This window comes from Coturnix japonica, chromosome 3 (genome assembly GCF_001577835.2).
Source record: "Coturnix japonica isolate 7356 chromosome 3, Coturnix japonica 2.1, whole genome shotgun sequence".
NCBI classification, from domain to species: Eukaryota; Metazoa; Chordata; class Aves; order Galliformes; family Phasianidae; genus Coturnix; species Coturnix japonica.
In genome coordinates this window covers 11,721,813-11,823,001 of record NC_029518.1, presented here as the reverse complement: position 1 = coordinate 11,823,001, position 101,189 = coordinate 11,721,813, and the positions used below count along the sequence as shown (strand labels likewise).

General features: G+C 37.6%; 2 protein-coding genes across 3 annotated transcripts; one reads left to right on the top strand and one right to left on the bottom strand.

Moving 5' to 3' along the window:
• Positions 1 to 20,039: 20,039 nt before the first annotated feature.
• On the bottom strand, positions 20,040 to 26,784 carry MKKS (McKusick-Kaufman syndrome). 2 transcript variants are annotated; one of them, XM_015857071.2, is made up of 7 exons: positions 26,604 to 26,784; positions 25,613 to 25,846; positions 25,315 to 25,385; positions 23,261 to 24,673; positions 22,564 to 22,739; positions 21,770 to 21,880; positions 20,040 to 21,318 (listed from the first exon to the last, which is right to left on the bottom strand). In XM_015857071.2, the coding sequence occupies exons 4-7, from the start codon at positions 24,243 to 24,245 to the stop codon at positions 20,878 to 20,880; spliced, it is 1,713 nt and encodes a 570-aa protein (XP_015712557.1). In that variant the 5' UTR covers positions 24,246 to 24,673; positions 25,315 to 25,385; positions 25,613 to 25,846; positions 26,604 to 26,784; the 3' UTR covers positions 20,040 to 20,877. The 2 variants fall into 2 exon arrangements, with proteins under 2 accessions (XP_015712557.1, XP_015712556.1); XM_015857070.2 differs by lacking the exon at positions 25,315 to 25,385.
• Positions 26,785 to 26,842: 58 nt separating this feature from the next.
• SLX4IP (SLX4 interacting protein) lies at positions 26,843 to 97,502 on the top strand. Its single transcript, XM_015857073.2, is given in 10 exon segments — positions 26,843 to 27,008; positions 27,572 to 27,740; positions 30,824 to 30,880; positions 59,330 to 59,419; positions 62,840 to 62,963; positions 78,759 to 78,836; positions 80,971 to 81,059; positions 94,226 to 94,332; positions 95,801 to 96,039; positions 96,042 to 97,502. Coding segments are annotated over 8 exon segments (1,311 nt in total). The 5' UTR covers positions 26,843 to 27,008; positions 27,572 to 27,740; positions 30,824 to 30,853; the 3' UTR covers positions 96,599 to 97,502.
• Positions 97,503 to 101,189: the final 3,687 nt, after the last annotated feature.

Here is a 101,189-nt window from a genome sequence, read left to right as displayed (position 1 = left end):
TTGCTTGCATGCCACATCCACTGAGAATGCTCCTCCAAATAAGAGAAAGTTAGGAAAGACTAATTAACTAACAGTAATTTAATTACTGAAGACTCAGAAAGTGAATATCACCTTCTTCACGAGGTATCACTCTAAGTTATAAGGCAGTAATAACTCTTGGTTCAATTTCTGAGCTAACACTTAACCAAGGTTCCATGTGGAGAGGCCATCCCTGAAAAATCAGGACAGCATTCCGAAGATATGAAAAAGATAAATATTTAGCCTTTCTTGTTACAGAAATGTTATAACAAATATAAAACTGAGAAGTGTCTTAAATACTAAAATCACATTTCTTTAACATCTTAAGTGCAATGCGTTGTACAAAGACGGCAGTTCCCAATATAACTGAAGACAGCATAAGGCAGCACTGCCACTGACAGACTGCTGCCCTTCTCCCTTCATCTCTCCTTGAGCCAAGCCAGGATTTTGCACATTTATCAGCAGGAATGCTGAAAGCTGGCCAGGCTTTTCTGGAATTAGACCAGTTCCTTAATGTAGCTCAGCACTGGATCACCACTGATCGCCTGGTAACCAAACATTTGGGCAGGAGAGTTTGAGTGGAGGAGAAAGAGAATGCAGAATTGAAACAAGCAGACAGATATGGGTCTGCCTTGCTGGCCACCTTCCTTGCTTAAAATACTGGATCTAGATTTGCAAACTACATTTCATGCATGTAATTATAGAACATCTTGAGTTGGAAGAATCTCACATGGATCATTTGTACGCTACTGCATTACGAAATTACAATAGTTCTTGTTAATGTTTAGTTGCAGAAGTTAAATCAAGAAAAGCAATCTAGGGAAGGAAGAAAAATTACCTAAGTTCCATGACAGCTTAATTAAAATATCTGCTTACAATTCCCTCTAAAATACTTCTATTTAAAAGCAATCTGAAGAACTGGAATAAACAACCTTAATTCAACTGAAGAAAATAGCAGTGCACTTCAGGAAAGGGCCTGGCTTGTTACGCATTAGGTGCCAGCCAGATGTTCTCCTTGCCCATCAAACTCCATGTGCCAACAGCATTTGTGTCACAGCAGCACCTCCAGGCTCTCACTTAGGTCACCATCCCTCGGATACGTGCAGGGACAGCCCACTGCTGCCCAACAAGTTTACAGCCTAAGCATACGAGAAAGTCCATGGTGTAGTTACAGAAAGGAGATTGTAAGCAGGTGGCTTGCTACAAGCTAGCATCCATACATCACAGGGAGAAACCAAACTGGCTTGGGGCTATCTTCTTTCCATCATCCTTACTGACACAGATTAATCTTAATCTTCATCGAGTCTGGCTGGTAAATGCATTGACAGTGCTGAAGTCTGAGTGAATGCAGCTCATTTTTCCTCGGCTATCTGCAAACTCTGCAACAGCGTAAGTCATTCTGCACTATTCAAAATCCACCTACTACTCATTGCAGAAACATCCAGCTTGTTTCTTTAAGTTTTAAAAGCAAGAATGGTTGATGAGAATTGAAGTTAACTAGTTTTTTTTGGATGTATTACTTCTTCAACCATTGCTTCAGACCAGCTTTGATTTTCACCAACATATTTTAACGATACAAAATAACCAAGCATTGATTAGGTGTTTTAAATGTCCTGCAAAACATTAAGGAAAATCTGTGCAGCGGTGGCTGCAACCACCACTGAATCTTTAAGCTGTACTTTACATCTTGCCAGGCCCTGCTCAGTACTGCCTGGAAATGCTCAGCTCAACAGTTCTTGCTTCATGCAAACTCCTGAAGCTTTGGAAACCGTGAGAGGTAGAAATTACTTTAAAATATTCAAAATCATTTTTGAAAACTCTCTGAAATACAGAAAAATCTTTTGAAAGGGGACAAAGCATAAGATGTAGGTGACAGCACCCAAGATACTATGGTTTCAATGAAATCCCGACAGATAGCTAAGCAGAACACTTGTTCTGCTTTATTTCCAGTCTTCTGACAGAGACTTCTAGCTAAGTATTCAATCCTGAGCCTATAAAGCAAAGTTCCAGTGTTGAGGCTGAAGCTGGATTCCTCAATCTTATTTTATTTTGATGGGAACTAACTAGGACACATGGGACAGACTTCAACCAACGAAGTGACACAGGCAATGAAAATGAACATGAAAAAATAAAAAGTTGCAGGCCCAAAGCAGCTTTATAACTCATGCAGCATCATCTCAAACAAAAATACTCAGAAGTTCTGACACTATTCCATGAATACTCTCTAGGATTAAAAATCAGTTTTATACAGGGTACAGTGCTGTGATACAATCAGTTTGTGAAGTCAGTGATTCACAAGTAAATGACTGCATTATACACAGAGACACTGACGTTCTGCCAGCGAGCCACACAAACAAAAAATGTTAATAACTGAGATGAGAAATAAAGCAGAAAGTAAGGGAAGGGAAAGCTCTCCCAGCAACACAGCTCATCATTTCACAAAGGAGAGGGCAACAGACTTCAGTTTGAATGGAATGTTTAGAAGAATTAACACTTCAAACCTTAAGCGCCTGGGGTCGACTTGGGTTTTACTCACCACCTACAAAGTGAAATCTATTTTTGCACTACAGAACTCATGTCTTTGAGCCTTTTTTCCCCCCCGTAAGCACTGTTTCCCACTGAAGAACGTCCCTTTGTTATTATTATTATTGTTATTAAAAACCACCATGTTGTTTAGTTATTTTAAAACTTGAAAGCACCATCTCAGGTTCTGGTCTTTTCTAAAGTGGACTTCAGTACTGATGTGTGATGTGTAGTGTTAATGCAATCATGCGTTAGTATACAGTGGGACAAGAAAGCTTATCCTGGGAGGCAAAATACCTGCAAAGGCACATTCTGCAGCATCTGAATTTAAAGCTGAGAATAACTTTGGTAAAAAGGTTATTTTGCAGCTCCGATGATAGAGAAAACATGCTGCCAAGACGACTACAGCTGTTTAAATCATTCCTCTGTAAAGCAATTGTTTCCCACAGGGAGAACTCCTAAAAGTGTATTTTTTCATCTGCAAATGGCTTACCTGCTCTTCTGCCCAGCACAGCATGGCAAAAACGGAGATAAAATCATACTTCCACTGCTTGTGGGTTGTGTTGTTTGTTGCTATTTTTTTTTTTTTTTTTTCAAAACAAGTGCTTCAGAAAAGAACGGAACATTTCTCCCTCCCAGCCACAAGCAGCCCTGCTAAAATCAGCATGGCTCAAGAAACGACAGTTCTCAACACAGCACACACTCTGTGGCTGTTGGGGGAGGTTCTGATGTTGACTCCAACGCATCACAGCCACATGAATGCAAGAAGAAAACACTGAGAAAATACTGACATTCAATCTAGTTTTGCTCTTGGGTTGGGGGACGCCTTCAAGAAATCTCTGTGGCTGTAGGTCAGATATCAGTCAAAAGTGCATCAAATGTAGCCTGGAGTTGCTCCAGACAGTAGGTAGCGTAAGGGTGGCGATTGTCTTTGCATTCAGAAATAGATTGATTTGGGCAAGTCAGACAATTGTCACATGCCTTCTTTCCAGCAGGCACACTCTGGAAACAGTCTGTGCATCCCTTCCAACATGCACATCCAGAGCCACTACGCTGCCCTATGCTAGGCTGCACTCATTTTCCTTTTCAGGTAGGGTGAAGATATAGAGACTTTACCAGTAAAGCAGGGCCATGTTAATATGTAGGTAGGAAATAAAAGTTTAGTGAGAAATAAGGAGGAACGATTAAATTAAATGAGAAAGCAGCACCGATTGCCATTATTTTCAATGAAGATGTGATCTTCAGCTCACCCCCAGGGAAATGAAAGGGATCTATGGGTTTGGTCATGCAGAGATGCAAGGACATGCTGCACAGCCCCAGAGATGTGCTCATTAATACTTGTTTTAAGTCACTGATGCAGATTCTGCCAGCACTGGCACATCAGCTCCTTGTTTTCAGTGCTGGTTCTGCATCTGCTTGTATCGCTGTATTCTCCAAGGACAGGAGGCTGAGGAGTAAGTACAGAAACACATCATGAGGCTTTCTGCTGCAGCCTTTTCCTGAAGGGCTTTGGACATAAGAGATGGTTTGAAACTGGGGCACCCTCATTCAGCCTTCTCCAAGCACTGAGCACTGCATGCCATCCGGTGGCTGCTGGCCATTAAGGGCTGAGCTGAAAATGCTGAAGCAAGATTTGTTAATGTAGTTCTTTGGGGAAGTGCTGGATTAGCCCGGATTAGCAGCTGACATTGTATTTGCACATAATGAATTATGTAAAGCAGTCCTGCTCATGTAAAGCAGATGTACTACCACATGACTTCAGCTGCAGGCAGTTAGGAATAAAACAGCGGATTCAGTTAGGAGGAGGGGGAAAATGGGATCTCGTACACTTCCCGGCATGCACTGCATCACACTGCATATTGCAGTGATGTCTGAAAACAACACAATGTGGTGATTTCAGCACGGGAAGAAAGACATTCCACATTTAGGGGAAACTATTTTCCTTTGACTACCTGATCAGAGTTAAATGACTCAGGAAGCACTGTATGAGCCTCCAGGAACAGCAGGCAGCTGTAGCCACTCTTGAAAAGATAATAAGGATGCAGTCTAATCATTTTTATTTAAACAAAAGTGCTTTCACCTAATAAGATTAGTCTATTTAGTCTATGCGTTTTGATAATGTGCTTCCCTTCAGAGTGAGGTCTTCTATCAATTTAAATGAACTCAAATGCTAATTAAACAAGCAGTACAGGGACATTCGTCAGCCAGCAAGAACAAACATGGGAGAATTAAGCATTGGGAAATAGGAAAGACAGGATGGTGAATGTTTTCAAAACAAACATAGAGGAGATTAATTTAGACTGAAATGTGGTCAACAAACCCTTTAGAAATTACATATGGAAAATGTAGTATTTGGAGAATAGGGCTCCTTAAGTTCAGTTATAACAGATGCTTCTTACCATAGGCAAACTTCACACAAGCAAGTGAAAATTGACATTAAAAAAAATATATATGAGGAATAATTTCTACGTTTAGTAGATAGCAGCAAAGGCAGCTAGATGCTTTGCGCAGTCAGGGAAGGTAAAATCATCTTATTAGAGCATTCATTCAGAGAACTGCTCTTCCTGTCTACTGAGAGTTTCCCAGTTAGGAGCCACACCAAGGTTTCCATTACTGAGCAGCTGCACAAAGACCTTGCCAAACCACAGTTACCAGTTTCTCTAAAGCCTGTGGTTAGGTCTGCCATGGGCTGTGCCTAGATTGAGATGCTGGAATGAAAATATCTTCACAATGCTTGTACTGTCAGTAGAGAGGAGTCAGATGCCCATTTCACCTTTTGTAATACTGCTGGACCATCCAGCAGCAGGAAATGAGAGATCCTGCTGTGTGTATCCCAGGTAACAGGTCTCAGGGTTTTAGGGGATTATAATAAAATGGTCCTGGCCCTTCTGGACAAAGATGCGCCAAGGAAAAGGAATAAGGACCCTCCTCTAGGAAATACATCTGTGGCTCACACTAGAATTATTGCTCTTCCTGCTCTTTCAGCATTTAGACTCAGCCACCAAATGAGATATTCAGACTTAGACTCCACTGCCAGCCACGCACACACCATTCTTCTATTCCTTCATATACAATTTGCTACTACTGCTAGTCATCTGGATCAGTTTGCCAAAATAGTTCAGGCTAGTGGGAGGAAAAGAGGAATAAAAGACTTGGTGCTTTGTTCATTCTGCTCTTTATGCCAGGGAGACATCAGTGGAGAATCCAAGAGAGGCTCTAGAAGATCACCCATCCCAGCTGATTTAGACTTGATCACATGTACTTTGCAAAATGTTTATACACATTATCAGACACAGTACTACAACTCTAGTGTAATGCGGAAGAAACGAGCTACAGGCTAACTAGCACCATGGAACAGTATTTTATGTCATAAGTAGGCTGGTTAAACAGCAATAACCCTATACTGCTGTCTCACATCTGTGATTGGTTTAGCACATGTGAAGTACTAAAAAGAAAAACAACAAAACAAAAACCCCAGGCAAGTGAAACAGAAAAAAGAATGCTCAATAGTTTGAGCAAGATAAAATCCTTATATCCATCTGTTAACATAAATAAGTAAACTTCTTTAAGGAATTCTTTCCCCTCCTTCAAACCCACAGGTTTGGGATTTTTATTTTTATTTTTGCCTTTTAAATTGGCTGCTTTCACAAAAATGTATTTCATATTTTTAAAGTAACTGGATACTCACTGCAGACATGGAAGAGGAAACAGAGAGTATTATTAATGCTGCTCAAACTCAGAACCTAGATATCAGTCTGAAAAAAAATAACAGCACGTTGATTGAGAAAAAATTTATGAACAAGCAAATGTGATGGCACTGAAGTTGCCCAGAAACGTACACTGCAGCATTTTATATTGCAGCATTCTGAGCTGCCTGTGAGATCTGTACATTTGGGGGATTTTCATTGAAATTCAGCACAGTGCACTGCAGGCGGGGAAGCCTGCCAACGATTTTATTTTTAAGACGCAGCAGCTACATGACCCATTTATGCTTTCAACAACGAGCAACTTCTACCTCAAAAGAAATTAAAAAAAAAAAAAGGAAACAAAAACCAGTGCAGGATTTAGTACCTGTCCTGTGTTTTGATTTCTTCCCTTTCTACACAGATGATGAGTAAATGCAGTAAGGACTGACAGAGGACAGTTGAGATCTTGCTATTTTCCTACTTCATTTTTTAGTTTTTAATCTCTTTGTGTCCAGAAGAAAAAGTGAAAGACTGAGACAATCACTTCTTAAATTGTCAGATAAATTACTATGCTTATTACTTGATGAGACATGAGACCCTGACAAAAATGAAGATCTTATCTGACAGCATCAACATACAAGAGAATTTGTCAACCTCTCCAAAACAACAGGGTCCTCTGCTACCCTTGTACCTCTCAACTAATGCTTTGGCTGCATATCAGTCAGCTGGTCCTCTCACTGCCGAGATGGCAGAGGTCTCAGTAGTATATTACTTACATAACACTACAGCAGAGAACAGACTGTGCTGAGGCTTCCTATGGCTCACACTTCCAGGAAAAAAAAAAACAGTGCTCACTGTCGACAGGAAAGAAGAAATGTTGCTTGGCCAGTTCCTCAAGCTGGGATGAGCACAGTAGTCAGAAAGTGAGAACTGGGGAAAGCAAGGGGTATGGGAAGAAGAAAAACCCCACACAGTAGCTATAGAGGTAATAGAAATGAACAGCTGTGCTACAGGAAAGCATGCCCCCCTATGCACATCAGTGGGAAAGGGAAATGCTATCCTTATGCAGTCTGGGACAAAATGCCCGTATGAGGCCACCTGACTCCTCATGACTCTCTCCTGCAGTCCATACGCTAAACCATTTTTATAACCCATATTAGCCACGTCAAACCTTTAAGCTCTCCCCACCCCTACACATCCTTTATAATGTAGGCCAAAAGCCTCCATTTTGTAGCTACAGTCTGCATAACTGGAAACTCTCAGATTAATATTTTCAAGCTTCTCTCTGGAGATGGTATATTTTTTATTTTATATAATGAAAACAGAGACTTTGTTTCTAACCGTAGAAAGAAGCCAAGCTCACAGAATTTTCTGCATAAAGAGCAAACATGCCTACATCTACTGCTTCAAGACAAATCACAAGCGTTAAATTTTGTGTCTGCCAAAATAAACCACTCTTGTTATTTAATACTGCAGTAGAGAAGCACTCTGGTATTCCTAGACAAAGAGAATGGTCACGAGCATCATGATTTACAAAGAATTAACCAGACAGTAAAACTCCTACAGCCTAAGGGTGGAACTGTTTTAGAGGTTGTTTACGCAAGCTCTAAAGCCCCAGAGAACACTCACCATCAGTAAATGGGCACAAATGTAAGAATACTTTGGCTGAAATTTAGTTTACAGATTATCCCCAAACCAGCTATTTGGGACAGATTTCTGGCTGCATGATGAGGGCATTTGTTATGTTATATACACAATAACCCCACTAGATTTCTACTAGCTGTGCAAGCACATGCATGAAGGAACAGATAGGCCTTATTCACAAGTCCAAATGTGCCAAAAATTATCATTTTTGAGTAAACTTAGAAAAAAGTACTAATCTGATTTTTCACTGTATTTTTGTAGAGATAATTCATACTTGAGATTATTAATATTTCATGGTGCCCCCTCTCTCAACAAGAGCTCTAACAAAAAAAAAAACCAACAACTAAACACCAAAAAGCTCAGCAACAACAAAATACCAAACATTCAGTACATACACATGAACAGAAACACAAAAGCAAGAATTGGGAATGCTGCTGCAAGTGGATGATTTCCCAGGAAAGCATTTGACTGACATTGTGAGCTGACACAACTACTTTAAGATGAAACAGATCTGGAGAAGCAGTGCAGCTAAAACAGAGACAACCCTCTTTACTCAAAGAATCTCAATCAGTTCTTTGAGACTCCTTTGGCTGTTCACCACTAGCTCCTATCATCTAAGAAACCAGGCTGTTTTGACCAGTTTGGCAACTGCAGATTTTTTTGGTTGAATGCCAAAGGGAGCTTTCTTATAGAAAGTCACTTGGTTTCCCAGCATGAATTCAATTTCTCATCCAAACACAAAAAATTCTCATATTTTCTGATACAAATCACAGAGACGCAGCGTTCACCCTCCACCCCAACTCTCAGGATAGTCTCATGCCCAGAGATCCTCCACTAGTCCACTTTCTACAGGCACAGCTATGAAAAGTTTACTGCCTTAAACATTGCTATATATACAATGAAAGTCACCTGCATGTTATTTGCCATTCCATCAGACTCTTCCAGCAACCTTCTGTTACATTTGCCACTATGACAGTTCAGCAGAGGCCTTCCTAGGAACAACAGTATACAGGTACAATAGACATCTGAGAATCCAGAAAGACTATACGTCATTTGGAGCAGTTCCCTTAAAAGATCAAGGGACATCGAGATCAGAACAAGGCTTGGACTAATAATAATCAATCCACTACTGGGATGAAGTGAATCAGATCTTCAGAGTGCTCTACTAGGATTTTTTTAGGCTTTCTGTCCTGCTGAATGTCTTTCACAAAGTGAGAATAATGCAAGAAGTTAAAGGAGGACACTGACTTTGGACTCAATATAGGAACTACTGAAATAAGAAAATAGAGGAAAAAACAGCATTGTTGTTTTAGAGGGGAAACTAAGACTTTAAAATATGTGCCTAAATTCACGAAGTCACTGACAAAGAGGAGTATTTTGGAAAAAATTGTTCATGCTTTTCTTTGTTGTACTACTAGAAAAGGCACAACGTCACCAAAGGATTGTAACCTGGACATCAGGTGTCAATGAAGATGTCCTCTCAGGGGCATAACAACTGCATCTGGCTGAGAATATCCAGGAACAATCTTATTCTCCAGTATTGTGGTTATACTAATAAATTACATATAACATTTGTGTAAAGGCTCTTTGCTTTCCAGTAAAGCTGTCTTCAATTCTGTGCATTATCTTATAATAAACCCTGAGGTTACAGATAATCTACAGTTCAAAGTTTTTACAGTTTCTCAAGTTTTAACTGTTCACATTCCCTATGCTAAAAATACTTTCTTAGATAATTGAAAAATGTTCCTATTATTTGAAAAGCTTAGATTTATTTGGATACAAAGCAGAAGTGACATAGGTAAGCTGGTTTAGCATAAAGATTTTTGACTACTCAGCAGCTTTTCTCCAACAAATAACCTGTCAGAAATCCTGTGATTATCTGTGAGCTCGTAATCAGGCACAAGAATCAAGAAACGTTGGGGTCTCTATGTATAGCAGACAGAAGAAAATATCTCCGGACCAAGCACACCAAGTAGTCCTGTGAACTGCCAAACTAAGGCAGTCCCATGTCCTGAAATCACTATTCCTTCTATTTCTATACAATTTAGTTCCTCACAAATGTCTCCCTTGACTTTTAAACAGAATATAGCCAAGATTTTCCATTAATTTTGAATATACCTATACAATACCTTTCTGTAAAACCTTTCTAATTTCAGTATATTAACTTAAGGCAGCCATGTAACTCTCACCCTTATTAAGTAACATTTAATTTAATGAGCCCCTTTCAAAAGTGTCTCAAATTATACCCAAACTACAGAGTACCAGTTCTTTTCCTCCAAAAACCCTGCAGTCATCCTATTTCCATCACATCCTTGGGTGATCAAGACATGTTTCATTCTATTTTAACTTAAAACACCAACTGAAAAAGGAAGATATCACAAAGCACTACTCTCAAATGGATTCAATCATGTTCCTGCAGCGAAACAAGTTCTGTTAATGATTACTTTTATCTACATTTGCCTTCAAATTAAACATCAATTTGCTCTGCAATACTAAAACAAAAAGGGTTATATTTTAAGTATTTAAAACAAAAAGATTATATTTTATAGCATCAAATTCTGAAAGATGAGCGAATGGTTGGCCGCTATAAATTCCGCCTTCAAGATTCCTATATTCAATTACCAAGCAGGTGGAAAGAGATACGCATGTAAAATACAAAATCATTTTTGCTTTTTGCCAATAAAGTCTGCTAATGGAACACCTGTACAGAAAACATTTAAGTGCTGAATAAGCTACAGAGATAGGACATGTTGGGACCACTGGAAAATTAGATGTAAATACAGAGAAAGCATGCAAGAGAGTGTAGAAATGCTCTTTTTTTCCAAAGAAAATTCTCTCTTGTCTTGGCCAGCTAGCTATAAGAATCAAGAAAAAGCAGGCAGGGCAGAGCTTGTCAGCAATCAAGGAGGCTGGAAATGCATCAGAAAGCCTGAGTAAACATAGACCAAGACTAGAAGAAAGCAGTGCCAAATCTAAGCACAGCTTAGTTCTCCCCTTTAAGGCTGTGGTAACCTAACCACTTATCAGGCAACACCTCCCAGCAGGCAGCTCAAGACAAGCAGTAGCCTGTGCAGAGCTTCCTCAGCTCACCTCCACTCAGAGCTTGCATTGAGTACCGTGTATGAAAGTCAAGAGGACTGCCAAGATGGGAACTGACAAAAACACAAGTAGTAGCCATAGACGAGCTGTTGAGTCACAGCAGCACAGAATGGATGCGAAGGAGTCACAAACCCACAAACTTAGCACAAGATGACAATTTTCAGTGATGACTGGTGGTTTCCACTGTAAACAGCTTGTAAGCGATTAGGACAAAAAAATCAGAACATTGGCTTTCCTTTAGGAAGAAAATGCTTGGCACCCCTTGGGGCATTGCTGGTGACTACAGAATCACAGGGTCAGCCTACCTATGAAATACAGATCAGGATGACTTGTGAGATATCTAACAGGGCTTACAGCTCAGGACCACCTACTTGCTTGGACATAAATACACAAACTTACATGTTGTACCACAGTAAAAAGTATCTACTGAAGTAACCTCAGACTTTTTCCAAGAATTGAAGGATCAATTTAAAAAGCATATGAGAAGGATTTTCTTGAGCCAAAGTGATGCCATGTGATGTTTCCTGAGTCAGTATAAGCAACACTGCAGTGTTTCACTGATGTACTCCTTCCAAATTTCACAATCATTTTGTGCAAATCAGACCAAAAGACTGGGAAGCAGGGTTTGTCTGCCTCAATAAAGCAGCCTGAGTTCAGTCCCACGACAGCACTGCAGCAAGCCAGACTAATTGATGACAGTCTTATCATAGCAACCAAATCTTTAATATATTTTTTCTTCATTTTTCTAAAATGGGATTGGTCTTGGAAGGATTGGACTCCTGCCATTTCCTCTATCCTTCGCTTACTGCCCATCTGCAGCTGACAGAAGTGTTAAAGTCTACAAACAGAAGAGGGAAGAAAAGATGCAAAAGCAGAGGAGAGTCTTTTATCTTTCTAGTTATTCCAGACTAATTCAGCAAAACACACAGATATTCTCTTCTGCAGTTGTTTCCCTCATCTAACAATTTGAGAAAACTTGACCCCTAGAAGAATACAGGGTATCTCAGAGGTATCAACCTGTAATGCCTCAAACTTCAGTATTGACTTCATACATTGTTCTCCAATTGTGGCACTGAGCAGAAAAATCCCATGTGCCCAGACCAAACTCCTGCTCTTTAATTCATAAAGATGTAGATGTAAAAAAGAAAACCCTGGACCCCTGTAGACAAAATGAGACAAAGGATCACTTCTTCCCACATAAGATGTGATTTACATTATATTGGGCTTCGTCATCTTTTTTTTTATCCAGAAGCTGCATTTTTCTACCCTTGCTCTGGCCTAATGATCTGTCCTAAGAAGACAGGCCTCACTCTGCCCTTTACTTTAAGTGAAAACAGGATTTACTTGTTTTTAAATAAAACCAATGCCATTTAAGTATATTCATCATGACTTTTTGGGTACCAGTCCTAGAACCAGCACAAGCAAGTCTCAGCCCTAGATGTGCTCCTTGGCAAAACTGATCTCATCTGAGCTCCTGCTTGTTGTGTCCATTTATTTATTTATGAACAAAAATGAGGACATACCTAAAGAAACACACTTTTAGGCATAATTGGGAAATAGCTCTAATATCATCTATTAAAAACAACAACCTAGACGTAGCCTAGCACCAAAAGTCCTTAAACTGCTCATTGCTGGAAGCTAACAGAATGGCAGCAAAGTTCTTGCTCTTCATCCCTAAGCACTTATAGGTCCCTATAAAGAACAAAGATAATTGTCAACATGGATTTTTATCTCATCTGAGACTATGCTTACTTTGTCTTATCCTCAGTCACAGCTTTTAAGGACAGAGATCATCTTTTTTGTCTGTATTTTGCTTTCTGCCTTCTGTACTCAAAACGAGACAAGCCACAGATCAAATTCTCTATGACAGACTTTTCCACACTCTCAGGACAAAGAACAGATAAAAGCCCTCCTTTACTGATCTTTGTGTTTCTTTAAAGAAATAAAATCAGTTTTCCTTACCGCAGAAGTCACTGTAACTTCTCCCTTTTAAAAAGACTTTCTGACAAATGATAACATGCCAGTGTTTTTGAATTGCAAAAGGCCAGAATCTCAGCAACTCCAGTTTTTGCAAGCTAAACTGACCCCAAAGCACTATGATGATATCCTCCCAGCCCATTCTTCAAGGCCAAGAGAAACCAGTGAGAGTATATGAGAGCTCTGATAACACAGCAGCTCCTGCGCCTATCTTCTAGCTGAAGTGAAGTATCTTTTGTAGACAACCACACCTCACACAAAATCTCTAAGTTCCCCATATAGAAAACAGATTCGGACTATTTAGTCAGAACCACACATAATCATGACTGTCTTCATATTCATCACACCAAAAGCATTCTGTTGAGACAATTTCCTAAACTCAGTTTATTATCAAACTGCTTTTAAGGATCCTACCTGGAAGAGCCTGAAGGACAGTTTCAGCTTCTGAATACCCAATGAAAGTTCCTACCTCACTGACTTTTCTATAACAAAGGTCAATACCATATTCAGCCAGACTTCTACTGGTAGCCAGGTTCCTGGGTAGGACAAGTTCTTTTTTCTTCTAACAGCTCTAAGAAGCATGTATTTGAAAGGCATTCATACATCCTCGATTAAACACTGCTGAATGCAAGTGACAAGTATACTGTATGTAGTTTGAGCTTTACTAAATAAAGTTGAAACTCACTATATTAAATATGCAATGTAGTGATTATCCATTAAGGTTTTCTTTCCACTAAATGCACAGTAAAGACCGTAGTGCACTTGCTATATAAGCTATTTTATGTTCTTATTACCTGGAAATATCAATCCAATTTTCTGTTTGGGGAGCCATTATGATAAAATTGAGTGCTTTTTTCACCTCCGTGTACAGACATAATCTTTTGGCCTGTGGCTCCAAATCCACTTGCTCCTCTACATTTCTTGGCTGTTTCTAAGATCGTATTTATTACAGCTGAGGAATTGATTTTGTGCCTTACAATTACTGCTGGGTTTGCCACTCACCATGTCTAGCCATCATTTAGGTAGGCAAATATTCTCCATCTGGAGACAGAACTATATTTATAGATAAGTAAAAAGACTTGCAATTTGAGCAACTTCAAGCCAGTGATGAACTGAAGGCAGCCTCACCATAAGATCTCAAAGCAGATAAAGAAATGTATGACTTCCAGAACAGATTTGCACTTTCACTTTGAAACCTCTAATATCACCTTCCAGGCACCTTGCAACAACTTCTACGTACAACCAAATCATCACAGCAAATAAAGAGGCAAATAAACTCCTATTTCCTAATAATACATGCTGTTATTCTGAGTAGTAGATTTGCTTAAGAAAAGTTAATATTAACTTGTTAAAACATTAACAAACTGCAACATCCTTCACTACATAAAGCTTCAGGCAGAATGCCTGTCAGCAAAACGCAGACTCATCTCCGCTTTATCTTACAGGTAGATCTACTCCTAGCAAAGCCTGATCAAATATTACACCTTGTTTTTCATTCACTTCATGTAAAAACTTCTCCCTAGACTACACAATTCTACAACAATACATCAGAAATCATCAGGCACTGCTTTACAGAACCAGAAAGAATCACCTGGTAATTTTCTCCCCAGAAAGTGTCTTACACCCAGAAGTCATTATTATTATTTTAATGAAATCACTTAATGTTACACTTAATACTTCATTTTAAAAGGAAAACAGAAAAGTAAAAAGATGTCTGAGTCCTTTTCTTCCCACCCTTTTCAAAATAAGATTCAGAAAATGAGAGTTGAAAGATGGGTGGGTAAAAGCAATTATGTGAAGCATCAAAAATTAGTAACAAAAATAAAATTTCACATTTACTGGAGAAGAGACATTATATATGAAGTTTGCAAACCTTTTAAAACAGAAGAACTTTTGATATTACTAAGATCCAAATTTCAGGAGAAAAACTAATAATTGAGAATTGAACTCACTGGTACACACACAAAAAATTTAAACTTCTGCGTAACAACCATAGAGATCTGCAGTTGCTAAGCCTCTGTAATAACACAGGATCATTAAGTGCAGTTTTCTTAAACAAAATGATGTGTAGCTATATTATTTTAAATTTTAAAAGCAATACCACAGCTATTTCCCTGGAAAGTGCATTTTAATATAGGGAAATATTCCCCCACCCTCAAATCTAACAGCAATTCAGGAACTAGAACTATTACAGTCCTGCGTGACTTTATTCCACATTTTTTAAAGAATGAAAGGTGACCTCTAAAACAAGCATAATGCTTTCCACTTTCTACTCTGGTGTCTATGTATCCCATAGCAAAGTAGACTACAAATTCAAAGTATGAACAAATTCAGCTACACAAATGCAGGTTTTTCCTCAGTTAACAGATAACACTGTTACCTTCAAACACAAGCCATACATTAGAGAAAGTTATGTATTCGATGCCCAGTCAAGTTTATAAATTTATTCCATACCATGCCAATCCACACAGATCCAAATGGAGACAGTCCAGACACCAAGTGCTTCTCTAGTACATATGTACAGCAGCCATACGTGGCTAACCTCAGAAATTCTGTAATATATAATAGCTATTTCTTAGCTTACACTACGCTAAATGTAAATAGTAATATTGCACATAATTATTCTTGCGCAGGAGCAAATCCTTCTCCAACAGTCCACATACAGAAGGACTGGAGTGACATCTGCTGTTTCGCATGCAGTTTTAGAAACAAGATTCTTCATTTAGCAGCCATTTTGATTGAACAGATGCCATGGATCTTAACTCCTAAAAGCAGGACACAAATGCATTCACTTACCTTCCTCTCCAAATGTTGCTGCTCTGTTGAATGCAGATACATGAAGTCCTTGAAGAGATTTTACATTTAAAGTTACATCAAACACATACAGTTTTCCTTACTTGATTACATAATAGTTAAGTGCTCAAAGGAAGAGTTCACATAACAATTTTCATTTTGAAAACTCTAATTTCTCCACTTGTTTGCCTTAGATGTTGGTATGTTATCTGGGGATTCTCACCACAGCAATAAAGAAGCGTGTCAGACTGCTCAACACAGGCCCCAACTATTCTGCTTCCTTAACATTTTGTATTCTGTACTTCTCATTGCTGATACACATAAAAAGCGCTTTATTTTTGAAGTAAGGAGGCAGCAGGGACAACTTTCTCTGTCTTAGCTACTGCCTGATTAATCACATTTTGGCCAAGATCAACTTCCAATTAGAAATGCTCCCAGCTGGAGAACATTAGCACATCTAAGTGGCCAGACCAGGCATTTCTTCAGTCCCTCTACACAATACTGAAAAAAAACAAACAAGCTTTCTGCTCACAGTCATGCTTGCAAGCAAAGCATCACAACAAAACAGTTCAATAACTAGCTTATCGAACACATCCAGGCCAACTATAAAGCAGAGAAATAACCACAGGACTGCTCACAGAAATTCATCATGTTGTATCAATTCAAGGAGACAGTTCCATGAGATGCATTCTAGGACCAGGACTGTAAACTTTTACTTTTCTTTCATATGACTCCCAACAGAACTGAAGAACAGGAGGCCAGAGGTATAGCATGTAAAACCAAGCAAAGAACTTCTCCCATCTTTATCTGCTACAAGGGCAATAATTGCTTATCTAAATAAAATAGAAGTAACATGACAGAAAGCAGTAATATGCAGAGAAAACAAACTTGTTTCTTTGAGTTGCATCACAGGTTGCAGTACCCAGGTGCTATCTAAGAGCCAGGAGTTGATCCTTTTGCTGCCTTATGCATGCTCTTGGATCTTCCAACTGTGCTGTACGGTGACAACAATGGAAAGATGGTGGTTGTAAATACCCAAAAGGTTATTTACAGAAAAACTCACCCGTATGGAAGCCTTCGGTCTGCTGGAAACCGCTGAGGCAATCTCTACCGAGGAGCAATCTCCAAGAGATGCTGCCTTAGTGGTGGTCAGCCGTTAAATGAGGTCTAGGGGAGATGGAGTCGAGCTCCACCCCTTCCAGGAGCACAGCTGAATTACTCTCACCTGTGCTCCCACAGCTGACCTGACATTTGCCTCAGCTGCTTAATCAAAGGTTCAGGCTGTGATTATCAATTTCCCATACATGTGCTTAAAATGGAACTTCACAGGTGTGGGGAGTCTCCCCAACAGAATGCAAATAGAGAGCCCCCACATGTAGTAGCTTCCAAAGGATTCCCCCTTCTCAGAAAAGTTCCCCCTTCCAGCAGGTTCCCTGCTAAGGAAGCTCCTCAGTCACTAACCACATTTCCAGTCCTCATTTCTCCACAGGTACCACCATGTCTGCCTTCAGTAACGTCCACTTACAGGCATACTTTTATGTCCTCTAAAGCCAGTGGACTTGCTTTGCCCTTTGTTGACTTCCCTGAGCCAGCCCAGCTGCCTGGGCACTATCTCAGAGCAAAACACTTCTCCCAAAGCGCCCTCTACACACTTTACAAACGTTGGCTCTTCCCCCTTGCCAGTTTCTTTAAAATCAGCACGTCAGAGTAATAAATCAGGACACAACGCTAGTTTTGCTTCAGCCTCTCAAAGTCACAAAGTCTTTCAAGAGCTATGCCTACGATAGTCACTACTATTCCCTGAAAATCACTCCGTCATAACCCTCGAGTACACTGTTTATCAGCAGAGGTTCCTACTTAGCCTCACGCAGAAGCAATGAGTCAGAGTGGAGCTGAGTCATAGCTAAGGACTGTGAAACTAATTCCGCCCCAACCTCCCACCTACTCTACCCAGTCCTCCCCAGGTGGAACAGAGGAGACTAACAGTATCATAGAGGGGATGCTAAGGATGGCTTTAAGGTTGAAGAAGAGGTACATTTGTAAAAGACATATCTGTTTATAAAAACAAATAAACTTACCCATAAAGATATCTGTTGATGTGGGATGCCACTGCCTAACAAATGCTTAGCGAACATTCCATAGTAACAGTAGGATGCTAGTATTTAATGCGTACCTGCAGAGAACTGATCTGTCAGAACAGAAAACAAAGTAGAACACCAGCAATCTGCTAAAAGCAGACTGTGCTCAGCTGTGGCCTTCACAGTGCATGGTGAAAGCTTCAACAAACAATTCTCACATGCAAGCAGATTTGGAAGTTCAACTTCTTTATAAAGATGTTTGTAGTAAGGTGAAAATCAAAAGCCAGCAGGAGACATAAGATATTTCTATGTATTAGTGGCCCAAAATGGCCGGTGGACAACTGCTGGAACCTAGTCTGCCATTGGCTTTATTGGCATTTTTACTAAGGATGCATGGCTCTATCTATGCTCTGACCACGCTTCTGCTTCCAGCATAAAGAAGAAATTGGGGGATATGTATGACTAATTTTTCCAGGACAAGGTATACCAGCAAAAAGTAAAGTTATTTCTTAACTGAGAAGACCATAATACTACTGGCCAAGAAGTTATTTGTACTATGAAGCTCACCCTTGCCAATAAACAAGTAGAAATAAGAAAGTAGTAGAAATATGTAAATAAACATTGTCATGTATTAGCAGCCACTGCCTTCTTGCACAGTCAGTCTCTACATACTATAAGTATGATAGAGGGCATCTTTTTTGCAATGAAAGGACTGTGCCTGCATCTTCAGAACAGTAATAATTACAAATTCATTTTAAACAATTTCTTGCTATGACACTGACTCATGGATGTTGACTTTTCTGAGGCTGAACAGTTTAGCAGTCAGATGACTCACTTCACATGGCACTGCTGAAAATGTGACATACTGCATTTTGCTACTCAGCACTGCAAATTAAGGGCAGAAGTTTAAAGTTCAGTTTTTAAGTAAACTAATCTATTTGTACATACTCTACTGTGCTTCTTACATAATAGTAAATATTTTTCTTACAAATTTTGGCAACAATTAATACTTCCTTCTCTTACAGGGAAAGATCTAAAACTATAACATCTGGTTAGCCTAGAAATGCCCGAACGCATCTGAAATATCCACGATGAGCTACTGATAGAGCAAGGATCAGCTCCCTGAACTCATAAATCTATTTTTATGTAGGTTACTACAAAATAAATGTGTCCAACTTCCACGAAAACTACAGCAGGTACAACACAGTAACACTATCTGATACAGCACATCCTCAGCTACCAAACACTATTTTTAAGTCACCAACATCATGCATTTTCACCAGCAGTGAACAAAAGCCTGCATGCTGTACAGAAACCTGCACCAGAAGAGGCGCCCCAGCACTGCTGTCACCACTGCTGGAACACACCACCTCAGCATGCACTGGGTATCACAGCAGATGCATTTTCTTCCACAGTGAGGAATTCAATATCACCCTTTAACTCCATAAGCACTTTCATGTCAGACACCATTCTGTCAGAACGCCGCTCTGCTGCCATCTGTCACACAGCAACAAAATGAAATGGAATATTGGGGGGGAAGGTTCAACCTCCACTGCCATCCCACCAGCATACACTTCTGATGTCATGGACAAACACAATAAAACAGGAAACATTACTTTTGGAGCGGCCCTCATTACAGCAGAATTGTTGAAGAGTAGCTTTCTTTGGTGTTTTCATGTTGGTTAAGAATGTGAACATTTAATGGAGTCCTACTTGAAAACAGGATGCAGTAATAGAAAAACAGAGATGACTAAATTACGCTGCATTTTCAGGCCTTACATGAAAGTTGCAAACGCTTTACCGAAACTGAAATATCAAAGCAAGAAGCAACTATATTAAATTGGTTGCTTAAACATGCTAATCCAAGTGGCAACACTACACCTCTACAGGTACAGGAAGATAGTAGCACAAATGAGAATTGAGTCTGAACTGGCCATAGGAAGCTATGCTAGCTGCTTATTTATGCTTTTGAATAGCACTGGGAGACAAACTCACTCACTAAGACTGTGCCTTCAGGTATACACAATCATTCAGCTTCATTATTCCTTATGCTTTCATAGTATATTGGAAGATCAAGATATGAGTAATTCCTGTAACAGATTTCCAGAGGATGCCTTTATTGTGCTGAAGTAATCATTTCAGATCATGAAAAGAAATAAATTTAACTACCCTCTCCCCCCAGGAATAAAATGATGTTCATAAAAATGAAACGTGTACAAGAGGCCTGGAAATAGCTGCTTTTAATTACACCTTTCAAAACTGAGTTACACAAGAAAATGTCAGTGTCTATATTCAGTACATATATTAAAAACTTAAGAGATCAGGAAAAATAAACAGGCTGTAAGTAATTCTGCTCTCTGGAAAAGCATGTCATGAATATTTGTCCCCTGTGACTGAAAACAGGAGGAAAAAAGGAGTATAGAAAAGAAACTGAAACACACTTCTGGATTTCATATGCATGCTAAAAATGAGAGTTTCAATCACCTACAGCCTCGTTTTGATCTTTAAATAAGCCTGAGAAGCTCAAAGCCTTTCTTTTTAAAAGAAGCAATGCACAAAGAGTTAAGTGAATTGTAACTGGCACATTCTTGCAGCTTTGCCTAAGTAGTAGAAACATTATTTATAAGCCATCTTGTATTCCAAAGACAACAGAAAGGGTGAAAGCTTCCACTCCACCCCCCTGGCCTGCCATTTTTTTTTCCAATGTGTAATTACCTGCTATATAAAAGATTCAGGTCAAGTTTAATACCTTGATAAATAAATTGCACGTGAATTGAAAATCCTTCAGCAATTTAGAAACTAAGTGCAAACAGTAGAAGGCTATAACATTTTCAGAACAGAGCTTGAAAATAAGAAACACTGCTTAAGGGATTTGCTAAGGAAGGTCTTCTTTTCTTACTTAGAACATTAAAAACAATGGTAATGTCTTGCCACAATACAAAACCTGTCTGAACGTGTAAAGCTTTTGCTAAGGCTACCATTCCCAAGAACCTTAATGTTACAGATTCTTAATTGAAAGCAGAGTAATATGACTGTACAATGCAATTCACATCACAGAGCTAATTTTGATCTTCAATTACGCATGAGAGATCCATAATCAAATTGGCCGTCTCCACAGCTACTTGCAGGCCATTATACTTTGCAGCAAAACAGTCCAGTGTCATAATGTCAGAAACCTTTACTGAAGGCTCTTTCAGGCAGCTTTCCATAGGAGAAGAGACAAAGAAGGGTTGCAAATGCCTCCAGTTGAGATCCTTTGTGCTACTGTTTACTCCACAGCCACATTTTGAAAGTAAATCTGATCCATTAAAGACAGAAGGAAATCCTGATGGAACAAGCCAACAGTGTCCATAAGCCATATCAGTGAGAATTTCTCCATCATCATGACTCAGAGAACAAGCTACAGATTCCAATGAGTGACAAAACGCATCAGCAATCAACTTGTACTGTGCATGAGAACAATCCACATCTTTAGAACTGCTAGTGGACAGACAGGAAATCTTTAAAGAAAAAAAAAAAAAAAAAAAAAGCAATTAAAACAGTGGATTTTGAGAAATAGCTTTAGTCAAGAATACTTAGGGTTTTTTTTAAGACAGTTCACAGTTTTGACAGAAAAATTGTTAGTTCACTGATTACTTCAATAGGAAACACTTCTAGACTTGTCAAAGCTGAGTTCTGCATGATTATCATTCAATTAAAGTCTACACATTTCTATCATAACACTTAAACACTACAGATACCTGAAGAAACAGTTATAACAGTTACGAGTACAAATGCAATATTAATAAAATTCTGAAAGACGCTGTTAATGAAGTGCTTCAAAAGGACACGTTTGTTTTATGAGCTACGACAAACACACAACACATAATATACAAATAACAGTACCAGAATTTGTGAAATTCTTGGCTAAGTTTATTTAAGCAGCTTTAAAACACCCTTTCTCTTACCTACCTTTTGTCTTAGGTACGAAGCCAAATGAGTTTCAGTACAACCACCTCCTAACAATGCCAAAGGTTCCTTGAGTGTTAACTGCAACACATGCTCCGCAGTCTCACAGGCACGCTGAAAATCATGTGAATTTTTCATTTCAAACAACATGACAGGATTTTACAAATTAAAATATATATATATATGTAAAAAAAAAAAATCACAAACACGACTGGAATAAAGCTCTTAGTAATTCCTGATGCTGACTTCATAAACTGAAATGTGAATATAAACATGTGGAGTGGCTTCCAAAGCCACATTTACTTAGTAAGAAATGTCATTATTTGCCCACACTCTACAGTGAATGAAAGCTGTATTGCACTCTTCTTTTGTAAAACCGACTTATAAAAAGGTGACCTGTATCAACACCAGTTTTAGAGTAACTATTCAATACAAAATTACACTTCACTGCCACAGCAGGCATTGCTGCTGACCTTTTGCTGGGTGATTTATTTATGCTTCCATAAACCAATGGGAATGGAAACACCTACTTAGCACTGGCTTCAAGAACAGGTGAAAAACATTTGTTTCTGAACAACTAGTATTAAAACAGAAGCATTACACAAATACAAGCACTCCGAGGATTTTTAAAGTCTGGAAATGAAGAAGTTTCTTGCTTTTTTGACGTTTCCTCAACTCCAAGTAAGCTCTATTTAGGTACCAAAGACCATTGTTAAAAATCCACCATATTTGTATTTCTCATTTCTCTAATTTCTTCCACTGAAAGCATCACAACAGACACTTCAAAATTTGCTTACCTTCAGTTCATCCCAAGTAGTTTCATTTCTGTTACAGAGTACCAAGCTGCAGACAACCGTGTCATTAGGAATTAGATGCACAAAATGTTTAGAGGCAAAACTCTTGGCGCATACATCCTTCAAACTACCATAACAACTGGGAGACAACGAATAAATGGAAGCTATAGGCTTTGAACCTGTCCAATTAAAAAAAGAACAGCATGCATTACTGTCATCAGAACTGCCTTCTACTGCATCTCACGAAGCATCAACTATTTTCCCTTAGGCTTTTTACATTTTGTATGTTCTTCAATAATTAACATTTGAGTCCACGCAGACAATCACAAGCAGAGAACAGAATGTTTTTAAAGTGTAAGATTTAGTTCAAGATAAAGAGTAACTTTATAATTCTCATTAGACAAGAGTTTGAAAACAACTGACACATACAAATAGTTGCTAGAATTTCATACTTCTCACAGAACAATCAGTGATCATTTGCGCATTATAGCATTGCAGTCAGCCAGTACAAGACCAGTCCTCTTATGGAATTGTCTTCAGTATGGAAAGCAGCAGTTTCTAGTCTGAAACGCTTGCTCTGCTGCTACAGTAGAATAAAGAAGAAATAGGAGACCCCTGTCCCACAATCATATCTAGAAAGGTTTTCATTGTGAGACTAGCAGTAAGTGTAACTATGAAGTATACAAAAATCACTCATTACCTGTCACTTGACTCAGGGGTTCCATCACTGACAGCCCAGCTCTGTCCACAGCAATGACGTGGTTATCTTTCAGATACTGTTTCAGCGACGGATGGATGACTTTCTGGCACACTACAAGGCCAACTTCATCATTAACCAACTGCTTTCCTACATTAAGCAACTGCTCAAGCTCTGACATTTCTAAGGAAATTCTGTGGTGGACTGTTACTGTTCCTTCTTCTGGGTCAAAAAGGTCTCCTGACATGGACACACAGAAAACTGCTACCTTGACAGCGTCAGAAGAAGTTCTTTTGACAGAAAACGGTTTTGCAAATTGAATTTCTGGTGTTTCTATCAGCAGACCAGGAACAACTGTAGAATCCAGAACTCTTCTACCCTTCACAGACACTGTTACACATTTTCCTAAAATAGGCTTAGTTTCAGGATGGCATGGAACAGTAAACATAAAAGCCTTTACAATCAGTACAGTGAGATGATCAACCTCTGTTTTATTAAGCATGCAAGCAGGTTTGCTTGTTAATATGCTACGCACCAAGCAAAGAAGAGTCTCAAGATTACCAAAATCCACAGATACTCGGCAACCACAGGCCTCAGACTTGAGGTAGTCAGTACATAAACTCAAAAGATGTTTGCTTATTTTTATGACAGTGCAAGGTGCAATATTTAGGTTTCTAAAGTTTTCAATCAAGCTACAGCAAAGAATGGCAGTAAATAAGCCACAGTCACTGAAGCGGGACACATGGTTCTGGACAGAGGCTGTCAAAACCTTTAATACAGGGTGACTGACAGAAAGACGACCAAGTATGGCAGAAGATTGTGATGTTAGACAAACATAACCTCCCAGACCATTGTGGAGCTGTTTAAGTCTGCCAGCAGGCCCATAGCAAGATTTTAATATTGCAGTTAATAGAGACAGTGGCTGACTAACTGTAGTTAGAGGTTCACTAATAAATAATGATGGCTTTTTAGCTTCAAGGCGAGACATTTTCAAAATTAGATTTTAATTCTGATAAAGAGAGATTTCATTCTTACTTGGACCTAGAATTCACAGCACTTTAAAGTAGTACATTTTTATTCTTTTCTGACAAAGATTACTATTTTAAACGTAGCACAGTATGCTAAGCACATCTGATTCTGCACACAGACACCTAAAAATGAGGCTTAAATCCCACTGTGAAATTGATAATGACAGCTGTAAGCTCATTCATTCATGCTTTCATACTTTCATTATTTCTTAATTTCTGAGTGTGATCGAGCAGATTTTTTTGCAACAAAGTTCACAAGCATCGTTCCAAAATGGACACCTATCAGCGACAGTCCTGCCACAAGCAGAAAGTTCTTTTTACTCCAGCTAGGTTTCCTCATCTTCCCTTCTGGCAACACTCACAGGAGATGTTTCAGAGCTAATTACACCTACAATAAAAACCAGAAAGGTATTAGTATGATCTCTCACACCAGTATCACACAGCTTTAACTGCTTGGTTTTTTCCCCAGAAAAAACTAACTTAAGGACAAAAACTACAGTATGATATTTTAATTGAAAAAAAAACAAACAAAAAAACAACATGTTACATAGAGGTATGCAGTACATAAACTACACATTTGCATTACTACTTTTACTTCTGACCTCTAGGCTTTACACTACTTTACGAATAGGTCATGCATGGTACTACAAAACACACCAAATGGTATGAAAGCATCAGATTACAATGATGTTAAGCTGTTTTTAAACAAAGAACAAAAGAAGTGAGACACTTCAGAAACAACAATCTTAACACACTTAAACAACTTCTGATCTCTGCCTCAGAAAGAAGGACTTCTTACTTCAACTTACCCAGCATACACTTATTCTTAGCTCTTAAACATTTCAAAATGTAGATGCATTACTTACATCTATCTACATGTAATGTCTACAGTAGACTTCACTCATTAGAGACTGTTAGACTCGATCATTATTTTGTCCTCTAACCACTATTAGTGACACACAATGTGTTACACTATGTGAAGCCATAATTCTGACCAATTTTAAACCTAGAAAGGACATTATTACATACCAAATCAGACACAGGAGTTTGACTGTCGCCTTGAAAACTATTGGGGTTTGTTTCAGAGTAACTTTTAAAACCTGCAATGCACCACTTAATTAATCCTGCTAAAGAGCACTGATAAGCAGTTTGAGAATTGACATGCATCTAAAAAAAAGTTATGTAACTACCAGGTTAACTCACCCACAAATGAATTAAACTCAGTAAGACAAACAGCAAAACACCAATACTGCCTTTGCTAGAGAACTGATTTAATGACCCATCTCCTGCCTCAAAATATGCAGAGGCAACTGATTATGAATCTTACCTAAAACAAACAGCCCTGATGTTATTTTTCCTTATTTTTGCGATCCCTTTGCATTACGTATGTCACAATCCCAGGTTCTGGAACAACCTCCTCTGTCTTCACTTGGAAAAGAGGACTGGACTTGATGTGGAACCACGACCAGTGCACCAGGCCAAGGCTAATTCCCATCACAATCAGAACTTTGTAGTCCTTCCATAAGGTTTTGAGGCTCATCATAAACTGGCATTTATGTACCTAGAGAAAAATAATTTAAATATATTTCAGAAATAATTTCTCCTCTCTTATAACTCAACTCAGAACTCAAGCTTGAATGTAAATATCGTTAATTACAATGCAGCAAATCATTACAACCGCAAGACACAGGATAAGCCTTACTTCACAAACTCCAGGAATAGAAAGGTTTTAAAAGGAACCTCAATTCAGACATCTTGATATGTTAATCACTACGTTGCTTCAAGTTTTGGCACACTACACGTTAAAGCTTCGCGACGTTTCCCTAATTACACATTACCACCTCAGACAGCGCATAATTTAAAGCTAAATCAACAACATAAAGCAGCTTCAAATATAGTTTCTCTTGCACAGTTAACAAAAATAACTAGTGGGGCTCCTCAGAGCGCACCAGCTTTTAGCTCACGGGCTGAGCAAGCTGCATTCGGGCAGCAGAACACCTCAGGCTGCCTGCATTACCTCTGTGCCCTTCAACCTCAGAAACAAGGGTATGACGAAATAAACTCAGCCACTCTTATAGGGAACACGAAGAACTGCTCACACGTAGTTTCATGGAGCAGTACGTATCAATATGTGCATAGGAAGCGAAAATTACAAGCAGCTTGATTTTATATCAAGATATCTTCGCTTCCAGAGCTACAAAGGCGCAGCTCAGACAACAAGCGCCCCCGGCCGCTTCAGTTTCTCACTGCCGAGGAAAAACCCGGGGTTGTAGGCCGGCCCCATAACAGCAGACACTGAGGGAAGGCCCCCACCGTACCTCACGCGGTAACACGTCCCTCCTCGTAACCTCGAGACACAAATGGCCGACGGGACAACGGCCGACACTGAAGCGGATGGAACGAGCCGCAGAACCGTGTGCCCGCACCACGACACGAGCCGGGGGCGGTGTGAGGACACCGCACGTTCCAACCCCCCACAGCCGGAAGAGACACTGCGGGGACCGAATGTGCCCCTCCCATCCCGGCCATTTTAGTTTAGGGTAAAAAGCTGGGCGGGACGCGGCTACAAACGGCGGCCATTTTGGATAGGGGAGAGGAAGCTCTCGCTTGGCAGCCATGGGCTCCGCCCATTGGAGCTTCCCGGCAACTTTAAAACAGCCGCTTCGTCTTCTGTGCCTGCTGTGTGCGTTACTCCTGTGCTCCTCTGCCCAGCCTTCCTGCAGGTAGATGCTGTTAGCTGAACGAAACGAGCTCGAGACATTCTCAGTGCCTCAGCTCCCTATCAGCATTTCCTTCTGCTTATCTTACTCTGTACTTCTGTATTCACTCTTTCGATCGCCGTCGGTAACATTATCTGTCATATTTGCCCGTGGTTTCAAGTCAGTGGAGGATTGCAGAGTTGGTAACTGTAGCCAAAAGGCAGGTTTCTTAGAAGTTAACATAGGCTTTAGTGTCAGCTCTGAAAGGAGCACAGTAGTTCTGAAAGAAATGCATGGAACAGATGGGATTCACTCAGCAAGGCCAAAAGATCACAGCCAGCACATCTGACTGGGCACTCTGGTGTTCCTCTCATTTCTTTCAAATAGCAACAGAGAGGAAACATGCCGTTGTTGTGCTCTAAAGGTGAACTGGCACAGTGTTTGCAGTCCAACATCTAAGCTCTGGAGACTTCAGAAAAAAAGCCTTTTATGTTATTATAATTAATTGTGACTCTTTTATAAGCGAAACTAACAGTGGCATATCCTAGGAAGGTATCCAATTATTGTTTTGGTTTTGCCTTTTTCAGGTGCCCGCCTCTTCTCACACACGATAACAGCCCCCAAAGATAAGCAAAGCATGAACAACTTGTAGCGTTAGAAGTTGCTGTACATGGGCACGTGTGGCAGGAGTTCTCAGTTCCTTACCTCTACTGAATTCCAAATTTCAACAGTGCCAAAAGCCACTTCTTCACTAAGGTAAGATGCTGTAGATCATCTGACTGACTTGTATAATACTATCATAGGAATAGCAAGTACTTTAATAACAGCAGGGTAGCAAAGCCATCAGCTACAGGAAATGAGAACAAGCCCAAACGCAGTAGCAGTAAAAATAAAGAAAAAGAGCTGCTTACCTTTGGGAGGCCTCTGGTAGGGAGGGATCTCCAGCAAGAGATGCCTTTACCTCCATTGCCAGCCCTTAAATGAGGTCTGGGAAGGGGTGGATCCACCTGTTTCAGTCAGGAGCATGGCATACTTCTGAACTCGCCTGGGTTGGCCCTGCTGCCAGGTGCTCAATCACTGTTTCAGGTCATGGCCTAACATTTCTGCTAAAACTTGCTTTCCGGGAAGCCTCATTTCCTCAATTTACTGAGCATCTGCCATTTCAATTGACCATAAGTTTTAGAGAATAAACTATTCTATCATGTCATTTTTAGAACATACCTCTTGCTTCTTCCGAGGAGGTTGTGTTTAGTTCTTGGAGCTTGTTTTGATGTTTGTTCATTGTGTTGTGTTTTTTTTTTTGTTTGTTTTTTGTTGGTGTAGGATGTCCATCAACAATTTAGGTGTTTGAAATGCTACTGGCAACATATCAAGGCCTTCTTTGTTTTAGAGAGTAAAACTTCTAGCTAAGTTTTTCTATTTGGTGTAGTTGTCTTTGCATTTTCTTATGGGTGATTTTATTTAATGGCTTGTGTTATTCTGTGATGGATGCACTGTTCCATGAGTCAGATTTCATTACCAAACAGTGGCAATTGTAACAGATCTCCATACTTTGGTCACAAACACACTAAATATCAAAGTATTTTGGGGATGGCTGGTGTCTTTTATTGAAGCATTATTTTGGGGATTTTTTTGCCCTCATTTCTTGGTGTATCAGTATTACAGTGTTTCATTTTGTGATGATTATTTTTTTTTTAAATCATTTCTTTCTTTCTCTTGTTGTTGTGTAGATTAGATTTAGGGAAGAATTCTTGTTACTAAGGATTATAGTTACATTAGTAACAGAACAGCAGAACCTTACTATGTGGCTCAATTTGAATACTCTTTTACAAGCAGTCAAGAGCACTCTTCCCTACATTGTTTCTGAAACTATCAATAAAGTCAACACAATAAGTTAGTAAATATTCTAGGGTTATTTTATGCAAGAGACAATGATACTTTTGCAGTGCAATTCGTGTTATTCCAGTTCATGCATGTGTGGTTGTTACCTGAATAACTGACATTCTTTGTATTACTTTCTGCTTAGTGTAATTGTATAGCTGATGAGATGCAGTGTGTGCAATTCCTTTGATATATTTTTAGAATGTAACAAAACCCTATTTTTAGCTGTATTAAAGTTGATTTTCAGTAACTACTTACCTGTGTGCTGGTTCTCAGTTCAAATTGGCTCTTAACCTGCCCACAGAAATGACTGGTTCATTTCTCACTTATAGTGCTTTCACCTTTCCTGTTTTTTACTGCTTGGGAATTGACATGATATGTAGGCAAATTGTTGAAGCAATTGGGAGTTTTTATTTTGCCAGTAGATAGAACTGTGTTCTTGTTGCTTTTGCTTTTTCATGCAGTTGTTCTGAGATGTCACTTCTCAGCATTTGAATACGTGGAATGAAAGCACTGCAAGGAAGCGATAATCTAGTTAAAATTATTACTGTTGGATCTTAAGATCATAATTATCTGTGCTATGTAGTTCTTAAGTGGTTCTTTATCTTGTTTCTCACTTTTTTGAAGCTAAATAAGGTAAATGACTGTGTTTTTAAATCTGTAAGTGTAGTGGCTGGCAGGGACAAATATCACCAACCAGACTTGTGTCCTGAGATTTTGACAGCTCTCTCACAATGCTTTACAATAGCTGGTGCATGGTGAAAAATAGGTACATATTTCTGGATTTAAACTCATTTTCTATACTGTCTATCAGCATATTGACCATATTTCTCTAGTTTAAGAGGCTACTTCTGTAGGAATCTTGTAGAATATGAAAAACAGCTCTGTTCTCTGTTGTAACTTAAGTCGCAGTCTGTTTAGCAGCAGTAGCTACAGACACTTATCTTCAATTTGAAGCTTGACCTACACTGTTGACTTTTATTTTCTGCCAGTATAGAGACCCTCATTCACATGATTTTCCACATCTTGATCCACATCTCTCCCGTGTATTCTGTCTTTTGTCCTTTCCTCTGTAGAAACAGAATGTATCTTAATTGTTTTAAGTCCCTGCTTTTTTGTTATCATTAATTTGGTAACATGACCTATTCTGTGTCTCTTTAGAATTCTAACATTGTGGAGTTAGCTGGAAAGGCTTTTGTTGGTTTTACTTAATTTGCTACCTTTTGGCATGTGAATTTTTAGCTGTGATACATGCTGAGTGATGGACTTGCCCAGCACTTTCATTACGGTATTCAACAATACCGTAACCATAATTGTTGTCTGCTTGGAAAATGGTAGTTGAACTGAAATGAGTTTGGAAGGTGTTTAAACCTGTGACTTGTGCTGAAAGTATTTGAAGGCTGGAGTTACAGAGCTCGTCTCTGGACAAAAAAAAGTCTTAGTGATTAACTAGGGCTTTCTTCTCACATCAGGAGGGGTTTGGGTTTAGCTTCCAGCATGAATTAACACTTATTAAGTTATTTGGAATTGTCAGGGCTCATGCAGCCCAATGCTTCTTATCCAGCATGCCAAAATAAGCAATCTAAGTCTTTTTTGGGATAAGCAAGAGTATGTCTGAAATTCAGTTCAATTTGTGCAATCAAAATAGTATTTTGGTCACAGTGCTTCATGCTTGTAATAGTCCAGAGCTTTAAATGAGCAAGCAAACATGCATAGTCCATGAAAAGCTATACTATCTTTAGTCTTTCCTCACTATCATCTACTAAATAATTGTCCTTTAAAGAGTAGTTTTCCATAGTTTCTGTGAAGCAGAGCATAAATATCAAGTCTGACAAGTGGTAGTAATGGGGGGGGTGGGGAGGGGAAAGACTAATAGATTAAAAAAAAAATCCTTGTAGTTGGGCATAGAGATACAAGTTGTTCCTAGTGCTGATCATTTTAAACTGATGTTTTTATAGGACCGGTTTATACTGAGCTGTGAGGCTGTCATGGCATCCGACAAATTTGTCATTAAGGTAAGTAGAATGTCAAAGCTTTCATTTAAAAAAATAAAAAGAAGAGAGAAGGGTGTTTGTAGTATTTCTTAGAATGTGTGTAGATTGGCTTTAAAATTTAACAATGAAGAGGAACATCCTTCAGGCTTCTGATCATATTAGCAGCAGCATTTGATATAAGGCAAAATTTAACAGATTCTTCTCTTACTGTAATCTTGTAATCTTTTGTGAACTTCCCCGATAATCTGGGAGTTCCAGGTTTCAGAGGCAGTAATGTTCTTAAACACCAATAACTGGAAAGTATTGGTGATGGTTGGACTTGGATGATCTTCTAGGTCTTTTCCAACCTTGATAATTCTGTGATTCTTTATCACATTTGGCTCTTTGCTTGCGTCTCTTCCTGCCTCTTTTCTGTTCTCAGCCATTAGTTGTGTTAAATGCCTGATAAAATGCTGTTACAATTTATTTTTCAAACAGTTTCTAATGTTATACATTCATCTGAAGAGTAATGCATTTCAGAACATTCTGTAATATACATAGCAGTTATGTTTTTTCTGCCTTAACTGTATCATTTTATGACTAACTTAATTACTGAGTAAAATTGGTGAATGTTTCTCCTTTGGAAAATTTTTTCTACTTATAGTTTGTCTACGTATGTCTGAGGTAGTTTAGATTATGAATGTATTTCTGCATGATTACAGCTATTCTCTTGGAGTTGTTGTTTGTTTGGTTATTTACCTGGGAATTTTTCTTCTTAGAAGACAGACCCTTTACTCAGTGGATAAGCTTGGTGGTGGTTTTTTGGTGGTTTTTATGTTATTTTATGTTATTTATTTTATTTTTGAATGAAGTTACAAAAATATTGCTGACTGATGCTGATCAGGCCGTGGAAGCTGTTGAAATCTTTTAGTCTGTGTAAGGAAGTTGTTAAACAAACAGACCAAACCCTTTATTCTTAAATGCTAAGGAGTAATATCTGTGTTCTTTTCCAAGTAGAAGTTATCTCACTTACTAGGACACTTAAATAGTTTTACTGCTTGAAGTGATTATACAGCTTTACTTGACAGTATTGTCTGTTATTTCAGAGAGCTCCTCAACTGACATACAACTCACTAGTTCTCATTTAATATAGCTATAATACTAGAAGTATCTCTGATTTTGATATTCTGGGTCCACGTGCTATTGGTGTATAGATGGAGTAAAAACAGAAGCTGAGGATGAAGCCATTGTCTTCCTCAGCTGAGATCTCTTGATATCATTAGTATTAATGCACATGCCAAGTTAAACAAGTGGTACAAGTCACAATATCTCTGCTAGATAAAGTGGTGTAAGATTGCTTGTTACTGCCCTCTGTAATTACAGTTTGCTGATCCAGCAGGCTGTATTTTATTCAGTATGGACTCTGGCCTATGTTTGCTAGTTCAGCATCAGAAAATGTATCATTTCCCATTGAACTTGAATTCATAGGTAAGAAAATAATAGATGCAGCTTTTGAGGTACAATTGTATTTGATTCCTGGTAATGTTTAAGAAATAAGCGTTAATTCTTGCATTCACAGAATGTGAATGATTCACTTTGGAAGACTGTTCAACTTTTATGTAGTTTTCTCAGGGAAGATCCTTATGAAGAAGATTCTCCATTAAAGGACAGAGCACAGGGAGAGCATAGAACATACCGTAGTCCTGATTTAAGGTTTCTCATGTTTGATGGGGATTATTTTATGGAATTTGAAAATCTTTTATGCTTTCCTTCTACATTTTCTGCTTTTTTATGTTAGGTAAGTATGCATAATTTAATATCTATTGGTAAAAGACTGGAAATTACAGCTAATTCATCTTTCAAGTCCTGGCTGATCTGAACAAAATTTAAGAAGAAAACACCCATAATGTATTTAATGGCTTTGCTTCTTAATTATCGTGTTAAACGAGATCTGGACCTGCAGTGTTATGGTCAGTTATTTCCAGTAGAGGGAGCAATTGACCTATTTTTGAAAGATGCCTCTGAGCCTTGTTTTATGGGCAATTAAAGGCAAATGAAATAAAATAATTGATGCAGTAAAATCGCTTTAAACCTTAATGCAAACTCTACGGTTAAGCCCTAAACACACATTCTTTAATTGCCAGTTGGATGGATTCCACAGTGTTGTGATGTGCAATAGATAATATTTTGCACAAGTTACTTTGATCAGGCACTTTCAATTTTAAATAACATCGATACTGCATAAAGCACTGGATGGTAAAAATACCCTTAAATCTGGAAAATAAAACATATGAATTTAATTTTATGTGTTGCTAAAATATTTTATTGCTCTTTTGAGAAATAAATCTTAACTTTAGTTGGTGAGGTTTAAAGCAAAATCATGAACTTTATACAGACTTGAAAAGTGATATCACTGGGGCCTTGTCTTAAAACTTTGGCCAAACTAGAAAGAATATTCCTCCAAAATTGTGTAAATAGAATTTCTTCACGTGAAACTGAAAATCTAAATGCAGTAATTTTTATAACTCTAATAGAAAAATCTCATTTGCTGTTTTCTGCAGTTTGTTCATTTGCCAAATGCTGAAGACTTTTTAAGTCATTACCACACTTCAATAGCTCAACTCAAAGGGAAGCTTATTTTACTTTGGTATTTCCTACATTCAGAAATTAAGAGCTCTGTTCTATCTCAGACTTGCAGGTCCTTAGAAGCACATATCTTAGAGCTGGTGTTCTCTGGTCACTCAGCACGTTCTGCAATTGATTTTTCAGCATTGTTCCTTGTTATCAGTTGAAATTATTGTATGCTGGGAGTGGTCCTTCCTACTCTAACTTTTTTTTGCTTACTTTAATTTGAAAGCTCCTTTGCAAAAATTACTTTTTGAACTGGAAGTAAATATGAAAATATTGGATGCAATCAGATAGGAAAATGGCAGTGCAACTGTAATGCATTTTTCCCCTTTATTTTCCTTGTTTATGCACCCATAACTTAATTATCTATAATATTATTAAATCATTAAATTGTTGCATTATAAGCAAACGCATCTTAGTGTCTGTCTTTTAGTTTCCTAAAGGGCTCCACAAAATAAGTATGCATTCCAATTACGCTGATTCTAGGTCTTAAAAATAGGTGGAAAGAAATGGAAAGATGTCTTCTAATCAGAGTACCTGCCAGCATGAACCTAAATTGTTGCACAGGTCATTTTAGGCTTTGCTCACAGACCTGCACAGGATACTCTTGTGTTTGCTCTGGAAGAAGCAAATGGACAATTTACTTGTATGACTTCATTTTTTGTGGCATTTTTGCATTGTTGGTGTTAGTTACTAGCTCGAATATTGTACAGTGATAATGTTTTCTGTATCAGATACATCTACCTGATTCTTAGATTACATCTCAGTAGTTAAACAGATTTAGTTTATGATTTCTGGAAGTATTCACATTTTTGTTAGCTAATATTTCTTTAAATATTTTCTGTATGAGAAAGAAGCATGTTTGCTTCTTGGAAATTGTTTGGAAAGGAAAAAAAGCAGGGAGACGAGCGAGATTTTCAATCTAATTTAATTTTGTGTGTTTCCTTATAAGGAGCAATGGAGAATAAAGTGCTTTTTACTGCTGTATTAAGTCCATATGTAAATGAATACAGTGCTCTCAAGTGGAAAATTAGAAATACTACTTGTGTTTAAAATACTTTTTTCTGTATCTTGTGACTGCTCAGTTACTGGACTGATATTACAGATGCTTTTTTCACATACATAATTTTGAACACTACAGCATAATGTTTTCTGGTTTGAGTTAGGGTTTTTGAGAACACTTTGTTGAAAGTCAACACAGAATTTCTGTTGTTCTTTTCCACACTGCAAAACTAAGACATTTGTGTGTGAAACTGCTGTTAGTGGAGTTATTGCAAATGTTTCAGTACAAATGTGCTAAGACTCAATCGTCAAAGTTGAGACTGAATTTGCAAATGTGTTTTGAATCTCAGAAATACAGTACCAGAGTTGTTCAAACTGATTAAAGGTTATTGAATTGTACAAGTATGTGCCCTTATGCTTGTTTTTTGGGTCTTTAAAATTTGAAGAATAGCTACATTAACTACTTAGTGGTGGTTTTCTAGGGTTGTATGGTCAGATCAACTATAAATACAAGTGACTGCAATCATTACTATCAATTACCATCATACACTTCCCACAGCTGTGATGTTTGTATGTGTTAGTTGCTGTAGGAGCGCATCAAATACAATACCTGTCTAAAAGTGCTTAGTAGTCTTAAAGATAACAAGTAACCTGGGATACAACGTGATTTAAAGCAACAATTAAGAAACAGCAACAAAGGATGGAGACATCTATTTCTCTTTTTTACTGTGCATTTCATTCTCAATTTTGTGGCACCAGATATGCAGTGACTACAGTGATTAGTAAATAAGTTCCAAAAGAAATAAAAGAAAGCTGGGAGGTACAAGGGGAAGAAGAATTAAGTGCACATTCTAATTCTAAACCTCCTGGAATCCATGGAAGTTTCCTTACTGACCTCAGAGGATTAGTTTTCAAGCCTAGGGAACTGATGAGTTGATGAAGAACTGAGACACTGAAGTGTTAACAGAAGGGAAAAGGAATAGGAAGACAGAGGGATAAACTTTGGTGGTGGAAACACTGCTTTCACAGGGATTGCTTTGAAATGGAATAAAAGAATGCTTCAGTTTGGATTACTCTTTGGTGTTGCAAATAAATTAACCTAAATAGTTTTAAAAATACTAATTATTGCAGAGAATGAGGAATTTTGGTAATTATGAGCACTATGCTGCTCTAAAAGTGACAGGATTCTAAATATGCACCATACCCCATGATCTTTATTTTTTCCTGGCATAATTAATACAAAGGTGTCATCTTCATGACACTTTATGCCTTATTTCTGACCAGCAACAACATATTTTTCACCTCCACTGTTCTGCCTTTTGGAGGTACTTGGTGGTACTACCTACATGAGCCCTGAATGCAGCAGGGGAGAAGTAGAAGGAATGGGGAACCAGATTTCAATTTCTTGCAATCCAACACAACAGCAGAGATACTGCATGGGGTCAGTGCACGTTTGTGGGTCTTAGGAGATGCTTCAGCTTGTGCTGTAGGTCAAACTGTAAAATTCTTTAGCTCTTTCTAATGAGTTCATTCTAATGAGTTCAGATTAGGGGGTTAATACTATGGGAGGTAAGAGGATCCCCATTTCTCATAATTCCTCTCTATGGTAGCCAGTAATATCATGTCCAATTTAATATAGCTATGTGGTTTTTACTATTGGTGTTAGTATCATAAAATAGAAAACGTATATATTGTTTCACGTGGCCTCTTTCCTTGGCAATGTAGATGGATTCTAGTATGTGGTTATTTGGTTTTTGAATGTGTTCTGACTAGAGTGTGAAATAAAATGGAGAAGAGAGGCTGACAATGTCTGAATTCTTTCCTTTTGTTTCACCCACTTCCTTAAAAGAAATCTATTTTTGAAAAGCAAAATTGTTGCTTGGTTTCAATTCTCAGATAAAAGCTTAGTTTGTGAATATTTTCTGTACTGCAATACTTCTAATCCAACCATGACTTTGCAGTATATTCCTTGACTCATTAGCCAAGCATTTCCTTAAGTAGTGGCCATAGGACATGGCTCCCTATTTCAGTATTCTGCTGCAGTCATTGTTAAGCATGAGCACTGATGATGCTTGAATATTGTGAAAACCCTTTAAACTGCTGATAAAATGATGACTCATGGTCACCTGATGAAAACAGACACATTACCATGACTCCAAGTGTTTCACTTCCCACACTGGTTCTTCTGAAAGGGATGCAATTATTTTCTAACTGTTGACAGCTGCTCAATTAAAATGTGACATTGTGGTTGGCAAGAACTGTAAGTTCTAGACATCTATTTTAGTAATTTAAGTAACTAAAATTTGTATGAGATGTGAAGAAGTCACTAATGCTATATCAGCAGCGTTACTTGTATATTTTATAATAAGAGTCAGAGAGAAGTAAGGTTGCTGTTTCACGGACTTGAATAGCATTCAACAAGTAAATGAATGAAGGGCAGTGAGGCGTGGTTAATTCTCTTGTAAATGATCAGGATTTCCACTAGTGATTTATTCTTTTCTTAAATTAGTTTCTCTATTTTGACTGGAAGCATTTCTAATTTGAAGTGTTTCAAGGTGCCATGTTTAAAGGAAATATTGAAGTGATTTCAAGATTTAAACTTGTGCTAAAATGGATAATGTTTTGTTTATGTGACCTATGCAGAATTACTCTCATCAATGGATGTAGACTAAGTAAAATTCATGCTTCATGCATAGATTTCTACATAATCTTAAATTATATCTCTATACCTGTTCTTTTTTCTCCATTTATTTTCTAGTTGATTCATTTCAAACTTTGATGATTGTCATGGGGTTATCCCTAGATATAAGTCCATGACAGGGGGGCACAGGCCCCAGGAAAAAGAAAGAAAAGGAGAGACAAAGGAGTGAAGGAAAAAAAAGGAAGGCATTTATGTACAACTTGGCTGGCTCCAAGAGAGTGGGAAAGGCAGAGAGTGAGCAGATTACTTTAACAAAGAGAAAACACAATGAATCATAGAATCCCGAGGTTGGAAAGGACCTACATGATCATCTACTCCAATTGTCCTCCCATTACTGTAGCTACAACAGACCACTAAACCAGATCTCATAGCTCCTCAACTAAACGCCTCTTAAACACTGCCAGGGATGGCAACTCCACCACCTCCCTAGGCAGGCTATTCCTTGCAGAGCCTGCCCGCTCTCTGAGAGAAAAAATTCATTCTTATGTCTAGTCTAAGCCTCTCCTGGTACAACTTGAGGCCATTTCCTCAGGTCCTGTTTGTTGCCTGGGAGAGGAGACCAAGCCCCTCCTCATCACAACCTCCCTTCAGGAAGTTGTAGTTTGTAATGAGGTCTCCCCCTGAGCCTCCTCTTCTCCAGGCAAAACTCCCTGAGCCTCTCCTGATAAGACTTGGCAACTGTATAGTGACAATAACATAAAGATGGTAATAAACATCCAAAAGGTTATTTACAGGAAAAACTCACCCATATGGAAGCCTTCAGTCTGCTGGAAACACTGAGACAATCTCCACCAAGGAGCAATCTCCAAGAGATGCTGCCTTAGTGGTGGTCAGCCCTTAAATGGGGTCTAGAGGAGATGGAGTCAAGCTCCACCCCTTCCAGGAGCACAGCTAAATTACTCTCACCTGTGCTCCCACTGCTGACCCAATACTCGCTTCAGCTGATTAATCAGAGGTTCAGGCTGTGATTACCAATTTCCCATACAGCAACGATCTGAGGAGGAATGGGAATTTAACTTGAATGTAACCAATCAAACAAAATGAGAGAGAGAGTACCCAAAGTACAAGTCAAAACACGACAGTGTGAGGGAAGCACGTGCTTTTCTCCGTGGCGAGCTGAGCCGGCAGAGGCTGAGAGCAGCTGGGATCTGGTCCTAAACACAGTACATTTAGTGAGACCTACATGAAAGATAACTTTTTTTGCTTACTACAGAACATTTATCATTAGTTGTGAAATTTTTACTTGGGGAAGTGGGAAGAAAACAGTGTACTTAGATCACGTGCTGACAATTTGGAACCAAATCTTAAACTGCAGTGATTTGAGTGCTGTAAGACGATCATGTTGCTGTGTACACTTCACTAGGGAAGTTCATTTATGAAACCTGAAGACAGAGTGGTGTTCATTTTAGTTTTTGTATTTTTCTTGTTTTTGTTACACGTTTAATTGAGGCTTCTATTATTTTAGCTATCTGTACTTTTTTATAGACAGATCCTCTTACATGAAAATCCTGAATCTCCAAGCTTTAGCATAACCAAGATTTTATTACTTTCTCCTTGTGACTTCCATGCATATCTGAAAGAGTATTCAAGTGAAGAGTCACTATACATATATTGCATTCCACATTTGATGGAGAATAGTTAGTTGTTGTTCTTGGGAGAGAGTGAGAAAAAGAATGGGCGGAAGAGAAATGGACATGGCATTGCTGTTTTCCATATAATAAAATATGACACAGCCCCACAGGACATTTTCTTGTCATTTTCATATTGATTATGACTAAGATCTGTGAATGCACTTCAAGAACCCTATCCTCTTTTTGGTATAAAACCCTGTGAAGTAACAAAACTGAGCTAATCTCTAACCCTCTTTGGAAGGCTCTGTTTAGTTTCCAGACAGTAGTAAGGTGTCTAGCATATCTGGACACTACTTGGTTGATGTAACAATAGTTTATATAAGATACAGTTAAATGCAACCTTTCAAATTCAAGCCAATATTATCAGATTTTAAACAGACGTTTTTTGTTGGTTTCTTTTTTTTCAATGAATGTACCAGTGATTTAATAGCAGTCATAATTAACCAAGTATACATGATTAGTGATCTATTCTGCTTTTTTTATCATTCAGATAAAGACTGATAGAAGTGTATAGCCTAGAACATAAACTATTTGCTGAACTTAAGAGCTGGGAAAGAGCTATGTCCTCAGCCATTAAAGAGCATCTGTTCAATGCCAAGACTTTGACATTTAATAGGGTCATGGAGTGTATAAACTTTTCCTTCTTTATTTTTACTTTTCCTGCACTACAATAACATATTGCCTTGCTGTAATATGCCAATCTTTATTAGTGGATAGGAAGCTTACAAAGAGATATTCCATGTGTAGTAATGGGTGGTTGAGGCTCAGTTCTTATTTTTCTGGGTATTGTATTGTCATGTAGTTGCAGTCTGTGTCTCAAAATTTACAGTTTAGATGGTAGGAGTAAGTCCAACAAGTGTAATGTTGAATGTAAAGCCCACCATTTAAACAAGCAAAAACAAACAAAACCACAAAACCATATTCTTGTCTCCAGTACGTATCTGGTAATAAGTGCAGTATAATATAAAATAGACTGATTAGCTGTGATTGGTGATTAAGTCATCACTGACTCACATGGGCATTCAGAAGAACTTGGAATGACAGAACAAAAAACTGTTTAATATCTCTCTTAAGAAAGCTGTTAGTATTTCTCAGTAGTTATTTGAGATAATGAAGATTTACACGGATATTTGCATGCAAATACTGAGTAGTATATTGTCAAACAGTCTGTTGTAGAGGAAAAATTGTGGATGTAGTGGTTGCACAAAGGCATACAGGAAGCTATTGCAGGTTGAGATCCAACCTGTTTAAGCAGTAGCAAGTTAGTGGGAGCAAATAAATTCTTCATACTTTTCAAACAATGAACATATTAATAGGTATTTGGAGAGGTTGGTGAGATTGATGAGAGAGATTTTTTTAATAAATAAATGGTGGTTGTTGGTTGCAGGTGCCTTCTTAATAATATTATATTACTGGGAATAATGGGAGGAAATTTTTTTATTTAGGAATTTATTTATCTCCCAAATAATAAATCCTCACAATTGTTTGAGGGAAGTGGCAAACTCATAAGAGTGCACCATTTGGCAATAGACTGAACCCTTCCTCTTCCCAGCCCCACCCTTTTACTCAGGCTGTAGATTTTTATGGTGAAGAAGACATGTATGGAAGGAGTCTAGGATGTAACAATAGAGACACTCTCACTATAACCAAAAAGTATTTCAATTCTGTGCATTTGTTGTGTTGTATAGCAACAGAAAACTGAACAACTACTAAAACGTTCCCAGGTGTGTGTCCCAGTGAGTGAGGAGAGCAACTCAGGGACAAAGTTTCAGTTGTATAAATGTTGTTGAATAGCAGAGGTGTGTGCTTAACTTTGAAAATTGCAGATTAACTACAGGATATAAGAATGTAAACGCGATAATGTAGAATTGATATTGAACAGATAATGGGATTGGAACAGTTAAAGATCGGTAACAGAATGACAGTGCAGGGGAGAGAGGATTTGTAGGCTTTTGATGCTGCCTTCAAGGGAGAAAGAAAAGAAAGGAAAGCTCAGGTAATGCTGGGACTGAGTGGCACTCTGTGGGCGCTGAAGACAAGCTTTGATAACGTTCGTGACGTGAAATGCTGCCGCAGCGCTACGTGCGCTGCATTGGGGCAGCGCTTCAGCACCAGGCCGGCCCCGGACAGCGCCTCCCCGCAGCGCCCACAGTGCTACTCTGTTCGTCCGTGATATAGAAGATTATTTTCTCATCTAACTTTAATACAGAGATTTTTAAAGGTGATGCTATTTCAAAGAAAATTGTTTTCCCAGCACACAGTAAAAAATTATTCAAATGGTGAATAAACATGTGGAAGTCTTAACAGGAATTTTTTTCTTCACTGTCTTCCTATGTGTACAAATAAACACTAGAAGAAGGAAGAAAAGGGAAAAAAAAATGCATATAGAAGGATAAGGATTCCAACCGAAGCAACAGCTTTACAAAAAATATTTCAGTACATTTCCATGTACTATAAATGTGTTGTAATACTTACAGCTGTAATTTAATGCATCTTATGTAGTAAGAGGATACAAGCAAAGCTATCGGTGTTGTTTTCTAATGATTGGACACAATAATTTTGTTATTTTTAAAATTTTCCTAATTTTTGTTCCCCTTTTCTTTCTTTCTTTCTTTCTTTCTTTCTTTCTTTCTTTCTTTCTTTCTTTCTTTCTTTCTTTCTTTCTTTCTTTCTTTCTCTTCTTCTCTCCTTCTCTCCTTCTCTCCTTCTCTCTCTCTTTCTCTCTTTTTTTCTAAACAATGTGAAGGGAACAAAGAATAGCTTCCTTCTGTGAAATATAATCCCTCTGTTTACTTTTGGGAAAGCGTCATGTGATTTTTTTAATCAGTAAACATGTGGATATTTGCATGTTTTAATGCTCATTTTGAGAAGTTTAAATCTCAGCACTTGTAGTATTGGTTAACTGGCATTCATTTTAATATAATAGGTTATTTCATGCTGCTTCTCTTTATATTCATGGTTGTGATACTGAAATTATAAGACCACACACAGGCAGTAAAGTCTCTCACCACTTAAGCGTGTAAACAGTCTGGCTTTTTACAAAGTGGAAAAATATTTCTTGTGTGCTATTTTAACATGATCAGCATGTTAAGGCTCAATGTGCAACTGTGTCAACATTTCTTTGGCTGTAGCCATTAATTCTGTAGCCTCTTGATAATATGTAAAATGTGAAACTGGTTTGTTTACTGTTGGGATTTGTCAGCAATTACTGTCTGCATTGAGCTTAACTCTTTCAAATAGGTAATAGATCAAAGAAGATTTTTTTAGAATTATCATTCTAGTTTTATTAAAACTAGGGATTTCTTGCTTTTGTTTTTCAGCTGCCTTTACTCTCTTTAAAAATATGCTAGTCATTCATTTCATGAATGTTTTTCTCATATAAGTTGGTAAGCACAGTTAAAATGCATTACATAGGAACCTGTAACTTCAATTTGTATAAAATTTAGCTGCAGAGACAGGGACACAGATTTCTTTCAGGCCTCACTTATGTGTAGACCTGATGTGGCTTCGCCTCAGGTAGGGTTTTGTTTTGTTTTGCTTTTTGTATTTAACATGTTTTCGTTATTATTATTTCCACTGTGAACTGCAAGTGCTGTGTTCATATGTTTAATATCATCAAACCACCTTATCATCTTTATCACAAAAGGTTGTGAAGACTGCAAGTTAAAGCATGAGAGCAAATAAAGAAATAGAGTAGTTTAAGCAGTTTGAGTGAAGAAACAGAGATGGACTGTTAGGAGAGCCTGTGCAAGGAGCAGAATATAAAGAGTGCATGTGAACACTGCAGCAGGGATGTGAAGGCAGTGTCAAGCTGGAAGCTGAACTTTGAAAGATGTAATGGAGAGAAGATGGGGAGCAGAGTCTACTGTTCTCTCCTTTGTTTTCCACAGTATGGAGAAGGAAGGGTAAAACAGGGATTAGTAGTGGCTCAATAGTGAGATGAGAATTAAGGATTACAAAAGAGATCCAATTTCTTTGCTAGGCAGAAGTCTGCTTTTACCAGCTTGCAACAGCGAAGAGATTGGGAATGTGTAGACATTAGAAAGTGGGAGATGCTGGGAGGCAATCACCTGCTTTATCATCTGTGCTGGGCTTTGCAGCCTGGAAAGAAAAGCTGGTGTCCTTGAAGTCAAAGTCGTAAAATGTTTTTTCTTTCTCTAGTACTAACCTTAGGAAAGAACGTTGGTCTATTGTAGGTTAATTGTATAGGTTCAGCATATTGTCAGTATGGTCAATTTTACTTAATCAGCTTTTTGCCTTTCCCTGTTGTGGTCATGTGTGATTTTTTTATTTTTTTATTTATTTTTTTCCTCTGAAAGATGCTCGGATAATAAAAGTGTAGGTTATAAATTTTCCTCTGAGTTGTTTTTTCTGAAGCATCACATAAAATGATGATCTGTGAAAGCTTATTCATCAACCGACAAACAAGTTGTTTTTTTTTTGCTAGTTGTACATATTCACCTATTCATGACTTATTGTACAGATTCAAAGAGATGACTTTCGCGTGGCTGTTATTTGTTAATTTTTAGGTGAATAATCTGAGATAATCTTCGCTCTAATGAAGGATTGTTAAGGGTGAACTGAAAACCTTTAAACCCTGCAAGATTTGGAGCATCTAGCACTTCTATTGTGTGGTAATCATTAATATTAATGATTGTAAATATTTCCACGCCCTGGCTTCTAATGTTCTCTTTGATGTTAATTACTTAGCAGTAGATGTCAGACACAAAGGATGGATTTATGCCAACGGAATACGTCCTTTTCATTTAACTGTATTCCTTAGCTACGTAGTTCTATCAGTTAGTCAATAACACCCATTTTTGCTGTGTTAACTATATACAAATGTTTGTCTTGCTGTGCTTTTTCTTAAAGCACTGTGTAGATCTTTGTTACTGAATTCAAGCAAAAAGGAATACAGTGCTGTACTTCAGTGGCTCTATTTCAGATACATTAAGGCAGTATTCCTTGCTTTCTCCTGCTAATGTGACAGAGGTGAAATGGGCTGTATGTTTGCATGTTCCTCTCTTTGTTGTACTCAGCATTCCTGACACCCAGGAACTGTAATCTGCCACAAGCAGTCACCTCCTTCTTGAATTAACAAAGCTAGTTGTGAGTCTACTGCACTGTCTCATTTTTAATCTGAAAAAGTGAGCTCATGCTTTCTAAGGAGTAATACCCTCTAAAAGTGTGAGGTTGTTTTTTCCCCCTCTATCATGTTGAAAAAACACTTTTTTGTTTTTCAAACTTTGCAAAAGCATACGCTTTCCTTTGTTAGCCCTTTAAATAGCTGCAGACACATACAGCTAAAAACTTTGCCGTAACAGTGTGGCTTAGCAGATGCTGTTGGAGATCCTGAGCTGGTGTTTGTCCTCTTGTTTTCGCTCTCATGATTTTCACGCTTAGTACATACTGTGTAATAGCTGTAGCATTTTTAACTTTCAAACTGTATTCTATTAGTTGCATCAGTCTTCTGTTGACTGGCGGGCATTGCCTAGAAGCAGAAATGTTTTGCAGTGCACAAAGAGGACTTTCCATCTTGTCAGCCTGTCTTTTTCAACTTTGTGGGTTTCCAATAACATGGGTACAGGTGAATATTGTAAGGAAGAAAAGAAACTTTCTGGCCTGTAACGTGATCTGTCTGCTGGAAGAATGCTTCATAGATCTGTTTATCTATCCCACAGAGAGCAAAACCTTTATACAGGAAGCTACTGTTGCACTGCTTTTCTTCCAGAGGAGAAACTTACCCCCCTCAAATGATCTTGAAATTTCATGGCTGAATGTCCTGAGCAAAATACGAGTGAATTTATATTGTTGAAGCAGATTGCAAAGCCTAAAGATGTTGGTATTGCATGTTTTCTCAAATTTTTATTTATCTTCTTTGAATATTTAACAAAAACTTAAGAACACAAAACTTTTAGAGGATCTGGGGTTGTTGTTTTTAACATAATGGCAAGGTTAATGATCTCAATGGATGATTTTTTTTTTTCTGAAGAACAACAAATAATTGTGAAGTGCATCTGTAAGCCTTTCCTATGTCTGTGCATTAATGTTCCAATAGCAGTGTTTGATGTTGTCTTTTTAAGTCCATTCATTTCCACTGCTGGTACTATTGATAGTGTGGTTGCTGAGGTGGATTTTTCACAACTGTCACTAATAACTAATAGAAATGTTTCTTTAAGTAGTTGTGGCCATGATTACATATGGAAATCTGGTAAAAGTGATTGTGAAAAAAGGTAACTAAACACAACACACCAATGTAAAGACTGTTGTTCCTGGTCTGTAGAACTACTCCTAGTCTGAATAAAAGTGCTACGGGTAGACACAGTTGATGAAAATCGATTCTTGGCATATTTTATTCTGAAACCTTCAGTACTTTCATGAAATACTGAGCTGTAGAGGATAGCTGCTTTCAATAGCCTTTATATCCTGTAAACATTGAGTGTGTTTGTTAAAAGTTCCTGGAAAGCAGACATAAATTTAAGAAAATAAATCTTGCAATGCTAAAGCTTCCATGGGGAAAAAAAAAAGTTGTACAGGTTACATTTCTTTTATACTTTTTTAAACATTTCTTGTTTCTATGCTTCCTTTGAAATAAAAACTTTCCCAGGTGGTCATTGAAGGGTGTTAAATGTGACCACTAATATTAAGTAAGCATTTAAGTTCATAGCCTGTGTCAGGATTCCTTATTTGGGTACTGGGTTCGTTGCAGAGGGACTTAAATTTTTTTACCACTATCTTTACACTACTAAATGAATGTAAGTTGATGGTAAGATTATCTGTAAGGTCAGAGTGAAACTTAAAACTTGATGGACAAAGTATACTTACTGAGGCTGGAGCTAGAAATAAACAGACAAAGAAAAGTATATGGCCATACTGATAGTTATAAATTAAGTGTCAGGGTTTCAAATCTGGGAAAGTATCATCAGAATTTATAAAGTTCAACTTAAATAGTCCATTCTCCTCACTTCAGACATCTGTTACTGGTTATTGTTTGAATGACCACCATGTACATTATACAAAAAGGAATGTGTTTTTTGTAAGATCTCTGCTAATGTGGTAGATAAAATCCCAGTGCTTGATAGCAGTGCCAAAGGGCAAAGAGGTGCTGAACAATATTCCTCATCTTTACCATAACTTTCCTTCCTGGAAAAAACAGGCTTTGACAGTGGGAAAATGAAGACAGAGATAAGGAGAGGTGGAAAGAAGCTTGGGAACTGAGAGTGACATAGACCAGAACTGTAGTTCAGCAAGCAGAGGAAAAAGTCTTCTCTTACAGCGATGCACTAACATTATTTTGTTGTTGTCGTGTTGGTGATTAAAAATTTGAGTTATACGTCCTTGATATAGTAATAAATTAAAAAGACTAGAAAGTTAAGGAACAGTTTTTGTTGGGATGTAATGTAACCAGGGTCTGTTTTTTACAGTTCTGGCAAGTAATCATTGACTTGTTAAGAAAAATGCACTCTTCTTATTAATGCAAAATGCTGTATTGCTCTCAATTTGTAAGATTTTTTTAAACTCTGAAAGCATTTTATAGAGGGGCAACCTGGGTGAGTGAAGCAGAATTAATCTGAGGGAAAAGAATGAGGAGGAAGCATTGGCAGAGCATGATTCTATGTGCATAATTGGGCAGAGTACAAAGAAACACGTACAGCACTTTGTTGATTGCTTAAATGTTGTTTAAAAAAAACTGCAACTTTTGAAGCAAGCAAACACTGAAAACTATTTTTCCGATTTTGTTATGTTCTCAGATGTAAAAAAAAAAAAAAGAAAACACCACAACAGTGGGTCTTGATATAGTTGGATATGTTCGTTATTTTGTACTTTGCACTGGAGTAAGTACACAAAAAGCCCACTTTTAGTATTAAACTTAAGCAGAGCTTATTCTTTGCGAACTGCCACAGCTTCTTGCATTAGATAGTGCCTCCTGTTATAGGACTGGTAACTCTGTCAGGTCAGTGCCTAACTTGTGTTGGCAGATTAGTGCAAACTCCATTAAGGTAGAATTAATGGATGTATGCATTCGTGTCGTGCTTTGGGTAAAAAGTCAGGACACCCACTGTAAAGAGAGACTTCCCATCACAGCCTGCTGGCTTCTTTACAGGGACCAGTGAGTGCAAAGACCAGAGAAATCTGGTTGTTGTAACCCCTTTAGATTCCATAAAAGTGATTGGCAAAGTGCTTCAAGTGAGCTTCAAAAAAAAAAGAAACAAGTCTTTCCTGGATTACCTGGCTAAAGGATAAAGGGAGAGATGGAGTGAAACAGGGAACTCTGGGGCATCCCTGTTTGTAAACAAGAAGGGAGCTGAATAGCAAAGGATTACAATGAAGTGCTGCAAAAAATAATCTCACAGTATTTAGTGGCTGTACTATAAAACAACAGATGAATGTGATGTGTGTTTGAGTGAGGGAGAGGAACTCCAAGCATATGTGTGTGGCTGCTGAACAACCTGTCACCACACGGGAAAATATTAAAGTATACAGTGTTCTCTGAAAGCATCAGCTTAATTCAGTGTGGCATTTTGTAAAGCAAAAATATTTTTGGGAAATATTAGGAACAGAGTGAAGAAAACAGAAGTAATACCATCATCAAGCTGTGATACAAATTGCAGGCCTATTTTTTATCACTGTGTTTATAGTTCTTCTTAGTGGAGCTGAGGGAATTACTGGAAGGTGGGGAACTTCTTCCGTGTAAGAAATGATGTAATCCTATTCAGCATGGAAAACAAACAGTTGGAGGTGAGTGGGTGGGGAGTAATGTCAGCTTATTAAATCGTGGATGGCGGGAAGAGATGACTAAGAAGGGACCATTACTTTGAGGGCACTAAGTTAAACCAACAGGATCATTTTGAAATGAAGTAGAATATGCAGTTCTTTGTGCATGTGAGATTGGGTTGTTGTCCTGCCTGCAGTTTTACATGTCGGTCTGACAAATTCTGTAAGTTATCACCGGTGACTACTAAGTACAGATACAGCCTATGGGTTGGAAAACCCTGGAGCCTCACATCCAAGGTGCTGAACATTCAACAAGGCTAATGAGGAAAGGTTTCATTATTTGTTCTCTCTTTTCAATGTGTAGGCATAAACTATCCAGTACACAGTTCACTGTGACCTTTTGGATTGACACAGTAACACTTTTTATGTAACAAAAATGTACATTTTGTTACAAAAAGAAATCAACACTGTTTATCAATTTAAGTGATTTTAATGTTTTCCACATGTGTTAGGATTACTGGTAATTAACACTGGAACTCAGCATTTATAAACATAATTGTGGGAATATTTCCCGAATATTTCCAATTAGTAACATAATCCATGGGTTTGAAGAGGAGAGGAGAGGAGAGGAGAGGAGAGAACGAGAGAGCAGGAAGGAGGAAGGAGAGAGAAGAGGAGAGAGAGAGAGAGAAGAGAGGGACGGAGAGGAAGGAGGAAGAGAGGAGAGGAGAGGAGAGGGAGGAGGAAGGAGAGGAGGAGAGAGGAGAGGAGACGTAGAGAGGAGAGGGAGAGAGAGGAGGAGAGAGAGAGGAAGGGAGGAGAGGAGAGGAGAGGCGGCGAGACGAGCCGAGAGAGTGAAGGAGGGGAGACGGGTGCGGAGGAGGAGCGGGAGGGACAGAGAGACAGGAGAGAGAAAAGGGAAGGGAAAGGCGGAAAGGCAGGGGGGCGATGACCCCATGCAGGCGGAGAAGAGAGGGATGGAGCGGGAAGAGTGAGAGGAGGGCAGAGGAGAGGAGAGCGAGAGGAGAGGAGAGGAGGAGAGGAGAAGGGCAGGAAGAAGGAGAGGCCAGAGTGAAGAGAGCAGTCGACACGCGGAGTCGCGCGAGCGAGAACAAATGAGGAGAGGAGAGGGACAAGAAATGGCAGCGAGAGGGGGAAGAGAAGGGAGGAGGAGAGGAGGGGCGAGAGGACAAAGAGAAAAGATGAGAAAAGGAAGAGCGAAAGGAGAGGAGGGAAAAGGAGGGAGCAGATAAAGGCAGAGGAAAAAAGGGAGGAAGGATCGAGGGAAGGAAAGGAAAGGAAAAGAGAAAGGAAAGCGAAAGGAAAGGCAAAGGAAGGACCAAGGTATAGAAAGGAAGGAAAAGGGAAAGGTAAAGGAGGAAAGAAGGCAAATGGAAAGGAAAGGTCGCAACACAGAAAAGAAGAGAAAGGAAAGAAAAGAAAAGAAAAGAAAAGAAAAGAAAAGAAAAGAAAAGAAAAGAAAAGAAAAGAAAAGAAAAGAAAAGAAAAGAAAAGAAAGGAGGAAAAGCTTTGAAACTTATTTTCTAAAGTGCATTCCTAAATACCAGCTGATATTGTAGGTACTGGTCATACTTTTAACACTGTTGGAGTTATGTCCTTTTCCTTCCTTGAGACAACATCTTTTTTGAGCTCAGTGTAACAGAAATTCTGAAAATAAATGAATCCTTCTACCTTTCTTTTTTCTTCTCTCTGCTTTAAAAATAGACTTCTCTGAAATCCTGGGAGCATGTTGGTTCTGTTGCACTTCACAGTAGGTGAAAATGAGCAATGTGTTACCCAGATTGTCTGCACATTGTATTGAAATCAGCATATTCTCTTGGCTTTCCATTATGTAATTGCCTGCATGTGAATAAAGTACCTATCAATGTGCTTAGTGTGACAAAGAATTGGAGAAACAAACAAAACTAGTTACAGGTTAATCTATAATTGCACCGAGTTCTGAGTTTGTTTATTTCTGTGGTAGTTCAGTATTTTTTTTCTGTAAAAATCTTTCCCAGTGAGCTCAAATAATCATTTCACCTGGTGAAGAGTCACAAGTAGATTAATTAATATTTTACAAACCTTTTAGTTATAACTGTTAGGTGCACCCCCAATGTTGGTCTGAGCAACTGAGTTTTAGATAGAAGAATATTTGCAGTAATGACTGTCATTGTTTTTTGTGTTTGTCTTTTTATTGTTACAAGTTGATGCACTTGCTGGATGTACATAAATACTGATTATTTTTATCTTCTATTTAATGTTCTGTGCTCATGCCTTCATTATTGGTCAGTGATGTTCAGTGCCTCCTGAAGGCCTAGTGGAACAGCACAGATGTACTTCTTCAGCTGCAATCTGATTTAAGTTACGATATGGTCATCTGCCACCCACTTTTCATTGCCCTGCTCTGTTCTCAGAGGTTGCCATTTCTTCTGTATGCTAGGAATGAGATGTTATTTCTATCAAAAGGTTCTGATTTAGTTTAGTAGTTTTAATATGCCTTTTAAAATGAATATATCAGAACTAGAGTGGCTAGGGATCAGTTATGCCTGCAGAGTAGAGGAGCAGAATCACCTCCCTAAACCTACTCCTCAAGCTTTTCCATCACCTCCCTGGGCAGTTTATGCCAATGCCTCACTGCTCTTTTCCCTGATATCCAACCTGAACCGACCCTGAGACCTTGGGAAGAGATGAGGTTCAGGCAGTGTGGGCAAGGACATACAGATGGGGTAGTGGCTGCCCCAGCTGGAGCCTGAGCAGCCTTTTCCTGGCAGCACATCTGCCTTGGTACCAGTGGGACACCTCACTGCTTGTTCCTGCTTGTTATGAGCACTTCAGTGTTCTACTGTGCTCTCCTCCTTTTTTTTACTTCATTTATGTTTTACTTATGCTCAAAATCTATGTATTATACGATCTGTACAATGGCAAACAAAAGCTCTTCTTTTTCCAGTGTGCTCAAAACTAATAATAACAATAATAAATAAAAAAATGCCACCCCATATTGCTTCGTAGCTGGTAATGCCTTGTGATTTTTTTTTTTTCTGATCTGTTTATATTTTGAGATTCCTTGTATTCTCTATCCATTTGATTCTGCTTTTTCAGGAGTAAGGTGTGGAGCATTTCTTGTTTAATGTTTTGGACATCTATTGAACTTCCTTCTCTTTTATGTTGACAAAATATGCTACCACTTAATTTTATCCAAAGGAACTATCTTTTATCATATGCCATTCTCACTTCTTATTACTTGCGTTATTTCTGAAAAAGCCTTTATGCAGTTCTGATGCTTTCCTGGCTTAGCTTTATTTGAAGAGAAATTAGTTAAAAATGTGAAGTTAAAAGATACTTCATTTACGCACTTGGAACATTTAAACCACTTAAGCAGATTTAACAATACTAAGAAATCCTTTTCGTTTGGTTTGCTGGTCTGTTTTGCAAATAAAATATACTTCTGCTTTATGTATTTGTCTTAAAGCCTGAGCATGTGTAATCAATGGATCTTTAATCTGTTATTTTGGCATCAAGAGTTAACATCTGCAAATATTTTATATTGAAACATGGGCTGCAGATGTTTGGTTTTCTGTTGCCTCCTGCTTCCCCTTTAAGTAGCTGCATGCTGCGGTAGGTAACATCTTCACGAGAGGGAGGAAAGGAAGTAAATTTTAGTGCAGGTGAGACCTTGTCTCTTAGTATAAAGAAGAATCAGAAGCTTAGTAAAATAATTGCAAAGTTAGGGAACGTGGAATGATTTCCTGCTCGGGACCTGCCCTCGCTTCCCTATTCTGTTTTTGTGCGAGGGAAGTCAGCCCAACCCTGCAGCTGTGGTACAAAGAACTCAAGAAATATCTTAGTGGATGCATCATGTGCTTAGGAATTGCTTCTCTCTTTATCTTAATTCTGTGCATGTTACCTTACCAAACAAATACTGGATTTTTTTTTAATCTCTTCTTCATTTTACAATAATTTTGTAAATAGTGTTTTGCATGGTATCCAATGGCTGGATTTATTTCCCCTCACATCGTTTACATCAAAAGTTTTCAGGGTGGTGCCTTTTTCTTTAATTTTTATTGCACTTGATTTTCTTGTCATGACTGGAATATGCAGAAACAAGAAATAGCGTGGCGCGTTACTAAGCTCCTTAGCTGTTCTGCATGGCGGGTTTTTTCATTTACTTAACAAATGCATCACCAACTTGCCACTTTGTAATTGAAAATATTTTCTTATACATCACAATTTGGCTTGTTAATTAAAATGCAGTATGGAGCGTGTATATGTGGAAGAGCTGTGAAAATTATTTACAAGCTCAAAATCTGAAATGGCTGCATAGGGTTTTTTGTTTTTTAAAATTGCTGGCTTATAATACTTAGAAAATAATATGCTCTCTGCTGCTCATGATGTCTTGTTTGTTGGAGTCTTTATCTTTAGACAACTCTGTTGTTTCTTAGTAGGATTTTAATGAGAAAGCCTTTTAATATATTATGAAACTCTTATCATTCCTTTTTTTTTAAAAAAAAACCAACCCAATACTAGACCTGTGATGGTTAGAAAAAGTAAATTTGAAATTGAATGTAGTTGCTATGGTAGAAGTTGATAGTGAACTGGGTACTTCTCTCATCTACAGTGCTGTGAAATCAGAGGGAATGGGTTGCTGTTATCAGATCTCAGTGCTTAATATGATGATACCTACTACTCTGGTATCTGATCACCATTAGAAAGTGAATGAATGAATATGCAAAGCTGTTTCTATAGGATGCTTGTTAGTTTCTTTATCTTTTCACAAGTAAGAAACTAAATTGCAGCATTGGCTTCCTGGAACTGCAACGGTTGTCCCGAATTCCAGTACTGTACTTCAGGGACAAGGTTATTCTTGTTGCGCCAATCTTATGTTGTCAGTACTTTAGGAGGAGAGGTAAAGTAGCTTTAATCTTTATCTACACCCATTTACCAGAGATTAAGTGATACACAGACATGTCATCCCGTGTCACCCTATTGGTGTGTCCAATACCTAAGCAATGTCCTTACTGTTGACAACTGGAAAATAATGTAATGGAGATAAATTCTCTCATATTCCCTCCCAGTAAAGCTAACTGCCATAAATGCAGGTTGCTGTGGAGATTAGTATTTCGTTGTGACCTGCTCTTTAAAATTTTAAGCACACCATAGTATTTATAATATTTTACAACATAGGTATGAAAGCAGCATGTTGGAATCTCAAATTACCTTTCTATTACCTTGAACAAATACCATGCTTCTAGTTCTGCTTTTCGGATCAGTTCTGACACAGGCAGGGAATGGTCTACGTCCTATCAAAACAACGTTGAGTTTGCACTGTTACTTGGATAGTTTACCTGCAGCAAAAAATTGCACTTTGCAATTGTTTGAGCTCCAGCTACATGACTCCATTCAATATGCAGTCTACAAAACCTCCTACAGAACTGGGGCCAGACCAGCATAGATTGACAGTGTAAATTAAGCTTAATTCCCTCATGCAATTTAGGCTTCTTTTTCAACGTTGTACCTGATAGAGCAGTTCTCCAAGACCAGTTCAGTTGTTTAGATTAAGTAATGACTACTTAGCCTGGCTGTGGGTGATGAACTGAAGGGCTCTGTTTGCACTGAAGTATTCTTGAGTTACTAAAAGACATGTACATGTTTTAGAGTGGCAGATATTTAGGGTGTTCTTAAAGGAGTTGTCTTGGTTGATTTAATCTACTCATTTGGGTGGATCTCTCATAATTACGCATGTTAACAAGAGTGTGTTAATGCTTAATTTGAGAATCTCTGTTATAATACACAGCTTCATCAGATTTGAAACTATTTAGATTTCTTTACATTTTCCTGGGGGTTGAATCATCAACGTGTCTTTCTTGTTGTCATGGTTTTATGATTTTTGATATCAGTATTTCACATCATAACATCATGTAGAGCTCTGGGAGTTAAAGACTTAATGCTCCAGTTCTGTGAACTGCTGATTTTCCAGGTTTCTGCTTCTCAGTAGAGAAGAACTGTATACCCCACAGGACCTTTTGTTTCCATTCAGAGGGAAAGATACAACTGTTGACAAGTCATGAGATGTCCCTGTTCCTTTCTGCAACATGTGCTCCCTGGCAGTCTCACCTTCACAGAGTATGGCTTTTGGTTTTTGGACACATACTCTGTCATTTTATTTGATTTACTAGCTTCAATTCCAATTATATTGTATTAAATGCTGTTACCTTGCATTCCAATATCTTATTTAGTAAATTAACTTTCCTCCTCAGATCACTGCCACTGTTTTGTTTTTAGCCCCATCCCTCTACCATTTCCCCCTTTCCTGGGCTGTGGGTCTGTGCCTCAGCCATTAGTCACAGAACCAGGTCAAAGCAGCCTGTAAACCACTGACACTTGTTTTCACTTTTTTCTCATCATTTCTTACAGTTGGTGGTCTGTCTATCCACATCTTCTGAGAGTTTCACATCCTGCTTTGACATGGAATTCTTGTGTGCTCAGTCTGCTCTTCCCAAAAGTTTGTCCTAAAGGCCTGTTCACTGTTTGCACCTCTCTGGTGGGATGGAATCATAGAATGAAGGTTGGAAAAGATGTCTAAGATCATCTAGTTTAGTTGTCAGCCCATCAGTGGGTATACAAACCCCTGAATGTTCAGTACTCCTGTAGCTCTCTGGAGTTTTTAAGTTGTTTCTTCTTTCCACTAAAACACTAATGCATTGGTCCTTAGTCTTGATCTCACGCTCCCTTTCTACTGTTGCAGAGTGATCCTGTAGATTTTGGAAGCAGTGTATAGATAAGATCTAGGTGTCAGCTCTTCCCTCTAATCCACTGCTAACACCAGCAGCCATTAGTCAAAACTTCTGAATACTCTAGTAAATAGAGTTCTGTTTAAGGTTTTCAGAGGGCAGTCTGGTTTCTTGCTTGATGCTCATTAGTCTGCAGTATATGGCCTAAATACTGTAACATTTTCCACAACCTAGCAGAGCTCAATTCCCCGGGCACAAATTTCTATTTGCTCTTCCAGTTGTGCAGATCTTCAACCTTTTTAATGGTTCAAGATCTGTAGTCCCATTTTGCAAGCTGTTCAAGCAGCTGTGGATCCACCAATAAAACAGTGAACGGCTCAGCTTTGAGGATGTTTTGTGTTACGACTCATCTGTTCAGAGACATACATTATGTCAGAGCAAACAAAAACCTACAAGCTTTGCAAATTTTTAGGAATAACCGGTCCTAATTTAGAGATGAGAAAAGGTCAAAAGAAGATGATTTTTTTTTTCCTTTTCCTCCATTTTAATTCTTAAATCTTGACCATTCTGGAGAACAAGTTTGGATTGTGAACTCCTCGAATTAATTACAGGTGACCCTGTAATTAATCTCATGATGGTAAAGCCAGGCCATGGTAACCTGTTGTTGTCATGTTGTCATGTTACACTAAGATATATTTATAAATGAATATGTATTTTTTGTGTGTAATAGCACATAAACACTGTGCTGTATCCTTACTTATTTTTTTTTTCCCTATTGCTCTAGAAGAGAAAAAGAATGAAAATTTTGAAACTAATTTATGGTAATATGTAAACAAAAGGAAAAGCCATTTTCTTTGGAGTCAGAAAGATGAAGTAGGAAAATAAACTTGCTTCTAAAAAGCCTGGAAAAACTGAAGGGTAGCATTCATGTGTTGTTATAATGTATTCGGCATGATGTATGTAGACCAATACAAAATATTTTTATACTTACTGTTGTAGATTTTTGAACTGATATAATTGAACTTGGAACGTCTGTTGATTTTGGAAAAACTGGAGAAAGAATGAAATGTATTAGAAGTATTTTTCTGATTCTTAGGAGATATTTCCCTCATACCTATGATTTATTTTCACCATTTCTCTTAGCTGTGCTTTTGTATCCTGGAGGCTGATGGCGCCTTGCAGCAATTCTGCCTTTAGTCGCCCTTTCCAGCATTGTGATAGTTTTGGGCGCCCATCAGGAGTTAGTCTTAAAAATAAACAGGCAAAGAAACAAGCCCCGAAAAACAAATGATAGACATGATCTGAATATGAGATTCAGTTATCACTGTAACTCAATACCACAACTTTCTGGAAAGGCAAAAGGGAATTTAAAAGGATTAGAAACATTAGAGTTCTTATTTGCTTAGCCTGGAAAACTGGAAGTTTTGCAGTATAGGGCATTCTTCTCTCCCAGTGGAACTCAGATATATGCTTTAAAGTCCTGTAATTAAAATTTAATTATAAACAAAGCAAAGCTTATCAGGAAAGCTATTACTGATTGGTGTGCAGTAAGAACACCATAGCAAACTCCTTAAGCTTTTGGGACCACAAAATAACCAAAGTACACTTTGTTTTTAACTGGGCATCCATTAATCCTGACTCTACTGCTCCCATCTGCATAATAATCACAGAACAGGGAAATGCTAATCTGCCTCTTGGGAAGCCAGCTCTCTGTTTCTGCCTTGGTCAGTGATGCAGCAAATTTGGAATGATGTAACTGAATATAAAATGACTGGATTTATCCCCAGCCTCCCAAATATTTTTGTTTGTAAGGCCTGTTTTAAGGCTGCTTGAAGCAATGCAGTTTCAACAAATGAGAGCACAATACAGGGGCTGCCTTATTCAGAAGATGTTTTATCTGCTAGTGATCCATCTAATATTGGATTATCCTTGGCCAAGGTTTCAGCAGGTTATGAGGTTATTTTCCTTGATGGAGTTACCACTTTGCTCTGGTATTCTTTCAGTTTACATCATAGGTTATCTTTTCAGTTTGCAACATCTATGAAGTGCTTGATTTTTTTTATAAACACTTTGATTCCAGAAGATATGTTCAGAATTGGGTGGCATTACTGTATAATAATATACTGACAACATTCAGAGATAATTTAAAACACTCTGCTTAGCAATGCTTGAATGTTATTAGACTGTTATGTTATTAGACCGTTATGGTGACTACAGTATAACACTGAGGTTTTCAAGTTTTAGAATCATGGAAGATACCAAATTGGCACATCTGGTTTTGTATTTAATTGTTCAGTAAAATGTCGTTGTAGTGATTATTGACATAAACGTTTCCCGTCAAATCGGGGTGTCAGGTCTCAGTTTTGACAATTGCATCTCACATTTATTTTCAGTACAAATCTTGAGATAGGCTGAAAGTAACAAACAAAGAGTTGTTTAAGTTTGCCTCTCAGTGACAAGTTGCTTCTTGCAGCCCTAATGATTGAAAGCACTGCATTTTCTCCAAAATATAAACTAGTATTTTAATGGTATTACGTGTCTTCAGAGCATAAAGACAAATAACTTAGGATGCTCTTAAAAAGGTTTCTGTCTAATCTATTAACATAAACATACCTTTCTTCCTCTAACCTCCATTCCCTCCAATTATTTGTATTGGAGTTCAGTCTGTTCAGGGAACTCTTCCTTTGCTGCTGGGGCAGTCAAAGTTGTTTTTAGCTGCTTAGTGTAGATACTGTGTGTAAATCTGTACCATGTGAAGGAATATGAAGTATAAATATAGGTGTAGGGATTAAATATGTTGTATACTGTCGGAGTGCAAAGGAATCATGCTCAGGAGTTGCTGTTTATGTCACATTCAGGGCTTGGGAAAAATAGGAGTTTACAATACCCTGAAAGATCTGTGCTTATATTCTTTTAATCCCATTTTCCTGGGCAGTTCTGCTTCCTTGTGTCACGTTCTGAAGTGTGTGTAGTAGAGCAGTGAGACTATTGGGATTTTGGAGTTGAAATAGTTCTTGTTAAGATGTCTGCAAGAAGAGTGCTCCAAAATGCTGAGGGCTAGGAATCTTCCATTGGGAAAGCTCATCTATTAAAGAATTTACACGCTATTCATATGAATTTGTTTTTCTTTGAAGTACTACACATGTTTAGTCTATTAGCGGTGTTTTAAAATAACTTGGAGCTGTTTCAGAATGTTGTTTCAAATATGGTTGTTTTCTGTTTTCAAGTTGTTTTAAGATTGATAAATGAGACAAATATTGTTATTAGAAAGAAAATAATTATAAATGCTATCTCTCATTAAAAACAAGTCTATGCTATGCATGTGTGCATATGTCTCTATATCTATGTGTATCTATTTACATAAATAAAGTCTCTGCTGCAAGTACCAAATAGTGCAAGTGAGCACCCAGCATTAGATAATTGGAATATTCCTAATATATCAAGCTCTTGTTTGTTGTTGTAAGTGACATGCTGTGAATAACTTACTGCCTCTCTGTTCCTATAGTATGCAGCGTCTGCTACAGCTTTGATGGTCAGTAGTCAACTCAGAAGTTTGCTAGAGCTGAATAATGATTCACCAGAGATTTCTGAGAGAGATTTTGCTGTCATTGTAAAGCTTGAAGAGGTTTGCTATTGCAGCCATCTGGTAATTCTTGGTTCTCTGGAGAAAAGAGAATCCTTTTGATAAATAGATCAAAGTGTTCTGTTCTTTCAGTGAATGATACCTGTAAGTAACGGAGAACTAATTTCATGCTGCCTGCCTCATTTGCTGAAGTCTTGCATTCTGCTTTCAATACGATATTGGTCATGCATTATTTTTTAAATATAGTTAATTCATTATTTAAATAGTTCTGTTCTTGGGTAATAAGGCAATCCCAGAAATATCTGATTTACCAAATGTGCTGTCATGATTAGTAAACTCTGTGCATAAATCCTGTTGTTCATTGTACCAGCCATGCAGGTAAGGAGACTCTCAAAGACTCTTCTTTTGCTATACCACAAGCCTAATATTTAGACTTTTGGGGTGTATGTGATGAACAACTGCAGACTAAAAATATAGTATTTTTAGAAATATTTGCATTAGCACTGAAAATTCCATTGTGGGGTATGCAGATGTTTGGCAGTGAAGGGCAAATACAGTGAGAAAGTTAGAACAGGAAGCGTATGTTGCAGCATCCCCTTGGAAAGAAACAGATCTCAGTCTGGGTTGTGTGTACATATGTACACCTTTGAGATTTGTCTGGTAGCAGGATGTTCTTTCTATTCCGTCAGGCATTCCAGATGTGCAGTTGCCATGACTGCACATGTCTAGTCTCATAGAATGAGTTTATTGCGCCATAGATATGATGCAAGAAGCCAAAAAAGAGAGGGGAAGGCTTTACTTTGCAAGTTATTCCATTTAAGGAAGCATGAATGCTTCCTTTGGTACTGTGTCTCAGTGGAAGAAAGGGAAAATTTAGGGTTATGACACACCATACTTCTCCATATGAAATGAGGCATTATTGTCTCTGTAGAGGTGATACAGCTCACAGCAGAACTAAGGAGATGTGTATGTGCCTCTTTGGGATGGAGCCTGCATCATCCTTGAAGTGTCTTGTAAGAGTAATGGTCTTATAATCACTGAACTATTAGAAGTATTGGCTAAATAACAGATGTGAACGAGCATGAGGCAATTACCACAAATTCTTTGAACTTTACCGTTCCTTTTTTTTTTTCTTCTGAGAGTTTGGTGAAGGAATAGCCTGTTTTTCACAGGGTAATTTTCCTGAATTCCCATTTTCAAGAGGTGTATAGATGGAAGAAAGTTCAGCGTGCTTGGTGCTTGCTGTTATATATATATTTATGTTTAAGGCTTTCAATTAGCGGCCTGAGGTAGGTCTGGCACTCTGATTTCTCATTAAGTTCTCTGATAAATATTGATTTGCAATTTCATATTTTGTAGTCTCCCACAAACTTCTGCACTTTGCTTGTTTCATCTCTGACTCAGATGCGTATTTATACTTGATTCTTTCCTTCGTTGTCTGCTTGACAGCTACAGTTGAATCTTTTTTATTTTTTTATTTAATATGTCCTTCATTTTTTTCAGTGTGGGAACTTTGCTGTTCTGGTGGATGTTCATATTTTGCCCGAAGGCTCCAATAAAGACACCAGCTGGTTTTCAGATCAGGAGAAGGAGGTACAACAAATAACAATTCTACTTCAAAAGCATGTGGTCACAGGGAAATGTTGGATAGCCTTGAACTATTCTGTGCATTTCACTGTTACGATGAGAGCATTGCTGGTTGTGCCTAACTGAATGGTTGCTGTGGGGCCCCTAAGTAAACTCTACACATGCTTTTTGGGTCACTAATGGCTGCTTTCTATTTCCTTTTTAATTCCTAAGCTCTGCATGTGTATATGCATGTGGTTTTGATTCTTCTGACTTTGGTTTTAAAAGCATCTCTCTGACGGCATTTTTGTCTTTTGTAAACCGTCCTGAGTTATGAATAATGGATTGTGACAGGTGTCACTTTTCTAGAGCTTGTTGATAAAAAGCTCGTTAATTGTTTGATCACATTTAGAGAAGTATGAATGGTATTTTATTTAGAGAATGAGTGCAAGAAAATATAATGTGTATGCATGATATGCAAGGTAATGGATAACAGAACTACTGTATCTCATTACAGGAGATTATTAAACTTGATTTTTAAATGTATCAATTGAATATCCTGACAGCAGATGAAATCTTGGAAATTCAGAACGTCAGCAACCAGTAAAATTAATGAATGCAACTTTCATCAGCTTCTGTGATTTCTGTAAGAATCTCGTGATGAGTTACTGGCTGCAGTTTTCCCCTATTTCAGACTGTGTGGGAACTTGAGAAGTTCCCTGCTGAAAATGAATGCAAGGCATGTTTGAGATGCCTGTGGACTTTCCCGCAAGTCTCTGTTACGGTAATTTGCAGCAGATAGCTTTCCTAATAATGGCATAATTAACTTGTCATTGCAGAGCATCCCCGTATGGTCACAGCAATGTGTTTAAAGAATAAGAAAAGAACCCAAAACACCAAAAACCCCAACAAATCAGTGCTCTGAGGGAGCAAAGGCAGAATATTTATCAGATTCACCTGATTTGTGCTTTAAGAATCAGACAAAGGAGAAAATATGGGAAGTCTTTTTAGATTTCTTTTTTCCTCAAGTAAATGAGTACTCCTTGCCACTTCTATTTATAATTGGCGCTATCTTGGTTCTAACTTTTAAACGCTTTCAAAATGTATTTTGTATCATTGCCAAAACAAAAGATGTGAATTTCAGGAAATTAGATCATGAGTGATTTCATAAAGAGGCATGACAGGGCAGCATTCATTGCGTTGCTGTGGCTGTGTATTTTGAGAGAAGTACAAAGGTTGCATATTTTCAACAACCAAGAAGTGTGATTTCAATAGCTTTACAATTTGCTTCCTGAAAGCCTTACACAGAGCCTTTGTTGTACTGGGGAGAAAAGGTCAAATTATGCCTATGTGGTTTTTTTTATGTTTTTGTTTTGTTATTTTTTAATTTGCACCACAACAAGTTTTTCACATCTCCAGAATTCATCACCTTAACAATAGTGCAACCTTGTTTGTTTGTTTCTCTGACTGAGGGACTTTGGCGGAAAAGAAGATGCCTTTCAGGTGCCCTCTAACACAAGCGTGGTTTCTGCTGATGCTCCCATCCCCTGGAAGAAGTCTGTGGCTGCTGTTTGTGGGATGCAGAGCCCTTCAGAGGGATAACTGGGGGCAGGGCAGGGTACTGCTGCAGAGAAGGAATGGGTGTGCTCTGCTGGCGGTGCGATTCAGGGTGGAGAGAAGAGTGCAGGTTGTGTGAGGCAGGCTGAGAGCTGCATACAAGCCCATTGGTTTGGAGATGGAATTAGAAAAGGCCATGCATGTTGTTTGGCTTAACTGAGCGCAGTCTCTGCATGCTGCTGTGTGGTGTATAAGGGTCATTTTGGACTGACATATGCAAATCACTAATTTGATGCTTTTCATGAACTTTACTCTTTCTGTCCTGTCCTTTCTAGTTTTTCTGCCCTTTGTGTCTTTTTTCTTTTCCCCTAGAAGAAACTCAAAGTTTTAGCCTTGTACTTGAAAAAAGAACTATTTCTTTTTTAGCCTGATTTCTCCTCGTGCCGTAATCTCTCCATTTTGCACACAGAAAGGTCTGAGTTCTGAGTACAGTTCAGTGGAGAACTAGAAGTAAAAGAGGATTATATTGAAAATTGCTCATTTACACTTTTTTAAATATAGATCTGTACAGTTCTTTGTGGAGAAGCACTACAATAAAACTTCCCTAAGCGTAACAACAGAATTAAATATTTTACATGTAAATTAAGGAAATGTGTGCTGATTTTTTTTGCTGGGGAAGATACCAAATACAAACTCCTTTCTCTGCTTTCTAGACTTTTCACTTGAACCTGAATGCATAGTCCTGATGAAGGAATGTGTAATGAGATCACTTTAATGAGTTAAACAGAGGAATAGGCAGATACTGTATTTTACAACTATTTTATTCAAGCAGAAAGGAAAGTGTATTTATTTCTAGCTGTAAGGCAAAAATACTATCTGTGGTTGACCCATATATGTGTGTTGCTCTCACTTAGAGCAATATGTTAAAAATGTTCCTCTGTATACTTGATATATAAATCCAAAGTAAATTTCAAGCCAAGATATTTCATGTTTGGTGGTACTAATATAATTTTGTCTGATGTCCAAACACTATAAAAAAAAAGGTAAAATGATATCTTTATATGCTGCAAAGTATCATTTCTATGAGCGTGAAGTTAGGCAGAATGGAAAATAAGAATTCTGAAGGAAAAGGCACAAATATTTGTTCTCCTTGATCTGAAAACTTATTCTAGTATTTGAGAGAAATATTTTGCTTTTATATCAAGGTTATTCTGGATGAAAGGTTTGCTCTTCTTTCAGAGTTGTCTGTATCTTGTTGTTGTGTTGTGCTTTGAAGGAAGTAAGAAAAATGTGAATGGATAAACTTAGGGGTGAAATCAAAATGAACTGGAGGAATGAGGTTACAGTGACCAAGTTAGTTCTGAGTTCTTCCTTCCCAAATCACACTGAATTGAACCAAAATATCTGTTGTGGTTTATGCTGATTCTTGCAGTGCATCCTGATGATTCCTGGTATTTTTACTAATACTTTGTTTAAATTTCTTGTGTTGTGATTCTTACAACCTGCATGCAAAATAATTTAATTTTCTTTTATAAGCAAAGATATTTGATGTTATAATCTATTCCTACTACTAAGAACTTCATTAGTTTTCTAAAAATAAATTGCGCCATGCATTGTGTCTTATCTGACTCATAATGTTTTTTCTCTCTTCTTCAAAATTGTAGAAAAAGGTATTAAAATGTGTAAAAAAAAAAAAAAAAGTTTAGAAAAGCTATTAGAATTTCTTTTCCTTACTCTAATGCATTTCTTAAGTATTGTGCTTCTCACCTCTGTGTAACAACACAGAACCTGATTGCAAATAGTACTTTTTCTTGTTACACTAGAGAGATTTTGTACCTTCTGCTGTGTGTGCAATGCTTAGCTCTGAAGCGGGAAATATTTGCATTTCAGAAGGTCTGCATGTGCCTAGAAGAGGTGGTGGTTTCACGGATCAAACGCTACTTGGAAGCGCGTAAACAGCGTGGTCAGTGGAAGTCAATGGAAAATGCATCATCAGGTCCTCTGTTCATTACAGGTAAAATCAGTTATTTAATCTCTAATAGAATAAACAAGGTAATGTACGGTGGAAACTTCTGTTCTCTGCTTTGTCATGAGAAACTTCCCATCACGAAATCTAGTATAGCCAAAATATCTGGGGTTTGAGGGTTTACTTTTCTGTACATCATTGAAAAATTAACATCTTGCTTGCACTATTGAATACGAATATAAATATATAAATATTCATATAAATAATGAATATGAGACTATAATTAAGCAGAATAAAAGAATCCATGGTCCTCTTGGCTGTCTTTTTTCTGAAGTCAGATTTCTACTTGTACATTTTTTATTCTAGAAATATTTTTTTCCTTCCTCTTGCCAGCAATTCATTCTTAAAAAGCTGCTATGACATGATAAGTGGCATTTGTTGTTTCACCTGTGTTACTTCAGATTTGGTAATTAAGTCAGTGGCCAGAAAAGAATAGTTGTTAGAGCATTTACCCAACTGGAGCAATTGTGTTGGATTTTTGTGCGTGTGAGGGTAGTGAAATGAGTAGATGCAATTCCAGAATGCTTTTCTTCAAATGACCTAATGGCTTGCCAGTTTTCCTTTAGTGTCATTTCATTTGCTGTTCTAGTTAGGTGGGCTTTGTGAAGTTAATAGGCAAATTTGTCTTACATTTGAAAATCAAGCTATTTTAAAATTGTTCCTAGGAAATGAATTATTTTATTATTACTACCAGCCTGGAGCATGTTATAAACTTGTTACAATGCTTTTCTAGTTCTGAGTGAACAAACAGAATTTTCTTATGCTGAAAGCAGAGGACCACTGCAAAGAGTGAGATGGGAAATTCTGACACTTGCTGAGATTTTTCTGTATTTTCTTTTACCGGGTGATATTTTTCACTGACTATTTTCTTAAATTTCTTGCCTCAGTCAAAACATGTTTTCAAAACCAATGATTTTGTAAGGTAAAACTAGCAGACAAGCTGATTATTTCTGCTTATGCAGACAGATGAAATAGTTTGAGGGAGTTCTTGAGATTTTAAGGTCCTGTATGTTCTTTCATATCACAGACGTTTCAGTCAGAATACTGGTATGCTGTTCATCAGCTGTGAACTGATCTGCTTGACTCTTCCCCTTATTTTGTGAAAACGAAGGACCTAAGGTCATCAGTCATATATTTAATAGTTTTAGATTAAAGAGTATTTAGTTTGGATGAGACAGAATTTCTGTTTCATAAGTTTTCTGCATTTAATCTTGACATCAATAATTAACACTAAAAAAAATAAAGGAAGAAAAAAGTGTGTGATAAGGAGCATTCATGTTGAACTTCGTTTCCAAGTCTCTCTTCTTCCCTCAGCCCACTTTGCTCAGGGCTGTAATTTGAAAGAAAGGAGTGCTTTGTTCAAGAATCAAGTTTATTCAAGTTACATTCAAGTCTATTCTTACCTGAAAAGGAAATAGCAGATATAGTAGGTGGGTGTTCACCAGAACAGCTGGGACCTACCTCTGAGAGACTGACCCTTCTAGGTGAGCCACAAGGCTAATACTCTTTATCATGTGTTTTACCTTCCTTGCTTTGGTCACAGTTCTGGTGGAGTGTCGGTGAAGTACAAAGATATGTAATATTCTCAAACAGATGAAGCGCAAGATAGCTGACCAGTATTTGCATGACAGTATTTTGAAGTACACAGGGAAATGTGCAAGCTTGATCTGTGGCTAACTACATTGGCATGCTGTAGCTACTGCTGGTAAAGTATTTAAGTTTGCAGTTACTGTTGCATTTGGAGGTTATTAGAAGTTTTTGAGTTCTTCAAACTGGATGTGGTTTCTTTTTCTCAAAGTTATGCAAGTCTGTGCCTGGACTTTTGCTGCTGTAAAATCATCGCTATTGCAAGTGAGAGTGTGTCTATGAAGAATAATAAGATGTTTATTAATTTGTTCCTTACTATTGCAGCTCAGCACTCCACTCTTGTTTGGACTTGCATCTTTTGGGGTTAATTTTTGTTAGTTTGTATTGAAAAGTTATCAGAATCAGAATTGTTAGTTCTGGTTAGTAAGCTTTTAGATTGCCTTTAATATCAAAGTGTCTGTATTGGAATTTTCATCAGAAATAGAAGCCAAGCTACTTTACTTTGGTTAGCAGATCTGGTTCTGCTTTCTAGATCTACAGAGCAGACTGGCCTCCATTGCTATTTTGAAGGGAATTTCTTCATCTGTCGCAGTTTCTTTTAAATATTGACATACTATTATGTTTAGTGTTATTATTAGTTACTGCCACCTTTCAGTTTTGTGGCACAGTACGTAAATATCCATTTGTGTAACTTGTAAATTCATGTTTCTTTTTCAAGTTACACCCACACAGCAGTGTGTGGTGGGTCGCATACCATCTCATTAGGAAATCTGTGGGTGTTACACATAGGAGAAGAAAGAAAGAAAGAATGGAAAAATGAGAGAAAGTAGCCAACACAAGCAAGTTCTTCCTATTCTTCCTTCTGTCTGAACAATTTCCCCACCCCTCCCAAATGACCAGTAAGAACAATATGCCAAAGTAAGCTTTAATTTAGTCTTTGGACATAGGCTTTAGTATAAACTCTCCATTTCCTGTGTTTAATTAATGTCCAAAAGTGTTTGATTTTGCTTTGTTTTATATATTTTTTAAAGAAGTGTAAAATGAGGTAGATTTTAAAAGATTTGATTCTGCCTGTATCCAATCTGCATGGCCAAAATCATGTAGAAAGGGCTTTAACAATATATGGTTTTCTTGCGCTACTTCAGTGAATTTAAGCCAACCAATAATAGTAATTATAATAATAATAATAAACATGTATTAGCAAATTTAACTCATTCAAAAAAACCTGTACTTACCTGTTTCACTTTACATTATATAAGCTTTAAAGTTAGAGCCATTTTCTCTCTCTCTATATATATACATACATATATATATATTTATATATGTTTATGCCATATGTTTTCAGTTTATACCACTTGTGCTGCTCAGTGGCACATAGTTGTTTTTAGCAATGGTATTGAGCATCCTTAGTTTTAGTATCATAATACTCATCCAAATACAGAAAAGTTGTAGGCCCAAATAGGCTAAAAGCAAAGCCTAGCTTTTCACCTGCTCAGAAAGTGACTGTTTCTGATGAAGAGTAATAAAAATTAAGTAACTAGAGGCTATAAAGAGGATCATATAGAGATGCTAAGTACAGGAGCTTGACAAAGGGGAGGACTGAAAAATTAGGGAAGAAGCCAAAGTTCTCATGGGCGTAGAAGAAAGAAAAAGGAGGATGTGTAAAGAAAATGTGGCCACCTTAGAAATGGAAGGAAAGAAGAAAGGAAGAAGGTATCTTGTAAACAGACCTCCTCCTTCTTCCCTCTCTTGAAGGTGGAGGAAGTTCAATATGTTTATGCTACAAATCATTTTCAGATTTTTTTCATTCTTTCCCTAGCATCCTTGTTGTTTGTCTTGGCTTGATGGTGGAACATTTTTGCTCTCATTTCAGATCTTTGTATTGTACTGTGTTTCCTACTGTGAAAATAATTAATCACGTGGTACAGATAGTTCACAGCTTGATTTTATCCATGTTCTCTATAATACAGTATTTTTTAAAAACATTTTGAACCTTGTTTTCTTAGAAAAGTTGAGTTGATTGTGATCGTATTTTCTGCCTGCTTCTGTTTGCCTGTCCATCTTTTCCCCTCAATTGCTTTTCCTAAATTGGTTGAACTTTATGACAGGCGGAGATCTCAGGGCATATGTTTGTCAGCAGTTAACTTCAGATAAGCTTACTGAAATGAGGAGGAGGAAATGCAAGTCCTTTGATGAATAGTTCAGCCTTACAAAGTCCACATCTTATTAAATATATCTATTTAAAAACTGAGATTCTATTTCATAAGAAAATACATTTTATTGGTTCCGTTTGTCATTAAACTTATTTATTTATTTATTTATTTATTTATTTATTTTCTCCTATAAACACACAAAAAATATTCTCTATTCACTATTTCTGTAGTAGTTGAAATGTGTGAAGTCTGCATAGGGTAAGTTCCCTGTTAGAATTCTATGGCAGCAAAAGTGATTTAAAATATTCACTTAAGGGAATACTCAGTGAAGGGAGTAATTTGTGATTTGTTATCCAGTCCTGCTGTTCTTTGTGAACCTCTGAGTTTCATAGCTCCCTGAAGTTTGCAGCAATCTATGCAATATCTTATGTAAAATATTTTGTTTTTCACAGCCAGCTTATGGGTTATTTTCTTTCTTTGGTCTGCTTTTTCTTTTAGAAGATAAAATTGTATCTCTGAAATTATTCTTGTCTCAGAGAAAAGGATATTTGGCAATACATATGCTCTCCTAAAGTGTTTTCTTGAGTGATTTTTCCTCTTACTTTAGGTAATAATGTAAAATAATGAAGAAAAAGTCCAAGAAGGGCAATAAAGATTATTCAAGGTCCTCACCTTGAAGGAAATGCAGTACGGGGACATGTGAAAGACTGGGAACAGCGCAGTGTGGTAGGACTCTTCAGCCCAGAAGGATAAGAACTAGGGGTAAACCAGCAAATCCACACCATCATTTCTGATCTCCTTTTTCCCCAACCTGAGAATAAGTGGGCATCAAATGAAGTGGGTTTTTTTTTGCCAAATGTTAATGAGGGTGAGAGACGTGTCCACAGACTTGGGCAAGAGCATGAGAGAGGAATCCAGGAAGGATATGGGATTCACGGAAATCTCTTCGGGCTTGAGAAGGCTAGGAGAGGACTGGGAGGAAATAATTGCAAACAGTTTTCTCTTGTGTTTGATCTTCCCTTCTATCCTTTTCTAATGACTTTAAATGCAAGGCATTGAGCTATATGAACCTTTGATCTTATCCATTATGGCCTTTCTTATCATCATAAGGAAAAAGCCTGCACCATAAACATTATTATGTCCAGGAGAGGTTGGTATATTTCAAAGATTGTCCGAGGAATTCTAGGCTTTTTAGATTGAAGGATCTGCATTTGTCTTTTTCCTGATATTAAACCATTGCTCACAGAATTTAACAGTTGCTATCTCTGTCTTGGGGCATTAGCAGATGTAGCACCAGATCTTGAATGCTTTCTCCTTATTTTAGTTCTTCCTGGGTGCATCCCCCATGTGAAGTTATTTATAGTCTTGAGTAGGAAATGAAATGCTGTTGTATTTATTTTAGAGATACTCTGTAACTAAATGCTTATATAGATACTATTGAAAAGAAATACAACATTTGTTTAAAACAATAAGAGAGTTTGGTGTATGCTTTCAATTTAGAAAACAGCCTTTAGCTCTGGTCTTTAATTAATACCTGTTTAATTCATTGATTTTATTTTCTTTCTTGCTTCCATCCTGTTTCTATGTTTTGGTTCCGTATGTTTTGTTATTTGTTTTATGAAGAGAAAAAATATGAAAATTAATGCAGTATATGCATGTGAGCAAAGTCTGTGGCTGCATGGACAAACATGACAGCTACTATACTTATGTAAGCTAAAAAGGTCTTTCTAGCATCCAAGTAAAACTGCATAACAATCTTGGTGTTAGTACCTCAGTTTATGCAAAGGCACATATTTTTATGCAAATTAAAAATGTATTTTTTATTGTTATCATTGTATAGTTATGCAGAGAGTAAGTAGTCACTAATCCTGAATTTACAGAGTGGAATTATGTCCCCTCTTTCAGTATATTGACACTGCCTAGAAGCTAATAGTCAGTTTACCCATCCAAAACATGCAGCATATAATTAATTATATCTAATTATATCTAACTTTGCAAATCTAGTGGTTTAAACTCTGCTGATAAGTAACAGAAGTAGGTGGCTGCTTGTTACTTCACCTGGTACATTTTAAAATACATCTTCAGATGATGTGAATCCAGAAGAGCTTGTTTGTCTATATCAGTTAAAACCGGAATTCAAAATACAAGCTCATAGATGTTGCAAATTAAGCAAGCAGAAATTAAAAGTAAAGTTAATCTTTACATGACTGGTATTTACTTGAGAATATCAAAATGAATCTCATTTTGACAGGGACGCTATATTGCCACTTTCTGTAGGATAACTTAGCACCTACTGGTTTTGGAATCTGTGTGGAGTGATTGTGCAAATAGTTCCCTAAGCACTGGCTATTTCTTACATCACTGACAGATTCTTCTTTGCACATCTGTTCATCTTGAGAGCACTTTTTTGTGCGCACTGTATAGTTGTTAAAGCATCCACCTTCTCCCGGAAGCAGGAATCCAGAGGATAGGATATCAGTGTTATCTTCTTTAGACCTGTTTGAACATGAGGAACAGTGGGAATAGATTTTAAAGTGCTTGCTTTTCCAAATGGATTTTTCTAAGGAATGAATTTGACTTTTCTTCCATCCATAATGAACACGGCAAACTGGTTTTCTGCTTGGAACTTTTCATAGATTCTGTGGTCTGCATTCAGTGGATGCTCAAATTGTTTTTGTTAGAATATCTAAGATATTGCAGAAGAAATGGCCAATATGAGAGAGCTGTTTTTCCTTAGCTGTCTGATTTTTACTAATGAATCTGCAGGATTGCAAGGAGTCTGTGCTGCTTGGTATGTTCCACAGATCAAATACAAATCTCATCATCTTCTAGTGAGGGCAGTTTGGAAATAATGAATGCATTCTGAAGTAAAGTATGCGGAAGCATCTAAATGTGGTCATGTTTTTGTGTTTAGCTAAAATTTTAATATAGTATGAATATGCCTTAGGAATTCTTTTTCTTTTCTGGCTTGTATACATTAGAGTGCATTTATAGTTTGTTTGTGTGCATACTGGGCCTATTTATTTGGTATCTTTACATTCCATTTGTGGTTCTTTTCTGTGTGCAGCTGTGGTGACCATGTGCTTTGGTTGTCTCAAACAAACAGAAAAAACCCTACATAACTTCTGAAATTCTCCGTGCTGGTGGGCCATGGATTCTCTTGAGATCATAAAAAATCATAAGTGGTCTCATTGAGCAATGGTAGCAGCCGCTGACTTTTGCAGGACTGTTTTAGGAGACATATTTGCAACATCAGGATCTTCATCAGCATCTTGAGTTTGGGAGTTTCTTGTATAACTGTGAAAAATAAAAGGTATACAACTGTGAAATGGGGAGAAGAGAGTCTTTAAAAATTAACTTTGGTAGCTTCTTTTTAATTAGTTCACAGCATAGTAAATAAGGGGAAAAAAGAAGGATTTGATTTATTTATTTATTTTTTACATTGACATGATATAAGAATTCTTTAATTAAAAAAAAGTAACTGAAGATACTCCAAGTGTTTCTAAATAGAGCAATACTCTAAATCTCTTTTGGTTACAATGTATGCAAGGTAGAAAAAGGATTTGAAATAAAGCCTAAAAGAAATATGATTTCCTTAGAAATATTTGGAAGAATTTACTTAATTGCAACCAGAAGCTTGACCTGGAAGTGTAACGTTTTGACCTTTTAGCTGCCTGGTTTCCTAAATGTGTTGTTTTGTTCCCTCTAAACTGTGAGAAAATCTGTTTTACGTATCTTTAACCCTTTCATTCTCTAAAAATGTTAGTAATGTCCCCAGTCTATAACCAGCAGTCTAACTATAACCAGAAAATAAATGGAAGAGAGAAAACAAAACACTGCTTCATAAATTGCAGACATTTTTTGTGAGTTTATTTACGTTTGGAAATTTTTTATAAGGCTTTACAGAAATTTATGCAGATAAAGATGGAAGGCCAGTTCATGGGAAAAAGACCTCATGCGTACTTTCCTTACATAAGTAATTCACAGAAAGGAATGATCTGATTCTGTGTATTTGATTCTGTTGAGCCATCACCAATCAAGGTGCTCGCTATATTGTTTATTACACGCTGAGTATTTCCACTGACTAAAAATATTAATAACATGACCGATAGCCCATAATCAAAACTACACCTACCAAAGTTTGCAGAGACTGGATCTTAGTTTATTAAAAATGTATGGAACTGAACTAAAATTTAGTAGTGCAGCAAATAAAGAAGAGTTTTACTTGAGAGGAGAAAAAGTTTGAGTGCAATCTTGAATATGCATTGTGGATATGGTAACAGGATTTGATGAGTTCAGTCCACCTCAGACAGGATAATCTCATGCAGGGCAAAGTACAGTTACTGAGGCAGAAACATTCTACCTTTAGGCAGTCAGTATATGTATGTGAAGAAAATAAAATGATGTAGATATCAAAGCTTGCTTTAGAGAAAAAAAGATAGAATTCCTCTTTGCAGACCATGATTTGTTTGCTTGTTTAAAGATATTTAGATTTCTTTAGTGTGTGTACATTTGTGTCATGGGATATAGGCGATGCTTGTCCTTTTCTCTTGTATTTACACGGCACTGGATAAGCTCACAGTCTCCATCCTTTTTGATTTTGCTATTGAATATTGAGGAGTGGGTGTGTTATGTACCTTTTTTCACTTAGTATCTAATACACTGATGCCAGAGCCTACAAGATATTCAGCTGTGTAATTCAGATGGTTCGTTATAATACTGCACTCTTGAATAAGCTTAATGGAGCAACTTGCTGCATACCCTTCTGAGATCAGCTGCCAGCTCTTTGCACCACAGCCAGCACCTGCTTCACTGCTTGAGCCAAGTGGCACTGATCAGATGATCACAATCTTTGGTTGTTCTTGGGACCTTTACATCAGAGCTTGTGAGAGGAAAAAGGGTAGACCATTTCAGCAGCTGACTTAATTATGGCCCATTTGCTAGCTGGCATTTTAAAAGAGAAAATACAGAAGGCTTCACTGTCGAGCCCTTCCACGTATTTGCTGTGCTCCAAAATTTCCTCCTGTTCTGAGTTGTTGGAAGCCTAAGAAAAGTCTGTTGTGTGAAAGTACCCGTGAACCCCCAGTGATAACGTTATGAAATGCATAGTGGTTCAAGTCTACAGGCATCTCCTGGAACTTACTTGCTTTTACAGTGTCACCTGGATGATAGGGTGGAAGAAAATGACAATCAACATCTGCCTCTGGCTTCCGTGTTCATTGTTGCTGTATATCAAGTTCACCTTTGGGGAAAGTATGTTTTCACATTTTATGCTGTCTTTTTCAAGTTGTACACAAGATATCTGTTGCTGGCTTTTCTTTCCCCCTCATGCCTACACCTTGTGTCTCCAGAGGTAGACTTGCTGGACTTTTTCACCAAACCCATAGGTTTTGTAGCCATGGGATGCAATAAACATTTCTTCACGTGTTCAAAACTTGTTCCTGATGTTCTTAATGACCCTTGCCTGAAGAGCTTGTTATTAGCAGATAAAAGTCTTTTCTGCAATGGGAGCTATGGGGTTAAAACACTTTTCCCTTGTGAGATATGATTTTATAGAATTTACATCCTATTACCAGAAAGAAAACAAAATAGACCCTGTAAACCTGTAGAGAATTTGATTGCCATTGAGAATCTTTTAGCACTGTAGTGCTCGTACCTATAGTATGTTGTGATCAATAAGAGGAACCAGTCATATTTGCTAAATTCTGAAATGTTCATTTTTATGTTCTAGTTGAGTTTTTATTCTAGACTTGACTTTGTTTTGCAGCGATTCCTGCCATTTAAAATATGAAATCCTCCCTTTAAAGAATTTTATGGCAACAGCATTTTTTGTGTAGTTCACAGATGTCTTCAAGGAATGAAACAGGCTGAAAAGGCGTATTTTTTTAAACTAGTTTGTGCTTTAAAGACCACTCTACATTGCCTCACACCCTGGAAGTTGTATTTGTTACCATCACAGTGCCTGTTTCATTTTAGCTAGAATCTGCCTTCTACAGCCTTACTTTAATCCCTGCTCGGAATTCAGTGATTTAAGTATGTGACATTGTGTGGTTTAAATACAACTGTGTCTGGCTAAATTTGGACAAATGCTCAGCATGATTCTGAATGTACAGTGTATGTGCACATGTGACATCATGCAGTTTTTACCTGAGCTGCTGCTACATGGTGATACAGCTACTTTGAAGGGACTTGAGATTTTCTTCTGCCACTGATTTGTGTTCTGTCACAGTGTTTACTGCGTGGTTTGTTTTTCAGCTGTCAGAGCCTTTTGGCAGGTACTGACAGATGCCTTCCTCCTCCTAAGCTGTCAGGCCTGTTCCAGTGGTTAAGGAGCTCTTGGCACGTGGCTTGGTCAGGACTACAGTTCATGCATTCAAAATGACGAGGATTCATAAGTAGCTTTCAGTTTGTGTGCTGAAGCCTGTCACAATAAACAGTATGGTCATAAAGATCGACCAAAAGGTGAAATCAAATCTTGTCTCCTATTAGAAAACAACAGTCTGTGGGAATGGTATGCTGATCTTCAAATATATGACTTTACTGTATCTGTTTGGATACATTAGCAGCTGATGCTAGCTGTTATTTCTTTTACATTATGAACAAGTTGTGAGAAAGCTGGATCAGTCTGCCTCTCCAGCTCTGGGTTTAGTGATGGGAGGGTGGTCATTTCCTTCAGAGCTGCTGAGGATCATCATCAGATGCATTTCTCACCTTGAGTCTGCATGGTCTGATAGATTCTTTTCTTTTCAGTTCTTTTCGCCAGAATGCCTATGACAGTCAGGCCAATAAATGCCTTATAGAATATCCAGTTTTCTCATTATAGCTGTGATGGAAGAATAAATCCTACACCTCCTGGTTAGCACAGAGCCCTGCAGTCCTGCTCTGCTCTTGCTTTTAGATTTCATCATATGGCTTGATCCGGTTTTGCTGCCGATGGCTCATATGCTGAAAGTTTTAGATGATGTGCTATGCTCAACTCTCTGTACTCTGACAACATAAAGGATTCTGGTAAGCATATCTTGTCCTGTCTTAATCCAGTTCATTTGAAGCTTGCTTAATTTCTTTACTCCAGCCAGGGATTCCATTCTCTGATAGGAGCCAAATCTTTGTCTCATGTCCTTTATGAGCCCAGTCTCTGAACTGTGTTATCAAGTGGCCTGTGCTGAGGTTTGGCAAATAGAAGAGTAGCACTAATTCTGATAAAATTGTGAAAAGGAAGAGTAAGGGGGGGGGAAACAGTAATCAGTTTTTGCTTGTACTTGGTTTAAACAGGCTCTAAGGCACCTGGGAAAATACAGAAGTACATCAGTGAATTTGTTTGCAGATATAAGTTTTCAAGAACAAACCTTGCATATTTGCAATGTGAGGGAGCTGTTGGTATAACTGTAAATAAGAGGGAGTCTTTTGGTTTTGTGCATGGAAAATAGAACCTGCAGCGCTGTGTTAAGTGCCTTTAGCTTGTGCCTGACTCTTCCTGACATGTGCATGCATGCAGACACACAAGCAAGTACATATGAATATAGTCAGTACAGCACCCAGGCTTTTCTCCTAGGCCACACTTAACTGTATATAAATCTAGCAGCCAAAATGCTTTTTTTCTTAACTATTAAGAAAAAAAAATTAAAAATTAAGATGGTATTGATGTTTTTCATTACATAGGAAGTACTTGCAGGTACTTACCACTTTCAATAATGAAATTTGAAGAAAATAATTTAAAACTTCTTAGAATTGAAGGATAATGTATGGAAAGACAGCATGAGACTCTCATCTGTGTAAGTTGCTCTGAAACCACTGCTTCGGTGTATGAATATCTGCACTAGGTGAAGATCTGTTACACTTCTTGTCACTACCTATGAATTTGATAGGGGTTTTTTTGGGTGGGGAGGATCTGAAGGTGGTGATATGGATATTCTGTACCCACTTGGAACAGTGGAAAAGGCTCAGGAAACCTGAGCAGCTTCTTGTGTTGTTCTTTCCGTCCCATTCTGCTGTCCTTAGTTTATCCTAGACTCAGACTCAACTTACGAACAACACTTCCCATTTGCTTTTGTATCTTGTCTAAATTAGAAATCATGACGAGATGATGAGAATATGTTCTGGGGAAGGAAATCTGCACAATCACCAGTAGGTTTAGAATAAAATACTTCTTTCCTTTTCAAGTTTACAAGCGATCAAGAATTTGGATTGGGTGATGAATAATTTTAAGTGGAGAAGTATGACCGCTAAAAAGGACTGTAATAATATGTCTGGAGAGCACTTTGAAGATGAAAAACTCTATGTACTGTAAACACTATTACTAGCGTAGCTTAATCTGGAATAATTAGCATGAGCAAAACGTAATTTTATTTAATGTAAAATACAGTAGTTCAAAAAGTCTGATGCACCTGTGTATTTATTTTCACATTGTAACCGAGGAAATTCATCCTCTTTTCTGATAAATGTTACAAACGTTTGAGATTTTCCTTTACATAGAGACTGTCCTAGTCCAGAATAACCTGCCAGAAGCATGAAATGCCTCAGCTAGGAGATAAAAAGGGATATGGGGTTGGGGTTGGTTTTTGTTTTTTGTTTTTTCTGTTTTTTTCCCATTTGCTTGTGTTTAAAGACGGTATAAAAGTGTTGTGCAACATGTCAAATATAGAAGTGTGCAGGGGGCAAGTCAGCTTCCTTGAACTTGTGCTGTGGCTTTGGAGAAGACTTGAGTGAGTTTTGTTACAGAGCCATGCAGGTGCCAGATTTTGCTGGGAAGCGAACACCTGCCAGGCTGCTCCAGATAACTCAGCAGCTTGGAGGCATTTTCCCAGGCTCCCAGCTGAATGGTCGCTAATAGCCGTGGGAGAGGGCTTCCCACTGCTCTGCACTGCACCGCAGCCGCCTCTTGGCAGCCTCCTAGAAGCTCAAGGCAGCTTGGCTGCAGCTCCTTTGGAAAGGAAAGCAAGTGTTGCTGGATAGTTTTACAATACAGAGTCAGTGTCTGATACTTCCTCTCAGTGTCTTGGGACCATGAAATACAACAAGCAGGGCAAATTACCATTCCCTTAAAAGGCAGCACTCACTGGGGCATATTACAACTGAAAGTGAACTGTGGCTTTTCTAGAATTACTTCTATTCAGTCACGTTTGGGGTTCCTTTTTTTTTTAATTGGTCATTTCTTGCTGCTGAGATTTGATCTTTTGGATGCACAGTTTAGAAGAAAAGCAAACCTCCAAACTACTGTGTTTTTTCCTACCTCTCTTGGTGTTCTACAGATGGAGCTATGATGTCTGCATTTTGTGATGAAGAAGAAATCAAAGATTGGTCCGAGTAGGTTTGCTGATTGCAAGATGTGTGAAATTTCTCTGTTACTGGCTGCAAAATAGTCTTTGTAGCTTGCGGGTAAAGCTTGAAAGGAATGCTTAAAGAGTTAATGCTAGATTATTTGGTCCTTCCTTCCAGATAGTATGAGGAGCAGATTTTGGTCTTCTCTGTGTATATACTGGCCTTCTTTCCTGGAGTGTACTTTACAGCTTGCCCTGAAGCAGTGTTAGCGTATGCTGGTATATAAACAGTACTGATAGTGGACAAATCTGAATCTGAGAGCAGATGCAGACTCATGCTGAGTAAGTGTGTAGAAAGTTTAAAAACTTGCAAGATGCATGAGATTGTCAGACAAGGTGTCCTTTTGGCGCTTAGCTTTTAGCTTCATATTTCATGAAGCAGAAATGGTTAATTGGATAATATATTTCTCTTGAAGGAAGCAGAAAGAGGTTATTGCAGTTTTTATAGCTCTGCAGCAATCCAGACTATTTTAATACTGGAAAGTTTGTGAACTGTAGTTGACTTCATGGGCTAGATTAGATGTCACATACAAGGATTTTAAAATATTTGTTAAACGTAGCTGTATGATAGTTTCAAACTATAGGCATTTTGAATGCAGTGCATCTTAAATTGTTGTCACTCTTAGCAATAAGTACAGCAAATCATCTTTACTGGCTTTTTCAATGAAGTCAAATAGTAGCCATGGGAACTCATAGAAACTAAAATTCTTTTCTCATGTTAGCCCCTCTGGGCAAAGCTTATTACCTCAGTTTCAATTCCCTATCAAGGCTCTACAATACTGTCAGACTTGAGGTGACACTGCGAAAATTATGTAGTCTGCATCTCTATTTATATATTTTACTAAGTGTGAGGCATGCATTCTCCAGAGAACAGTAACTGAGAGAATCAAGGACCTTGGAGAAGAATTTGATATTTTTTTCACACCATTTGTCAATCAAATATGATTAAATACTTCTCAGAGAATACCAGAACAGCCTGAGAAATAATCAGATGTACGTGTCACCTGATTCTTAAAAGAATGCCAGGAATGGCGTATCATGCTTTTCTCTGTGCAAAAGCAAAAGTTACACATATTTTCGTTTCTGTTCCTTCCCAAGAAAAATACCTTAGGAGTGTTCCTGACACGCGGAGGTGATAAGCCTCATACTCTCTTTTAGGAAATTCGTTTGTGAAGCTGTATTCTTGTGAATGTTACTTTTTTTGGCATTACAGAGATCACAGTGGAAATGCTATCGTCATGCTAATAACTTACTAATATGAAAGGCAAATTCCTTGCTTTGGCTAACCCTACCAACAGTATTAGAGATATGCGGATGCCAAACTGGAAATAGCTAAAAGTAATTTTCTTTAATTGAGTTCATAAATATACAGTTAATAAAGATGGTGGATTACATCCAGATTTTTCTGTAGCGCTCATCATTTTCAAAGGATGTTTTAACTTGTCACATCTTGACTGGATCTTTAAAGGGAAGTCAAAATTTAGGTATCTTCCTGAGGGGAAGGAAAAAAGATGGCTGATAAATGTTAAGGGTCTTGATTGTGATGAGTAAGTATAATTGTTGACAGGACGTGATGCTGAGCAGTGCTTCACAGAGAGCTCAGGAGATGTGGAGCTTAAGCAGGAGAGTTGCAGACTCTTTAGGAGACATGCATTTTTCCAGGTTGTGCTTAGGAATAAGGTGTGCCTTGGCACTTGCTCTGAAGAGATTAGTATGGCAGCATACAGGCTTTCCTGACTTCCTTTTAAACTGTTGGAGAGAAGAACAGCAGTAGCACTTGACTTTTGAACTTTTCTATGATAATTGCATCTAGGGTAGCTGGCTGCCTTAGAAACACACCAACAATATAAGCATTGCAAAACTCATCAGAGCTAGAGGAAATATCATTAATTGTCTTGCAAATTCATTTTGCTGAAGTGTATAGAATGACTATAGAGGGAGGAAATGCAGATTCTACTTTTCAGTTTCAAGGGGAGTTATGTTGCTAAATACCTTTATAAACTGAGTCGTAACTCATTTACTCAGTGTTATTTGTGAATTAAAGTAGAACAAAACTAAGATCTGATTTTCTTAGCTGGTGTCGAATTATCTCTTTGCTGTAATACAATCCTTTCTGTTCTTTTCTCATGCACAAGAATTTTTATCATTCTTGGAAAGAGAAACTGAAGATGTGTATATGCTACAGGTACCTGCTGGGGCAGCCAGTCTAACTGTTTACTTGTAGATATTGAGGAGTCTTAGTGTATGCATTTCGTACTTAATTCAATCTAACTGTAAATAATTTAGGCCTTTTGTGTTTATTTTTTTTTTATAGACAGCCTTTATCTGTCTGCTTTGAGTATATCATCTTCCTCTAGAAAGCAGTGACGTGAATAATATCAGTAGTTTTCTGACAGAATATGTATGAAAACCATGTAGTACCTAGGACTGTAGCCTTTTGGACTAGTGACTCAACAATTAGGGTGTTAAGTGAGTGACATCTGTGATAAATTAATTGACTTATATTTACTTTTACTGTTGTAACCAGAATTTGAAGGTTAGTAAAATGCTTGGATTTTTTCATACCTAATGCTAATTTTTGGAGACGTCAATATGTGTGTTTTCTTTTTTTTCCTCTACAGTTATATTTTCTCTGAGCCAATCCAATCTTTGTAGACATACCATGCTTTGAGACCAGAATGCCCAAGATACCCTTACACTTATTCTCTTTTTGTTTTATGTTGCAGCCAGCAATTTTCATATTACCGCTTACTTTATGAAGAGATGGGTTAATCTCCGTTGTGCTCTAGGGAAGCGTTATCGTGGTAAGAAATCATTTTCGAATAGCCTTACTTAGAATTGTGCATTTCTGTGAGTAAAAATAAAAGGGAACTGATAGTTGTTAGCTTTTGATCTACTTGGGATTTGTTTTAAAGCTAGAATTTGTTTACTCTAGAGTATATTGTCTATAAAAATGAGAGATGTTTCTTAAGATGTGATTATTATTCTTTTTAAACTTAATTTTATTTTATTTTTTTTTGCCCCGGGCTTATCGGCTAAGTTGCACCAAATTCTATACGAATGATGAGACTCAGCATTTTACTGAGTCTCTGCAGGGTGAATCAACCAAAGGTTTCAGTATGAATCACTTCATTATTGCTTGAGTGTCTTGTGACATCAACTGTATAGTACAAGTGTATGCAAGAAAAAGCTTTAATTCAGCTCAGTGCTATAAAATCTTTACGTAGGTGATATCATTGGACTAGATCCTTTTTTCATGTTTTCTCAAGCCAAGATGCTCAGCAAGGAAGTGATATCAATCCTGTCCTGCCAACAGCAGTAAAGAGAAACTGTAATGATCACTGCCCTTTGTGCTGAGCTTTACATATTTTTCTTTTCGTGTAAAACAAATCCATTGGCTGCCCCTAAAAATATTGACTATTTGAATTGGTGTCTTAAGGATATTTCTTTTTCCCTTTTTTTTTTTTTTTTTTTCCCCAAATTGAAATTCATTATATTCACAAGTGTCTAAATCTCTCTTCAAATACCAACTGGTTTTTATTCTAAATGTATTGGTGGAAGAGTCTGGAGAGTTGATTTTAAATGTGTCATTGAATTTCTGTCTGCCTCCTGGAAGAAGTATATCTCCAGCAGTGTCTCAGCATTGTTTTCTCTCCATTAAATCCAGACCTTTTTCAGAATCAATGAATGCCTACTTTCATTTTGTTAGCCAGCAAGTGAGACTGTTATGAAGCATAACAATAAAACTTACTAACCAGAATAAACTTGCTGTACCAGTGCTGCCAAAAAGCAAGGCTTTGATTCTGCAGTCAAAATTTTCCTTCTACATGAAGTTCCTAGCAAAACAGAGCTTCATTTTGCCAAGTTTCACTACAAATAAATACCTGAGTAACATATATTCTCAAAAAAATGTTAAGTACTGATGATTCTTTTCTGTGAGAATATTTCTAGTATTTAACAGACAATGAGCCTAAAAGAAAAAGAATCCTGAATACTGTGATTGGTTTCTTAGTATCTGAAATCAGCTTAAATAAGTGATGATTATTGGAGCCTCATGTAACAAATTTAGTCTTTGTGAAAGATGTCCAACTTTTCTTCACTGCTGTTTTAAAGTAACCTGTGGTCTCACAGTTTGAATGCCATTGTACAAGACCTTTGGGGGTGGCCTTCAGCTCATGAGAATACAAGCTAAACAACAATATTTTGGTGATTAGGCACAGCCACAACATGAATATTTCCTTGGAAACAGTTTTGCTAACAGTTGATATTTCTGAAAGGCTCATCGTATTTCATTATCCTGTTATATTAGCTTAACTAGTTGTTGAGCCAATAAAGATGTGCCAGAATTCGCTCTATAATTTTTCAACCAATGACAAGATAATCTTTATTAACATCCTCGTCTTTCATAGTGATGACTTGAGTAAAGTCACTCCTGGTAAGCAGTTGGAGGGCTTTGTCAGGTGGTGGAATAGGAGCATGACACTCTAGAGAGCCATTTGCCTGTATGGATGATCCATGCTGGCAAATTGATTATATTCAGCCAGTACCCTATTTATTATGTGGAGACCCTTCAATTTTCAATCCTCTAAATAGAGATGTAGTTGTGTCCACAACTGACTAAGTGAACTTGAGTAAAATACAAAATTCAGTAACAGTTTAGTAATTTACTTATTTACTTTAAGTTCTCTGCATTCAGAGTTGGAAACACTTGTCCATAGACTGAATTATTGTATCAAGTCCTGTTGTACTGTGTTGTGCTGTGTTATAGATATGATCAACAGCTTTTCATATGAAAAGACTAATCACCAGAATAGCACAGAATAAATGGTTAAGTGTGTTTTCAGTAGGTTCTGTCTGATATGTTTGTCCATATATAATTATTATATATAATATTAATGTGTATAATTTTTTGTCTTCTTTCTCATTATTTTTGGATAGAGCTACGTATGTTTCCAGACAAATTTGTTGTTTGTATCAGTAAACTTGAATTTAATCCAAGTGATTGGACATGTGAAGATGGTGCATTGGTATGTACAAAGATGTTCTATACATTTTCTGGCTTATTTTATGGTGGTGAAATGAATGTATATGTGTATAGCTGTAATTATCTGTGTATTTTTTAACGTCATCTTGTGATCAGAATATCACATTAACAGTTGCACAAGATATTCCAAAAGTGATCCTTAAGTGATTGTTTGAAGCAGACAAGAATTTTTGGAAGCTCAGCATTTTCAGAGGAGCATAAGGAACATAATTTACCCTTGAAACACTTTACTTTCCATGCGGATAATGGAGCAGATTCTAATGTTAATGGCTTTTTTGTATGTTTTATTAGCACTTGTTCTGCAAGAAAACTCAAATGAGTCAACGCTAGCCCCTGTTGGGGGAAAAGAATCCCCAAGCATTTATGGGCAGTGCTGTCTAGTTAAATACCATAAACAATCCTGCTTAAATATTTCATCTTGAGGATTTCATAAGGGTCAAAGGCTCATGAATTTCATGCTGCAGTTAACTGCCAGTTGTCTCAGGAGTGTTCACATTGGCCCAGGTGGCCTGCAGTACAGTATACCATCTGCTCTGTACTCACAGTAAGAGTCAGTATTACATGCTGACCTCTATGAATGTGATAGTCATTTATCTTGGATATATTAAAATATATTTGACATCTTAAAAAAGATCTAAATATTGTACTTAGTACTTATATATATACATATATCAAGCAGGTTTGCATTTACTAAACTAAATATAGCTTTCATTATCTAGATTCTTCAACTGGTAAATATCCTTAAATGTCAAAGCAGTAAGGAACTACTTTTCTCAGGAAGACATAAGTCTAACTGCTTTGCAAGTGATTTGCTATTTTGAAAATTATTATTTTCTCAGTATTGTCTTGTAAAACTATTTAAATGCTTTTAATAGAAAATCCTGCCCTTACATTTTGACTGAGAAATACTTACTATTTCTTGTATAAGAATCTTTTATGAAAATATCCATTTTCCCCCTTTATCATTTGTATTTAATTTTGATTGATGATAAATTTTCTTCTTAGTTTCTTTCTGTGAGTCTGTGTAATAATGCGGCAAATGAAAAATAGAATGATACTGTTTTTAGTTTGACTACTTGGAAATTTGATCTGATATATGGCAAATCCTGGTCATTTATAAAGGGTCTTTAAACATTTGTGTTTAAAAAACAAACAAAAACAATAAAAAATCCGACATCAAATGATCTCAGTGGTACCCAACTCAAATCAGTACTAAAACCTTGGGAGTCTGCTTTACATATAGATGCAGTACATACACATAGAACAGGTGGGCATGATCAGTGTAGCATGTTGGTAGGAGAGAATAAGATAAAGCTATCCTTAAGACATCTTCCCTCATTTCAAAAACTATCAAGAAGTGAGTAGACCCTCAGTTCTGGAGTACCTTCTTAACTCTTGTCACTCTAACATAAGGGGTTTACTGAGTACTGCTTTGTTGTTCCATTATTTCTTCAGCGTGTTAATACTAGATCTTTCATTCGGTACAGTTCAGTGCTTTGCCAAACTGAGTGGGTGTATGATTGCAACTGAGGGGAAATTTCCGGGGCTTTTTTTTTTTTGTCACTCTAGAAGTGAAGACTGAGGATCTGCACTTTGTGTGTATACTTTTCGCTATGCAATTTAGCACTGGCCATGCCCGAACTCTAAACCAGACCACAAGAGACCACCCAGAAGACCTTTCTGTTTGATAGACTCCAGTGTATTCTGTCATGGGCTAAAAATGAGGCATATGTTTTGTTTTCCCTCTGCATGTTGTTTGGGTTTGAATCATTCATTTCATAATATTGTATTTAAGTTCCTTTTCGTGTTTAATCATCTCACACCCCTTGTTTGAGGGTCTATCTGTGTTTTATAAAAATAGTTGACTGTTTGTTAGTAAAGAGTTTGTCACATTTCAAGGCTGCTTATTGGCATTGCAATTAGCTTAGTCAAGAGCTAACAATTTTTGTTTCATGCCTGCTTTTATGCAGTTTTATGGTTTGGGACAAGCATTCATTCCTGCTCTCTTTTGTCTCTCCTGGGATAGACAGTGATTAAACCAAGCTTCAAGAGATGTAGCCAGATAAGAAAGGAAATTCTTATGTCCTACACATTAGGAAAGATCGTAATTATGATGCTTCTGAGATATTCACAAACACAAACTGCATGCACAGAATACTCAGAGAAGCAATTCAAAGTCTTAGGATACATCCTGTAAGACTGAGGAACAGGTGTCTTAGGCAGACTCTGTCAATTTAGTTTTAAGTTTAATTAAAGACTTGAGAGTTTTTCTAAGGAGTAGATCTGAAACAAAATAGAAGATCAACTGATCCATAATTTTCTCTTTTCTACAATCTATTTCGAAATGGGTGTAGTCATATCTATGGAACAGGCTGCAGGAAGTAATTATCATTTTTGAAGGAATTTCTTTTTTAAGGAAACATTACAGCAAATTGTTGAAAATACTTCTGCAAATTGGAAGTCTCAAGGAAAAGATGGAAGAATAGCCTGGCGTATTAGTGCTAAGTACAGAAATATAGCCATTGGTTCCTGTTTTACAAAACTATGTTTGTAATCTTGAATGGTCTTATCTTGAAATAGAAGACTGCTTTGGGAATATGGCAAAAAAGAAAACCCAGGCAAATGAAAGAGCTCCAGAGAGATCAGTCATCTCTGCAAAGATTACAACATTTTTGGGGCTGATTTTTATGTAGAGAGCTAAAATGGAAAATTGGAAATGGGTTATCTGAAGAAACAGTGGTAATGGAAATGGGTGGAAGGTTTATTGAAGGCTTGGGAGTGTTTGAAAATGTGCTAACAATGGAGTATTCATTGATAACTACATCAGCTTTATACTGGAATCTATGAGAGGAAGCGATTGTAGGGAGAACATAAAGGAGGTTAAGCTAATGACGGTACAAGTGGAAATTTGAAATTGCCATTCAGATGACATCAGAAAAGAAAGTGGAGAGCAGGAGATCCTGCTTTGATTAAAAAGACCTCCAGATTACCACCGAGCCTTGTGAAGTTGCAAAGAAAATTACAGAATTGCCCTTAAAAATAAAACAAAGCAAAAAAATATAAATAAAGCAAAGCATAAATAGTAGGACAAGAAAAGTGCCAAAGATATGCCCTGTGCTTTTTAAATCTCCAAGAATGAAAGAAGTAACATTTAATCATCTTCATACATGTCTGATTTTTTATAAATTGTTGTGACATGCTTTATGTACATTGCAGAATTCTCTTTATTAAAACAAATGTTATTAGGTGAGCAAGGGACATCATTTGCTTGGATTTTGATTATGCTGGTAAGAGACTTCTGGTTCTCCCATGAAAACATGCACACTTTGCTTTAATTAGCGCAGAGATTGATATTAGAGTGTGTGCTGCTGCTGCATTGTTCTTGTTGCAAGGCAGAATGAAAAGGAAAACCATTTGTAGCTGTTACTAGAAGTTTTTGTGTGAATTTAGTTATCTTAAGAACTTTAAAGTGATATCCAATAGTGCAGGGGAAGAAGGAAATGTTGTGGAATACACTTGTACAGCTCACAGTCTATAAACTGTGTTTATATCTATAATATCACAGTTAAGCTGCTGCAGTTTCTACTGAAAAGGCAGTCCATATTCCCTCTAGTTCCAGCTATGGATTGCTTTCCTTTCGGATTACAGTGGACCAGCCAACTCATTATTCAGCCAAGAATGAATTAGTTCATTGAGCTGATGTAAAAGAAAATTATTTACTTGTGAAGTTGCTCTCTCTCTCTCTCTTTTTTTTTCTTCTGCTAAATTGGAGGAATAGTTTTCCATCATCTCAGTTTACTTAACCAACTCATACTGTACTCTGGAGTTGCTAGTTGTGACACAAAAAGTGTTGCAGAAGCAGGCAGCCAGGGCTTGGAAGAAGAGACCGGGATCACCCTCTGAGGTAGCAGCTGATAATTACCCTCATGTAGAGGTAACATCCAAAATGTACACTAATAGTACCTTTTTAATACTTGCTTCATTTTCAAATTCATTATCAACTTTTAAATTTCATAAAATCTATTTTTCACTTGTTTTCAAATATTATGCAGGATTTTATTTGGTCATTTTTCGAGACATAACTAAAGGAAAACAGTGCTAAACTGTAGTTTGGCAATTTCTTTAAGAGGGTTCACTGCCAGGGAAACTGCAGGCCAACAGGTCCTGTCCATACACGACATATGGTTGAACAGTTAAAGAATTTTCTCTTTTCTCTTCAAGTTTCTTATTTTGACACTTCAAGATTTTGCCATTTTAATTTTTTTAAATTTTTTTTCCTCTCATCTTTCATGTTTAACTCAATCTGATGTAAGACTGAACCGTGCAGTGTCTCCTGACTTCCCTTCTTTGAGCTGTGCATCGTTGTCCTTGGCATCTGTCAGCACTGGCATGTGGAGTGCTGGATCAGTTCACTGGTTCCTCTGGAAACAAGGATTTTTTGGTTTTCTTTTTTGCTGTTGTTTGCATGGTTTGCTTTCAGCTGGGTGACTTTAGTGGCCGGGTTCTCACTGTGTGGCTGCATAAATGCTCATGTTGATGCAGAGGCTTTTGGCAGCACTGTGTGTTTGATAAGGGTGAGGTTTCCCTTTTAATGTCAGTGTAGCTTTAAAGAGTGATGTGATACTGTTGTTTTTGACTTGGTCATAAAGAAGAAATCCACAGCAGTTGTAAAATATTCACTCTTGTCACAGGTGTCCTCTTCTCCTTGGATATCACCACTTCTAAATAACAGAGTTTGCCAAAAGGTCTGCGTGCTTGCACATCATCCTATAATTCGGTCTTAAGGATTCATACAAACCAAAGTTCATTGAGCTTTCAGCTAATGCACCAAATGAGTGGGAGCAACCTGGGGTGTGTGCTCCCTTCTGCCAACTCTGATGTGGGGGAAGAAAGCTCTGCAAAAGGGGAGGGGAGGATGCCTGAGAGTGGTAATGTGGGAGATTGCTGCAGCATGATTTGTTAGAACTTGTCTTGGTTTCTTCTTATAGCTTGCAAACAGACTGATTCATTTTCTGCATGGCAAAAAAAAATGTCATAGCTGTCTGCCATTTGTTATAGTAATGTTCCAGAGAGGTGGACAAATGATGAAATGAAATCTGACACAGTTATTTCAATTAATCAAGACTAGGGAAGGCTGTGGAGGATTTCAGGAAAAGCTCACAATGGTTGGTGCAAGAGCATTAGGACTGTAGATGAAAATCACTTGATAAAGGTGAAGTCTTTTTACAGTGTTTGTGCATACTGCTGAGTGAATAAACTAAAATCTCTGGGAAAAGGCCAAAATTATGCTACAGGGAACCTACTGAAAAATCATAATTCAGTAGTGTAATCAGTAAATGAGACGAAATATTGATATATGTAAGGAATGAAATTAAAAGCAGTATACGAATTGCATTAATGCCAGTAAGCAAGTTGAGTGTACCTTCATTAAAACATCGTGTACTTCTCATAGTGCAAAATATAGATGAAGAGTAGTAGTAGTACATAGAGCCCTGTAACTGCAACATAAGTTCTTAAGCATGTAGAAGTATTTGCAGGTGAAGCAATCTTCAAAAAGGAGGGACAAATTGAGTAATCTTTTACTGATTTTAGTAGTTGCTTCTTATAAGAGTACTCCATTTAATTTAAATACAACTAAGCAGCATTCACAAGATCTCATTTGTCAAAGCCTTGTGGTTATCTAAGATATTATCATCTGTCATCATCCTTTCACCTCCCTCATTTTGCTCTCCCCTCTCACTCTTGATGTCCCAGTTTAGCCTGATGTTTAATACAGATCTGAGCTCAGATTGTAAACTTTTCACTGAATGATGTACTTTTCTCTCAGCAGACTTTGGGAGGATGAGCACTTCCAGCGAAGGTGCACAGTGTCAAAGCTGGCAGTATTCATGTTTAAATGTAAAGTGGGCTAAAGGTTTTATTTAGTTGCTGTGCATCTGAGTGAGTTTGATATCTAGTGTGGAAAGATTTAACTAACTTGAGATTTTGATCATAAATTTCTTTATTCCTCTTGTTAAAAGAATTTGTTGGATTTTTTTATGAATTTTTTTTTGAAGAGCAGTTTGTTCCTCAACCTCCAACAGAAAAGTGTTAAAACTGATTGAAACTGTACAGCTTGACTGAAAAGTAAGCTGAAGGCTATGATGGTACAGTTTATGGAAGGATGTGTGAACAATCTCTAATTTCTACTGGTCAGTTGGGTAATTCACACCCCAGCCCAAGCAGACATTTCTGATAAGTGTGTTTGCACACACTCTGTGCATATTTCTGTGTGTACAAGTTTCTGTTTTGTTCTATTAAATAGTGACTATGACCTGAGTTTGGAAATGAAAGTCTTGATACAGAATGTATTTTCTGTTTCTCTCATTTCCTCATGTTTCCTTAATCCCTAACAGAAATCTTAACAGGCTGTTCTGTCATTGTTGGAACTTAACAAAGCAGCTTTTTAAAATTTATTTATTATAAATCATCTTTTGCCTTTTGCCAGTCACCAGCTTTCACCATAATGCCACTGATTTCCTAGCTTACTTCATGTATCAGGTCCACTTGAATGTCTCCACCTCCCTCCCGTCTGGTTCACTGCAACATTGCTGCAATGACTAAGGGTTTAAAATATTAGAAAATGAAAGTTGTTTCTTTGTTTTCAGTTTTCTTTAAACATGCAATAGCTGACTGGCTTTGAGAGTTTTATAAGTCTGCTTATTTTCTTGAGTTCACATGTGGGTTTAGCAACTATCTGGAGGGACCAGTCCACAGCATGAGCTCAGAAATCTTGGGGGTTTGCAGAGCTGGGTGTTTTGTTCTGGTGTTGAACAGTAATTCTCTCCCAAGCTGTGCTTATTACGTATTTTGCTTGTGTATAACCAACAAATCAAGAATTAAGGTTGGTCTTTCCAAGATCTCCTACAGTTCTTAAATACTGTTATAATTGTGTAGAGGGAGCAGTTATACTTAAAAGTTGGTGTACTCTTCAGATTTTTGTTTCTAAGAATGACTGTTTTGAGTAAATGAAGCACAGCGTTGTGTATGTCACATATCTTAAGTACTGCTTGATTCTGCTGTGCCATTTAGATTTGGCAGGCAGATAGAGGATCCTAGTATCAGGCTGCTAAAAGCTGCAGCGCAAGATTACAGGAGTGGCTTGCTTTTCCACATACCCGTGTGAAAGTTAGTAGTAGATTCTTTCTCTTATGGTAAATTGAGGGAAATAACTGAGCTCCGTATGAAACTGCTGATGTCTTGATTATTGAAAAAGTCTTTTAAGAACAAAATGTACATTTTATGTGGGTGTTCTCATCAAGAAATAATCATAAGATTGATTGCAAAGGTTGGCTGCAGATCAATGTTTATAAGGCATTGGTTTTCTTCTTAAAAAAAACCACACAAATATATATATATGTATATAAAACTTCCTTGTATTTTTCTTTATTGACTTTTGTAAAGATTATTTTGTTTGAGAAGCCATTGTGTTTTCCTCAGTTTCTTATCAGTGGACATTCTGAAGATAGAATCTGAGTCTGCTCGCATTGGTGTATAAAATTAGAATGATTAATAGCTCAATTACTTAACATTAATTTTAACACTTTTTGCCTTCAAGCAAATACACACACAGTATATTGAGTGCTTCTTGAGTATGTAAATAAATCATTTGTTTTGAGAACACCTTTTGTGGCTTTAGAAAAAAGTGTTATGTATGTTCTTGCTACTTGTCTTAGATATATTTGTCAAGTGTTAAAATGCCCCTCTTCTAACTTCAATTTTTTTAAATACAGTATCACAATTTTGGTTTATGCCATTTTCAGCTTATTAAGAATTCTTTTTTTTTTCTATTATCTTGAAAGATAACTCTGAATTTCCCAAACTCGTAGCAGTTTGGGATTCTTCCTATCACTAAAATACCACTAAGGTATTTTCCTTATATAATTTGTATGCTTTAAGACAATCTGATCCTTTGGGAACCTTTTTTGTGTGTACATCACAGGGCTTTGTAATGAATTGGCCAAATCTTGGACTAAGTGCATATTGTAGGTACTCTTGACCAGCAAAAGCTTAATAATTGAGATCCATAAAATCAGATCAAAATGAATTTTGGTGGTGGATACTGAAGACTGCAGATTTGGGAGTCAGGTTTTGCTTTCTGTGATAAGGTGGTAGATTTTCTGGTGATGCACTGAAAGGATCCTGTTTTCTTTGCTTATTACCACAGTTTCAACTTTCTTGGAAGAATGTATTTCAAAACCTTCACTGTTCTTTAAAAATAGCTGCTTCAAATGGGAAATCAGTACTCCCGTGTGTAATATGGAAAACGATCCTTGCTATTTTTACTACAACTTTCCGACATGCAGAAAAGAACAGTCCATTTGAAAATGTAGAGCAATATTCTGCAAGTGCAATCAAGGAATTGTATTTCAGGTTGAGAATACAGTCCTTTTCTGCACTTGGAAAATTACTGTGAAAGTTTTGCAGTGCAGGAGTTCTGGCTGAGGGAGCTGGGGCTTTTCAGCCTGGAGAAGAGAAGGCTCTGGGAAGATCCAAGAGCAGCCTTTCAGTATCCAATGGTTGCCCATAAGAAAAAAGGGGACAGACTCTTTAGCAGACTCTTTAGTAGAGTCTGTTGTGATAGTACAAGAGGAAATGGTTTCAAAGTAAAGAAGGGAGGTTATCTTAGATATAAGGAAGAAGTTTCTTACAGTAAGGGTGACGAGGCACTGGAAGAGGTTGCCTATAGATGTGGTGGATGCACTGTCCATGGAGTCATTCAAGGACGAGGTGGATGGGGCTCAGAGCAACAAGGTCTAGCTGTTAGGTGTTCCTGTTCATTACAGGGAAGTTGGACTAGATGACCTTCAAGGGTCTCTTCCAGTTCATACAATTCTTTGATTCTGTAAGTAGAATCTTTAAGACAGCTATGTTGCTATGCTAGAAACACTGTAAGCTTTGTGTCACATAGAAGTCATTAAATGGCTGGAAGAACATTTTCATTCATATATGGTAGGGTGGAAGTCTAGACCCAAAGTCTTATCGCTGTCTGTTTTCTGTCAGTTAGATTATAGTATCTGATTCATCCTTCACTAGCAAGCTTCCCCACTTGTCTAATCTATGTGATTGAGTTTATGACACTGCTAATGTGACACTGACATTAAGATAGATCATGCAATTGCAACTTACATAAAGCTCCCCAGAATAAGTATTTAACTGATTTTTTTCACTAATTTTAATTTTTTAATGTGTGTGACTGGAATAAAACCTTATACCATTGCTTCATTAATATTATTATATTCAGTCTGATGCTGGGGACTGTCCTGCTGCATGTGCTATATGAGGCCTCAGTGGGGATTCTTATATGGTATCCAACGTTAAATATGATTTATGGGATTCATTGCTGCTTTCTATTAAGGTTTTTTGTTTTTTGTTTTTGTTTTTTTTAATGAGAAACTTGAGCCACATTGATAAGTGCAACTCAGAAACACTGTGGTTTGTTTCCTTTAAGCAGACATGAAATTTAATTATCCCTTAGTGTTACTTTATTGGTACATAAGCTTGTGCAACAGTTATGCTGAGCACAGTAGGAGACAACTAGAAAATATGGACCCAAACCCAAGGGGCGAAGGGAGGCAGCATTGTTTGCTTTGAAATGTTTTCTTTCAGACCTACATCCCAAACCCTTGATTGAAAAAAAAGTGTGGACGATATTTGCAGGCTTATTCATGGTAAAGGTCAAACCTTCCAACCTTCTTCATGATAGTGAGTTGTAAGGATACTGGATATGTGCAAATCCATTAATAGTTCTTCTTTTGCAAGTATTTAATGCAGCATTGCTGAACTGAGCTGTGTTGGAAAGAGCTGCAGATGGCAGCCACCCTTCTTTTGGATGTTTTTTGAAGGTTTATTTTTGAGTTTTACTGTACGTAGTAGAAGAATAGATATTCATTTTGAGAAGCCTATAAGCAAGTATATTGTGTGCCTAACAGTCATGTTTATGTGTAGGTGTGAGCAGAGGTTTTTGGTTTTTTCCAGACATCTCTTTGGACAAATGTTAAGGATCTTCAGAGCAGGTTTTGTGAGGTCGGTATTTTGAGCAGGTAGGGGAGTAAGTCTTTGTAAGCTTCATTTCTGCATGCCCTTAGCTGAGTTTTAGTGCCAAAAAGGAGTGAGCTTACCCTAGGATTTTAAGAGCACAGATTTCTAATAGATCTTGGCAGTTCAAGGCCTAAAGAAGCATTTTAATCTTTTGTGCCCACCCAGTCTCTATACAAATGTAAATATGTCTGTCTTTAACAATTTGCCAAGAAATGTGGTTTTAATTTGTTAGCAGCAACCCCACTCCCTGCAGCTCTTTCAGAGTCAAGTCACAAGTCTGGCGGTGCTTTGACGTTTTTCTCTGTCATGGTGTCATTGTTTATATGATGTCTGCTTCTGCTGTCCTCCTTTTTATGCCTGGAATATTTTTCTTTAATTATTTCACTGCCTAAAAGGAATTTGGGATTACTAGACAGGATGAGAACAGATTAGCTTTTTTTTCTTTCTTTAACAAGTTCTGAAGTTCCCATAGGAAATAAATAGCATTCCCAAAACAGACAGGGTTTTTTATTTTTCTTAATTAACTAAAATTATTAAGTCTAATAAAGAAAATAAAGGAAGTATCACCAGTAATGGCTGAGTGTCTTAGTAGTATATGGAGTGCCCATTGTTGTTATTTGTGACTCTTTGCCTTCTATTGTGGACTTATTCCAGCCTTAGGGAGTTTACATCACTCCTAATAGCAAAAGGCTCTTTGGTTCCCACAGAGTTTTTCAAAGACTGACTCATATGCCTCATGTTAATTGTTCAGCTCTCAAAATACAGCACTTACAGGGTGTGGTTCCAAGGGGAAAATCTACTGTACTTAGAGGGCATGTTCAGAAGTGTTTCACATATAAATCATTCTGATTTTTTATTTTGTTTAATACCTTAACCCTTTTCTGTCACTACGTTGTGCGATAAGTTACTGGCAAACAAAATGAAAGGTTGATGATGGCATTGTGAACGTGTTTGCCCTTTCATTCGGAACCATTAACTTCCAGTCTGACTCAGCTCACAGCAGAATGGCTTTTTTATCTCTGCTTCTCTCTGGGGTCTGCTCTTCACGCCCTCAACAGCACATTCCAGACAGCAATCGTTCACTGCTCGTAATGGGATTCAAGTTAGAACTGAGGTTTATTGCTTAGCTGCAGTAGTAAGTATGTGTGGACAGCAACTGTCCACGATCCTCCCCTGTCTGCACTGACACGCAGGTTTTTGTACAAAGTGCTATTTTACACCCATTGTTTACCTTATCTAGAAAAATCATCGTAGTGATCTGGTGATCCTATTGTAGTTTGCCTCACTGATGTTCGTAGCTGAGGACTGATGCAGATGTAATGTAATTAACCTTTCCAACTACCATAACTCACAATGAGGGAAGTTCAGATGTTTCTGTTTGTACTTCTCTGGCTAAGTAAGAGTGCTCTCCGGCTGTTCTGATACAGCATTATTGTGCAAGATCCTTCAGACTGAGTTGTGCAGATGTTACTGGAAGTCAAAACAGTTTATACAGACTTTACAGTTTGAGTCTGAGCATTCTCTTAAAAGTAGCAAAGATCTTTTAGCTAAATCATCATAATATTTCTCCAATAGCTCATAAAATATGAAAACAAAATTAGGGGAGTCCATATCTCTAGCAGGAATAGAAGCGGCAATTCACCCTTCAGATTAAACTAGTCGGGCTTGATTTTTGAGATTGAAATCACTTTGCACGCATGTCCAATGTATTTTGTGCTTACTGTAAACACGTGTTGCAGTGTTAGGGCACAGAACTTCATGCATCTGTTCGTGCACACACAAACATTCACACAGATTGCCTCTGAAGTGAAGGCTCAAAACAGCTTTAGTTTTTTAAAGTTTCAGAAGGGCCCATTTTCTTTGCCTGACCTGACTACCTTCTTTCTGCTTACAAGACAGAAAACTGATTTCACTGCTTTGTTCTTCTGGAAAGAGAGGTGAGATTTACTCCCTCTCCTGTAAAAACTGACATGGGCAGGGCTTAATCCCATCTCAGTGACAGGTTCCTGAGCGGCATTCCAGGTAACTGTCATGTACATGCTCTTGCCTCTTGCCTCTGCTGTCTCTCTGTGCTTCCATTTTTTCATACCGCCTGGCTTTCAGTGTGCTGGATTTAGAGCTTGGATCATGAAACAGTATCAAGAAGCACTCCCTGCATTTGATGACCACCAGTCAGAAGTTTCATCATTTGATCTAATGAAAAAATAAAAATAAAAAAAAAATAATGAGAGGACAGGAGACACACAAAGCCTCTTCTCTTTGCAGTGTTTTTGTTTTCTTCTTTTTTCTCTCTCTCTAACCTCAGAGATGATATTTTTTTGAAGCGTGTGGTGAATAGTGAAGTCAGCAACTGGTCCTTCCTTCATTGAGATCCTTTCATTGTGAAAGGAAATGCTCACAGCTTGAAGAAAAAGAGCATTTTCCTTCCCTCCCTGTTGCCTCAATCTCATATAATATAAAAATATGGTACTGCTGTTAGTTGAGACCAGAAAGAATTCCCCTGTTGTCCGGTAGTAGCCAACCACCACAAGCTGTGAGTGTTTGAATGTTAGTATTAAAAGTTTTAACCCTTACCTTCTTAAATGAGCAAGCAATACTCTGTATATTTTTTTGTATGTATGGAAAATTATGGGAATTCTTCTGAGAATAAGTGTATAGACCACTGCGCCAGTCAGTCTCTTCAGAAAAAAAAACTGACAAACATGCTCCTGTCTGCAAGAGAGATTCCTGGCATTTGTCACAGTTTGAGCCACAAAGATGTCAAATATTTGCCAGCAGTTTCCTCAGACGGTTTGGAAAGCTACATCCTTTATGTTGCAGTCTTGTTTGTTTGCGGTATATTTTAGCATATGAAATATGTTCGTTGGGAGTCTGCAAAGGGAGTGAACTGACTAGACTTCCAAGTATTAAAAGATTAAAAATAATTCTGTTCTTAGCTGTTTCTTTTAGACTGCTCAGATCAGAATAATAAAGAACATCTGCAAGTCTTAGTATTAGAAATGGAGCTTAATGTTGAATAATTGTATCTTGATGTGTCACGTTTCAAACCTGTGTTTTCTTTTGGAACAGAGAGAAGTTTCCAGTGGAACATCTGAATACTTTACTGAATCTGCTGAGAACAGAAAGCTTAAGCTTAGTCTGAATGAACAGATAAAGCAAGATATCTTGAAGGAAATGTATGTCTCTTTGTTTCTAAGTTGTTATATCTATATAGAATTTGTGTTAGTAGAATCTAGTCTATGTGATAAAATGTCAAATAATATGAAATTCTCTGTAAAAGATTATTCAGCGTTACTAAGGCGGATGCTCTGCTGTGGATAAAGCACATCAAATGATCTTTCATATATTGTATGACATCAAAAATAAAAGCTGTTATAGCCCACATAGATACCTCCCGTAGCACAAGGCAGAACCAAAACAGGGTGTCTTTTTCTTGAAAGAGGCTCTGAGCCAAAATAAATAAGTGCTGTTTGAGTCTTGTGAAAAACACTTGCAAATATGTATTTCATTTGTTTTGAGAATCTGCAGTGGTTGTGTGATAGTCTGGATATTTTGCCACAGCTGAAGAGTACGCTGCACAACTCTGTCCTGTTGTGGATGAGGTCTTTTGTTGGTCAGCTGAGCATGTTACCCGCTGTACCAGGGTGCTGTTTTTATTTTCCCCAACTGCCAGAAGTTCTACTTCGATTTTCTTTTATGTTGTCTTGTTTGTTGTTTTTAGAAGGGATATTAGATTTGGGGAAATGCCAGTTCTACCTATTATTTTGTAGGAACAACTATTCCAAAGAGTTAAATTTCAGCCTGGGAGTTGCTCAGTGCCAGCAGGCCAGAGAAAGGCAGACCCAGCATGGGATGTTCTATAACAATATCTTTAGACTGAAAACTTTAAGTAGGCAGCTTCTGTGCCCGCGCATAAAGTTCACTTCACAATCTATGTGAAGTTTGGATCTGTAGGTAGCACACACTGACGAGAAGTGTTTATGAACTGATGCTCCATCATGTCTCTTGTGATTGATTCCCTTGTCCTGTATAATTCCTTTCAGAATATCTGCGTGCGTTACCTAAGTCCTTCCCAGATGAGCAGGCTTGAGGTTAGATGAGCGGTGGTTAGCTTTAAAGTAGTGCTTTGAAATGTCCTGGGAAAAATTCCAGAGGAATGTTTCTAAACTAGAGATTAGAAAGTCACACAAGCACACACACTGCTTCTCCAGCCTGCCCCCCCTCTATTCTTTAGATATACATTATGCATATGGATATCTGGGAATGGTTTGAAATCATTTAGGCACTTATGAAATACTATTTTATCTAGCCGGTTTGGGAAGGAATTCAATATACTTATGTTGTGTTGACCTTTAACACTTGTAATGAATCCAGTTCTGCCTCTTGGAATAGAATGTGAACTCCTTAGTGGTTTAGTCATTAATAAGTAGGGTTCCCCTAGTGCAGTGGAAAATCAGATGGATAATACTTGATACTATCCACACTAGACAAACATTACTGCTTGTCAAGATGATATACGGGGATTTTTTTTTTTCCACATTCAAAAAGAGAGTTGCCCTGGTGGTCTTTCAGAGATTGTAAGAAGAGCAGATTGAGACAGCAAACGTTCCTTTTTATTAAAAACAATATCCCTTTTTATTGCAGTGTGAAAAGGACAGAAAGGGGGAAAAATAGCACGAGCAAACCTCAAACCAGCAAAGACTCCAAGAAAGTGGATCTTGGCTCAGTGGGCTTGCAGACAAGGAACAGAAAGAATGACTGTCAGACTTTTCCCAGTCCTCAATCAGAAGTGAAATGGAGGAGCATGGGACAGCTGAAGAACTGCATAAATACAGCTGAGAGCAACTTGGAGTTTCCTGTTTTAGAGCTGGAAAATAATGTTAATCAGAGGATGCTAGCAGCCAGCAAAAACCTCACCCTGTGGAGCAGTTGGAGTCAAGACTTCTGAGCAAGAATTCTCCTTGCAGCTATGAGTCAGCACTGCTAGGCCCAAATCAAAATCAAAAAACAACTGAAACACAGGCTCAGCACAAGAGTTGTAGTTCCGAAGACAAGGTAGACCATTTCAAACAAATAGCCTCAGTAGAGGCTCCTTTAATTCCTAGCGACACAAAAAGGAGTAAGTGCAACAATGATCATTTAGGTCTGATCTTGGAGGAGAAGACCCCACTTAATTGCATTGCATTGTTTTCTAAACAAGACTTAACAGTAACTACATCCGATGAAGAGTTAGTTACTTCTGGAAAAAACCTCTCCCAGCCTCTTTCTGTGAAGACAAACCAAAATGAGCCAGGCACAACCACTGAAGAATTACCTGTGGTGCCTTCATCATCCTATTTAGAAATGCAGGCTGTGTCTTCAGGGAAGCTGATCCAAAAAAGGAAAAAAGAAGGTGAAGGTGGTCTCAGGAAGTTAAAACTACGAAGGCTTAAGAAGCCATAAAGAGAGAAATATCACCTTGATAGTGTGGGCGGACAGCCAGATTTGTGTTTGGAAAGCATATACAAAAAGTAGGAAGCAATTTTTAAAAAATTTAAACATATTTTTTAAATAAGTCAAAATTAGCTAAAATTTTAAGTAATCAGTTAAGGAGGCATATTAGCTATTTGGAACTGTAAGGAAGATGATTTTACCTTTTCATACTAGATGCATAAATATTGTACAAACCAAATGTAGTATTTAGAGAAAGAAAGATCTCCTGTAACATAATATTTACTGAGCAAAATTTCAGATCAGTGGTCATTTTGATACTGTTAAAAAGTCCTGACAGCTGATGACAGTATGAGTTCAAATCACTTTTGTAATCTCTTAACAGCTACTATAGTTATCCATTTTTTTCCTCTTGTTTCTAAGCACACAGTTTATTTTAGTAAAAATTAATCCATTTCTGTGTTTAGAAGTTTGTGGTTTATTCTTATGATATTTACAAGAGTGAGGCAAATTGAGGTTATTTCAAATAAATCTTTAACAGGATTTTAATACTGCTGGTAATTGAAGGGCCACGTTTTCAGTTGGCTTTGCCTTGCTTGTGCTTGGGCAGTTTTCACATGAACACGTATTTCTAAACTGAGCTGTGGATACAAGTGATCGTGCCTTCACTGTCTGTAAAAACGTAACACAAAAGTGCACTCATGTTTGAAAATCAGCCCTTGTTGGTGTGTGAGGACACCACATGGCACTTTTCAGGTGTTAGAAATCTGGAGTTTTTAAGACAGAGGTAATTTTTAACTGTTCAGCGCATTTTCATACTCATTTTGTAACATGTATGCTGACATGCTATGGAAGTGTAACTTCTTATTTCGTGTTTATATTTTTAAATGATTAAAATAAAATGGCAAGCAATTTCCTTTTGGCCCTTCTCTCAAAGTCAGTGTGAGCACAGATACTTTATGTGATGCAAATTTTGCAGAATTCTTACCAACATACACTGAGTTTGTTAATGGGCTCATTGAGATTCATGGGGAGATCCACATCCATAGCAGTATAGCTGGTGTGTAGTAGAGGTTAGAGTTAATAGCTCAGCAGCTGCCAGCAAAGCACTGACAGTTGAACAGCATCATTGCTGCTAGAGAAAACTTCTGCTTTTGCTATAAATGAAAAAGATTCTGCATGTCTACTAGGATACATGTTCTATTTTTTTTTCTTTCTTTCAGCCTGTTTCCATGTTACTCGCAGTGCTTTGCAGTAAGATTGCTAATGCTTACCAATCTTAAGGCTCTGCAGAAAGGCCTTCCATAGTAACAAGCAAAAAGGAGGCTACAAATGAACCTGGGTTTGGAAGAATAGCCTGAAGTGTGTTTACTGCTCTTCTGTATGAGCTCAAGACACTGCTAGTAAGGACTTGAAAGAGATAAAGAGTATAAGGACATCTAGCTAAGTTTCAGAGAAATAACAGTAAGTAAAACAGTATTGTTTGATTATTTATATTTAAGTCCCAGACATTTTCTAGATGTCTTATGTAAGCCCCTGCAGTGAATAATCCAGTAACAGATGGTACAAGCATTTATTCTAGTCTGCAGTTCTACATTCCCATTATTTCCACCATGCTTTTTATCTGGATGCTTTTGAATTTTCCATTTAGCAGTGGGTTTTTAGAGTTAGGGTACTATGATTAGGCTGCGGTTGGACTTGATGATCTTCAATGTCTTTTCCAACCTGGGTAATTCTATGATTCTATGATTATGTTCTTGGTTGTAACAGGTAAAGTATAGGATATGAACTATTAGAAGATTACTATGTGAGAGCAGACACATGTTGAGTTTGCAAATTCAGTTTGGGCTTTTTGTTTGTTTGCTTTTGGTATTTGTTTTAGTTTCGTTCCGCTTAGCAAAGAGATACCTCTTGCTTTTCCAAAGCAGCAAACACACTGCTTGTTTCTGTGAAAACTGTGGGCAGACTGGAGCAAGTATGCCCCAAACGGCTACTCATAATAGCTTTGGAGTCAGAAGCTTCCCTTCCCTTTGCACTTCTCTTCTTCAAAAGAAATTAATTCAAGTGTTAGAATCCAGCGCTTCATCTCGTATATCTTGTACCATTGAATATTACTCTTCTCACTAGTTTGGCTTTATAATTACAGATTAGTTTTACTTATAACTGAGTAACATATCTGCACGCACCCTTAAAAGTGACTGTCGTGCATTTGGATGGCAGATAAAATCATTGCCTTTTCTGCAGCTGAGAGTACTTGCTTTTGCTTTTAGGATATTTAGTTTTGTTACTTGGAGTGCTGTTTCCCATCACCTTACTGATAACATGAGAACATCTTCTGTTTAAAATAGTGACCTTGTAAAATTAAGAAATGTAGGGCTAGACTGTTTAACAGTGCTCAAGCTTTCTGGGCTTGTGAGACCCATTGCTTTCCAGATGTGTATTTAGAGGCTGATTTGAAAAACTCTCTTTTGGATCCTTTAAGAAATGCAGGGGCTTTGGAGGTTTAATGTGATACCTGAGCTGTGTTGTTAGCATATGCCTTTGTTATCTGTGTGCTTTAACCCCGAGGTTCTTCTCCTCCTGAGTCTTGGGGTTTTTCTTTATCTGCAGTCCACCTGCATCCAGATGACTGACAGATGTGTGTGGTCTGGCATGCTCTAGAAATGCTAACCTGGCTTCCAAGTCATGGTTAGGATCAGGAGGAAAAAAAATGCCTGCTGGAAACTGAGTCCCAGTAATGGAAAATGAGCAGCTTTCAAGTCTGGGCCCAGGCTTGTTATTACAAATTTGCTACAGAGTAGCATTAGCATACTTTTTTATTAAAGGTATTAAATATTTAAGGCTCTATTCTGTTGGGAAACTTCCACTGAATCACAGAAATTATGTCTTCATTTTTTTTTTCTTCTGGGTTTGTTTTTTATGTTTCTTTTTTTTTTCTTCAGTGCTTCTTTGAACTCCTCTGAAATATCTGTAGGTCTGAGGAGCTGACTGGCTAAAAAGCCATGGTCTGCTTAATTTGGTCCGTGCTGTTTGCTGATAGCAAGACAATCCTTTCCCAGCCAAACTAATGTGTGCAGACTATCATTTCCAGTATGTGTTACAAAGAAGCAGTTAAAATATTTGTTTACTGAACCCTTGTATTTAAACACACATCAAAGGCTAGGCCAGCCTTTACATATTTGTTTATTAAAAGGCAGCAGCTGATGTAAAATATCCCTTGCCCAGTGCTGATCTGCAGGAAAGCTGGTAAAACAATTCTATTTGAGTGGTAGGCATTGTGCTAGTTCTGATGACTGTCAAATTGTAGTTCTGCGTCCCAGGGTCTACAGCATATACGAGCGTGTTATTACCACTGCATAGCTGCATTTCAGTGTAACACTTGAAGAATATCAAGAACACTTGTTTCTAACAAGGAAAATTTTTAGAGCAAAACTTTTCACTGCTACAAAATATTTTGTCAGAGTGAGATGTTAGATAAGCTTTCTGGGACATTTATTTTATCAGTGTAGACTTCCTTCCCTCTCACAGCTCTGCATGCGGGTCATGTTCTTTGAGTTTTAATAGACATTTTCATATCCTCATCTCATTGGCTTTTGAAGGGAAAATTGATCCTTTTTTTTTTTTTTTTTTTTCCAAGGAAAAATACAGAGGAAATCACTTTTTGTTTGCGTTGAATAGCAGTTGAAATAAGAACGATGTAAAATATAACTTGAATATCCATGTTGTTCATGTTAACAGTAGTTATCTCCTTGTCTCTATCAGTACCTAATAAAATGGCTTCTGTATTAAAACACACTGATGAGAGTTTGAGCAAACATAGTTAATAGTATCAAGAGTCTTCAAACAGCAGTGGAAAATGTGGCTTGGCTTCAGAAATTAGGTTTAATACAAGGCACTCCTCACTTTGCATTCTGCTTTTTTCTCCTCTAACAAACATTAAGTAACATCCAGAAACTTTCATCAACTTGTTTGTCTATTTCTTAACACAGCTCTCCCTTCTTTCTCACGTTTTTATTCCAGATAACTTCCATGGAACCTGGTAGCATGTGACCTTGTCCCTTCTGCAGTGGCAAGAAGGTGACATTTTAAGATTGGGACTTTTTGTTCAGCATTGGCTCATGCTTAGAATTTGTATAATAGTTGCGAAAATGATGTAGTGCCCTTGGGCGTTTCAGCTATAACCTGGAATTTGCCCAGGGAAATAGCCTCCAACTTCCTAACAACTCCTTTATCATATGTTTCATTTATTCCAGAGTTAGGAATTCGTTGCTGTGAGAGGTAGCAGTGTGCTCTTTGTGAATTCACCGAAATTCACTGATTTGCTCTTATTTTACCAGAGATACATCCTTCAGTAGAGCTGAAACAACCCCTTCAGTTACTACCTCAGCAGCAGGCATTGGTAATCTAGCTCTGGAACTGTTTTATTTTCTGCCAGAATAATTGTCTTTTTGACTATGCACCAAAGAAAAAGGGTCTAGAGCTATAATTTGAGAGATGTGCTTGCCCCTTTTTAATGTTAACATGATCTCATAACGCTAGAATGAAAAAGGATAGAAGTTTATTCCTCCACCCTGTAGAGAAACTGGTTGGAGCAATTTGCACA

Coding starts and splice junctions, on each gene's coding strand:
- MKKS (XM_015857071.2), bottom strand. CDS start 24,245: ATGTCTCGCCTTGAAGCTAAAAAGCCATCATTATTTATTAGTGAACCT. Junction 21,881..22,563: donor CTACTTGGGATGAACTGAAG/GTAAGCAAATTT, acceptor CATGATTTTCAG/CGTGCCTGTGAGACTGCGGA. Junction 21,319..21,769: donor CTTCGTACCTAAGACAAAAG/GTAGGTAAGAGA, acceptor TTTTCTTTAAAG/ATTTCCTGTCTGTCCACTAG.